At 37.3% G+C, this 104,084-nt stretch overlaps 2 protein-coding genes across 2 annotated transcripts; both read left to right on the top strand.

Moving 5' to 3' along the window:
* Positions 1-4,469: 4,469 nt before the first annotated feature.
* Positions 4,470-67,434, top strand: cfap74 (cilia and flagella associated protein 74). The gene is made up of 37 exons (XM_044111444.1): positions 4,470-4,558; positions 4,673-4,706; positions 4,925-5,022; positions 5,272-5,380; positions 7,138-7,302; positions 8,146-8,244; positions 8,586-8,690; positions 9,089-9,262; positions 9,432-9,542; positions 10,193-10,331; positions 12,756-12,893; positions 13,018-13,136; positions 19,792-19,858; positions 20,240-20,329; positions 21,056-21,241; positions 21,891-21,987; positions 24,021-24,103; positions 25,487-25,609; positions 25,715-25,836; positions 39,464-39,592; positions 48,135-48,222; positions 51,664-51,837; positions 52,644-52,777; positions 52,874-53,135; positions 54,704-54,838; positions 56,026-56,144; positions 57,318-57,446; positions 57,748-57,857; positions 58,056-58,111; positions 59,355-59,474; positions 59,576-59,731; positions 60,601-60,739; positions 61,065-61,219; positions 61,367-61,499; positions 62,307-62,434; positions 62,585-62,719; positions 63,572-67,434. Exons 3-37 carry the CDS (start codon positions 4,929-4,931, stop codon positions 63,674-63,676), a joined length of 4,428 nt encoding a protein of 1,475 aa, XP_043967379.1. The 5' UTR covers positions 4,470-4,558; positions 4,673-4,706; positions 4,925-4,928; the 3' UTR covers positions 63,677-67,434.
* A 1,230-nt stretch (positions 67,435-68,664) lies between these two features.
* On the top strand, positions 68,665-103,099 carry LOC122831071 (guanine nucleotide-binding protein G(I)/G(S)/G(T) subunit beta-1). Its single transcript, XM_044116996.1, has 11 exons — positions 68,665-69,145; positions 88,923-89,029; positions 89,875-89,913; positions 90,035-90,141; positions 91,892-91,955; positions 92,616-92,778; positions 94,517-94,583; positions 95,131-95,332; positions 96,426-96,642; positions 99,038-99,153; positions 100,621-103,099. The coding sequence occupies exons 2-10, from the start codon at positions 88,973-88,975 to the stop codon at positions 99,142-99,144; spliced, it is 1,023 nt and encodes a 340-aa protein (XP_043972931.1). The 5' UTR covers positions 68,665-69,145; positions 88,923-88,972; the 3' UTR covers positions 99,145-99,153; positions 100,621-103,099.
* Positions 103,100-104,084: the final 985 nt, after the last annotated feature.

Below are 104,084 nucleotides of genomic sequence, written 5' to 3'. Positions count from 1 at the left end.
GGTCTGGAGCATGACCAATCTGTGGTCGTTATTATATCTATTACATGATTCCTGGGTCTTATGTAATTCAGTTCTAGTGGAAAACATCAGTCATGACAGACAGTATTAAAACACTGATCAAAGACCCTAGTTTTACCAGATTTATGGTCATCTCAGAGGAAGTGATCAAAGATTAGATGTCAGTACAGTAAAAAAGGAAAAAAGAAAAAGAACACCCCAGACAGCATTAAAAGAAATCATATTAAAGGATAGAGGAGGTTAGGATCAAGCTGGCACTGTGTCTAAAGCTGGAGATCTTCATGGCTCAACTTTGCAAAATCTCTCTCTTCACCCTATTTCTGGCTTCAGCCAACAAAAAAATAAAAGAAAAGCAATTTTAAATGTTAAACGTGGGATGTGATGTGTATTTATTGTAAAAACAAACAAACAAAACACTTTCAAAGTAGTAGCAATAAATGCTAAAGGGAAACATGCTTACACAAATGATCCAAATGGAGCACACTGGATAAATCCAATGCACCGTATGTCTTTTGCAATATTTCAGCCATGTTGTATCTTCCTAAAGTGAGCCACAATGTAAATACACAGCTGCTTTTAAAAGTTAGAGAAGAATAGCTTTGTGGTATGTTTTTTTTAATGAACCCACACTGGCAGTCATCCAGGGCAGCATTTAACAAGGGACCGCATATGGACTAGAAAATATATCTTAGGTATCATTTATGCCATGAACAAGTTTTCTGTTCCTTCCATACCACTGTGGTCAATGGAGACTGACCCCTGCCTGCTGCAGAGAGCAGGGAGAGCAGGTTAATTGCCTTGTTCCAAACTGCATAACATTTTATCCTTCCACAGAACCTTAGATGATTTCAGTTCTTTTGGAACTTTGACATGGTCACAGGAACCTGATTATGATTTAGCTTAAACCTTCAGAAGTTCAAATTTCCAAGAAGTAGTTATCAACAACGTGCCTTCTTCCTCAAACCCATATTACATGTCACACATATGTTTTCACTATTTTCCTCATTAAGCCATGCTTTCACTGTATTGCTTTTGTTTCACAGTTTCTCAGCGTCACACATCATGACTGAACAATATTTACTCACAATACCTTGCACAAAAAGAAAAAGAGGCATTTGCTTTCTTCTGTTAAAGCCACGGTTTGGTTGATTTAAACTCATTGTGATGCTAATATAAATAAAATCCTTATTCATTTTCAACTTCCTAGTAGCTATTTCAGATAACTACTAGGAAGAAGTAGTAGTACTAGTAGTACCAGTAGGCCATAAAACATTCAAGACTGTGGGAGAGCTTAGCTTGCCTTGGACATTTTTTTCAGAAGAAAATGGCTTCTGCCTTTCATTCCTTCTCCTTAGTCTAGACTTTACATTGTGTTCCAAATTATTATGCAAGTGATATTTTCTCAGATTTTCTTAAATGCGCAATGCAAATGATGGTCAGTATAATTTTCAAGTCCTGAACTATTACAGTATTAATCAAATTTTACTGAACAAAGCTCCCCATGAGAACAGTAATTATTTCAAAAATACAAAAAACTCTAAATGCACTGTTCTAAATTATTATGCACAGCAGATTTTCTAAACATTTTATGGATTATAAAGAACTGCAAACGGTCATTCTTTGAATGTGCACCATTAAGTGGTCACATGTACTAAAGTCAAAAGCTGTTTCAATCAAAAACATCTTAATAGATGAGTTACATGTTAACATAGAACCTTCTTTGGTATCACAGCTCAATTCTTGATCCATTGAACTTGTGAGTTTGTGGAAAGTTTCTGCTTGAATTTCTGTGCAGGATGTCAGAAAACCTTCCCAGAGCTGCTGTTTCAATATGAACTGCATCCACCCTCAGATCTTCTGCTTGAGGAAACTCCAAAGGTTCTCAATAGGGTTGAGGTCAGAGGAGGATGGTGACCACACCATGAGTTTCTCCCTTTTATGCCCATAGCAGCAAATGACACAGTGGGATTCCTTGCAACATGAGATGGTGCATTGTCATGCATGAAGATGATTTTGCTGCTGAAGGTTCGGCTCTTCTTTTTGAACCATGACAGAAAGTGATCAGTCAGAAAGTCCATATACTTTGTTGAGGTCATTTTCACACCTTCATGGACTCTGAAGGGCTGACCAATGATTCTCTCCTCATGATTTTGTTCCAAAGCATGACTCCACCACCTCCTTGCTGACGTCACAGCTGTGCTGGGACGTGGTGGCCGCCCACCACCAATCCACTACGGCGTCCATCTGGACCATCCAGAGTTGCACAGCAGTCATCAGTGAACAAGTCAGTTTGAAAATTAATCTTCATGTGCGGCTGGGCCCACTGAGACTGGTTCTGCTTGTGAGCTCTGGTTAGGGGCCCAATAGTAGGTTGATGCACCACAAGCCTCTGGAGGATCCTCCACCTTGAGGTTCCAGAGGCTCCAGCAGTTTCAAATAATTGTTTGCTGCTTTGTAAGAGCATTTTAACAGCTGCTCTCTTAATGCGATGAATTTGTCTAACAGAAACCTTCCTCATTTTGCCTTTATCTGTACAAACCCATCTTTGGATTCCACTACACTATCTGGTGATTTTTGTCAACAGAGATCCTTTCTCTTTCCCATGTTGCTTGAAACTTGTGGCCTGCTTAATAATGTGGAACATCCTTCTTAACTAGATTTCCTTTAATTGAGCTCACCAGACAAACTAATCAACCCCATTCCCTGAAATTAAATATAGTGATTCCAAGAGCCCTGACACACAATACTATTTAATTCTGTCAGTTTAAAAAATTTAATAGCGCAACAAAAAAAATCATCTTTGTGACACTTAAATCCAATTTGCATAATAATTTGGAACACAGAGTATAATACAATACAGGCAGTACATCCATGTCACTGTTGAGGTCACAGTTATCCCATGAAGTATACTTAGTTGTCCCTTTCTCCTCACTGATAACAGGATTATTTTGATGCTTTGTAAAGTATTTGCAAATATGGCTTAACAATTGGACATAATGTTAAACTTTAAGCCACCAGAACAACTGAATCTTACTTCCTGGTTAATCAGATTCAGTATAGCTGATAGGAGGCCCGAACCATGAGGATTGAATGGTAAAACTGAATCAAAAGTTCAACTAATTGAAAGTTAGAAGCTGTGTACAATTATGGAACCAAGTAATTGAAGCTTTTTGGGGTTTTTTTTGTATCAGACCAGTTTGTCCGGTAAATAATACAGGATACATTTTTACAGCAATATCCGGAAAGGCTGTGAAAATAACTGTCTTGCTCCCTTATTGTACACTTTAAAAATCTGGTATTTTAACATGGGTGTGCAGGCGTTTTTAATGTCCACTGCTTATGTCTCACTGTCTGTCTAAATGTCTTTTGCATTTTATTCATGAAATGCTTCCTTTTTCATGTGGTGAGAGTGGTTCTGTGTGAATGCAGGAAGCACTTGCCCTGCTGTTTCTCCATGAGAGAGAAAAAACAAAACAAACAAAAAAAACACAAGACTGGTGATTCAAATCCTTTCGCACATCCTGAAATATCCACCGAGACACCGGGATGAACAAAATATTTTGTTTTTCTTCAGATAAAAACAGCCAGGTGTATTATAAACAAGACAAGAGCAGAATATACAAGGACAAAAATACAACAATGTAGCTTGATTACAGCTCTGAAAAATCTAAAAGACCAGTATAAATGTTTATAGTTTCAAATTAAAAAAATATTTTATTAATTCCAGAGGAAAATTAGAAATCAAATCTTTTTCTTTTGTTTCATAAATTATGTATATCTCTCTTGTTTTTTTTTAAATAAAAACTTTTGCAGACATGAAAAATGTAACTACAAACACAAGGAAAATATTTATTTTTAAGACAACATTTTCAACTGCAGAAGAGTTCAGAAATCAATAAAGATTTTCAATCAAAGTTGTCATTTGCACTGTTTCAAAGTAACCTTCTGATTATTACTAATTCATTCTTTAGAAGGGAACTGAACAAATGGCTTTACAGTCGGCTCCTTCTTTAGAGATGTATTTACAGAAAAGTTGGTGGAAGAAAAGTGTACAAACATTTTTTGCAGTCAGTCAACCAAATTTACCTTTGCAACAATAAAAAGATCTGCATTGCTAATAAAATAGTTGTCAACCACCACTGTAGGTATCTAGTGGGAATCCATCCACTCTTGTACGTGGCAAAAACACTGCAGGACGAACGGATTTGTCTCTCTTTCTGAGTCAACTGGGATTACAATTTCGTGCGTTTACAGGAAGCATGAAAAAAAATCATGTTTTAACCAAAACCTTCTTTCTCGATAAGTACACTTCACTTTACACAGAAAAAAACATCAGTCGCCAACAACGTCCTCTCAGTGGGGGTTCAATTTCATGAGAGAAAATGACAGGGGTTTTTTTTTGTTTTTTTTTCAGTTGAACTTCAGGGTTAAGCCCCGCCCCCTTGCGTCTCGTCTCCTTGGAAACAGTGACAGTAAGGATTAAACTTGCTTCAGAAAAGGTTGTTTGGTAAAACAGTGTGGAAAAGCCTCACTAAGACAGGTATTTTGTTCGTATTTTTTGATAGTTGTTGATGTGATTGTTTTTTTAAACGTGAAGCATTTTAAAAATAGCCATATGCTACACTAGTTTTTTTTTTGTTGTTGTTTTTTTTAGCTTTCTAGCATTCCGAGTTAGCAGCACCTATCAGGTAAACCACTCACCGTCTATTTAGGTATTCTTTGTTTCTGTGAACTTTGGAACTACGGTGTTTTAAAATAATATCAATAATAAAAATAATAATGTGGCTTTTTTTGTGTTTGTTTTGTTTCTGTCAACACTTTCCTTAATTTAGCTAATTTTAATTGTTTATTGAAAGCCACAATGTTGTCAGTTCGATTAGTTTGACTGTTTAATCTCTAACCAAAGCTTGATGGACTTTGAGGAGTTTGAGTGCTCAACTGAAGGTGGGTCTCTGAAGTCTGGACTCTTCGATGTGCTCCTTCGCAGTTTTGATGAAACAGAAGGTAAGAAGCAGCTTCGAGCATCAGGCTAAAGCCATGTGGAAAAACAATACATACTGAAGTACATACGCAGAATTAAAAGACTCAGTTTTTTCCCCTCCTTGTCTGAAGTTAAATTTGACCAAACTTGTCTTGTTGTAGGTCAGATTTAGTCGGATTTACCAAAAAAATATATTTCTGGTTGTTAAATGTCACAATAATGAGAGAAAGAATATGTCAAAGATTTATCTTTTTTAATGTCTTCAAAATCAGAGGAGGAAGAGGAAGAGGTTGTGGAGGTGGAGGCGGAGGCGGAGGATGTATATTTTCATGAAGAGCCAGGCCCTCTTCCTGATTTGGAGTGGATGCAGGAATTATCTGAGTAAGTATTTCTATTAGTCATTGATTTACTAATTCTGTACCTTGCCACTTCTCTCTGTTGCAGTTGTCCCAGTATGGAACTGTTTGACATCAAACACTTTATTATCTAGTTTATCAAGCACTGATTCTATTTTCACCATCATATGCTCAGGGTGCAACCAGACTCTCCAAGAATAACTGCAGTAAGTGCAGTGCCAGACAAAATTATTGGCACGGCTTGTTAGAGAGCTATAAAAAACAAACAAACAAAAAAAAAAACAACAAATCCCTCTTTTATTGCAGTAGCCTAATCTCATTGTGAAGAACAATCCAGTCTTTAATTTGGGTTTATTCTGTTTTTATCAAAGGTGACTTAGTTACATTATGGGATAATAGAACCACTCCCAATATATTTGCTGTGACTATTATGTACTAATTTTTACTGTTTGATAAGCATTTCTAGGATCTCAATTAGTGATTACTGTGTATTGTGTCCTTGGAGTAGAAATATAACAAGAAATATAACAGTTTCCTTTATCCTGTGGCTATTAGTCTGTATAAGGTCTCATATTAATTGTGCAACCATGTGAGCAGAATGGAAAAGGAATAAAAAGTAGCCGATACTTACTGGTAGAGATTTGATTCTTAAATGGGCAGTGTTAGGTGGAATCGACTTTTATGAGCTTGTTATGTGACTCTGCCACCATAAACATACCTGGAGCTGCCTTGATTGTTTCATGCATGTTTGTGGAAAGTCCTTAAATCTCTCGTGGCAACCATTCAGCAGTGGAAAATACCTCAGTGGACAGCGTTGCCTTTGAGGCTCATCTCCCCCCTTGGAGCTGCAGTTTCCGAACTTCCGCCTCACAGAGCAGCTCTCCCCCCGTGGCTCCCCGCTCAGCTCCCTCAGACTAGCCAGCAGCAATCAGCAAACAACTGCATCTGCTGAGCTCTCTATAGCTAGGAGCTAATCTCACTGCAACCTTGGTCAAAATGTCGTTAAAGGGTCAACAGAGGAGCAATGTGTGATTACTTCCTGAAGGTGGAGTTTCAGAATGAACAGGAGTTCTTAAAGAGACAAAGGCCCAATTTCAAGGCAATAATTGCGAAATCAAATTTCTTTTAAGTCATATTAGATTTAAATAGTATTCTTACAGCAACTTAACCATTTCTCGATTGTGCTACAAAATGGCACTCAGTGCCTGGAAAATGCATAATAATGCCAACCAAGGAATGAAATCTGCAGATCACAAAGTCTCCCTTACAGTCATTAATTGCTATCCACAAGCCAAGCTGTTTCGTAGGGGGAGTTCTGCCAGAAAAGAAGCAGTAACTAATGTAAACACGGAGTTGAAACTTCAACTGGAACTCTGTGCTAGAATTTGGCATGAAACCAAGGATGATTATGTGGAAAAGCACCTCATGCCTGCTGTAAAGTTCCGTAATGGATCTTTGTTGCCCCTGCCAATCAACTCTAAGGTCTCCTTGTCTGAATACTCCAACCTAGTAAATGTCATAGATACGGTTAATTTTGCTAAAATGTATTATTTCATCACATTAGATGTTTCCCCAACCCCACTTGATAAATCTGCTTAACTAAAGCTTGGATTACTTAACAGTTTTCATTGTGAGATTCTGTAACTGCAGTAAGCCAGGTCACAGTTGTACCAAAAACTGATGGCCAGCACCTTAAATTCTTATACGTGCATAAAGCACATCCAGGATGCACATTAAATATGCATTCATTTTCCTCATGTGTCTTTCTTCATCATTCCCAAGTGAGAGCGATGGCGGCGGTGATGGCGCCAGCGACCTTGCACCTGAGGTCGATGTTAGCAAGCAGAGGAGTTTTGCCGAGACAGCACGGATGTTCAAGCTGAGACGAAACCTGGACCAGCTGGACTCGATTCATCGACAGAAGGAGCATGACGTGCAGAAAACCAGGTCTGGACCTGGCACTCATCGACCTCCAGAGCTAACTTTCCTGTTTAGCCCGGATCAAATTGCATGTGCCTCTCTGGAATCGGCAAACACATCCACTCCGGTCTCATTGTCTCAAATGGTTTGTGTTGAGGTTTGAGGCTTTGTACAGATTGTTTCCTTTGTTTTGTTTTTCCTGTTTTCCATAATCTTCGCTCTGTTGCCCTTGTCACATGGGGGAAATCATTTCTGTACCAATTGATTCAGCAATTTGTGGGAAATCATTCCTACCAGAGAACGAACATTTCTAGTAATGACCTCTCCATTCACTTTTCTTCCCTGTTTTTATTTATCTCCACGGCAAGCCATTAAGCACCTGATGAACTGTGATGCAGTCTCCATAAAAAATGTCAGTCATCATCATTCAGCACAAAGCAGCAGTGGTCAGTGTGGAGCTTTAGTGCTCTCTGACTAAGCATCGGTTTAATGGAACATAAGCACAGCTGGCTTTCAAACGGTCTGCATCTGTTATGTTACAGTCTGCATTGGTTTCCTCTAATAAGAGCATTTTCCATCAGTCACAGAATGTAGCTTTTCTTTATTTCCCTTGAAGAAAAAGAATAATAATTTCAGAATTTTACACCAATCGAAATAAAATTTTCAACTTCCTGAATATACTGACTCAATTAGTTTATTTCTTTTAGAATTCAACTGTTGCACATTTTGCCACATTTCACAATAAAAATAATAAAGTTTGTGTATATTCAAGTTTGTGCGTTTAACATGTCAAGATGTAAATTCAGAATTTACATCTTGACAGATTCACCAGTGTAGCTTGTCATTTTTCAACTTTTTTTTCCTTTTTAGAGAACACCTGAACATTTGCCACCATAATATAAAAAGCTGCTTGGACCAGAAGAACCAACTGGAGAAGGAAATAGAGCAGCAGAAGGCAAACAACAACAGGTGAATATAAAATAAATAAATTCATCTGCACCAGATGTGGGCATTTACTGTTGTTCTTTAAGTAAGTAGCATCCTGGAGAAGCCTATTTCAAATAGACCAATATTTGTGTCTGTGAGGCTACGAATGCTGTGCCATGCAGTTTCAGCCATACAGTTATCTAAAAAAAAAAATATAGATAGCATTTTTTTCTAATTTTTTTTATCATTACCACAATAGTGCCACAACTATTGTGTTAAATTTTCAAGTCCATAGCACCCACCACTATTCTATACTGTATAAGGATATTCTGGTGACCCAAGCTATTTCTCTCTTTCCACTCATTCCTGTTCTTAATTAACAGTGTGGCGGTGTTTCGACTGAAAACCCAGCATGAGTTGTTGTGTCAAAACCTGCAGAATGAAGAAAAGCTGGAAGGCCAAATCCTCACCGAACTGAGGCAACAAGAGTGGGTTCCACATGAAGACGGTTTGTTTGTTCCAACATGGTTTGACAGGCACTCCGACTGCATGAAAAGGGCAGTTCTCTGATTAGCTCTGATTTGATCACTGCCTTTGCTTTGAGGAAGTAAACAAGAAAGAATGAGACAGCCAATATGAGCAATAACTTCGCAACCAATAGAAAGACCTTACTGTCGAGTTTCTTATGTTATTATTTCTGAGTTGTAGATAAAATGAAGTTGTTTGTTAATTCCAAACACTGCAAAACTATTTTTCAGTTTTAATGTCTGATAAACCCTTGCAGACTCCTATGTGCAGTCCTGTGTTACGAGCTAGATTAAATCCCGCAGTAACAAGATGTCGGTACATTTTGTTCTGCTAACTTCCAAATTTCTCCTCTCCTAAGAATGGAGCTGAATATGATGGAGGTGCAACTTGGCAACGTCTCCAAACACCACCAAGTCTTGGAGAAAGAAGAGCAGGTCTTCCAGGTCCTTAAAGCACAGAAGGCTGTAGCAAGGTTGGAGCAGGAGAGGAGAGTCAGCCAAAACCGTCAACGCACAATGAAGCTTTTCATGAAGTAGGGCCAACGACAACTTGCGTCGTTCATCACACTGAAACAGAATACATACATTATCATTTCCTAATCTTTGTTTCTTAATTGATCAAACCCTTTTCTTTTCCAGTCATATAGGAGTAAGGAAAACTCATTTCCTTAATGTTTTGTAATCTTGTTTGTGTTCTGATAGTGAACGGGCAGTCAAGCTGAAGGAGGAGGAGATCAAATGTCAAAGGAAGAATGAAGAGTTTGATGTAAACCGAAAGCTAGCTGCCAAGTACTTGAGGAGGAGCAATAAAAGGTAATCCTCAATAAACCCTGAACAGAGTTAGATCGCAACAAGATAGTCACTGTCTCTGAAGACTTTTAGGAGAGTCGGTCTGTCCTATTGATTGTTCACTGGTGCATCATCAGTGTATTAAACGGAAAATAGACAGGACATATGTAAGTGCTTTGATTCCAACACCAGTGTTGTAGATGAGAACGAAGGGGATCACAATCTGATACTAGTTCCTAATACAGGCATCATGGTTTCTGTCCACTTTGAAAAATAAAACTGATTTGTCACTTGTGCCCCGTACAAGATTTTTATTGCGTATTTGCATATATCATCAATGGGAAACAGGCCCTTACTGTGTTGCCCACAGTGTAAGTACGGTAAGAAATGAGTTGAGTCATTGAGTAATGACTCAACTAGCTTCGAATTTTCATGTTGCTACTCGGAACTAAAGAGTTATTTAGCTGTTTTTGAAGAACATAGTTTAAAATCTAAAATACTTAGATTGCTAAAATGCAAACTGGAGAATTATTTACGACCCAAGTTCAGATTTATGAAAACCGTACCGTATTATGGAATCCAAAAAAGGAGATGTTTCAATGTTTTCTTTTGGTGTCAGACTATCTCACCAACAGAAAATGCAAAATATAGATAGGTCAAACCATGGCTTCAAGCTCCTCTGACGGCGAAAACTTCAAAATGGAAATGGAGGAAATGGAGGAAAGTGTTAATAAACGCGCTGACGACTACAGCACCCCCAGTGACTTCTTCGCAGAGCCTGAATTTTCTGGGCTGTGGGAACAAGAATGCAAGGTTTGCTAAAACAACACAACCTTTCAGCTTAAAACAAATTCATCTGAACTGCTAAATATAAAGAGCAATAAATCATGTACTATTCAGCGTAAATTTTCTGCAGGGAGCAGCAAAGGCTCCAAATGCTTGGTGGAGAGGTGTTTATTGAGGTGTTGGGATCAGGATGGAATATCATATGTACCACCTCATGCTTACAGTGAATCGTATTTCTGGCAGGTGACGAGACATAGAATAACACGATCTGTCAGGTCAGGTAGCACAAGCCTGTGTGAAACTCAGCTAAAGTATCTGAGATGCTTGCCCAATTGGATAGACATCTCCCAGGAGACCAAACCTAATCAGTACATTTCAGGTGTGTTCACATTACAAAAGTCATTCCTCTGAAGGACTGCAGCTTGATCGAAAATACGTACCTGTAAAGTTTAGGCACTGTGTATGCTAGAGTTTTGGCATTTTTCTGTTGACACAGTGTGTCAAAAACAGATGGATAAATATAACAGCACATTTACAGTGTCACCAAGAGCACACTTTGTGATGATGGCACACATTTCGACTGACACACACTATTCGTAAGTGACAATAATATCCACCTGCCAGCTTCGGTGTTATATTTAGGAACAGCTTTTACTTCTATTTTACTTTTGTAAATCTCAGTCTAAAATGATGACTATAACAAACACAATGGTTATTTAATTACTCAAATTATGCTGAAGATTATTTTAAAATGTATTTTTATTATTTTTCTAAGAATACAATAGACCTAAACATCGAGAATTAAAGCGAAGCACAGACATGGGATAACAAGGCAGGTGATTGAACCTCCACTTGTGTTTTCTACTTACAGGGGAAATTATATTTTCCAAAGACATGAGTTTCAGTTTTTATCTTGGAAACAAAAGTTTATGGGGTTCCATCAGTACTACAGATTATAACTATTAAAGTTTTGCGCAGATGTTAATCCACAATGTTGCATGTCTGCTAACTGACAGATGTTCTTATTGTAGTACTCAAGCACCCAGGCAAAGATTGGTGTAATACACTTGGAGAACTAAGTTCTAGGGCCCAGATAATATAAAAAAAACAATCTAAAATAAGAAGTGCAGGGCATGCAAGTGAAATAAATCCCCAAAACACAGACTGGTAACTGTGAAACAGGAACATGTGGGAGACAACCAGATTGAGAGCAGCTGAGGGAGAAGATGAGTGATGGAGGGAATGAATGGAAGAACGGAAAGAAAACGTCAGACTACAAACTGTAGAACAGTATCCAAACATAACATTACCTCTTCATGAGAAAGACTCAAAATGTACAGGACATAGGGAAACTCAAACAGCAAAAAAATAAAAATGCTTGTGTGTCCAAAATGTGTCCACCTCAGTTTATTATCAAGTTGGTTGTTTTTTTTGAAAACTTGATAATAAACTGAGGTGGTAATTAAAATAAATATTTTTGGGAACCTCTTCTTTAGGCAACAGAAACTTTACAAAAATTTTACTGAGCTCCTGGACTGGAAAAAGGAACATATTAAATATTTATGTACCAGACACAAATACCCAGTGCAGCATTGGATGTACTGTAACACTTAACAATAGAAGAAAAACGATTCAGGGTTGATATTTGTAGAAAATCCCCAGTCACCTTTAAACCATCCTTTCAAACCAACTGTAGGTTGCGAGAGAATATCTCGTGGAACTACGCTTAAAGAACTCCTTAAAGTAACTATCAACTATTACATGTACTTTTCAGCAATCACCAAAAGTTTAGAAAGAACAACAAGAGTAGGAGTGTCTCTGAATTAGCTCACTGCCACAGAGGTGAGTTGGCTCACTGTCTTATTCAGCATCCTAAAGCAGTTGGAATGAAGGGCGACAGGCTTCGCTTCCCATTGCGTTGGTTCCTTTGAGGCTTCAGAGCGAACACAGCGTTACAGCTCAGAGATCTGAGCGTGTGACAAGTCAAGTGGAAGGGATCTCTCCTGCGAACATACAGATCGGACTGATACCCTCATTAAAGCCTACAGTCCAGCACAGCAGTCAAATACAACAAAACAACAAAGCTAACGAGGTGAATCGTGGGGAAGGAGGATGGCGAGATTAGATGTTCTCTTTGTAACAAAGTGTTTGCAGCAGTTTGAAAAAAACGAAACTCCAAATACTAGGATACCAAACCACACAGTTTCAGATGTAATTTGAATTATTACATGACCTTTTTGTCATATTTGGGGAATGAGCTCCTTATACAGCTGCTGTTGTATTGTGAGTATTATTTTTTTCTAATATAATGACTGAAAGATCAAGGACCTGAAATACGTAATCTCATGTAATGTTACGTTTAAAGAGATTATTTCTCTGTTTCTACAGTTTATGTAGACATCTGGTGTGGAATGTGTTTTCAGTAGCTTTTCTTCTGCTTCATGGCTACAGAAGCTTGTCTTATCTTCTGCAAAGTCAGAAGTTAAGGAAGCTGAATCCAGCCAGGACAGCGGGACGTTAAATGCGACTGCCAAAAGGGTTCTGAAACAGCCTCCATTCTCCAGTAAGCCAGAAGTCGTCCTCTTTAAGGTACTAACTTTAGTAAAAGTGCCACCCCAAAAAATATGCACAATGAATAAAAGCATTTAATTAATCATGCAATGTGGAATTTTACTTTTTTTTCCTGCTGACTGATGTAAGCAATCTGTTTTAGGATTTTGAAGTTGGGAAGAGGTATAAGAGGAAAATTATCCTGACAAACATCTCCTACACTATTAGTGTTTGCAGATTTATCAGAATCTCTCCAGACCTGAGGGAGTTCGTCTCTGTCAAGTAAGCAAAAGAGTAAAGAGTTTGTCTGAAACTGTAGCTTGCTGTTTGCTGTTCTTAGTTGGTTTAACTAAGAAGCTCCCCTGAGCTTCAGTAATGCTTGACGAAGTTTATACTCAAGTTTGGTTGAATAGTCAAGAATTCAACCAAAACAAATGTCTTTTTTTGTTTAACTCTCTGTTTTAAAAAGGCATAAAAGAGTCACTTTGAACTGAAGACAGTTAATAAAACAACATAGTTTACCAATGCAGTTAAAAATTTACTATGGATGAAAGAAACACATATCAACAGCACTGCTCACCTCATATAACTTTTATTATATTTAGCCAACCATGCTCCATGTGTTACCATCCATCCATCCATCCGTCCGTCCGTCCGTCCGTCCGTCCGTCCGTCCATCCATCCATCCATCCATCCATCCATCCATCCATCCATCCATCCATCCATCCATGTGTTACATTATTATAATTAGCTATTAAAACTCTATGGAGTTGGTAATCTTTAGAGTGTTGAATTTGTTCTAAAAATGCAGCATAATTGTGATATAGTGGCCTCCTAAATGAACATGTGGAAAAATGAGCATCATCTGTTAAAAGCCTTCAGAACACTTATTATTAGCACTCTCTCTTCCATGAGCAGAAAGGAACCCTGCCACCATTTGTCATTTTAAAAAAATGATGGAATATGCGTGAACGCAAAACCTGTCCTCCCACATATGGATGCCGGCTTGGATCACCACGCGCACACAGCTCCTCTTATGAGTCCCCGATAAATGAGTCAGTCGATGTTTCTTCTATCTCCTCTCTGTGATGCCTGCCAGCAGCCCACAGGCCAAGCAGAGATGCATTGTTCTCCAGGTCACTCTCTGAGGATCGCTTTCCCATTATGTCTTTCATGGCTTGATGTGGAGACTTCTCTCCTCATTCTGCCTGACTGGATGAGGAGTCTTGTAGGCTGTGGAAGGGTCAGCTGGAAACTACTGACACTGTTATGGGTTCGGGATCACTTGTCTGAATATATCACCTTCTAGTTCTCCATTCCTTACTCACATGTAACAGACATGAACTTCTGGCCACATTTGGAAACTAACACACGTAAAAGATCCCAGCTTCCTGCTGGAGGGCAAAAAACTCCAGCAGGAAGTTTGTTTTTTTTTTACAACCAATGACTAACATTGGTTGTAGCTGTCCTGGTGTCAACATAACACGTTAAATCTCAAATCTTTGCAGGTTACCGGTGTAGATATTTTAAAAAGTGGGACACAGTGTTTTGCTACTAATTATCAACACAACTAAATAACAAGGTCAGAAAAAAGTTTTAATTAAAAAAATGCAGAGGGAGAGGGAAATAGCTAGCTTGACTTTGACAACATTAACATGCTGCAGAATTTGTTGTGTTTTAGCAAAAAAAAAAAAGGTGACCCACACACCAACTTTGACAAATTCTTAGTAGAGCAGCTGTTTAAATTAGCTTATCTGCCACACTTTTTACATTCTTAGCATTCACCTTTTTCCTCTGAACGTTGTTCTACTTTGTCAATAACATATTATTTTGACGATATACATTGAAGCTTGCAATTGTGGGAACGTGGGTATGTGAATACTTTCTCAAGACACTTAACCCTTATTTCTATCAATTTAAAAAAACAACAGCAGATTTCTAGTATAATTATTTACTCTTGAGATTTTACACTTTACTCTTTAGGGGGCTTTTTTCTCACTTCTAAGTGGCTTAAACAGCGTTGCCGTGGCCACAAAGGCAAAACTTGGCGCCTGCCAAGATGGATTCTCCTGCAATAATATTCTCTGGTGAAATATAATGTTTACACATCACTTCAGGAAGCAGCGTACAACCAATCGCAGTACAACATCAAAGCCAAGGAACATGAGAAATAGCACAGAACTATGATTGTTAATTGTAAAAGATGTTAAAACAGAAGTGGTTAAAATTGCAGGCAAGGTAATTATCTTGTTTTACACCTACCTTTGATTATTCATGTGTAGTAGTGTGTAAAACCCCGGTTAGTCACAAATTCAAACCTACAATACTGAGATCAGTCGTGATGACCACAAAGAACAACACAAACGAGGAGTACACGAGGCTTTTTCACATCAGCCCATGGTTTCCTCTACGCCCCCTGAATTTCTAAAAATGGCTTCCTCCCCTCCAACACCCATTTCAGAGTGGGCTCCACTTCATCGTTTCTCTACTGAGACACAAACTGGGAAAGCCTGGTTTCTGCCAGATTTGGTAAAAAGCCACGGCATAGATGCTGCGTTAAGTGACTCTGCCTAGCACGTGTTAGAAATGGGGGTCTGAGCGGAAAACATCCTTCTGTGTGTGTTCCTGAACTGTGAGATAACAAATAAGCCTGTAGAGGAAGTGCTGAAGGAAAAATCTGAGTACATAATAACACTTTTTTTATGTAGTCCAAGTAAAGAATGCTTGAAAATTATACAAATATTAGCACTTTATTGTATATCTTGGCAATAAATACTTTCACAAGTTTAAAACATTAACCCAGATTATTTTAATATACTCAGAGGAACATTGAGAAATCTAAACTAAATTTCCTCAGGGACTGGTCTTTGTTTCTAAAAGCATTTCACTGACGTTATTTCAGCCAAAGGAGATTGCCTGCTAGCTGCAGGTTGTTCAAACTTTTTCCTTAGTTATGACATGTCTTCTTTTTTATTGAGTAAAACTGGGTTATTTTGGTTGTTTACGTGTACTTAAATCACTTTCTCTACAAGAATTTTACATTTAGCATTTCCTACATTAAGAGTTTTTTAGAGGGGGGGGAAAAAACAGCTGAAGAGCTAAAAGATCAACTTTTATATTTATTTCCTCCAACTCTAGAGATCCCTCATTTTGATATTTATGCCAAATATTGCAATATTCATTTGATCAGAAATGACAACGAAACTACTCGACAGATTTTGCTGTTGAAATAAACATGAGCCCAGAAGAAAAAGTTTAAACTCAAAATCCATCATAAACAAGTGTACTGAAACAACAAACAGTTCTAAGCATCAAATGGTTCTCTATTGTAAGTAAAATGAATTATAACTTATTTCAAGTATTTGGGCATACAAAAAAAAACAAATCTTGTCTATTTGCACATTTCAGAATGACTCAAATAAGCCCTTGCATACAAATCTTATGCATTAACGAGGAGCGCACTGTCTACAGTCAATGAAAACATTTCAACACCTCATTAATTATTCAGTTCTTTACTAGGTTAGAGAGTATTTTGGAAATACGTTTTATTTTAGATGTTTAGACACATCGGACACAGTTTTGAAGGTTCTGTAGGTTAGTTTTAGGTTAGTTTTAGAAGTGTCTGTGAATGTGTATGAGGATCTCTAGCTGTGACTTATGAGTAGATTGCTTATTGATTTACTGAGGGTGAAGCCGATGGCTATTGCTACAACTGTGTAATTCAACACACAGAATTGTCACTGATACTGTGAAACCACATTTTTCAGCCTCATGGTCTCAGTCCTCTGCAGCGGACACGCTGGCCTCATTCGCAGCAGTTTATATAGGGCTGTAGCAGGCTTTTTCAAACACTGCCTCACTCAGCATTTAATCCCAAGTGAACTGCTCTATTTTTCTTCGCATGTCTTTTCATGCCACCTGTCTTGAAGTTAGAAAATAGCAAAAGCACTGGAGATTTTTTATTTCTATTTTTTTTTACCCGCAGATGAAAAGGGAAATGCTTATGAGGTACAATAGGACGTTTTCCACTTACCACCTAGTGACCAGGTGGGATTCTTTCATACGTTTCCATTTCACAGCAGTAAACTCTGTATCCGCCCCATGTTCCCCATCTGAGTACTGAACCAACAACTTCAAATGGGAGGCCAAAATAAACCTACTGTACTGGTCCATTTGCTCTCTGTAATTTTCTGTAAGTACAGAAAGATATTCAGACTATGTTGATTTTACAGATTGTCAAATTAGGTATGGCCATTTATTTTATAGAGATTTAACTTGAACAAACGTTTTTCAAAGTTTTAATGTCCACTAAATGTTTTCACGTTTTCTCACAATCAAAAACCTTCGATGCATAAATTTTAATGCGAAGCAATTTATATAATTTATGATTTTAAAAATGTTTCCTCATTTTTCTGCCCAGTAGTAGTAGCAAGTTAGGTGAGACAGAGTGTCATTTTCAATTAGATTCTTGCCACAGATTCTTGATTTGATTAAGGTCTGGAAATTGACTGGACCGTTCGCAGAATGTTGCTCTTTATTATACGTTGACTCAGGTTCCATCAAAATCTTCTGTGCTGTGAATGAAAATAAACGCAAACATCTACAATAAATCACACTTTTACAGATTTGGGAATAGTGAGTAGACCCTTTTTTATTTTGTTATTTTACATATTTGCCAGATTATACTATGTAGGTTTCTGGGTCATAGACTTTTTTTATTTTGACTCTATCCTTGTTTAGTAAATGGTGGGGTTCTGTGGGGGTTTTGTACTCTTGAAGAAACCATTTTTGAACCAGGTGAAAGTGAGATCCTTTAAACCAGGGGTCTCAAACTCAATTTCCCTGGGGGCCGATGGAGGTAGAGTCTGGGTGAGGCTGGGCCGCATCGGGTTTTCCACAAGAAAAGCTCTTACAAAAACATTCCAATGTTAGCAAATGACTTTATTTTTATTTTTTAAACACAAAATAAGATGAAAAAATAAATAAATTAACAATTCATAAGAAAAAAAATTAATCAGTAATAAATAAATAAAATATAATAATAACACAGCAGCTATAGAAGACTAGATAAATGTAATTATAATATTTCAGATTCAAATGGCTGTATTAACAGTTCTTTAACCTTTAACTTTCTGAACATGAATGGAACATTGAACATAAACTGTTATGAATATAACAGTTTATAAACTGTTTATAAACAGCGCTTCCTCTCGCATAGCCGAGCCACATTTGGCTTAAGGGAGGAGGCAGTTGAGACCCTAAGTAGAGCTTGAAGATGCTCGTCAGTAAGTCTGGACCTGTACTTGGACTTATTGAAGTTCAAGGTAGAGAAGAGCGCACAAGTATGTGCTCCCAAAAGACACATGGTCCGCTTGAACATTCGGGAAAGCTCAGGGAAGCTGGGTGGCAATTCTCTCAAAATTGCCCAAGCTTGTCTGCTTTTCCACTCACCTCCCTGAACTTGGCTTTGAGTTCAGAGTGGCACTGCGGTCAATGAGCTCCATTTGAAGCACTGTGATTGGTAAGTTAGTTCAGCTCGCACACAACACTGAAAAGTGCCAATCATATCAAACTCGAGCAGTGTTGGTATAGTTACTTTGAAAAGTAACTTTAATCGACTACTGATTACTCCTTGAAAAAGTAACTTAGTTAGATTACTGACTACTTGATTTGGAAAGTAACTAAGTTACACTAAAAGTAACTTTTTAGTTACTTTCAGCAGCTGCTAACAACAACGCTCTGCCTCCTGTGAAAATCACATTGAGCTTTGCCAATACTTTTTTGTAAGCTATTTTATAATGGTAACATCAACAATGTGTCTCCACTGATAAGGTTGAACTGAAGAGGAGATTGTAGAAAAATAAAAAACGTGAGTAGTTTGTGTGGTCCACTGTTGTCTGGAAAACTCTAAGAAGGATTTTAAAGCCCCTCCCTCCCCTCCCCCCAGCCTCCAGGTTCTGCGATACGGCCCTGCATTTGGTGTCACTGCGCACAGAGCTCCTCCTGCAGCTCACAGCTCAGATGGCTGCACAGATTTGCGACACTTATCTTAGTATTAATAATTAGAATTAAGTTGCCATTATAATTATTGGAAACTACGGACACGTTCATTCGTGGCTGTTTTCACGTTTATTGCGCTGTTTAAATTAGTCTCGATGTTTGTAGTTTTCTGGAGCGCAACGCTCGGCTCATTCAGAGGTAATATATTAACTTGACATTAACAAAGACACAGCGGGACGGATCATCTGAGAAATGATGAACAGGGAGAGATGGAGTAAGACTACCTTAATGACGAACAAATTCTGGGATTTAGCTATTATGAGTCTCTGCTTATTTCCAAACCCAAATGAGCAACTTCACGTTCAAAAACGAGCCCAAAAAGGCGCAACCCGCCGCTCATTAAATCGGCAAGCAACTTTAAAAAATGAAGCCCAAAGCCGCTTATAATAATCGGACTTGTCAGCAGAATCTCAAAATAGTTCCAGTTTTTCCACCAACAAAATGCGCATCTCCCTCCATTGTTTACATTTCTGTCGCATAGAGACGTCGGTCACTCGACAAGACGAGTAGAGGAAATACGATTAAATAACAAAAGAAGATAGTAACGCAAAAATGATTTTGATAAGTAACTGTAGTCTGACTACTGGATTTGAAATAGCATATTACTCGTTACTGAAAAAAGTGGTCCGACGTCAGTAACACGTTACAAATTAACGCGTTACTGACATCACTGCTCGCGGGCCACACTAACATTAAACTTTCATATTAAGGTGGGGGCCACAAACTATCGTTCCGAGGGCCGCGAGTCTGAGACCCCTGCTTTAAACATTTAAACCCTAGAACTCAACATTTTTTACCATGATTGTAGTTCATATTTGGAATGAGAACACTACTTGTACGGTAAGTTGTCTAAAATGCTATCTTTTATTTGTTTCAGCTTTCAGCCTCCTGGTTCTTTATCTACTGGGATGTCTTGTGAAATGCTGGTTACATTCCATCCACTGGTAAGTCCTGTGAGCACTTTATTCAGACACCAAGAGGCTGAAAAACATAAACTGACCTCCACATTGGGACACACTTTCTATGATGCACTCCTAATCATTCAAAGTAGTGCAAAGTAATGACCGTTGTTGCTTTGTAAGGTCTTTTAGTTTCTTTTTTAAAATCATTTTTTAAACTGGTATTTATGTACCAAAGTAATATCTTCTGTTTGTTAGAGCAGAGTTATCTTTAGCACTGAAGTGGTTCCAAACCATTTGCCATGTGGGTCCATATTGTTGGGTTGAACGTACATGTGAACTACAAATTTAAGCTAATACATACATTTTTACCCCCAAAAAGTAAACAGGCAAAAGTTTAAGTGATCACTTACCTGATCACTGCAGATTAATGAAGACCTGGAGGGAGAATGTTATTTTGAATCAACCTTTGGCCCCTTCTCTGTGCCGGTCAGATGCGCCATGAAGAAATGCAGCGTGAGTAGACTCATTCAAAAACTAAAGATTGCTTTTACTTGTTGTTTAATTAGCCTTCTAATCTGATTTGGTTAATTTTTGTAACTTTTTTTTTTTAAATGCAATAATTTTTTTGTCCATTTTTATTGACTCTACCACACATGTACAGTGGGCATCTACTGCTTAGGTATGTGTCTGTTACATAAAATAATAAAATAAATAAATATAAAACAGTAACGACACATGCAAGTCTCAGTTGTTCGCTTGGAGACAGACGGCATAAAAAAACGTGAGTGACAATTTCACAGGTTTGGTACACGGCAGCTCAGTCCAAACAAGCCTAAATCTGGAGGGCATAAAAACTAAGAAGCATCAAAAAAAAAAAAAAAAAGGCTATACACTCAAGAGAACAGTGGAGCTGAGTACAACCTGGCACAGGAAAAAACAAGCACATATGGTGGAGATACACACAGGAGAGATGTTTACTCACAGGTGAAACTTCATTGCACTGTCCAAAGGAACGGAAGAGGAACATGAAAAAGGAGGACACTGAACTATTAGTCACTGTGTTCTTTTCATCTTGTTTCATCTTGTTACAGCACTTCAGTTTAATTAAGCTCACCTTCTTTAATCGGTTTATTTGTTAATGCATCAAAACCTTTGTGAACATGAGGTGGCAGCTTGTCAGTAATTGGCAATTAACTCATCTGACTAAACAGTGTTTATCTGTGGATATTTTCTCTCTAGCCGGAGGTTGACTGCCAGTCTATTGACTTTGGTTCGTACGTTGTTGGCCAGAGTGTTTCACGGACTATAACCCTGACCAACAACGGAGCACTGGCCAGCTTCTTCAGCGTGGGCACCTCCATGCATCTCTCTCCGGCAAGGAGGCATGCCCGATTGCCATCCCAGGATTTCCTCAGCACAGATCCGGTCAGCCATCAGTAGAAAACTCTGAAGTTGCTCTACACTGCAAAAACACAAAATCTTATGAAGTATTTTTGGTCTAGTGTCCACTTGAAATAAGACAAAACTAACTTACAAGTCACTTTTCAGTAAGTTATAGGAGCTTCTTTTAAGTGAATAGTTTCATAATATTGATTTTTAAAAAGTACTCGTCCCACTGGGAAATTGCCTCTGAAATATTACTTTTTATCAATATTTAAAGAATTATTGACTTAAAACAAGCCTCTATGTGTTGATGAAAAGTTACTTCTGAGTTAGTTTTGTCATATTTCAAGTGTACTAAGTGTATTTGCACTAGAAACAACACCAAAAATACCAGGTAGGATTTTGTGTTTTTGCAGTGTATTTGTCATGATTCCTGAATCAAAGGAAGATTTATTACAGCAGGTCACGGATTTTTGTGTCACAAGTGGCTAAAATTTTCTCCACATTTATGTATAACATTTAAACTATAAGTAATAAAAGTAAGTCAGAATAAAATGAATTATTATGTAAAAGAACTCAAATAGTTCAGCATTATTCTAACTTAAAGACGGAAGTTACATTGTAATCCTTCATGCAAAAAATGAATGAGTAATAAGCAAGTGTTTCTCTTTTTTTTTTTTTGTGCTTATAGGGAAGTGATAACATAACTTATTCTGGTCGCGGGAGTTCTCATTCGCTGGATTTAGAGGAGGTCCATCCAAAGCAGCAGAGTCTTTCAATGGAATCTGGTAAAAATACTGCAGTTCGTGCAAGTTGAATGACAGTGCTTAACAAGTGCAAGACTAATGGAGGATTTCATTCAATATGACAAAGATTCCTTTCGGAGATAAATTGCAGAGTGCCTGGCAAAAGTATTTAAACTTTAATGTCTCCATACCTGATCACTTCACAGCCTCAAATTTGGTGCATTTCATGTAGATACTTCTAAATTTGTTCCGATAGCCTAAAAGAATGTGAAAATTAGCAGGTGAAACCTGCACAAAGTTCTTACAACTAGAAATCTTAAAATTGCAGCAGGCATGTGGATATTTGTTCCAGTATACATTCACACAGACTGACACTGCGGAGTTGGAAATTGTCACTTTTCATTTTGCACCACCAAGCGTTTGGCAGGAGTGAAAGGTGTCTGAAATGGGCACCGTTTTAGTTTAGCAGATGGCAAACATTAGCAGCATATTAGCATGTATGCTCAGCGTACTGTTGTGTCTAAATCCGGAATCGCCACGCAGATTAGCTGTATTCGAAAAATGTTTTGTGAAGCTCCACTCCGAGAGTTTACACAAAACTGATTCTAGAATGAAGGACGAGAGCAGAGGCTCTATCTCTGGGACATCTGGTCTTTGTGGGAACGAAAACCTAAAGGAGGACTCGGTAAAAGCGCAGGGTTCACCTTGCTCTCCAGGATGCATCTCCTCTTTTATGTCCTCTCACATCTAAAGTCTTCATCGCTGTGCTCAGCACTCTCCACAGCTGAATCTTTTGATAAGCAATTCAGGGCTTTTTTCTTCTGCTCTACAGGCTTTGGCAGTTGTGTTGCTGCATCTCCATTTTTTCTTCGCTCTTTCTTCTCCGTTGGTCAATCACATGAAATTAATTACATTTTCAGAAAGTCAGTAGTTCACAATTTGTTATGTTTTTCTGAGTGTAGAACTTGGAAGCAGTGCCATTTTAGTGACTTTATTTTTTGCATTTATCTGTAGTATTACAGTACATACCAGTTTTTAGATATGTAGTATACATTCACACTTCTGTTAAAATTCTGAGTTTCTAATACTCAAAGGAGGACTTTAAAGGACTTGTTTTGAGCTTTATGCCATATTTTAATGTTATTCCATGTTATAACGTTGCTTTGATTATTTCATGCATGTTTGAGAAATGCATCAGTTCCCAGCTGAGCTTCTGCCTCACAAAGTAATAAAACAATAGAGCTACATCACTCTGAATATACTGACATTCAGAGTGATGTGCAGCAGGCATTGGAAATAGTGACTTTTCATTTTTCTCCTTTTTTAAAGGGAAAAAGTCACATATTGTCATTTGTCACATTAAAGGGAAACATTTTGAAATTATTTTCAATGGTTTCTCTGAAATAAAAAGGAATCCTAACAAGATGCACACTTTACTATCATTACATGTAAACTTAAACCCCAGATTATTCATACTTCCACCATATTTACAATTAAAGTTACTTTAAAAAAAATTATTTTTATTGGGAATGTCTTGCATGTCTCAAAACTGCATAATAACTTAACAAGACAATGTTCTAGGGCTGTTATCACAAAAAAATCTACTCTGTTACACTTTAATAAATTATTTAATGTTTAAAAATTACGTAAACCCTTCTCAATATTCAGTGTAAAACATTTTGTTTGCATTACAATCAAGTGCTCCAGAAAACTGCACACAAGCGTTTGCATGTTTCCACTAATATTGGTAACCATTCATCTTTTCTCATGAGCTTCTAGTCTTTATCATCATTACCCTATTTATCAAACTGTAAATATTGCTGCCAGTCAGTGGAAACATGCTGGTCAAATTAAAACATTGCTTTAAATACAAATGCGCCAAACTTTATGTTTTCAGTTTGCTAAATCTTCACGTTGAGTAAACGAAGGTACTGATCAGCCCTATGCCTGTATATTTGTTCTATCACAGTTACTTGGTTAATTTTGTCTATATGTATAGATCGGCTTGTTCCCCCAAAACACAACGCATCATCACCCTGCTATATTCTTCTGTAATATGTCCTTATTTTATACAGAAATAAACCCTCAACTTTCCTTTGATGCGGGCACACGCGTAAACCTGACCTTGGTAGACTACTGCGATATTACACTTGGAAACGTAAGTGTAGAATAGTATCACATACTTGAATTGCAATAAAATATGTAAAACTAATTTTAATAAACACTGTTTTGGGGGAATGCTTTTAAAACATGTGTTGCTAACTGTGTGCCTGTATCTGCAGGAGTTGTACAACCTGATGTAAATGATGTTTTTATACTGTGGCAAAACTGCTTTGGGTTTATAATACTTTGCATGGTCTGAAGCTTTCAAACCTTTATTTCATTCTGCTGTGTGAGGTTATTTTTAAACAAGGAATATGTTTCCAATCACTATTCTTCAGTAGTGATTGGAGAGGAGAAGCTATGAGCTCACGAGAAACGGATTTACCCTCACTCTCGAGTGTGGATGTTTGAGCATTTTTCTTAACTACAGATGCGTTTGTTTAGTTCTTTTCTCTAAACCGCTGATCTGCTTCACAACGTGTGATCTATTCTACGTGCGAAGATTGATTTTCTTGACTACAGTGCTACTGAAGACTCTGCGCTCCTTTTCTTGTTCTAACCATCATGCTGCTTATGCCTTGTGGCCCAGACGAAGCTGTGAAGCCAATCAGGGTTCATTACATCTTTCTAGAGGGGGTCTAATGGTGCATCACCTCTCCCTCTGTGCTTTTTGGGACTGTGTGTTGCACGTGCCTGCGTGCCTTCAGCTTTGTTGTCATTTTGACAAATATCCGCACATCGAATGGTTAAAGGCTGCGTCTTAAATTGTGGATTATCCATTAAAACATTGAGTCACTCGCTGCATCTGCCGCTTATGCCTTTTTTGTTTTTATTGTCCTCAATGTACTGACATTACATGGAGGAGTGCCCAGCCTTTCACCTGCACGCAACTCTTCCTTATCCTCTTTTAAACCATAATGGACTTCAAAGAGGATTGATATTATTTATAATTTTTTTGAATATACCTCCTGTTAGATTAAACACTAACATTACAGTCAAAGGCGACTCCTGAACACTTAACATAAATCAAATGTGTTTTAATTGAGTGTTTTGTTGACAACAGCTTTTCCGACACATAGTTCCCATGTGACAAATAGACACCGGGACAAAACCGCAGATGGCTCATGGCTCCAACTGTAGCTCAGACATGTGTGACACGCTCCAATCTGGGGCTTTAATCTGTGAACATGGGAGCTAAAACCTATGTCAGTGTACTAAACCAAGACTTACTAACTAAGACTTAAAACCAAAATCAAGTTATGCTTATGTTAGCCTTTGTTGAAATTCAAGTGAAAAATGGGATTAGGAGATTTATGAAGAATTCCCACATTTGTTTAGAAATGTTTTGCTGAAATTAGTTTTAAATAAGAAACGTATGTTTCTATTTTCTTTTTCTTTTTTTTCTTTTTTGGCTTGCTGTGTTGTGTAATTTTTTTAGGTAAGAGGAGGAGAGATTGGACCCTTTCAAAGTGTCAAGCTGGAAATTTTATTCAAGCCAACCATTCCTGGAGAGACCATAATGGACTTCTACATCAGATTCTCAGACAGAAACACAAAACCAGTATGTTAGCGATGGATGTTATGTCATGGGAATTTAGCTGAATATTATATAATCAGATGATTATTGATGAAAATGTATGTCTCGACTGACGACCTATTCACACAGATACCCATCCATGTCAGTGGTGTGGCGGTCAGCAACCCTGTATGGATTATTCAACCCAGCATTGACCTGAAGATCTGCACCTTTGACCGCCTTTATCAATACACCATCGTCGCTCAGAGCAGGTGGGTCCAAAAGACAGACAATGTTGAAAACATAACAGCTGAACTGATGCATTTTTTTTTTTAACAAAAGACAGCCGTTCAGTCTAAACAGTGACTTGGGGCCTTTTCATACTTCATCATGATTTCAGGCATTAATGTATTTCACTGGGATTTTATGTGGCGTGCAGACAAGTAGAGTATGATTGTGTAGTGGAAATATCATGATATGTGGTTTTCTGTTGTTTTTTTTATTATTATTTTATATAAAAAAGATCTGAATCACTTGTTATATACTTATAGATAACAAGTGGTATCCCTGATACAAATAACAAAATCCAGCACAAATATGTACCTTAACAAAACCCCTAATTATTAAACAGATTTCAGCTGTTCATCGTTTAATCTTAGTTCAAATACAGCTGTTCTGTGAAGGTTTGTGGGGCTTGTAAAGAAGCAACGTTATGTAAAATGTACTTTTTTGAGCTTCACATTATGCTATAATGTTATTTCCTCATCAAATAGATGCCAGGAATGTTGCTTTGAATTTTTTCATCCATGTTTGAGGAATCATTTAATCTCCCGTGGCAACCATTCAGTGTTGCCTAAACGCTTGCTCTCATTGAGCGCTGCTCAGATCAGATGAGAGCAAAAAAGCTATGTTTAGCAGAGAAAGCTGTCCGGCAGTAAATGGACAGCAAGTTACAGGTGTTAACGAGCTTAACATCAGACTCTGATCCGAGAAAGAGAGACAGGAGGATGAGGAAAAGCAGACAGTCATGAAAGCGCTAATGTGTGGTCTAAAGAGGATGATAATTTGACTCCCGTTGCAGCAACGGCTAAACAGCTTAGTTATGCCAGAAAAGTTTTTAACTCTCCTTAATATTTGTTGTAGGATGAGATCAGTGGTCAGTGATTGTCACCCTCTGAAAGACTACATATTCAAGGTCACAACCAGAGATTTCCTTTCACAAGGAAAGATTTTGGCTAGAATGGACGATCAATGCTCAGTGTAAATGTTGTTCTAGCGGCTGCTGAAGACATGACTTGGTTGGAGTTTCACCTTTCAACAGGACAGCTTTTCTAAACATACAGCCACAGCGACAATGGATCTGATGAGCTCAAAGAATATCCATGTGTTAGAGTGGCCCAGTCAAAGTCCAGAGCTAAATTGAATTGAGAATCTATTACAAGACTTGAAAATTGATGTACACAGATTGCCTTCCATCCATCAGGAATATGTTTAAGCAATTTTTTGTCTCAATATATGCAACGTTTATGGAGATGTAGGTAAAGAAATTGTGGAAAGCCTTGTATCATTTTCCTTCAGCGATCCAATCCTGCACTGTGTGAGTTGTGTGTGTTACTATTGTCTTGGCCTGCCATATAAATTACCTAGAAAATGTACTGAAGTTGGTGGTTATAAAGTGTGAAAAACTAAGAAAATCATCATACACTAAATAAGCAAGTTGATTTTAATACTAAACCGTTTTAAAGTTTTGCATCTTTAAGTGAAGCTAGTAATTAATACAATAAAACAGTAGTCATGTTTATATAAAAATAAATGTAACTTTACTTCATGTCCCAAACACAAACATAACGCTGTCTGCACCTCGGTGTGTAATTTCAAAATACTTATTGTTGTTTTCCACTACCAACCCTCTCAGCATTCACACTTTTTTCTTTCAAAACTTGCACTGTGTCTGCAATAAATCACGTTTTATGTAACTAAACAGGCTCAGACTATTACAGGTCTGTTTTAAACACTGTCTAATTCACAGCTGTTAGACAAGCATGTGGGAGAGAGTTTAAGAGGCACTGAGCCCTGAGAGAGAATGTCAGCACTTTTCAGACATTTTTAACTAAAATTTAAAAAAATATAGAAAACATTGTTTTTGCAAAGCTGCAAGTGGAACAACCTTACATCCATCCAACCATTTTCTGCACCAATTTATTTCTATTCAAGTTGTCAGGGGGCTGCTGCCTTTCTCCTGGAGTCAGCAAGAGAAGTAGGATACACCCTAGACGACTTTCCAGTCCTTTACTGGGGTCCTGAGGAGCAAATCATAAAATAAAATACACAAAATCCCCAAAACATGAAACCCTGAACATGAACATGAAGTATATCAGCAAAAGAATTTGCTGGTGCCCTCGTACACAAATGGACTTGAACGACATCCCATTCTTAATCCAAAGACTTTAATATGATATCAGGTCAAAACTCTTTTGAAAAGGTTTTTCAGAATTTTTTAGAATTTTCTTGAAGCTTATTTGTGAGGACAGACACTAATGTTGGACAAGAAGGTCTGATTCACAATCTCCATTCTAACTCATCCCAAACATTTTCTACTGACTTAGGTCAGTACATCGTAAGCGCATCATACTGACGTCGGACCACTTTTTTCAGTAACATGTAATCTAATGCGTTGGTATTTCATGTCCAGTAGTCAGACTACAGTTACTTATCAAAATCATTTTGCGTTACTGTGCGTTACTATTTTCTTTTGGAATTTAATTTTATTTCCTCTATGTGTCCTGTCGAGTGATCACCGTTTTTATGTTTTTATGCGACAGTATCAGCAGCGACAGAAATGTAAACTATGGAGGGAAGAAGGAGATGCGCATTTGGTTGGTAGAAAAACAGGAACTACTTTGAGTTTCTGTCACCAAGTCCGATTATTATAAGTTGCTTTCAGCTTGTTTTTATTTATTTATTTATTCTTTTTAAGTCGCTTGCAAATTCAATGAGTCACGGGTTGCGCCTTTTTGGGCTCGTTTTTAAACGTGAAGTTTCTCATTTGGGCTTGGAAATAAGCAGAGACTCATAATAAATCCCAGAATTTGTCTGACATCCAGTTAGTTTTAATCCATCATTTCCCGGATGATCCGTCCCGCTGTGTCTTTATTAATGTCAAGTTAATAATATTTGCTGTGATTGACGTCGAGCTTCGCGTTGAGCTCCTGAAAATTGTAAACATGGACACTAATATGAACAGCGCAATAAACGTGAAAACAGCCACTAAACGCCATTATAATTATTAATATTAAGATGAGTGCCACAAATCTGTGCAGCCATCTGAGTTGTGGAGCTGCAGGAGGAGCTCTGTGCGCTGCGCTGTGACACCAAACGCAAGGCCGTAACGCAGAACCTGGAGGCTGGGGACTTTAAGATCCTTCTTAGAGTTTTCCAGACTATAGTGGACCACACAAAAACACACACAAATTACTAACGTGTTTTTTTGTACTGTTTTAACCATTAAACAATCTCCCCTTCAGTTCAAACTTATAAGTGGAGACACATTGTTGATGTTACCATTATAAAATAGCTTACAATTAAGTATTGGCAAAGATCAATGTAATTTTCACAGCGTTGTTGTGAGCAGCTGCTGAAAGTAACTAAAAAGTTACTTTTAATGTAACTTAGTTACTTTCCAAATCAAGTTGTCAGTAATCTAACTTTTTACTTTTTCAAAGAGTAATCAGTAATCCGATTAAAGTTACTTTTTCAAAGTAACTATGCCATCACTGCTTCTCTCAGTGCTAACTACAGAAACCAGAGATCGAACCAGCAACCCACTGATTACAGTGCGAACGCCTACGACCATCACTAACAACACAGTTTAACACAACACAACATAAAACTCTAACATTCATTAGTACCAAAGAACCACGGTAAGGCATTATACCAATGCATGGATTAGATTTAAAAATAAATAAAATAGAAGCTGCTTATAAATGTTCAGAAATTAATGATAATGTAAGCTGGAAGCTCACATCCGCTTTGATTTTCTTCACGGCAGCGCAGAACTCAAACGAAACCTTTCTGAAGGGTCACGTGATGCAGTTACCCTGAGCGGACGCTTGTCGCTGGGCTCCCACTTCTCCCGAGCTAATTTGGCTTATTTTTTCATCCTTATCCAAGATAACAAGCTGTAGGCTTATCTTATAGCAACCGGACACCATGCCCAATCCTAAAACAGCCAAATCTTCCGCCTGCAAACTAACTGAAGAGCCAACGAGGAAGAATACGCTAACTAGCAAAGAAGCTAACCAGGCAGCTCAACAGCACGAGGTGCTTGCTAGCGACCCTGACTCTCTGGCCGCCGATATCTCTCAATCTGTCATCGAGAAGATTTCAGCCCTGATGGATAAAAAGTTTACGGAGTTTGCCACCACTTTGAGTAACATCTCTGCTAAACTAGAAGCCAACACGGAGCGCATCACGGATGCAGAGCACCGCATTTCAGCAGTGGAGGATGACATGTTGACGGTGGAACCCAGGCTGAAAGAGCTGGAGTCAAAAGTGCGTATTCTGACCGAGAAATGTATCGACTTGGAGGGACGGAACCGAAGGGATAATATCTTGATTTATAACCTCAAAGAAGATACGGAAGGCCGACAGCCAGTTTTATTTTTTGAGAGATGGCTCCCAACTCTTCTTGGCTTGGAGTGTAAGCGGGGCGCCATTAAGATCGACCGGGCTCACCGGAGCCTTGGTCCGCCGAGACGTGACCGGCCGCGCGCTGTGATCGTTAAGCTACATCACTCCAGAGATACATCCAGGATCTTGGCGGCGGCAAGGAAACAGGCTCCGCTCACATACGAAGGCCAAACGATCGTTATCAGACAGGATATGACTGCTGCTGTCAAGGAGATGCGCCGTGCGTTTAATGAGGTGTGCGAACTTCTTATCAAGAAGGAGATTAAATTCTCCATGAGATACCCGGCTGTTCTATCTTTTTCGCACGGAGGGAAAACCCGATCGTTTCGCTCACCCAAGGATGCACTTGCTTTCCTGGACGAACTGAACTGAGACCATGGTATAGGCTGGTTGGTCCCAGACGCTGGACCTGATATGGAGGTTGATGCTCTACTTTTTCTTCCCTTCTTTCCTCGGTGCAGAGTTGCAAAGGTATGCGGCTAATTGTTGTTCAGATGTTACGCGATTTGGACCTTTGCTCACTCTGTGTCTCATGTGGATGATCAATATATGATAAAAATGTGTTGGTTGCTTAAAATTTATTAGGTATCTAAATTGCTATGGCTCGGGTTGGGGTGGGGGGCTTAGCTTTAGTGAGGATGTCTGGTCTTCTCTTCGGCGGCGACTCTTCTCATTCATGTGCCCCAGTTTTCGTTTTCTTTCTGCGGCTGGAGTTCCAGAACCGCACAGGGGGGTTAGGGGGGGGAGTTTGTGTGGGGACCATCGTTTGGGGATGGCTGTTCTTTTCGTTCACGAGGTTCTTTTTCGTTATTGTCTCGCCAATGTACAATGTAAGCTACCTATTTTTCATGTCACCAAACTGCCGATTTTTCAATTGCTTTTTGTAAATTTATGGAGGTTTTCTGTTGCTCTTGGCACTCTCTTTCACAGAGTGCCAAGCTTTCTTTAGCTTTACTATGAGTGATCTCAAAATAGTCTCCCTTAATGTTAAGGGAATAAATAATGTGATAAAAAGACAAAGTATCCTAACATTTTTGAAAAAGGAAAATACAAAAATAGCTTTCTTATCAGAAACCCACTTAACTGACAATGAGCACCTTAAAATGAGGAGGAACTGGGTGGGCCAGGTGTTTTACTCACATAACTCTAAGAGTAGAGGAGTTGCCATACTAATCCACCGTAGTCTTCCCTTTACATTGGAGAAAACTATGAGCGACAATGATGGCCGATATGTCCTTATCTCAGGATATCTTTATGGAGAACACATTTTATTAGGTTGCATATATGGTCCAAATATATATGAGGCTACTTTCTTCCCAAAACTTTTATCGGATATTGCTTCTGTACACACACCGTATATTGTATTGGGGGGAGATTTTAATTGTATTCATGACCCATGTGTTGACCAGTCTCCTCCTAGATCTACTACAATATCAAGAAAAAGTCTGAGGTTGCGAGAGTTTTGCCAAGACCTAGAACTGTATGACACCTGGAGAGTCACTAACCCGAGAGAGAGAGACTACACTTTTTTTTCTCAACCCCATCAAACGTTCTCTCGGATTGATTTCTTCCTATCTTCAAGAATGGTGTTGGATCGAGTAAGAAATTGTTCAATTAGCACATGTACAATCTCCGATCACTCTCCTGTTATCTTATGTATTAGCCCACCTTATGCTGATCCTGCTTCTCGCCACTGGAGGATGAATCCATCTCTACTGAGTTATCCATCTTTTATTGATTACATTACAGATCAGTGGAATCTCTTTATGGATACTAACAAGACTCCAGATGTCAACCCTTCGTTGCTGTGGGAGACGGCTAAAGCTTTTATTAGGGGAAGTGTCATATCATATACCACAGCTCAGAAAAAAGCTGCTATTAAAGAACAATTACACTTAGAAAGAACAATACAACAGACAGAGTTACAATTTAAAAATACACCTTCTAGAGCACTCTCTAAAAAACTAGAAGCAGCTCGCTCAGCTTTAAATCAATTACTAACAAAACAAGCAGAGTCGTCCATCTTCTTTGCTAAACACAGATTATATCAATCAGGGAATAAACCAGGCCGGCTACTAGCAAGACTAACAAAAGGCAGAATGGAAGCAAACACAATTTCATCATTACAAGACAATAACCGAGACAGACACCACAAAACAACAGACATTAATAGGGTTATGAGGGAATTCTATCAAAAACTGTACTCATCTGAATGCGATTCGCCCGATGCTAAAATAACAAAATTCTTAAGTGGAGTGACTCTCCCTGACAGAGGAACAACAAGAAGTTTTAGGTGCTCCAATCTCTCAGAAAGAAGTCAGAGAAGCCATCACCTCCCTTAAGGGTGGAAAAGCTCCTGGACCTGACGGCTTCTGTCCAGAATTCTATAAGAAATTAAGCCACCTCGTGGTAGGACCACTTACTGACATGTTTATACACTCGTTTGGGCGTGGAGGCTTGCCGCCAACACTTAACCTGGCGAACATTAACCTCATCCTTAAAAAAGATAAACCATCAGACATCTGTGGTTCATATAGACCTATTAGCCTTATCGGGGTAGATAGTAAGCTGCTCTCTAAATTGCTTGCAATGAGACTGGAGAAGCTTTTGACTTTTTTAATAAACCCCGATCAGACTGGGTTCATACAAAATCGTTTCTCCTTCACTAATATGAGAAGATTACTTAATATAATTCAGTACTCAAACCAAACAAACTGTAAAGCCTTTGCTGTATCTTTAGATGCTGAAAAGGCATTTGATAGGATTGAGTGGAAGTACTTATTTAATGTTTTGGAGAGATTTGGGATAGGAGGCGATTTTCTGAAATGGATCAAAATACTCTACAGTTCCCCGTCTGCCTGTGTTATGACTAATGGTGTTCTGTCTCCACCTTTCACAATACATAGGGGAACTCGACAGGGGTGTCCTCTGTCCCCACTTCTATTTGCTCTTGTGCTGGAGCCCCTAGCAGTGGTTATTAGATCACAACAAAATATACATGGCGTGATGATTGGCGGTAAAGTTCATAAAATAGCATTATACGCAGATGATATCCTGCTATTCGTAACAAAACCTGACATCTCAATGCCATCTATTTTGTCCACTATTTATGAATTTGGTTCTTTCTCAGGTTATAAAATCAATTTTGATAAATCGGAAGCAATGCCATTAGGGAGTGCTACTGTCCAGGACCTACCCTCTAGCTGTTCCCTGAAATGTTCCCAACATGGCTTCACTTACCTTGGAATTAATGTGTCCCCTAACCTGACAGAGCTATGGAAGCTTAACTTCTCTCCCACACTTCGGAAAATAAGGAGGGACTTAGAAAGGTGGTTTGACCTTCCCTTATCACTTATGGGGCGGATAAGTTTAATTAAAATGAACATTTTCCCACGACTTTTATATCCCCTCCAAATGTTACCCCTTTGGCTATCCAAAAAAGTTACTACCGATATCGAGAGAGCATTTTCCAGATTCATTTGGCATGGCAAGAGGCCACGGCAGAAAATCACAGCTTTACAGCTCCCTGTGGACAGAGGTGGCTTGGCCTTGCCAAACTTGTATTATTACAATTGGGCTTGCCATGCTCGTTATCTGTGGGAGTGGTTACATGCTCATCTCAACTCAAACCCTTGCCTTGAATCGTGGGCCTCTCAACCTGCTTCCTTGTGGAGCCTCACAACCGGAGATAGGAAAAAGCTATCGAGAGACATTAAACATAATCCAATTATTTATAACACAGTTAGGGTGTGGCAGGGACTTTGGAACCACTCGGGAGGTGGGCTCTGCTCCTCACTCCTGACACCCCTCACAAGAAACCAGGATTTTATCCCAGGCCTTGAGCCCAACATTTTTGACCTGTGGCATGACAGAGGAGTGAGAGTGATCGGAGATCTGTTTACAGAAAATATACTCATGACATTTCAACAATTGCAGACGAAATTTGGTATCCCTAAAGAACACTTTTTTGGATTTCTCCAAATTCGCCATTTCATTGGTTCTATGAGGTTTTCTCATTCTGGCTTGGTCACACACAATGAGATTGAGAGGTTCCTTGTCGACCGGGATAATCCTAGGCATTTTATCTCCGCTTTCTACACAGTCCTGTACTCTCTTACCCCAGGTGGTGCTGGGGACATTGCACGGAAATGGGAGGGAGATCTTGGCACAGCGTACATTGAGGATGACTGGCAAGAAGCCATTAATGTGGTCAATTCAACCTTTATATGTAATACGCTCAGAGAGACACAGTATAAAATACTACATCGTCTACATATAACACCTTTTATACTCAATAAGATGGATCGCCAGCTCTCTCCCTTATGCAATAAATGTGGAAGAGAGGTAGGAACATATTACCATTATTTCTGGCAATGCAGACTAATTAAACGATTCTGGGGTGCAATTTCTAAAGAGCTGAGCGACGTATTTCATGTAAGAATCAGGTGTGACCCAGGTCTGTTTCTTCTTGGCCTCCCTTCAAAATCAGTCACTCTGACACAATTGCACTTCAAACTCTGTGACAAATTATTACTTTTGGCTAGAAAATGTATTTTAATTAATTGGATTAAGGATAAACCACCAACAATCACACAATGGTATAGAGAAATATTTAGGGTCCTCCCTCATGAAAGGCTTAGTGCAGTTCTTAAAGGTAATGAGAAGCATTTCATTGATATGTGGTCTCCTGTACTAAGCTATTTGCCTAAAGAGCTGACACAACTTGTGATGAGAGGTCAGACTCCTATAAAGTGGAAGGTTTCAACAGGTCACAACTAATGTACATCCTCCTTTGGTATTACTATGTGTCTTTTTTCTTTTTTTGGTCACCTGGCTAGTTATGATTGTTTTGATATCAGGCTCTTCAATATGTTAATGTTTGGCAACCACTGGAGACATGATATAACTGGAATGTGACATTGTATGGCGGCTTCCTTTTATTTATTTTATTTTATTTTATTTTTTTATTTTGCCCTTTGTGTTTGTTTGTTTTCTTCTGTTGTTTTTGTTTTGTGTCCCATATTTATGTAAGGTAACTGCTTGCACAGTGTACAATTTTATTTTTTTTTTCTGTTTGTGAAAACACAAAACTAATAAAAATGTTTGAAGAAAAAAAAAAAAAAAAAAACCTAAAAAAAAACGAAACCTTTCTGATTATGGATATGATGCATTGTGATGCACAGCAAAGGTTAAGAATGCACCGGGGGCAGTGCCATTTGCAGAAGAGTGGTCCATCACCTCTACAGTCATTGTGTCATATCACTGTTGGGGATGGAGGGCGTGTGCGTGTGTGTGTGTGTGTGTGGGCGTGGGCGTGTGTGTGCGTGTGTGTGTGAGGGTTAGGGATTTGTGACAACTGCCATCTGGTGCGCTGGCACACCAGCACATGTGACAACATGATGATGAGACAGTGTCAGTATGAAGTGCAGCTTTTCAAGTAAAGAAATGCTAATGCTTGGACCAGCAAACTATGCAGTATGTCACTCTGTCTCCAAGACAATAATCTGAATACAAAATAGCTTGGCAGGCTTTTGGGATGAACAATGAGAGAGCCGCTGCTTTCATTATTTAAAATTGTCACTCGCTCCCCCACTAAATAGATAACCATCCCACAAGTAGTCTTTAGCTTGTGACAGATTAGTTAAGAGAGCAACACAAAGCAAGATTGAATATGTCTACCCAGCCTGTGTGCCAGAGATTTGAATGTCTCTCTGACTAATTGAACGAATTTTAAGAGGCTTTAAGATATGCAGTGTTTGACTTTTGCCTGTGTACCAATGATTTGAATATTCCAAGCACAGTTGGCAGAATTTGTCTTTTCTGTTTCAAACATTGAAACAGAAAACATTGAAACTGGTGCCTCCTCCGTTGGCACCAGATCAGGGGTTAAACATTCCTGCCCAAACTAAGGCCTTCAAAAAACAAACAATCTTGTTTTTTTTTGTTTTTTCCTCTACAAATTCTTGGTTTCTGTCTTTTTATTGCGTTTGTAGTGACCGTGCTACACCTCATCTTAGTGCATCCTGAGGCCTGTTTAAACAGCTTTTTGGAATAGGATCAACGTGTTGCTGGTGCAACAGTAAACAAAGCATTGCTTATAAAAAAAAAAAAATCCTGCTTCTTGAGTTGCTTATTTGGTGATATGTGAAACTTAATTCAAATTAGAGCTCAAATTAAAGCATGAGAGCGTTAACTCGTTCCCTAAAGTGCAGATTATGTCTCCCAATCCAATGACATGGAGTATAATACACTGCTTTGATCTGCTCCCTTTCAGCTTTCTTCTATTACTGCTTTGTTGTCATCCTCAAAAGAAGCACTAAAAGCAAATGATAATTGATTTAAGTTTAAAAAGCTATGTAAATCAACAAGGCTCTGTGTGAAATATAGTTGTTCTCCTTGTTTAATCCTAAATAATTGTTAATTTCTTTGTGCACAATCTAAGTTGGATGTACCCCCTCACGCAGGTATAAAAGATAGCTAGGTAGGATTTTTATGTTTGTGCATAAGAGTTAAATGACTGTCTGACCTGTACAAGTAAGAAATTAAGATTTTTCTTTGCGAGAACCTACCAAGGAACACCGAGTCAACTAAATGATTTCAAAAAAGCAACACAGCATGCCCCACTCAAAAGACATTTCATGAACAGTTAAAGAATGTATATTTTGTCAGCCTGGAAAGGGAAACAAAACCATTTCAAGACAGTAGAATTCAAGCCACAGTGAAAGCTGTTGCAACCTAATTAAATGAACAATGAGGTGGCTGAGATCCATGCTCACTCCAGGAAGAACGTTTAACTTTTTAAGTGATATTGCATTTGGAGACAATATTCAGATTAAAAACTTTACCTAATTGTTTTTGGAGGGCTTTCAGGACGCTTTGCTTCTTGCCTGTTTTGTTCTCGAAGCAGAACATGTTCACATTAGATTGTCATATAAGAAAGGAAAGGTGCAAATCATATTCATTGGTGACTTTGGTAAGAATGTGTAAAAAGTCAAGAAATTCATCTTTTATTGCAGTTGAAGATTTTTAACTTTAATTTGAGGACATTGTTTTCAAAAAATCCTAACTTAAGCAATAATCGTTTGTTTTTTGTTTTTTTTCACAAAACAAGTTTTTAGTGCCAAACTTACTTTGTAACCCTTAGACTCTCAGAAAATAAATGTAACTGAAACATTTTTTTACTTTAAATTGATCTGAGTTTCTGACACTTGCACTTGTTTATAGTATTTCTTTTTATATTGTACATATGCTTGTAATTAAATTACAAAAGCGCTGCGAATCCTCTGCATTAGAAGTGCTATATAAATTAATTTTGCTTTCTTACACAAGGGTCCAATTTTCTTAGCCAGTTGCCACTAGACAGGCTGCTTATTTTGCCACCACACGCAGTCAAGCAGATGGCAAGGGAGGTTAAAAAAAATCTCACTGCTAGAGAACCGCAGCAGAGTATGTCTGGAGTCTCCATAACAACCACTGGATGTTATCTACACCCCAAGCAGTTGTGCTGCCAAAAAAAAATATTTTTTTTTCTCCTCACATGTCAAGCATACTGTGTGGAATAAAGTAGATGCTATTGAGACATTTTACACTGAACCAGCTCAGCCAGAGCAGACTAAGATTAGATTTCATGTGCAAACACACCTGGTATTTCTGGGCTATTTCTCTTGCAATGACCCCATGGGAACAGTCTTTGAAACACCAGGGCATTTGAAATAAAAATCTTGCGGCCTTTGGCAAAGAAGAATTTTTATTTGGTTTCTTAGCAGGATAAAGATTCAATAAAATACACAGAAAATGCACAGCAGACATAACATCAATCTTCTACCATGGCTTTTTCAGCACACAAATCCCTTCTTTTTTTTTATCTTTGGAAAGAGAGCGTAACAAAATGTTATAGTAGAAATGTTATAGTAGAAGTTTAAGTTCTGTCTTATCGACAAAAGAGAGTTGTACCAAGTTTTAGTAGAAGGGTTGCCAATAATTGTGGTACAGATAACTGTTAAAAACCAAATACATATAATGTAGGATTACTTTCCCCATTGAGTAATTATATTATAAGCTGGGTTCCTCTGTATTTTATAACATGTGGCAGGATTTTTATGATTTATACACTATGCATTTAGCAGTGTTTTACTTCTTGAAGTTGTTTCTGCGAATTTGAATGGTATCTAAAATATCGATTTATTTCAGTGAATTGTTATTATTACCTTCTATTGAATAGTTGGGTAAAAACATACATGTTGAGAAATTAGCATTTGTATTTCAGATATTTATATTGCCAAATGTTTCATCAGAACCAACACCGTGCTATATGAATTTGGTATTGACTTGGAAATAAAATGATCACACTCTGCAAGTAAAAACTACAGGATCAGCCAAATGACGCTGTTAATTTGAATGTCTTGTTGGCCAAACTGATTATGTTGCCATAAATATTCCACCAAGGGTTTATTTGAAGGTTGTTCTTTTAGATGGAGCAAAAACCGAGACTCAATACCTCCGAAGTCTCCCTGCTAGCCCCTGCCTCGGGGAAGCAAGCATCTGGCTGACCCGACCGTTTAAGTGGGTCAGTTCAGTTGAGGGAGCGGAGTCAAACACGGAAACCTCTGTTGGTGTATTCTGGGGTTCCTCTCTCATCTGTGTGCCATTGAAGATGAAAGCAGACACAAATGTGCTATTGTACAAGTCCCACCTTCACGAAACAGTTCTCCCTAGTTGGGTGTCTTTGTGAATTCTTAAAATGAAGAGACATTTAACTTATTGCGGCCATCTGTTTGAACATCTGAAAATGGTTTGAATTTGAAGATCATATTCTTTGCAAGGCAACGTACATTGGTGCCAATCAAGAAAACTTTTATCAACCCGCAAACCTTTCACAGGTTCAATGCATAAACCTATAAAAGATTTTTTTAAATATTAATCCATATAGTATGCTGCAATCATAAAAGACATTCATTTAATTATTTGATTTTTGACCATAAGGTACATATCAACTCATGTAATATCATGTATATTTACTTTGGCAGATGTTTGACTTCAAGTTCTGTGCTTTTTTAAAATTTCATAAATCACATAGATATTTGATTTATATTTATATAGTTGTAAAGATTTCATAAACTACATAGATTGTCAGATATATATCAGTCTCTCACCTGAAAGCACTTTTTTTTTGCAGCCGTCTAATGAGACTCTACACTTTTTGCATGACAGAGAAAACAGAGCTTTTAAACTGACCTTTGATATGTGCCCGGAGATGAGGAAACACATGGAGATTATACCAAAACGTGGCTTCATCCAGGCTCTGTCAACTTTTAAGGCCCAGCTGAAATTCATCCCAAGGTAAGGAAGGACACACAGAGGATGCAATGTTAATGGATCCATTGAAGCGCAGATAATCTTATTGTAAAGGGAGGTTGTTGAGATTCTGTTGACCTTCTATTAAAGTGCAAAGTGTTTTGCTCTTCAGAGGAAACTCAGGCGTCAGTCCTCAGGCTTTGATTCTTTGAGATTCCAAAAGTTTTTTGTTTTGGGAAATCAAAAAAAAAAATTGTTGTAAAATTGTAAACCTTTAAATTTTCAATCTTAAAATGTAGCTATTTGTCAACTTTTGTTTTTCTTTGCTAAAAGACTCTTGAGTTGGTAATTTAATCTTACGTTCTAAGTATAATACGTTAAATTGTGATAAATATATTTTTAAAAATCCTTCAAATGATCACTGTAAAGTGTTGATGCTGTCTTTCATCTAAATAACATGTAAAAATGGCTATAAAAAGTAAAAGATTAACAACCTTCAACTTAAAAACAAGATGTCAAAATTGTGAATGAAAAATGGCTAACTAGCTAGCCTAATTATTGTTGTTGTTTAGGCTAATTTCAAGCTACTATTTTTAACATATTGACATACATTTTTTTTCCAGGCTAAAAAACATTAAAAAAAAAACATCCCCACTAATTAGAAGTTAATCAAAGGCCATGAGCATCTGGTGTTAATCTACTTTGCTGGTTTTGGCCAGTAGACCTGGGTTTATCGGTATTAAAGAAGTTTCAAAATCATTTAATGTCCAAAGTACTTCTAATGGGGTACCAAAGAAAGTACTTGAGTTTTCATTGAGTTTGTTGAGAATAAATAAATCTGTGTTTTTCCTTCTATCTCTTTTCGCTAATAGCAAAGCTAAAGATAAAGGAAATGACATGTTAGGAAACACCCTGAAAGCTAAGGGTAGAAGACATGACACACTAACCCACCCTCTCTAGGGTGTAGCTTAGACAGAGGCTAACAAAGGAAGTTACCAACGGCTGCTTTTTGCCATTTTGTCCTGCTAACTCCTCAAGGTAGCATGAGAAATGGACCAGCTGTATTTTGGTATTATTAAATGGAATTCATAAATTCAACTCACTGACTCTTCTTCAACCGCGTACATCAAGAACTCAGCAAGGAGAACGGATAAATTCTCCGCAGGTTTCATGGAGCATTTAATTACACATTGCTGCCCCTCCCCCACCCGTTGCTGTAAACTAACAGTCAGTTGGCTAAAAGAAAGCTGGACTGAATTTATTGTACTTTCCAAGTCAGACCGACTATTCTGGAACCAGAGATCATGTTGTGTACTGTTGTTTTCATATTTTATGTTCATACCATGATGTTATGAAACTTTTTTTCAGTTTTTAAAGTGCATACATTTGTGTCCAACCGACAGACAGAGGATACAAAAGGGACTTCATCACAGCAGAGCCATGAAGGCTTCTGATAATGGTGTCTAATGACTTTGAAGGACCTGCTAATTCTTTCGACAACAATCCAGGCTCTATATATAGATGGAGTGGCAGGAGTTGGACTGCAGTTTGAAAGCCAGGAGAGCAGACAGGGGACCCCCAGGGTGAATGTGAGAGGCGTGCAATATGTAAAAACCTCTGCGTGGGCGCTCCTCTGCCCACCCTCTTTATTTTTTTCCCCCCTTTTCATAGTTAGGCAGCTTTGTATGTCAATAGCTGGGCTGATGTGTTTTTTTGGAAACGATGAGAAAATTTTCCCTCCACTTCAAACAGAATGTTAGCGGCACGCGCTAGTCGTCAAATAGCAGGGGAACTCAAGAGGAAAGTGGGAAAATGTCAGTAATCTGTCATATTGAATCAGCAGAGGTTTTAATGCGAGGATTAGAGGACAGCTTTACTCGTGCTGCTGCTGCTGTTGCTGTTGCTGTGATGATGTGTCTTTCACATGCGCTAACATAACTACAGCTTCCACCCCCTCCCTACTCCCTGTGCATCACACTTTTTTCACTCTGGCTGCCTTTGCCTCCTGCGTTGTCTTCTCCCACTCTCTCACACTCTCACGCTTGTCTTTTTCTTGGCCTCTCACCCTTAACTGTACTTTTTGGTTTTCTTTCTCTGTGTGTTAGCTCCTTTACTTCTCCACATTCATTGTGTCCCTCCCTGTTTTTATGAAACTTCTCTTAGTGTTCAGCCATCCACCACAGTTTTTTGTTTGTTTGTTTGTTTTTTGTTTTTTTGCTGGCTCTGATTCTGCTTATGTAATCTAAGTCTCCAGACCCACTTCACTGCACTTTGTTGTTGTTCTGGCAACTGTTGGCCTTTTATCATAAGAAATGTCATTTTATGAAGTGATTTGATAGGAAGCTTAGCTAATTATAAGAGTGGTAGTCTCTAATTACTTTTTTCAGGGGTATTAAAGAGAATTGAATATAAATTGACATCCCACTTTATCTATTTGTAAAAATTTTAAAAACCATTTATCATTTTCCCTCCATTTCAAGCATTGTATTAGTTTATCAAATACAATCCCCGTACATTAAAGCTTGTGGTTGCAACTTCAGCAAAGCACTATATGTCTGATAGAACAAAAATATCTTTATGTCCACTTATGAAACACTTAGAGTAGTTCAGAGATTACTTACCTATCCATGTTGTCTTGCTTTACTCCAAAATTCTGGACAGAGCATCAGCTTATTACAGAGCGACACATAACAAGCCATCATGCTGCATGTACACAGTCCCACAAAGTTTCTAGTGGCCAATCTACACAATTTACATGATTTTTTTGACTGCAGGGACCCTGGTGAAAACCCACACATACTCAGGGAGAGTATGGCAACTCCCCGTGCTTTTATCTGTTTTTCTTGACCACAGCGTATAAATTCTCCTCACAAAATATCAACTGCTGCAGGACAGCCTCGTAGCCTTCTCTATCAGGGCCAGGAAAGCTACTGCAGTGTTCACCTGGAACATGCATAGCTTTGAAATTTTCATCCAGAAATCTAAGACTTGACACAAACAGCTACATCCTTTAATAAATGCGCAGCTTCCTCTACTGAAAAGGTTTTTGTGTAATGATAAGCTAAGGCTAATGTATCTGCCCTCCGTTTTGAAATGAATTCAGTCTCACTTTCACCATGAAGGTAGTTTCCTGCGATAGATCAACCACTTGATGACGTGGCACAAAAATATTTTGCAAGCAGCAAAAATAGTCCATGATTCAAGAAAGATTGGCTGTGCAAAAACTTGATTGACTGCATGTCTTGGTGTATAACGTTGGGGACTGATTACTTAAATTCCCAGATCGTACATCAACCCACAGGGATGGAAAGTAATGGTAAGGATGTTTGTTTTTTTTCTTTATCCAGATTAAAAGGTTAAAGTCTGTTAGGGCTTGAGAAAACAAGGTTGAGGGATCTTGTGGGTCATGGACCTGAAAGAACATATGAGTGTGCCTGTCTCCATATGTTGAGGGCATACAGCCTCTGAATCAGCTGGGAGATCAGAAACATAAAAGCTTCTGTCTGCAGTTCAGCAGTAAGGACGATAGTGAGAAACAACAAATCTGGATTAGATTTAGAAACAATTTTTTTTTTTTTTTAAAAAAGGACCTTTGTGAACCAAAAGAGCATCCTTTACCCAAAATAGAATTTGGCACCATACAGTCTGAGAAGGGAAAATAAATAATGTGTTCAGCACATCAGCCGGCTGTGTCCCTCCTTTCCCTCCGTCATGGTTGGATCTTCTGTTCCGATCTGTTAATTTTTTCTCGCTTTGCTTTTGTTTTATGCAGAGGCAGTGTGTCATTTAAAATGGCACCACCAATTCTCCCAGCCGGAGCACGATTGGATTTCCAAATCCTCATTATCTGCACTGGTTCCACTCACTGTCACATCCACGCTCACACACTTCCACAGACACGCACACACACACACACCCCATTCGCACACTGTTATATCTGGATTCTGAAATGACTCATAGCTTTCATTCTTCACACAGGTGTTTGCGCCTTCTCTGCCCTCCTCATGCTTCTGGGAGAGAGTGAGCACACTCTTGTTTCCTCCTGTGAGGGGCTTGTGCTCAAGCTACCCACATCTCTCTTGCCTCATCCTTTCTCTCCCTGTCTTCCTCCACTTTTATTTGTCACCAGCCAGCCCACACTTTTTCCTCACACATCCAAAGCATTCTTATGTGCACTACATAATTTCTTCTTCATAGTATCCAGAGTACCAGCTCACACGCTGCTATTCCCTGCTAGGATTTTGATTGAATCGCTGTGTGTTTTATTATAATTTTATCATTAAAATGTCGATTTTTCATTGCTGTGTGGAGCAGCTGTTGTTGATACGTTATGGACTTCAGTTTTTTTTCTTGTTTTTGTTAAGGAGAATCATCTTTCTCTTAAACTTCATTAACTCTCCCTCAGTCTTAAGAGATGGAGTCATTTGGACCCCACAAGTTTTTTACCGCGGCCCGGCAGAGTTTACACTCACTTCCTGTGCACTTTAACAAGGTTTTTGGTTTCAGGAACTGATGGTCTGGACTTTTCTTTCAGTCAAAAGTTTGAGTTGCATGCAGACATCTTGATGATGATGATGATGATGATGATGATGATGATGATGATGATGATGATGATGATGATGATGATGATGATGATGATGATGATGATGATGATGATGATGATGATGATTATGATAATGATAATTTATTTCAGACAGACATTTCACCAACAAAATAAACATAATAATAAGAAAGACTTTCATGTTTCTAAGTGTAAGTACAATACCTTACTATCAAATTTACATACTCAAATACATGTAAATACATCACTTATTCAGTATCTTCTGTGACTTAAGGTGGTTGAGGCTACTGGTAGCTGCTAAAATACACCAGTCAACAAGCTAGCTTTTTCGCATCTATCAAAATTTTTCTTTGGCTGCCTGGACAACGTTCGTTTTTGCCACTGGCTCACTCATGTGGCCCTCCAGTACGACAACACTACAGTGGATAAGGCTATAGAGAGTCATATGCAGTGTCAGAAGCTGAAAACCGCTGCCAAGAGCCGCAAACAGAACCCAGAAATTTCCGTTTGTGCTATTCTTATTTGTAATGCAGCACGATCAACTGTCCTTTACATTTAAGGGTTTTTCTGCTTTAATTTATCTGAAGGTTATATTGATAAGGTCTTAAAAACTCGTAATTTGATATGCTAAAACCTGCAGATACTCTGTATCTTGAACCTTGCTACATCTTGTCCTTTTACAAAAGCAGATTCCAAAATTGCAGTACTTTTAGGGGGGATTTTTCAACAATACACAAACATAGAGAGGTGAATAATTGTAAGGTGGAAGGAAAACAACCCCTGATCTTCAAAATATTCTGAAAATGTGCTTTTACATGCAACTCTCTTTGGCCAATGATTTGTATAAACACCTTTCATTCTAAAGGAAGATACAGGTCTTTGGGGGGTGTATCTACTGCTTTTCTATATTTAGAGGTTAATAGTTGTGCCTATTCTTCCCATTAAAATAGCTTAAGTTCAACTTCAACACAATTTTATACCTGACCTGTTTGCTGTGTCTCTTGGTCTTCATCATGCTTTTTGTTCACTCACTTTTTCTTACAAACCTCTTTAGCTTCCCTGTGATACATTCTTTTATGTTGGTCTATAACAATTAGATTCCATTGTAAAAAAAAAAAAAAAAGTTCAGTATACTTGATTTTTCTATGTAAGCCACTGTATTTTTTTTCAGCCTGTGTGCTTTATTTCCTCCCCATGTGATCCAACTCATTTGATCCTGGATTTCTGGTTTGAAAACAACTACCCAATCTAATGCATGCAGAGATCGCTGTTTCCTTATTTTTGCTCTGTAAACCTGATGACGGGATCCTTTGAATGGGATTGCTTGTCTGAGCGGTTTAGGTGTAATCTCTGAAGAGCAGGCAGCAGGGCCAACCCCGGCGGTTCCAGCTGATAAAAGGGAGATTACAAGGATGATTTATTACAGATTACGGCGAACGACTCTCCCCAGTGCTTTTTGCCACTGGCACACTGCTTACGTCACTACTGGAAACTTTTAGAGGGCTCAGAAGATAGAAAGACCCAACCAAAATGATGACTAGTTTGTTCATTAATGGCATTAACTATTCATTATTTTTTGTCATTTCTAACCCTCAATCAAGCTATGATCATAATCTGTTTATAATCCTCTTCCTAATCAATTTTTTAATGGTAAAATAAATTCCACTATTATTTAAATCACATGAAAAGAGGTACTATTCTGATAAATGCTTATTTTAATTTTTATTATGCATCACAAATGGTCCTAGCCTTTCGGATTACACAGGATTTTGCTGAGCAACATGGATATTTTATGGTTTTCTGTGAAACACTTGAGAGACATGTTTTTGTTTTGTGCTTCTGAAGTTCCAGTTATTGTATTCCGCTCCACTTGTGTCTTCCACAAATCTTAAACGTGTCATTAAAAGACTGAAAAACCCGAGACTTGATGCGGATAATCTGGGTATCAGGAAGAGGAGCACGCAAGACAGATCTGTGCAGGACACCGGGCAAATCTGCAGCACAAATTCTCTCCGAACATATGGGCCTGGTGACGCCCCACCAGGCTTTTCCACTCGGCCCTGCCAAGCTAATTCAAGAGTGACTCTCCAGCAGCGACACTATTAGTAGGCAGAACAACAGCGCTTCTTTAAATCTACCCTCTGTGCTCATTTGTCAAGTTATGAAAGAGAGAAGGAATAAAAAAAATCACTGCATAATTGCAGAGATTTCATTTTTGCCAGGAGAGGCAGTGACCTTATTGGCTTTGAGGTGCTGTTGTTTTTGTTGCTGAACAGAAGGTTTGCAATATTGGTGAGGAATGGAAAATGTGACACACATGCCTGTCCATGCGACTGTAAAGGTGCTGCTTTGTATGACAGTAATGTCGGGTGGATATTTCGCAAACATTTAACAGTTATAAAGACTTCAGACAGAATTAAGAGCACAAAGGGAACTCTTAATATTGGATTGCTTGCAAGCTTGGTCAACGACTAAGAGGCAAATTTCACGAATATACAACTCCTTGCTTCATGCTAGTCTCTCTCACTCCCTGGGAGGACTTGGAAAGATGATTTGGGAATACAAGTTACTGACAAGATCTGGGAGTCTTACATCAATCGTATTCACTCATCCACTATTTGTACGTCATACAGTTTAAAGGGCTTCACCATTTTAATTTACTTAGAGCCATATTGGCAAAGATGTCTCATGTCTGTAATATATCCATTCATTGCGATTTTTGGTGTCCCAACAAAAAGAGTTGGCATTACCTCTATTCAGTTATACTGTTATGCTTTTTTATTTATTTATTCACAGAGAAACCATGCACATTTCATTAGCCTTGGATGGATTCAAGTAACTAAATGGAGAATTTTTGAAAAGCCAGTTTAGCAATTACGTACATGCCTGATAAGTTATATTTTTTTTTAGAATTTACTAAAACCAAGCCAAACAAACTACAAACTAGCAATTCATACAATAATTTCTTTGTCTTCATCAATAATGAGTGCTCATCTCCTCACTTAATAACCATACTGTTGCTAAATACGCTAACATTTAGTAACAAGAGCCTGCTACTAGTCTAATATTATTCCTTTTTCTTCGCTGATTCAGGATGATACTCTTGACCTGGAAGGATTCTGAACTGTCGACAATCCGATGAGAGACATAATGAATCACTTACAAATGGAATAATTTAGATGTTGCTTATGAGGTTCAGCAAAAAAGTACTGTTTGAATCTGGTCACCCATTTTGAATACAATATTGTTCACAGAGTAGCATTATACTGCTCTGTTACTATGAGATAACGGCGCCATGATATCGATGTGATACACCAGGATATGCACATTGTGTTTTTTATAAATCGCACCTGTTTTTGTTTTCTTCCAACATTCGGTTTGTTGCATGCTAATATGACGTACCACTGGTCGGTAGTATGTTAGTGCTGTCTTTCTCTTACTGTAAATCTCTCTGTTGTGACTTTTGTATTAATAAAAAAATCTGAAAATAAACAATTTATTCAGGTTAAAAAGAAAGAGAGTTGGTGGATAAATGTAAGGCAGACGTTATAAATATATATCCAGTGTAATTGTTATCATGAGAGCAGCACTCAACTCCTGCTGATATTGAGGGAAAGGAGTTTTACATAAGCCTGTGTCCTCTTTGAATCATACTTACGTCTCTCATCACCATGGCTACAACCTACAGTAGTGTGGAGGCGCACTCTTCATCTCTCCCCTGCTTTCTCTGGCAATCCGATCTTAACAGTCGTGGGTTACAGTAACTAAATGGGTCTTCAGGGTCTGAATCTGAATCTAACCCTGACAAAGCCTTCGAGCGGCTCTTGGCTTTTTGACTTTTGAGATCTGGCATCTGTAAAGAAACCCATATTTTGGAAAAATCACTGTTGCGCCTATAGTGCTTCTGAGCATTTTTTTAGATTCTTGCACTGCTTCGGTCGTGACTATAAAAAGCGTTGCTTTATATAAACAACTCTGTTCTCACACTGTTTTTGTTTTTTTTTCCTTTCTCTGCCTTCTCCTTAGACATTCCCTGTCCAAAGATGCTGGGAATTATTTTGACAGTGACACAGGCGTCCTGGAGGTTCCAATGACAGTGCAAGTAGCAGGGCAGGTTTGTATCATATTTTACATGTTCTACTCATTTCACAGGAAGCCTCCTTGTGATCCTGAGGAAATTGTACTTCCCATGTAAGTGTGGTGGCTCTTGAGTCCTACTTTTTGACAGAAGCAGCATCACTGAAGGTTGTAACCTATTTTGCTGGTAACAGGCTAAAATTATCTCACGCCCTCAAGGCCCAGTTACTCCACAGGCGCTAATAAGCCAAGCATAAAGGTTACCCCACATTGTTTCACTGAAAATGACTTCCTTTGCTTCGAATGGGCATGCAGCTGCCAAATGCATGTAGTTTCTTCGTCTTAAAAAGGCTGATAATGACAGAAGGCTGAACGTTTTCCACGTTGTTTTAGAGAGATCCTGTTTTATCTGGAATCGCACAACTTTTTACCTTCTTTATTATTGGTCATCCACATCCATTAGGGCTTTAAAAATCTAAACTATTCTGTTTCTTCACCATGGGAGTCTGGAGATAACCCTAAAGAGAAGTGTGAACTTAATTAAATAGGGACATGTTATAAAAATGTCTCATCTGGATGTTATCTAGAATAAAGAATTGCTATCCATTTCCAGTTTGCCTTATTAAACTGAATATACATATATATATTTTTAAATGTAGCTTCTTCTGCTGAATAAAATACATCACTAATTTAAAAGGAAATCTGACATCTGACAATATCTGACAACTGTCACTTTAAAACTTTAAAAAAAATTAGTTTCTTAAATTTAAAGCAACAGTTTGAATGCTTCTTCTGCGGCTTCCTGCCACGCTTTTAATAAACGCAGTAACCCCTGCTTAATGAGGCCTTTGAAGGGTGAGGTGGTTCCTCTAATGACTGCAGCTCCCCTTCTCCTTTTCCATCATCTTCAGTCTAAGATAAATGTCACCAAGATGTTTTTTTGGGTTTTTTTTTTTTTTTTCAAATTTATTAGGAATTTTGAAATGCATCTACATGTTGGTCTTTAAACGTGTGAATTTTTGTTTGTTAGAAAACGTTTTAGGCTTAATAGTAATCAATATCATCATCACAGTGGTACACAGTTACATGTTTCCTGATATTATGTAACCCTACAAATAATGTGGAACCCCTTTCTTAAACTTTTTTTTTTAAAACTGCATGAAAATAAAATCTACTTTTTTGAGTTTTGCATTATAACAGCGTTGTTGTGGTGATGAGCTGAAGGCGGGGTCGGAAAGAGCAGGAGCTTCTTAAAGGGACAGAGGCCAATTTCAAGGCATCAAACCGTGAAGTACAATTTCTGCTAAGTCATGTTTAATACATGCAGCATTTTTATAACAACTGAAAGTAACATAGGTACTTGATTTCTTAGCTTGATTTATTCTGCTGTGCTGTTCTCTTTCTGACTGCAGAGTGCAGAGATTATTTTACTAACTACATCCTTCTGGTTTTGATTGGCATAGGCTACATAATGTGGTTATGAATCTGCCTGCTTACTAAACCTTTTCATTTGTAGGTCAGGTCAGATATTTCTTTTGGATAGACACAATTTCAATTCAATTCAATTCAAAAATACTTTAATAATCCAAAAGGATTATTAAAGCATTAATTAACACTGTAACACATTAATTTAAAAGAGTTATTGAAGATTGTGGTGGCTGTTGTAAAGTTGAAGCCCAAGTCAAATTTTTATATTAGGTTTTTTCTGGTATTTTGAAATTTGTGAACTGCAGTCTTTATATAAAAAAAGAGCCCAGAACAGCCGTTGAAACATTTGTGCACTGCTTCTGCCAGCTTTCTTTTCTTTTTTCTTTCTTTTTCTTTTTTTGAGCAAATCTAAATCTGGTTCCGTTTCTTGCCAAACCGTCACCTTGTTCTCATTTGCCAGCCAACCAATGGTCCATTTCTCTACAAGGGCAAAAGGACTGAGGACTGAGGTGTGTGTGTGACACCGAAGAGGAGCCAAAAACTCAGCCAGGATGTTCCCGTGAAGCATCAAAGCTGTTGCCCCCAGCCTCAGGCCCTGAGTTCCTGGCATTAAACCGTCAGAAACGGTCACACACATTCATACACTCACCGTTTGGTCAGCAGACAACACAGCAGCTGGCAAGAAATGCCACAGTGACACTGTCCTCTGCTGAGTACTGACATGACTCAGGAGGATGCCATCTTGAGTCAAAACAAGGAGAAGAAAGACGTTTTGTTAACTTTACTTGTTAAGTTATTCTTACTAATTATATAATATATATATTTTTTTTTTTATTATTATTTTTATTTTTTTTTTTATTGTTCTAAACATGACCACAGTTTAGTGCTTTAGAGCTCCGTTATTGATTAAACCCAAAACAATCAGGTTTTTCAGGCTTCACTGTCACACCATGTTGCACAGTGATTCATTTTTGCCAACATGCTGTGGAGTTTATTTTCTAATTCTGCTGTGATTGCTATTTACAGGGGCAAACAATCTCTATTAATCCTCCTCCTAGAATAGTCCCAAGCATATGCATAATTATTCCCCCACTTATGAGACAGAAAAAAGTTGAATCAATATATTGCTGTGATGCTGACCATATGCATGCTGGAACACTGACCTTACTGTTTTTGAGTGGTGCAGTCAAAGTCTTAAACTAAATCTGATAGAGAAGCTGGAAGACGACCTTTGACATATAAGGATTAGTTTTTAACAGAGGGTTAGGTTAGTTTGCATAGATTTTTTTTTCCTTGCTGAGATAAATACTAATTTTGCAGTGTTTTGTTTGAAGAATTAATTAAAATTTGTGTGATCTGAACATGTCAGTGTTCCAAAAATACAAAAACAAAAGAAATCTGTAAGAGGCTGCACATTTTTAAAGCACTGAAAGTACTCTTGCAAAATCTTTTGTATTGTTAAACTTAAATGTAATATCTTGTATTCTAATTTGATTCGAACATTGGAAAATATTTGGTAACAAAAGCCGGGATGCAAAAAGTGAGTTCCCTGTAATCTGGTGCTTATATTTAAATTTTCACAGCTCACTTTAACTAGTACTATATGTTTAATACACGCAGAAAAAAAAACACAAATTATGTTGTTGCCCGATTATAACAGACATCCATAAAATGCTTAAAAAAGATTTTTCTTAAGCAGAAAGACTAAAGTTAAACATCAATTCACTGGATATTTTCCATATTTATTTAAATAAGAAACTTCTGTTCATTATGTGTGCTTTCTCTCCATGCTTCATTAATGCCATACTATTAAAAATTCATGAACAAGACTTGAAAAGTGATAAAAGTTCAAGGACAGTCAAAGAATTATCAAACTATATTGAGATGCCGTATATTAGCATTTGCATGGTGGTGAAATAAACTACAGATCCAAAAGGAGAAACTGGAATGAAAATGTCTTGACTCGAGCGATGCTAAATTGTTCCAGTCAAAGTAAAGCGACAGCATGTTTACCATAACTAAAAAGGAGGCGTTTGCATTTATTTTTTAGGTGCTTCCAGCTCAGTACACAATACATGCTATTGTCACATCTTCAGACCTGCAGTTTGACCAGACCGAGGTGGACTTTGGTCACTGTTCTATCTTCCATTTTGTCAGAACCACTGTTTGCCTCACCAACATGTCCATCCTGCCTCAAGACTTTGGTTTTGTGGCGGTTCCTGAGGTATGCTCGTTTATATGTCTTGTTGCTTCTGAAGCCGTGAATCGAATACCACTAGTGAGACCCTAGATTGCACTGACTGGTACAAAAAATCAAAAATTAATAATAATTTGCTAGCTTAACATAACATAGTGGGTGACAGTGAACTATGGTTCTATTGGTTTCTTACGTTGTGATTTGGGAAAGATATTTGTTGTTTGAAATCTGGGGAGTCTCTGATATTATCAGAGACCATGTTAATTAATGTTACAGATTCCAGCTAAAAACCAGTGTACTTCTCTGCAAACTGTAGTACCAACTTGTTCTCCAAAGGAGATTTTAATTGGCTGCGTTTGTGTGAAAGATTTAATGAGTTAAAAACCATTTTGCTATTTCATGCTGTTTCACACATAAGTCGGCCATATTGGATTCACAGGTTACGAAAAGTTTAATGTATCCACTCAGAACTCTAATTTCTACTGACGTTTCTGTTAGTATTCTGGACATTTTAAATTTTAAATAAGAATAAGATACATGTATTTAAAATAGGTTTTTCTTTTTTATAACACAACAAACCAAAGTAAAACCCTCCCTTTCTGAATGGACCACTTTATTTAGAAATATGTAAAGATGGTGGTTCAAGGAGCGCTTAATATTATTAGATGGTACAAAAGAGTTAACAATCGCTGTAACCAATTTATGAAAAACATGAATGTAAATTCCCTCCTTTGAAAGCAAACATCTTTATCGTAATTTCACTCTTATTCCAATTAATGAAATGTAGACACTTTCAACTCATTCAGTGTGACTTTTTGCTTCTGTTTCTACAGTATATTGAGGTCCAGCCTTACGATGGCTTTGGCACTCTGCTTCCTCAAGAGACCCTGGAGATCGATCTGATCTTCAGCCCTAAAAAACCTATAGAATATAATTTCCAACTCCACTGCAAATCTGGAATTGACAGGTTCATTTTTACTGCCTTTCTGATTTTGAGTGAATGTCCCACATGTTTGCTCATAGAATGATAAATGTCTTCTTCCCTTTTTTAATGTTTCATCAGAGACTTTGTGCTGCCTTGTCGAGGTGTGGGTTTTCATCCACCGCTGGTGCTTTCCCACTCTCTGATTCAATTCAAACCTACGGCAGTAGGCGACAAATCCACTGCCACGATCTACCTGACTAACTACCAAGATAAAGAAGCTGGAACTCGACTCATCAAAGTTGTCTCAGCAGTCGAAGCTCCGAGGTTGTTCTGCTTCATCTTACCAAAGGATTCCGACATCAGCATAACGCCCTCAGTAGGACGCCTTCTCCCCGGAGAGGTGGATGAGATTATCTGTTATGTTTGTCTGTAAATGTAAAGGATGTTTTAGGTGAGAGGAGAATTTTTTTTCTCCTCTCAAAGAGAGCAGATCCATGTCATGCAAAGATTTTAGGTGCATATCAGCATCTCCTTTAGGACTTCCGCATACAATGAGCTTTGACCCGTAAGCAATAGTGTAAGTTTACATTCGAGAGGCAATGCCAAATTGATTTGCGGCATTGTCTTCTATTTAAAATGATTTTGGTATGGATTTTAGTTCATGGTAGGAAAAGAAAAGTAGCTGCTAAAAAATGCAGTAAGACATGCTTTTCCGTCTGACTTCTCATTTTACTCACCAAGAAAACCAAGCCTTCCGGAAGAACTTGTATTTTGATTTTATCATAATAATTTTCAGCCTGTGGAAGATGATTCTGGTAATCTTGCCACAACACAGTTGTAAACAATTTTGCACGATTAAAATGCAACCGTCCTAACTGCTGCAAAGCTGGACGCTTCTGTAGTCCGTTGTTGCCCTCTGCTGGAGACTTGATGGAAATGAAGGACAATTTTTTGGGGGGAGGGGGGGTATTGAACTATTCTCAATTTAATTTTAGGTGATGAGCTTTTATTTTTCATAAGTTAACAGAATAACTACTTTTACCAGTTTTAAAAAAATAATTATTCCTTTAAGTTTTTGTTCCCACATTTCCTTGCAAATTATTTCATTCAAATTAAACTTTAGCACATTTTATGACATTACATCCACAAACGTCAATGTATTTTATTGTCATTTCACTTAATAGCACCTTGAAAATGCAAGGTGGAAAGGAATTCAGCCCTCTTTACTCTGATAATGCTAAATTAAAATCTAATGTGTGTGACAGAATACTTAAAGCCTACATTAATATGAATACCCATCACTGTATCCACGGAGATAGTAGCGTTATTCTGTAGGTTGCTTTTCTCTAACAGAAACAGGAAGCTTGGCTCAAATCAGCAGGAAGATTGATGGAGGTAAATTTGGAGCAATCATGAAAGAAAACCTGGTAGAGGTTGAAAAAGACTTAGGACTGGTATGGAGATTTACCTTCCAGCAGGATTATTATTATTTCCTATACATTATTTCCACTGAGCTTTTTTTTTTTTATATATTTTTGAAAATAAGAATGAGGAAAAGAAATGTAGTCTCTAGATGTGCAAAACTGTTAGCAACACACCACAACAGAATGGTGGTTGTAAAAAAAAATAAATAAAACTTTGACTCATCAGGTTGATTAGTGATGCACAGAAAATTTTTACTGATTTTTATTTGTAAAAAATCTTGAAAAACACTTCCATCATTTCCTTGCACTTGGCGATGCACTACTCCACATCAAATATTTTAAAATTTGTGCCTGTAATGTGTCACAGAGCTTAAAACAATCAATTTTCCTTTAGTTTTTTTTTTATTTCTGCTCACAAATAAAGATAACAACGTAGCTTAATATAGCGAGTAGAAAGTTTATCCTCCTTAAGCAAACCAAGCTTTTTCACCATTTCACCAAAACCAGATACGGAATGATCGTGTCACTATCTCCTATGTTCCAGAGATGCCTGGTTCAGGTGATGTTCAGACCTGTTCTTCCGGAGAAAATGATCAATGAAGAGGCTCTCCGTCTGCAACAAAGCACCAAGTTGACCAGCGAGAAGGAGCAAGATGTGAGCAGACTCCCTGAACAGGAGGTACAACTGAACACCCGCTTCGGTTACCTTCACAAATGTAAAACAAACTGGTGGAAAAGTGATTAAATAGCAGGTCACACTGGTGTTTATTCATCAATAATTAAATAACAGTAATTTATTGTTTTTGATATATCACAATAACTATATTTGAGTATACCTTTTAGAGGCAGTGATTGTTTTTGGGGGGGAAGCCATGCACACAACAACCAGCTGAACAAAGACACGTAATATCTTCATGATGTTTATTTGGTTTGTTTGCAAAGAAAGAGGCAGGATAAAGCAGAAAAACACGGAGCAAATACCATCTGTGTGAGTGCTATGAAATATTGTGAAAATGGCAGAAGTTTGGAACTGGCAGCAGCTCATATGTTTCTCTGTCAGAGAGCCTTTCTTCTGCTGACCCCCATGGTGCCCTGACCTCTGACCCTGTCCATCACTTGTAGAGCTCTGCCTCCAGCTGTTATGTGGTCATTTCCACTAACGTTTTTCACTCAATATTAGCCTGAATATGTGATAAATCAAAACCAGTGGCAGCTGTTGCAATGAATTACACACTATACAGAGTTGAGATTTTATCCTTAAGAACTGAAACATAACTTGGACTAATGTAGCTGTTCGGATAACAACTGTCAGGCTCTGTTGAATTTATCTAAATGAAGCAATGTCGAAACAGATCGCTGACACTAGCTGAAATGTTTTTAAAAAATACCTTATGTCTCCAGTACTGAAGGATTGTGGGAATATTTTAGATTATTGTGGCATGTGTTTATTTCAGGGATATTCTATAACCTAATAATGCGTTTAACAAGCAGCAGTTCTCAGAAGAATTGTTAATACCAGACCCAACCTACATTGTCCTCGTTTCACCTGTTGTATCCTAAACATGTCGTAAGGTTCGACAGTAATTTGCTTTAATTGGGTTTTTATCTGCAGGCGTTGATGCCGCTGTCGCTCTCGCAAGGCCTTTGACCTTGTTCTCTTTAATCATCTGCATCCAACGATCAGTTATTCATTATTGGTTTACCTCTGTCTGTGGTTGTAAGTCGTGCAAGCAGATCAATGGCGTTATGCAACCTAAAGGAACCGCCGGCTGTTGTTGGTGGTAACGTCCTCTGAACTTGTCTCTGTGTCAGGCCAGCAGAGCCTTTCGGTATTACTTGCCTTACATCTTTGTTGTGTTGTCCAAGATGAAAAGAGACGTTGCTGCTGAACCCAACAAAGGGAGGAGGACCCCTGCGTCTGCGAAGAGGAGGGATATGTCCTTTCCCTCCTCCAAATTCGCTGACCGAGTTTCCTTAAATCCACGGTGAGTTTGCTTCCTGAAAGATTTTGTTTCACTTTTAATGTTATTTAGCTGCATTAAATAAGCATTCAGTCACTACATTTGAAGGAATAACCAATAAAAAGCAAATCATTATTTTGGGAAGAGAGTTAAGTGTCTATGATGCAGTGTTCGGGCCACGTTAAGGAAATATAGAAAATTAAAAAATGAGAAAAAAGTCAGAAATATCTAGCATCAAGTCTTAATATTACAAGAATAGAGTCAAAATATTATGAGAATAGAGTCATAATACAAAATAATAAAGTCGTAAAAGAATGAAATTGAAATAATATTTGAAGTTAATGTCACTGCAGAGGTAAATATCAGGGAAGGAGAGGGAAAATAGAAGAGCCTAATAATAAGGTCACAGTGTTTTTCTTTTTTTTTTAAGTTGTCCTTTATTTATTTATTGTTTGTTCCAGCATATATGTTTATTTATCTATTTACTTATTTCTCTATTTGTTTGTTTTCTATTGTCCCTCTCTTTTCCACTTCTTCCCAAAATTATCTGTGATACTAAGTTAATCAATGAGAGAACAGAAAAATGATTCAAATTAGAAAATAACTGCCAGGATTAAAAGAAAAAACAGATCCACATGTTAATCTATTTAATTTTTGTTGTGACACCAATTTATTATGTTCTATGTTTCATTCTTGTTTTGAATGTATTAATTTTAATTTTTACCTCCTTGTTTGTTTTGCTTGCTTTTTTTGTCTTTTTGTTTTTGTTTGTTTGGTTATTTTATTGTTATTGCTATTACTCGTTCCATTATCTGGTCAATTATTTTATAGATCAATACCCCTTCTTGCTTCTTGTCAGTTTCCAATGTTTATCGTGTACACACTAAATGGTGATAAAAAAGGAAAATATGTGAAGGAAGTCAGAATATTACAACTTTCTTCACATATTATTACGACTTTCCTCATATTATTTCCTTTTTTCTTTTTTTTTTTTTACTTTATTCTCACAAAATATATATATATATATTTTTATTAGTATGGTCCTAATAAGTGTGCAGGCTAAAAGATGTTTTTTTTTTGTTAGTTTTTTTATTGGAAAGTTAATTTTCTTGTTAAAAAATGTCTAGCAGAAACATGAAACATGAGACCCAGTAAAAGTCTCCTTATTCACATAGTAATAGTCTACTTTTTTTAAAGATGTGAACTGTATGGGAAGGCCAGGGACTCGTTGCTGCGCTCCTTTACTCAATACTACAAAGAGTACATCGTTCGCTGCTTTGTGTCAGACGGAGATCCTCCAGAGGCAAATGTCCAGCCAACATGGAGGTAATACAACTGTAAGCTTTCATAGTTTGTGGTTCAATGAATGAATGAGTGCTTAAGAAAGAAAAAGAAGGTTCATTTCTGCAGAGCATCTATTAGATTACATAAGGTAATAGAAATTGCAGTTCTAGACAATAACATAATGTATGGTAAGCTTCAAATAAACATTCATGTTTTGCCTTCTTGTTTTCTTTTGAAAAGTTATATTTATGTTTTGCTAGTTTATGAACCAAAATGAATTCATCCAGCAAAGTTTCGAACTAACGTTCCTCGTTCTTTTTCTTGCCTGTTTTGATCTCTTTAGTCCCGTAAACACGCTCCACCTGAAGCTGGAATGTCCCGCTATACAGCCCCCTCTGCTGGTGACTTCTGGCAATGGCAATAACGTCTTAGATTTCCGTCAAGTTTACATAGGTGAGATATGGTTTGATCTTGTAGAAGATATGCCTCTTTATCCGTGTATCCTGCCTCTTTTCAATTGGAAATGGCTCCTGGAGGGTGATAAGATAAAACAATAGATAGATGGATGTTTATCTGAAGTACTTCAACATCCTTTTTCCATTTTTTTTTTTGTCCTTGCATACTATGTTGTGTTTTTGGCTTCATCCGTAGGAAGCAGAGTGGTTGAAAGGTTTACAATTCAGAACATTTCAGAGGAGCCTGTGGAAGTATCCTTTCTCCAGGAAAGTGTAAACATGCCTATTAAAGTCAGATTTGACTAAATGCTGGTAAGCAAATATGTTTTAAATGAAATATAAAATAATCTATTTTTACTTTTGCATTTACAGTTTAAGCCAGTCTCTTAGCACTTCTGTCACTTAACAGCTTTTTGCTTATGCTCTTGAAAATGTCATTTATAAAAACTGTTTAAACTGCATTATATAAATAGTATTATTTAAAGGGAGAGGACAACGCCTTTCAAGGTAAATTTGACATTAAAGCAGGAGTCTGCATTCTCTACTATTCAAAGTGCCACTTTTACCCTAAGTCCAGCAAAATATAAATAGTATTATTTAAAGGGAGAGGACAACGCCTTTCAAGGTAAATTTGACATTAAAGCAGGAGTCTGCATTCTCTACTATTCAAAGTGCCACTTTTACCCTAAGTCCAGCAAAATAAAAATGCTTTAAATCACATATATTAACTTTCTATAAGACATTTCTTAATTTTTTATAAATAGTACAGCAGAAAATCTTCTGAAATTTTTAAAGAGCAACCATTTTATTCCTATTTTCAGGTTTTAACATTAAAAAAAACTTCCTTTTTTTTTTTTAAAGATGATGGCTGCATTTTCTTATGAGGAATGTCGATATTTGTGCCTCGTTTCCAGCTTAATGAGATCTAAATAAAAATGACAGGTACTTTAAGTGTCATTTTGTTGTGGATATTAAATATAACTAAAGAAATGTAAAAAGGAAATAGCTTGAATATGTAATAAATAGTTTGCATTGGATGTTATATCTACTTTTAAAACTGAAATTGTTTCTTCATCATTTTTTGTCGAAATCCTTAAGAGCCACTGTGGAAGGGAGAGAGAGCCGGTTGTGGCTCCGAGCCACAGGTCGCTAAGAGGCGGTCTCAGTGAATACGTTCTTATTTAACTGGACTGAAAACCCACTGGTCTGAACATCCGTGTCTAAAATATCACTGTGTATTTCACCGTATCTGTCTCCTCATCATGACTGATCTTTATCATTTACTCCCTACCAACTTTGTAAAACTTCATTAGCACTCAACTACTGTGGTAAAAATGGGATGTTGTTATATTACGTCCACTGGCAGATTCATGTTTACTTCTTGAAACTCAGTGTTTGGCGGTCAACACTTACACCCTGACCTAGAAATATTTTGTTTTTAAAAATATATGTATATATATTTTATGTCAACTTTTTTTCTTAAACCATTTGTAAGCTAACATCATCATTGTTGGACATACATGGTCCTTTTTCCCTGGTCAATGCTATGAGAGGCTTAAACCCTGGAGAAAAACACACTTTGGTCCTGGCTTTCTGTCCAGCCTTGAGAAAAAAGGTGAGTTAATTTAAGACAACTTGAGTCTACTTAAATAAAACAGCGTTTCATTACGAATTGGTAGCTGTACATTACCCACCCTGCCTTTTATTTTCCCACAGTACTGTGAAATACTCCACGTGCGAACCCTGAAAATGGTTTTGGAAATCATTCTTCGAGGAGAGGGAGCGCTTCCTTTTGTCTCTTCGTCTCACCCTGGAGATCTCCCTGATGTTGTCTACGCGTTGGAGAAAGACATTGTGTCCCAACACTTCAAGGTGAGTTGTCACTTTTTAGTTCGGAACGATTTTGTTTAACATGTTTAATTTAATTCTACAGCAACATAGTAGTTTTTTTTGTTTTGTTTTGTTTTGTTTTTCTTTATTGAAATTGATCAATCTTAATGTCGCAGCAAATTCTCCCTATAAAATGTAAAAAAAATAATAATAATAAATCACAGCCTTTAAAATTAGTACTTTTATTCAGTGAGGGGAAAAAAAATATTCTAGTTGGAAGATTTTTTAAAAGAAATTTGGTGCCAAAATTAATCACACTGATAACGATTCTTGTAAAATAAACGTAACTGAGGCAGTTTTATATTGTGACTTTGACATAATCACTCTTGAATATAGGAAAAACTAGTAAACATGTCATTCAGGCAAAGCAGATGTGTGTTGAAATTCATATATCTGGAATTTGGAGAGAAAAATAAGGTTAAAGAAATCTCCGACCGGAGCAGTTTCCCCAGTGTTCCTGAATAGTCAAAGGCTTTTCACACAATGAATATTTTTATTTAAACAACACAAAGAGAAAGAACCAAACCTGATTTCACCCAGTCAAAAAGGCACAAAAGGAGACAACAAACACACAAAATAACAAGCTGCTCTAAAGAAAAGGTAGGGAACATTTAGTATTTATGTCCAGTCATTTTAAATGTTTTGACGTGAATGTGACCTTCTGATGTATGGTTGGGGTGAACAAAAGGTCTTAAAAATGGGTGAGACATATGCACAAGAGGGAAAGGAAAGAAAAAAAATCTAATAACTAAGCATATTCTATTTGTTTAGAGGGCCTTAGGTCTAAAGTTGCTGACGTTGTGATCTTATGAAATTTGTCGATGTGGTTCCTCTGTTTTTCTCCCCAACAGCTTATGAACTGTTCAGCTGAGACCGTGGATTACAGAGTGATGCTGGCCAGTCACTCTCTGAACAGTCCTCAGCACGGAGCTGACAGGGTAACCTTGCTGCTGAATGGACATAGAGGCACCCAGATCCACCCAGCTGTGGGTAAGATGTAAAAAGTGATTGGCTGTGTAGCCTGACAAGTTTAAAAATTACATTTTCAGAGGTAAAGACCAATTATTGTCTTCTGTTTGCCCATCAAAACAGTGTCAGATGTATTAATTTGATGAATAAAAGGTGGATAAACCTTCCAGTGAGTAAAAAAGAGTAATTGATGGAGGATTCAGGGTTTTAATGATCATTGTCATTCAAACTTGAAGCCATGTTTGACTCTGATCTCAGCTTTTTCTATCATAAATCTGGTCTGTAAGATTGTCTGATGCTGCTGTAGCAGATAGAGATGCCACTGTAAACTCTCCTTCTGGAACAGGAACGCAGAACTACAGAGGGCTAAGTGTCTTCAGTGTACTGCCACTAGAGGGCAGCCTTGCTCCTGGAAAGAAACAAGACGTCACCATCACTTTTCAACCTGACCATTCTTCCCTCAACTACACAGACAGACTCACCATAGAGCTGCTAAATAAGGTGAGCAGAACAGCAAACACATTCACAGACATATAAGCACATTTTCTGTTTTTAAAATCAGATCTTTTCTTTTGCAGTGGTGACTTAACCCTAATTACACTTTAGCCGTCATGATGTTACTACTTTAACCATGTGCCTGTTTTACAGTGTAAAGTCTGTGAGATAGATCTGAAGGGTGCAGTTCCTTCCCGGAATATGTACCTGTGTGGAATGGATTCTTTAACAGTACCCATTGATTCTCTTCTTCCTGTCTTCACTCCACTTCATCCTCAACTCACAGGTATCAATGCCTCAGTCTGTGTCTCTTCCTGAGGGTGACAACATATGATCTGATGAAAGTTGTATTTTATTAGAGGAAAATGTTATAAATGTTATGGCTGTCTTCCAGACCGTCTATGATTTATCAATTAAAAAAGGATGAATTTGGCCATTGCCATGAAGTCATCTATGCCGGTCATAGGTAGCTGAACGTAACATTGTGATGTCTTAGGGAGCCTTGAAAAAGTATTCATGTCCCTTGAACTTCTTCACAATTTTATTTTTTACACCTTACAGCCACAAACTTTAATGGGATTTTATTAAGTGTGGTGTAATTAAGAAATAGAAGGAAAATGATGTGCGGTTTTCAACTTTTTCACTAATACCTTGAAATGGAGTGTCTTGCTTTTCTGTCAGGACCATGTTTGCTCTGATACCTCTTAATAAAACCCACCAGTGTATAACTCAATCTAATGTTTCAATCTATAAGCCAAAAATTGGAAGACTATCCCACAACAGCCATTTAAATCCACAAGCAAGTTGATAGGGTGCCTTTAGTAACTCTGGAGGAGCTGCAGAAATCCTAAGCTCAGGTGAGAGAATCGGTTGACAAAACAACTACTCAGTGGCGGTAAATAAATTACATTGCTATGACGTGACGGAACGTGGAAGGATTGAAGGGTGGGGGAGTAATTACTTTTGGAAGGTACAGCAAATTAACAATTTGAGGTAGATTTCACATAATCAGCTTGGATGTGTGTAAAGAGAGGTGAAATGATATATATTTGTATGTGAAGGACTGAAGTTGTAATCTTCCTTCCACTGACAGAAGCGGAGGAGAAGCCGTGTATCCCAGTGCTCGTCACTCTGGTGGCCAGCTACAAAGCAAGGGTCGTCAGGCCTGCTGTCAGGGAACTGCGGGTGGGCTGCATCAGCTCCCCACACGCCAATAAGAAGGTACCGGGATGTTGGCAGAACACGCCAAAGATGACTTACACATGTTATGTTTCATCAGCTGCAGGGGAGAAACATTTCTTCATTGCTGTGCAATGATGACTAAAGGAGTTACCACTGGACTTCCTAACTGTGAGTTCTGTGTTTCTCCAGAGTGGTGAGTTTCACTGGGACGACCTGGCAGCTGTGCAGCAGCAGGGCTTTCAGCTGGAACCTGCTAAAGGCGTCGTGGAGGCAGGAAGCAGCTGTTCCATCACCATCACATGGACACCCCAAAGTACATACCAGGTGAGGCTCAGATCAATTGGCATAACTAGTTTCAACAGGAAAGGGATGTAATAATATTCACACACACACACAAAAAAAATTCCATTTTTTTGGTTGCCAGTATTTCTTTTTCATATAAATCTATTTTTCAAACTTCAAAAAAATATATATATATACATATATATATTTTAAAACCTGAAATTGTTTATATACTGACAGCTACTCCATCCAAAGTGTTAAATATTGGTAAATACAACTACAACCAAAAGCTGTATAAGATTTATACAAAAAAATATATATACATAAATGTGATATTGTAAGTAACTTAAATTTGACTAAATATAAAATAAATATGCTTATTAGGATGGAGAGAGTTTTGTTACTGCATCCACTAAAGAAAAAATGCTGTATTTAATTCAAACTGCTGTACATTAATAGGTAGTCACAGCAGGTATGAACTGTTGCATGGTAGTTTTATTCCGTCCTCTTGCCAAAAGAATTCTTGTTGTTCCCAAAGAAATTGGTTATAACCTCATAATTCATGCAAATACTTAAATATTGTTTATAGTCATAAAAATTTGGGCCAATGAGTTTCACACAAAAACTCATCACAAGAAGATGTGTACGGAAGATTTCTTTATATGTTACGTTTTAGTGGTTTCAGTGTTAAAATCTTTTCTTTCCTCAACCATTTACGTAATTATCCACACAATACAATCTGGTGATTACCAATATATGAACATTATAAGTATAAGCAGATATTGTTTTATGTGAATTGAATAATCCCTGCCTGTGGGTGGGTTACATGGAGAATTTCTATTCTGGAAGAAAATGTCTTGAATTTATGTGGTAAATATGTGATTATTATTTCAGCCCTTTGAGCTGGTCCAGGTGTGCGTCCCCCTCACTTTGAAGAGCGATGAGGTCACAACTTACAAAGTGACGTTGATGGCTTTTGTCTCATCCGCTGCTGACTGACCAATACAGGAAATGGATGCAGATTTTCACTGTTTTTATTATTTTGATTTCCAGGTAGTTAAACCTTTTTTTCTTTTTTTGCTCTTTGTGGTTAGCAAAAATTGTGCGTTGTTTTGGAGAGTCAAGACATGGATGATGCATAAATTTAGAAATTCATGATTGGAAAAAAATAAATAAATAAACAGAAGTACTGTAAGGATTTGCTGTTGTGGTCATAAAAGTGCTGCCATGTAAAAACTGAACCATAAGAACTAAACGGTATGTGCAGAAAAAAAATGCTTTTGCAAAACGTCATTTGAACTATTTTAGTTGAATAAATTCCTAACATGAGAACAGCTAAAGCTGTAACTGTACCTCTGTTATAAAGCTTTTCATATAAAAACATTATAAAGCTGTGTTTGTCTAGATTAAATGTATACAAAAAGAAATTAAAAAAAATCTGAATGATGAGTGAATGCCATAAAATATGCAAATGATTTCCTAGAATAATAGTTGGGAAAGCAAGGTTTGATTGCAGTAAAGTATCATGGAGTGGGAAAGAAAATGTTTTGACTGTGAAGTACAGCATATGATTGTAGAAGTGATTTCCACCACTAGAGGGAGCGTATAGGACCAAATGAACAGTTCTGATAAAGACAAAATAAATCAAGTGCGCTGATAAATATACAATAAAAGTACGGGTGTCATTCTTATGGAGCCAGGAAGCCAAATCCCATTTTGGAGATGTTTTTAGTTTAAATATCAACAATTACTTTTTTAATATTTGCATTAAATGCAGGTTTAATTGATTTTCTTTTAAAAAAGCATTGTTTGCCATCTAAAAACTGTTGTTTCAAAAGGTTGATTTTAAGTTTATTTACTTGTGCAGCTGCAAGAGCATATTCTTGCTTATGGCATGTAAAACCAAAGTTGGTTATTAAAAATAGATAGTATTAATATTTCATTAATAAACAGAAACTTTAGAGAAAAATCTATATGGAAACTTGGCCACATGTAGACTGTGCTGAAACATTAGGGTCTGGGTTGGGTTAGCCGCTTCAGGCTACTTTTAAAAATTTATCCACACTGTTTTTTTAGCTTTTACTTTGACTGGTGATGGACCTTCTCAGAAGTAAGTAGATATATACTCCATTATGCATAATGTTGTGTGTGTGCTCTACATTTTAGAAACTCAAAAGCAGTGCCTCTCACAATTTCTGAAGTTCCCTACAAGCATGTGAAGAGTCTTAAAATAAACAATTTTTTTGCAGCAGCTCATTCTTCGACTAAGTTTAGAAAAATCCACATCTTATTTGAGTGCAAATATTTAAAGTAAAAATAAATCCCCTGTTAAGAAACACTGGTGCTGCAATTGTTATTCTTCCAATGTGTTTAAATTAACAGAAGTATCTTAAACTATTTTTTAAAATGCATATAATATGCCAGAAAGGTTTGTTTATTTTTAGCAACTCGCAGGAGATGAGCAAAGGTCAACTGTTGTGGTTGAAAAATATTCAGAGATATCTAACTCACAATCTAGTCATTGTAAGAAATATTTGTTGTTTTTTTTGTTGTTTTTATTTTTTTTTTAAAAGCCTTGTGATCAATTTTCCACAAGATCAGTTATTCTGGTGAGAATTGTAGAATTGTAGTTGAAGTTCAATTGACAATATAAAGAAGGAATGCTAAGCTAACATTTTGAAGATCTAGTGACCATCTCATGGTACAATAAATAGTTACTTATAGAGTACGAGTTGTACTCTGTCATTTCCTGTAATACATTCACGTTCTTTGTATTTGTCTCCAGGATTCTGAGGTGCCCGGCAGGTCTGGCAGAAACTTTAGCCCAGAATTTTTCAGAATTATATATTACATTTGTATCAAATCATCTCTTACAAACCCTGAAAGCGTGTTCAACTTGTCTAATAAGGCCCTGCACATCTGAACAGCAGATGTCACTAATGCCTTGTAATGGACCAATAGGAGCTGACCTCTGTCTGAGATGCATGCAGTAAGCATTTATCAGAGATTGTTGGAGATTATAATAAATCAGATTACTGCATCCTAACCTGCCTATAAAAAGCAAGGTCATTAAGAGCTTAGCCTCGTGTAATGTCACTCGTTTTATGAAATCTATTAGGTTATATGAGACGATATTTGTGTTGCTGTTTTGCCTCTCTTTTTTTTCTTAATCTGATTTCTCCCCTGATCTCTTCCTAATACGCTAAGATAGTGCTACTTACGCTGCACACTCAGGCTAACTAGGAAATGTATCTCTAAATATGAATGTGAACAGAAATGTGGTAAAACACACACAAATTATATGCTTCTTGACAGTGTCCCTACGAATGTAGACATTCCAAACCAAAACACAGACATCCTCCAGAACTTAATCGTGTGCAACGAGATTAGAAAAAAAACGTCGCAACAATGTCAGCTTGCAAAGTTTTTATTGTATGCAACCAAGGAAATTATGCAACCTGTGTTAGCCGATGAGGGTCGTCATAGTAACACAGTTCAAAAACTAGATGTGTTGTAACTGATTTAAGACCCTGGGGTTTTATAGCTGTGCTAAAGACCCTCCACAACACACGTATGCAAACAGGCGTGGGGCGTATCCACGGACAACTGAATCTTAGCGGCATTAACCTGGGTGGATGAGTCCCACTAGAAATCCACACCCAGACCTGTCTCTGTTCAACATTTCTTTAATATATGTTTTTTTATTACTATTATTATTTAAAAAATCTAACTATGTTATGCATCACTGCAATTAAAACAGAACATCAAACAATGGTACTCCTTTGCATACCTCCACAGGGAACAGTAAATTTGCTTTTGTGGGTGTTATTTTTTTTTCTTTACACAAGTGTATGTTCTTCTTCATGTTCGCGTTTTCTTCTTGGAGGAGGTATCCCTATACGCCGTTAAATGTCATTTTGATTATTTATATGTGAGAAAATCTCACTTAGGTGACCCAAATATGCAAAATAATATTTTAAGAAATAGTATCAGTCTCCCTTTTTTGTATTATTCTTATTTAGTGTTATCCATGCAGACTTATCAGGAACATTCAAGAACATTCTTCTTACAAACCGAGCCTGTTGCTGCTGCTCTCGTCCCCCATTGGACTGGACCCAAAGCACACTTTGTTGCCTCGGAGGACCACAAAGTGTTCCATGTCTCCAAGTAACGCCTTAACCCAGCGAGCATTAGCTCCTCCTCTGAGCATGCTGCCTGAAGGAACCGGTAATAATGATTAAGTCCTCTCTGTGTTTCAGTGATGGCCCACCCACAGGACATGAATCCCCAGTGATTACTTTGTCCAAAACAAAAGCACAGACACATTAATCTGTTAAATATAAAGACTGACACGGGTAATATCAGATAAATACAATTCATTGGCACACTTATTTACATAACAGCTTATTCTGAAAGTGTGAATAATGAAAATTGACCAAAATGAAACAAAGTAAATCTGTGGGAATGCACTGTTGTAGCAAATTAGAACTCAATACTTTTATTTTTCCAAACTCTCTGAAAGACTCTCCTGGCTGACAGCATGTGTGTGGGGAAAGCTGGCCCGTCTGCTTTGAATTTCAAATTAAACTGCGCCGGTTTTTCTGAGGTAGCAGTTCAGCGTACCGCAATTTTCATATCGCATGTAAAAAGTAACTTGCTGTCACGCTCTCAATTAATCAAAATTCTCGCGTAAAATGTATTTTTATCTTCAAACATTTTATGTCTCTGATTTTTTTTAAATGCATTGATAAAAATAAGTATTTGAAAAGAAAGAAAACGTTGAGTAAACCCAAAATCAGATAGATAGATAGATAGATAGATAGATAGATAGATAGATAGATAGATAGATAGATAGATAGATAGATAGATAGATAGATAGATAGATAGATAGATAGATAGATAGATAGATAGATAGATAGATAGATAGATAGATAGATAGATAGATAGATAGATAGATAGAATGAGAGAGAGAGAGTGAGAGAGAGAGAGAATTATTAAAACTTGATATTTGTCCATAATGGATAAAGACAGAACAGACTAACAAAAGTCTGATAATAATCACTCCATTACATATGGAGAAACAGGAGGACAACTGTCCAACTGTCCTCCTGTTCTCCATATGTAACGAAGAGCACCACTTGTAGGTTTAGCACAAAATTGGTACTGCAACATCTCCAAAACAACACTATGCCCACCCTGAAACATGATGGTGGTAGCATCAACATATGGAACAAGACATTTTGTTATAGTGGATGCAAGGTAGAGAGGGCAAATATTGAGTCTTTAACTCCTGTTGAAGACTGAATAAGTGATGAAATGAAAAAGTTGGTTTGGCAAAGCATTAGATGAAGGATTTGCATACTTATGCATTCATAAGTATGCTGTTATTTTACAAATATATCAATTTATAAAGGGCTGTTTACTTTTGTACTTTTTGCTTTAATGTTTTTTGCTTGTTTTTAGCCTATTTAACTGTACAACATTTAGTCATATACTGGTTGTTTAATTTGATTTAGAAATGAAGTTCAAGTGAAATCAGATTATTGCAGCATTTTTTGTTGTTTTTTTCTCAGACTAAATGGTTTATTTTTGAGTTGAATTGTACAGGATAAAATTATTTGTCACTGCTACATTTACATTGTTACACTATATAAAAAGAGATAACAGTTTAATCTTCCACTTTTCCATTCATGCAGCAAATATATGTCTGAGTTATTTGCAAAACTACCTCTTCATTTCTTGCTTTTATGTAGAACTATACAACAGATAATTAAGTGAAGTGATTTTGTTGTTTCACAGTTGAGTCTACCTTTTAGAAACTGAAAATGTGGAACTTCTGTTTGACAACTAGTGTTCAAACTTGCTTCCGTGTGTGATTGCTTTCTAACCTAGTTATTTGCTGAATTTAAATCCGTATAAATAACATACTTATTGGTTTAAATAAATTTTTGTATATAAATGTAATTTTTTAAGTGTGTTTTTGTTACCGAAGAAGGCAGTATTTGCTGATCTGTCGAAGTGGTCGTCGACCCTTCGCCTTACGTTGTGACGCTGCCGTGAACGTGGGGTTTCCCAGAGCTGAATGCAGGGTTACCGCGCCCATCTCTGCTGTTTGATGGCCGGAGGAAGAAGCGACTGAGATCCTGGCGTGAAGGAAGAAACAGAAGGGACGACGACGGTTGGGAAAGACAAGAAGGGACATTTGCAATAAGTTGGAATTTGCATCGAACCCTTGGAACAAATAAACGGGACTTTAACTCGTCTGTCTGGGTGAAAAACGCCTCGTCCCTGCGCCTCTGTGCCGGTGTGTCTCCCCCTTTAGCGGGTTAAGAAACTGGGTTCGGGGAGTGCCGCTCCTCGGAGGCTAAACTTGATAAATCTGAGCGTCTGGGCTGAGAGAGGAGAGACAACACTTAACTGTTTCCAGTCAATGTGATACAAACAACGGATACCTTCAACTGAAAGCGGGTAAGGACATGTATTGATACTTGTGTTTGCGCTTCAGGAAATGCATTAACTGTAGTTGGCTAGCCTTTCGAGCAGGGAAGATGAGCGAGAAGGGTTAAACTTGGCTCTGTGGCTCCTCCGTTGAGTTAGCTGCCGTTAGCCTATCGTTGGCTAGTTATTGGTGCCAAGACTGTGGGTGGGGGTCACTGAAATATAAACTTAACTCATTGCCTCAACGACAGTGCTAATCAACTTTAGCTTTTATTAATATTAAATAAACTAACCATTCTGCCAGGTGATTAAGAAGGCCAGTGGAGTTTAGTTGGCACTAATTGCAAGGATATGTGTGGCAGTTCAGTTAGCTTAGCACCCCTCTAACGTCCGGGTATCTCTGCTCTCTTATTAGCTATCTCCACTGTACTAAATCTGCTTTTCGATTTAATCTACCAGAATACTCTTCTTTTCCCTGCTACAGTCAAGACATTGTAATTATTTCAGTTATCACCAGCATTGTAGAGTTTGATTACTGTCAATTTTTCAGCATTTTCCCCACAAATCTTCAGTGAATACCACCTTGTGAGCCAACACCTTAGGTTCTCATAGAACAGTATTGCAAGCAGCATTGGTGATATGAAAAAAAGTGGCTAATTTACAAGATTGCATAACTGTACCAAACACTAGAGTAGTTTGGATTCACTTTCACTCGCATAGGGCTTTCACAGCATCATGGATTCACAACGAAGGAAGTCTAAAAATGGCTACTTCGCCAGCAGTATCACTACCACCCCCACTATTCTGTATTTCGTCCATTGCAAGTCGCCGGCAATGGTCAGAAAATATATTTGTATGGTTTGATTGTTGATCTGGGTGCTCGTATGTGTTACGAAAACAGCGAAGAGAACGCAATAATTGTAACCTTATCGAAAGAGGGACAACTTTACCCATCGCTTAAAAATAATTTATTGTTGAAATGAAATCAGGAGTGCATGCATTTACAGCCGTGGACACATTAAGCTTCCAACTGACTAGTTGATCGTGCGGTATTTACTTCACTGAATCGAAACTAAACCTGTCATGGGTTATGACTGTTGTTTGTCACAGATTTATGTTCGCACTCGGTTAACACAGATGTGTATCGTTTGTGTGAAAACAAATTATTAGTTAACCGAGGGCTTGCTTTAAATGCAGATGTCACTATATAGCTAGAAGATCTTACTTAAAACTCACAACCACCGCTGTTCTGACCTGTTGGAGACGATAGCCATTTTTTACTTTTCTGTGTTTTCAGAGCAGTTTTAAGTTTGCCAACGTACTATTCGACCTTAATCTGAACTTCTTTAAATGATGGGAAAACAAGATTGTCTAATTGGATTTTGTCAATCTGTTTATCTTGATCACGGGTCTGTAGCAGGTCAGGTTGTTAGCAGCTACGGTAATCATGCCCGGTTGGGCCGCGCAGCCCCATACCGTTTTAAGACCCAGCCTTTAGAATGGGCACCACGATGTAGCATGGAGTCTCAGAGGCGGGCATCATACGGGTTTTAGACCGAACAAACAGCACTGAATGTTTAAGTTTCAGAGTCGGGTGTTTCGAAAGTGGGCTTAGCATCGAGTTGTCACAGGAAGCCACGCTGAGCGCCGAGGGGGAAAAAAATGCACTGAGCTTTCCGCTTTTACCAAGTTATTTACCGGTGACCGGATCCATCCAAAGAATATCCCTTGCCTACAGTGGATTACTAGTTGTTTGGGAAATAGTTAGTTTACTCCAAAGAGCTAGTCGCATTTACTGGTTCACAAAGATGAATTCATTTTGCCAGTGTGCCCCCTCCCTCCGCCTCCTCGAATGAATGGGTTCCTGTATTCAGGGCCCAAGCAGCTGCAATGAACAAGATGGCGTTCAAAGCCTTTTTCATCACCGCTTTTTCTCAGACAGAGAGAGGCAGCTGCCGAGCAGCGGATGGATTCAGGCTTGGCGTGCTACAGGCGTCTGATTTTTTTTCGCATTAGATAAACGTACAAAATGTGTTTTTAATAAATAAATTTTTCCTCGTTTTTTTTTCTGCCGCTGGATTACCCTATCATGCATACTACAGATATATGATAGCATAGACGAATAATTCTTGTTCAGTCACATCTTGACTGAATAAGAATTTTATGAAAACTTGTAACTAAAATAGATTGTATTCTAAATGCCCATTAATTAAAGATTTTAATTTATTTTTCAATCATTTTGACTTGCGTATGACTATATATCTAGAAATGCAATCAATTGTTTGACTGTACTGTGAATTTAAGGGGAGGAACAATGTATCAAATCACTGTTAAACTTGCTGAGTTTTGCTGTTAAGGAAAATAACTTTTCACCGTACTCCTATTTTCTCACCTGTTAATACAATTGATATCAAATTGACCCTTTTCTTAATCTCAAAATTTAGCTACCTCACATGTAGGTTAATATGACTTTTCAACAGATATTCATGTTAAATTTACTGTTTTCCTGCTTCATCTTAAATCCCTAATTATAGTGTGTCCTGTTAAATATGGTTTCTGTTCTAGTTGTATTATTACATGTGCTTGTTGTATACTATATTGACATGTTGATCTTCCGGGCTCTATAACATCTGGTTATAGAACCTGTTGTGAATGTTTGGTCTGTTCAGTTCAAATTGGTTAGTGTGACCTGAAAGTAACCCACAGATCAAACACTAAATACATCTGCTCTGCATCTGTACTGTGCTGGGGCTCTGAGTTTACCATTCTTTAGAAGAAAAAAAACATGCCTAGTTTTTGCCTTAAGTCCCATATTGTTTATTATAACCATAATCACATGGTTATAATAAACGTGATTATAACCAGATTAGACAACCTTTTTTTCTTCTTCTTTTTTTTTTTTTTTACAGTAAGGATCATCAGCTTGTCTGTTTTTATTTTTTAATCTCTAGATCGCAGGATGTTAAGGGGATTACATTCTTATTTTCTGACTTTTACCCATCGGGATTATGTGGCTTTTGTCTGTAATAGTGCTGATTTGCTCTTCTTGTTCACATGGTGCTCATTTTAATTTGTCTACTGTTAAAGCTAACAAAATAAATAAAAATTGCACCATCAGCTGCCTAATGATTAAACACCAACTATTTCACACATATACAGGTGTTTTAATTACACATCTTGTCATTTTGCACTATTAACACCGAAAATAGTGTAATGTATTTAAGGTATGTTTTGAAACCTCTGTATCTGTTTAAAACCAAGCTCACTGTCACCACCTCCTTCCCAGAGTATCATGTTTTTTTATTTTCCTTTATTATTCTTCATTCAGAAATTGGTCACTTTGCCTTTTTTTCTTGTGCTTTTTATATAGAAACAGCTGTGCATAAAAAGACATAATACATGTGATGTTTGCCCTTTTATATTAATGGATATCAAATCAATGGAAGTGTTGCACTTAAATTCCCTTTTCAAAGCTGCCTCACAGTTGTCGTGTGTTAATTTTAAGTCAGAGGCATAATAAACTAGTTTAAAACCTGGTTTTAAAAAAATACGTCAAACATTTCATGTTTCTTTGAAGTGGTCCTTGCTTGTTTATTAAAAGAGAAGAATCTTTTAATCATCTCACAGCTGATGTGACTCCATAGTCACTTTTACTCTATAGTAAAAGTGAAATTATGTTCTCCAAGATCTTAATAATGAAAACATTTTCTGTAAAAAAGCATTTTACCTTCTTTAAAAAAAAAATGGTTGTACTTATTGACAAAGCTAACTACATGCATACCTAGTTAATAAGACATTTTTCTTCAGTTTAAACATACAAACTATTAGACTATACTGACATGATTTTAGTTTAGTATGTGCTAATTACATTTAATACTGAAACATAATTTTCCAAATATGAATATCGCACATTGTTTTCTTCCTTGTTGATACCATTTTGGTTAGCTTCTGGTTAGAAAAGTTGCTTCACAAAAACTACAGTAACCAGCAGATATTTCCTGACTTACTACAGTAACTGAAGATACCTCAGCTGCTGATTTTTCTTTTGCCACAGAACTATATTGGTTGTAGTTAAATAAAATTTATTTAAATGGCATGTTCTAATTTTATTATTGAAGAGCATGTCTTAATTTGTTTTAGAATTTATGCACGGGTGATTTTTTATTTTTTTTTATTTTTTTTTTTAATTAAGTGCCCATGCCTAATAAAAAAAATATTAGAAATTTCTGCTTCATTGGCAGCAGTATTTTAAATAAAATTTTTATTTGTTTAAATGTCTATTCAAATCCAGGAACTTTCTAATTTGCCAAAAATGGACTGGCATGGTTTTGATGATTTTTTTATTGGAAATGCTTTCACTGAACTGTGAGTATTATCCATTTAACAACTGCGATGATCAAACACTACCAGTTGAGTACGTTCATATTCCAGCTCAAACTTGTAGGTGATGCAGCAATTCTCGTAAATTATTTGCTGTTGTAACAGGAGATGGCTTGTTGTTCACCTCATCTAGCTTCAAATAAAAAAAAAATAAAGGTTGAAAGAATGCTTAAAGCAACTTCTCTTAACTTTTTTAATGGTGATATTTCACTCCTTGGAGAGTTGACCAAATGGCTTTATTTCTTTCTGCTGCAATCACCTTCTTTTTATAGCCCTTTTAAGTTCAAGTATTTTTAATTAAATGCTGACATGGAATATAGCTTTCAGTCATACCAAGGAATATTTTTCACTTTAAAACCAGGACTGTTGGGATTGAAATACACTTATACTAATTATTTACTTAATTTGCCGGTTGTGTATTTGCTGACACCAATGCAGGAAAAAAATGGTTCTTTAGGCAAAGAAGTTGTAAGGTCTTCAAACTTTTGTCATAACTTTTTTTCCATTGTCAAAATGGCAGCTGGCAGCCAGAAGAAAAAGTTTTAATAATCATTTTGTTGTTTAAATAAAATTAAATCCCTATAAGCTTCTAGGTTTCTGGACAAATACCATTTACCTCGGAGCTGTGAATGACATCACACCCAATTGACTTCATTCCAGTTAAAATGGTTGAAGTTGGATTCCAAAATGGTGACACGCCATTGTTTGTATTCTTACAAATAAAGTATATTTTAAGCTATACTTTCCACATGTAAACACCACTTTTAATTTAGTCAGTATCGAGCTTCAGGCTCTACATGTAGCAGTGATTTCAGATGCATGCAAGTGTTTGTTGTAAAGTAAACATCATTCCACCGCAGCTTACCATTGTTGATGCGAGGAGCTGTGAAGTAGGAGTTTGGAAAATTTTCTGATTTTGTGAGTGGGAAATCTAACTTTTGGAGCAGAGGATATGCTGCTTACGTTTGCTGTTAACCCGAAGCAGAAGAGTACAAACATTCCCAAAGCATATGGTTATCAGGATGTTTACTTATAGTATTTTGTCTTCCTAAGTATTTGCATTATGTCCACTGTGTGTTGGTTTCCCTTTTGCTAGTATTTTATTTCCAGAAGTTTGTAATTAAAGTGAGTTTTTTGAATTCCCCAAAAATAGCTTAGTGATTTAATTTTTGTTTGATTTCTCTATCAGGAACAGAACAAATTTATAAGTCATGACCAGAATAGTTTCTATTGCTACAAAAGATCAAACAAGTTGCCAGGAAGTGTTACGTATGTTTTTTTTTTTTATGTTGCACTGACTTAATACTATACTATCTATGTTCTAAGGTGTTAAAATGTGTTCATTACCAAGGATAAGCCAAACAGTGTATATTTAAATACAATTATGCAATTGTTATAGTAAAAGGCGGAATTTAAGTAAAACTAGTAGAAAGGGAAAATCTCTAGCAGTTTGTGTTTTAAGAACACCGTGGGATTCTGTCCTTTAGGAAAACTGGCCTTTGTCATCCTCCAATTAGATATGAGGAAGCCAATGTGCTGGGATTTATTTTTAAACACTAGCAGTTCAAAATGTTATATCTCCGGTAGAGAATAATAAATGACCTTTGCACTTGGCAGCATTTCTGGTCTCTCTTGCTTGTACAGATGGTACAATCATACATGGCTAGGATGAGCATTGGGGCAGAGGCCCTGTTCAGGTCTGGACCTCACAATTGTAACCAGCGTAACAACAATGAACAATATGGCGTTGAAATTGGTCATGAGTGATCAGTTATCTGTTTTCCACTTTGCTTGCAAAAAAATGCATTTACTTCACACAGTGGTCTGTTTAGTTTTTATTTTTATTTATTTATTTATTTATTTATTTACCAAAAGCCATCTAGGTAACTTCGTGCCTGAGGGGTACATTTCCTTCTATGTGTCCCAGGTCTGATCAGGTTCTGACCAATTCAGTCACAGCTGTCCATTGCCTATACTAAAAGCAGTCTGAGGAGAACCTTCCTTTGAGTGTGTTCACAGTACAGCTGCACAGTGTTAGAAAATCTTGCACCTGTGTTAATATTGGTAAATATTGCTATGCCTATCAGTGGGAACATATGCGCATTTTCTTCTTTCCCCTCCTTGTCCGCTACAATCTTGTGACCTTTAGTATTTTGGGCAATGGTATTTGTGTCTGGTAATGGAAATTACATCTGCTGGCTAAATATTACATTAGCTTGCAAAATGCTAGTTAACTCTTGGAATATATTAGCTAATGATTGTTCCATTCCAAACAATCTTAGGCAATTTGAGTATAGTACATGTTGATATTGGGTTGACGCTATATCCGCGATACATTGTGCAAGACTAGGTTTTAGCTATGTCTGGACAGGATTTAGGGTTGCCAGATTGGGCAGGGTTCAATACTTTTGTACATGTTGGGCTGAAAAAAACAGTTCTGGGCAGGTTGTTAAAATTTGGGCTTATTTTTTTTTTTTTTTTTTTACTTTTATTTTTTCACAACACTTGGCAGTTTTGTTTTTTATTTATTTATTTTTTGAAAGTTTCATAGGAGAACTCTATGTAAGTAGTCGTCATTTTGTGGTAGAAAACCACAAAACAAGCACTTTACAATAAAATGCCATTTCCTTTCAGTAATTATTTTTTGTTCATTCATTTTGATATGTCTAGAATTTGTTGAACTTGATTTCAACAATGATTGCTAATCATTGGTTAGACCAGAGTCATTATGTAGTTGCACCATAAAAAACTAATTCCTAGTGCAACTTCACAATCTGCGCTGGATTTATAAAATTAAATTTCATGAAAATGTAGACGGCAAAAATAGGTTGCTCACCATTTGTTTTATAATTTGCTGTTTTGTACGCAAGTAGATTAATATTATTTTTTTTTCATAGGGAAACATAGGCAGCCATCTCTTGTCGAGGGCTGGACCCCTGGTTGAGAACAAACTATCCATCACATTTTTGGTAATCAAGTGCAAATACAATCTTTGTTATTGCAGCAACAGATGTTGAACCTGAACAATAAATGGGATTCTCACTGTTCTTACAACTGACCTCAAATATTCTTTTTACAAAAACAGTTACCAAAAATGAGCAAGGTCTTGTAGTTTGCAGTATGTTTAGACTGACTTAAATTCAAGTTGTAAATCTTGATAAGTTGGACTTTGTTTCCAATGCACTGAGCACACCACTTTGACTTCTATACATGTAGACTTTGGTGAATTTAAGGTATTTTGCTGTTCTCTGTTCACCTGTTGGAGCCTTGGTTTTGGGCCTCTGTGGTTTTGGGCCTTCTTGCCTAAAATTGATATTTCCTGGTTTGCTGTTGCTGCTTTACATTACATAGTTTAAATCTAAATTAAGATAGCCTCAAACTTAACATATAAGCCTCACTTGTTCTAACATGTGAAAGGATGTTTCTTGTCAGAGCAGTGAGTTTGGGGGAAAAAATTCTAAACATTTATTTCAGTCCAGTTTACTTCCTTGTCGCGAAAGATTGTAGGTAGTGTCGTACACCAAGAAGTCTCTTTGTTTTGGATTGTACCTGCCTTTAAATCGGTGTTGAAAACCGGAATGATTGCATGAAGGACATAACTTGAGTTAATCTGGCATGATTAGGAATGTTGCAGGTCCACAAAGATGAATACTGCAACAAACACGGTATCGTCGACCTATAGTTTCATTTTGTTTTTGTTTCCTCTCTTTACAATTGCATTGCTGCATCAACAAATCATTTTATTTTTGTGCTGCAAAAGATTCTGCCAATCCTATATGTGCACCCAACCACCACAGATTCTGCATGTCTAGAAAGAAGTAATATCTTAGAACAAAATATAGCCAAAAGTATGTAAGCTGCCTCTTGTCAGAAATGGTTTAAATCCCATCTTGACAGGGAGTTAAATGCCTTTAATCTTGTTTTCTGGGTGAGAGAACCATTAAAATACATACTATTTACAATAATATATAACTAATGATTCTGAATCTGCTGCTTTAAAAATAAACTCATCCAAAGACTAAAACTTTAAGCAGAAATTCTGTCAAAACATGTCCCTCTATCTTGATTTGTGTGTAGTTTTACTGTAGCTTCTGTTATGTGTTGCTTGTCACCACTTGCCAGAAAGCCGAGGCCTCTGTTTTGAATAGTCAAAGTAGCTGGCACCAGAGCTGCTCAGAGACCCAAATACAACCTTGTCACCACTCAGATACTGTAACCCTGTTGTAGGCTCATCACTAGTCCTGGCAGTACTTTGCATGTGCTCTTCAGTGCCCACTCTGGTTTGAATGGTTACTGTCTCGCTGTCTATTTACATTCATGCCCTTACATTTGACTGCCACAAGGAAAATGCGACCAAACTTGAATCCCCGGATAACATGGGATAACAGTGCAAGTTAGTTTTCTTCCTCTTTGAAGCATTGCAGGCCACACTCATTTGGGCAAAAGAGTGGGGCTGCTGTCATGTGACTCTTCACACACTCGTGTTCCTATCTCGCAGGCTTGGGGATAAAAAGGGGAGGCGTATGTTTGTTAATGCAATCAAAGGAGTGTATTTTCTGTTTTAAATAAAGTCATGCATTTAGCTTTAGGCTAGCCTGACTTTTTCTTTTTTTCTTTTTTTTTGTCTAGCTCACTTTCATTTAAAAAGAGCAGTGAATCCAAGCACAAGTCGTATATTGTTGTTAATGACTGTACCTCATTTTACTTTCCAATCGAGAGTCATCTAGCATTGAGCAAAATACTTACTAAAATAAACAAGTTTCATGTCTAAAATTTTCTAGTGACATTTTGGTTTTATTATATCAAATTAACTGATCAGATGGCTTTCATGTCATTGTTTTTGCCTGTTGGAAGCTGTTCACAATGTAAGGCCTACAGCATCATGGAATGTTTTGCTAATCAATTTTACTGTACCGTCAGTCCCATTGATATGTTCCCATCTGAAATGATGCACAGAGAAAGCAACCAGAACTGGCATGCAAAATATGGACAATTAAATGTTAACATAAGTATAAAGGATAGTTACTGCATATAAAAGGTTCTTCTTGAAGTTTGTGAACAGTCAATCTTTGCTTAAATGACTAGAGTAGATGTCGATATCCATATTTACTTTAATAAAACTGATTAGTCTGAGTTAACCACTAGTCATTCAGGGCCATAACAAAAGCAAATTTCTGTTATCTTAAAATAAGACGTCAGTCTGCACATATAAAAATTGTTATATAAACCTAGTCACTGGAATCATATTTACATTGCAGGTTTATTTTTAATTGACTAAGATCTTTTACAATGAAGAAGTTCTTGGTGTGTAATATGTAACAATCTTTTGAAAATAAACCAATTAGAATTCAGTTTAGAGTAAATGTCTTGTGAATGAATTTGGAATTATCGAAGAAATCCTCTGTTAAACACAATGCAGCTGTGTTGTCCGGAAAACATAGGTATTTGTTTTGTTAACCATTGAAATTGTGTGAAGTTGGAGTCATTTTAAAATGACCGATTTCCACCATTATTTAGTCCCTTCTAACCATGCCTTTGTCAAAACAGATTTGCGTTTTCACCGAAGTAAGAAAGCTTTGCAGGTTATCATCTGCTTGGAAAATATTAAGTTTTCATGACGAAACACAATCCCACATCAGAAGATCTGCACAATCTCTTGCTTGACAACAGGCAGAAGTCACCTATGACAATATTCACATTTTCCAAATGTTTTTCAAATAAATAAATACAATTTTGATTCTACATGTTCTGCTAACTGGTTGTACTATTGCTTCCAGTAATGGCATTAAAGGTAAACAAATTTCCCCCAGCGCATTATAAGCCTGGCGGGCCAGCGGCTTTATTTCCTTCCCCGCCAGGCTAAGCTTAGCTTGTTTTTACTTTGATAAAAACTTAAGTCATTAAATAAATTTTTTTAGTAAGACGCACTACAAGCGTCTCTGCTGCAGTGAGAATTTTACTGGCAGTGCAGAATTATTCCTGAAAGAAACATGGGTTTATAGTTTTCATAGTTGATGCATTAAACAGGGAGTGCGCACCGATCACATCGCTGACGCCTCTGCGTGTTTACTGCCTCGTGTGCTGTCGTGAAGGTAAACCTTCACAAGTTTACCTTGCGAAGGTAAACTTCAGAATATTCCTGTCCTTCAGTAAAATACTCTGCTCACATTGTAAGTTCAAATGAATAGGAGTCGGGGAAAACAAATGTGGAAATGTGTAGCCTAGAAAGTAGGAATTGGCTGATGTGACATATTTTTTGATAATCTGGCATTTTGAAAAGGTGTTTCTGATTGTTAAATTTTTTTTTCCCCCTCAATAAAAATTAGATGTGCAAATCTTGGTTTTGCAAGAAAAAAAAAATCAGCGTTAATGGTCTTAATAATGTCGGTGTGTTTAGCTTGACAAAAGCTGCGTTGGGTTGAATAATAAATGACAATAGTTTTTCTCTAAAAAATTATTTATATAAATTTCATAAAAAAACATCCCCATACAGTTGAAATTGTTAAACCTTATTTTGACCTATTTTTTTAATGAAGTTTTATTGGTTAGCGTGATGTCTAATTCTGTTATTGACTCGTAGCATGACGGTAACCGACGCTAAGTGTGTAACAGTAAATTTATTACTTAAAATATCTGGTACAGCCGTACCGGTTCTAATACAAGCCATTTTGTGCATGTATTGTCTAAATATCACAATTACTCCAAGGTGATATAAACCTCTTCACACCTCATGACACGTCTTTGCCTAAAAGTTTCTATACAAAGCTACATTAGATTAGAAAGATTGCTGACTTCAATGAATGATGTGCTTACAGTAGCAGCTTAACAGAAAATGGACAGTTATTACTGGCTTTGTTAAAGTAACAAGTAAAATTGAGTCTCGTCAACCACTCAAAACGCTGTACGTTGGTTCCACATTCACCCATTTATGAATTCACACAGATGTGTAGATCAATAAGCACATGAGCGTCGCATGCCTTGCCAATGGGAACAGACACGTAAAAGGAGGAAGCTGGAATCGAATTACAACTTTTGAATTGCAACACAACTACTCTATCCACTGTGCCAACAGAAGACTGAGTACAAGAGTTCAGGGTCCAAGATAAGACATCAATGTGGAAGAACAATAAAGTTTACAATTGAAAACAGATTAATTTACTCTAATAGTAGATACTATTGATGCATTTGGTCAGCTATGAAACACCTATACTTGAATCGAGTTTTGAGAGGGGGCGAAGAAACCTCACTTGGTTTAAATTCTATACTAGATAGAAAATATTTTTGCAGGTTGAGAGGGTAATGATGGGATGTTAAAGTGTTTGTGTGTGACTAAAATGTGTGATGCTTACAAAAAATGCATTAACCTTTATTAGATTTTTCTATCTGGTAATCATAAGACTATGAAATCTGCATTAAGTAACTGTTTTTCTAATTATTTTGAAGAAGCATGCTGAGCATTGGTACTTCTACATGCTATTTTGTCCACGCCTTATAAGCAACACAGTAGCTTTTTAACTTTTAAGTTGTTCAAAGTGCTTTACATAGTTTCCCATTCAATTTGCCACACAGTAGCAATCTTTGTGGCAAACCTAGTAGAGCAAAAGGCAGTGTTAGGCAGTTGTTTATTTAAAACACTTCTATGAGGTTCCATACTGTCTCATACGCTATAAATTTATTTGAACAAAAAAAAAAATCTTTGTGCCTAAATTTGTGACTTAAATTACCAGTAAATAAAGTATCTTAGCTGCCTGGCTTTTTCTTAAATAAAAAATATCAAAGAAGTATTCAAAATATAATTTTACAAAAAAATTAATTGGACTAGAATTGATTTTTGAGCATTTTGAATTGGTTCACAACTCTCAGGACTAGGAATTATAATTCTCTATACAATTTATTTTTTTCTGCACCTCTACCACACAGTACATATATATTTTCTTTGTTATTCATTGGAAAACGGAATAAAGTTCAACATTGTCAATATCTTGGTTGACTAATTTCAGATCTGTTTATTCATAGCTTGTTTGTTATCCCCACAAAATCTCACATAAACTATAAAATACTCTGACGCTTTTCTCTTACCAAAAGTATTATTGTAAGCTTAAAGATCTCTTGCTAAAAGAGTTTGTTTTTCAGACATGCGACTCATTTTACTTTAATAAGTTCCTTTTGGATGGCATTTTCATAATATTTGTGCAGGTAAATACAGCCAATTGATTAATTTATTGCATCCTTCAGTTAAAAAAAACAAACAAACTGTTAAATCTGCACCTAGACTGAATGGAGCATCATCAGCATTGTGCCAGCATATGCATACTTTGTGTGTAGCCCCAGGATTATGCTCCACTTTCAGTGGACCAAAATGGGTTATGGGCCCCAAAGCCGTTAATGTTTAATTCAGCCATTTTTTTCTTTTTTTTAAGCAACTACTTGGATAGTTGAATATATACAGCATTGATGCGTGTAACATTTTGTGAGGTGAAATTTCAATAGTATACTGTTCCAATAGATTATAGCAATAGTCTAAGTCACGTTTTTAACCACTGAAATGAGAACTAATCAGAAAAAGAAAAAAAGCTTTTGCTAAAGCACAATATACAAATAAACATTAGGAGAGTCAACAGTCTCTTTCCTCTTCATTGTGCTGTAGTTGTTTTGCATCCGGTAAGGTGGGGAGGAAAGACATCTCTTGAGAGAAGGACTGTGGGTGATGTAGAAGATGGCAGAACAAGATTGGATGGGGCTTTTAAAAAAATGTCCAGAAGCATTCCCTTCTGTCTTCTCATCCTGCATCATCAGCCCTGTTGTTCCTGCCTCCTTTGTGACCTGGTTGTGTTTCAGCTACATTTACCATGCATCACTTCACCACAGCACTTAGATGGACTCTCATCCACCAACTGGACCACAAGAGCAGTGGGGGGAAGCACATATCCACTTAAAGCATCATATTGCTTGTTGTATGCCAGGGCAAAGTGGCCAGGTTCAGCATGTTTAACCATAAATGAAAGTATTATGCAGAATTCTTGTTTGACTTAAGTCTATATACTAGACAGTGTTATATAGTGTTGAATCTATTATCGATTTATTAGGATGATTTCCCATTAAGAGGTGATTCACCAGGCCTGTAACAATAACAAATTTTGCTACACGATAAATTGACTAATAAACTAATTATGTATAGAGCACTCCACATTGGACTTGTGTAATAATTCAAAATAAAACACAATCAGAAACAAACAAAAAGGAAATAATCCCACATACACAAAACCATTAAATGGATTATGTTTCCCATGACTGCATCCTGCACCTTTCTACCCATCTCTTATGTTATTCATTTGACCCTTTTTTTTAAGCTTTTTTTTTTTTAGGGTTTTATTAAGGGGGGAGGGGCTGTACTGAAACTATTTTTGATTACTATGATTCCTAATGGCTGATACTGATTCATATGAAGTCTGTCAACAAACTTACCCTTCATAAAAAAAATTTTGCAAAATGAAAATTATTTAGCTAATTGCAATTTATCATGTGATTAATTACTAATTGCCATAAGCTTAATATTCACTTCAAAAACACTATTTTGGATCATAAACATTAAAAAATTTTTTTTTGTAATTTTCACTTCATACGTCCATTATTTTGTTTGACTTGTTTATATAATCACTAAAGTTTAGTTTCATCATTTATCTTTAGTTTTTGAAGGCAAAGGAGAAAATTAAAACTTAAACTCTGTGTGTACCCAGAGACATAAACTCATCTGTGCTGTTTCTCAAATTGTAAAACAAGATATTCCACTCAAGAATGTGGATATGTGGAGTAATACATTTTAAGCAGAATTTTTCCATAACAAACTAAAGCCAGGTATAGGATCCAGCTGTAGACACCAGAAACCACTTCCAACTGTTTTTGGATTTGCTTAGTCTGTTTCTTTAAGTCTGCCTCTCAGGATGTTGAGTGTAACCTGTCACTGTAACGCAAATGATTGCACAGCCTGATTCAAGCCCTGGGGTGGACGCTGGCAAGTCAAGTAGTAGTGAAAGAAACCACCAAGTGATTGTATTTGTAAAGTGTGTGTGCTCTGTCGCCACATCCGCTGAGTGTTTTGACAAAGGGAAGAGAGATGAACACAGCTAGGGAACACCCATGAAAAGGAAGCGTGCCGCTCATAAATGCCTCGTTCATGTGTTAAGGTGTGGAGTCAGATGGGTGACTGTTCAGGCAACTGCGTTGGCTTCAGAAACCACTGCAGTTTTAAAGTGTTTGTAGGAGCAACAAATTAACTGCACCAGCAACTGGCATTCTGAAACCAAGAAAAGTTGACGGGAAGAGTCAGGCATGCAGGACTGGATGTAGCACTTCAAGAAGACACAGGGTGGGGCAGTTGGTATTCATGCAGGAGGGTATAAATTATTAAGGTCACCATCTTTCCAGCGCCTTCATAAACACCATTTTGTTGAAAGGAGTAGTCTGGAAGCCGGTAAAATTAACAAAATAAAAGGTCAAAGAATCATACTATTGTGTAACTACATGACTTAGACTTACTCTTACTAAGCCAAACTTTTTCTGTAATCCAGGATGGTCTGCTCACATACACAGTGAAATATGTAAAGTAGCTCATGGTAAGTTGTTTGAATAAAAGCTTATATCCTTCAACTGACTCTCCAGTAATAAGAGGAAGGGGTTATTTATTGTTCTAATTGTGTTAATGTAGACATAACGTTTTGGGAACTTCCAGTACAACTACATGATGGAGTGATAAGCACAAGTCGAACAATATTGGGCAATAGCTTCACTGACCAACTGACTTTTTTTTTTCCTGCCTTAGCCTGTATGTCCCGAAATGTTGACTGCATCAGTCTAAAAGCTAAATTATAAAATACCCATCATCTAGCTTCACTCTGATCAGACTTTGACAGACACAGGGACACTTGCATGCCTTGCTCCCCTTTACCAAGGGGTTAATTAGCAGCTCCCCTCCCAATTGTCCTCTGCTTGTTCACTCTCATTAGTTTAATCTGGCTGTGTCCTCCAGCTTTCCTCTCTTACCTCTATCCTCTTGTGTGCCAGAACATCTCTCTGCCTTCCCCTCTCCTTATGTCATCAGGGTGACAACTAATGTCTACTCCAAAAAAACTACTGCCAAACCCCATTTATAGCATCTTATGATTCATATCCCTGTGCACTTGGTACAGTAGCGCTTTTGTTGAGCTTTAATGGAGAGGTTCCGCTCCAGCCCTGTTGTATGTAAAAGTAAAAACGTTGAGAGGCCATAGGTTTTTACTGAGTGACACGTTATTGTTTTGATTGCACCTATTAAGGACTTAATGTAAGGTTTTATAAATTGTTGGGGGTTTTTTGTTTTGCTTTCTAGCGATTATTTTTCTTATTTTTGCCCATTATTAATTATCAGTCATTGAGGTAATTAATTAGTTGCATCAATAAGGATATAAGAATATACAAATCAGGATGGTGTGAAAATGAGCTGTGCATATATTATGACTGCTGTTTGGGAGGAAGAAATAACAATGAACTCTGTGTCTGTATGGAATCAAATTACACTTCCTCTCTCCTTGTCACTGTTGCACTCGAGATGTGGGAGCTGATAGGAGTGGCTGGAAAATGTGAAGTCTGCTCCCCTCCTCCTCTTACTCCTCCTCCCCCACCACCTAACTAAAAATAGCTGGCAGAAAGAGAAGGCAGCAAAGTCGAGGCTCTATCTGTTGCGCTGCCAGTGGTTTCTACACTCCCACCACTAGCAAAATGGGAAAAAGAGATTCCTCTGAATCACACCACTTATGCTAAAACTGATCAACACCACAACGAGGGGTTCTGCTTTTATTTTGCAGCTTTTACATTTGAAGTACATGGTATTTGAACATTTTGAAACTGGCCTGTTCTTGAGATTTTTGTGCATTTTATCTTGGAGCACAAAGTCTGAAGAGTAAGAGCACCAAAATCTAGCCAGTTATTACTGAACAGATGATTATCTCTTTCTTAAGCATGTGTATTTAATAGTTTCTGTTAGTGGAAAAGGTTAAAACACTGGAATGTGCCTGATAAGTTTCATCGATCATGTGTTTCTTGTTTAACCCATTAACACCTGATGCAACACACAGGCCACCAGTGTGAACAGTTCCTCTACTCCTGGAAACCCTAGAGGGGAAAATGTTTACATGGTTGTAAATTCACATTTACAATTAAAACACTTTTTAATACAAATATATAAAGTTGATGTCATTTAAATCTAACAGCTATTTGTATAATTAACATTTATAGGTTGCATGGTCAGAAAATGTACCTTCACTCAAAATGCCACAATCAGGATTTTGCGGCCATGATTTCAGTGTCTGGTTTGACTTTTAAGAATTGCCACTATTTTTCTAGGTTTCATGTTATGAGGAATCATTAATTATTCATATTAAAAAGCAGAGAGTACATCACACTGAGTGAGGAATCACTATAAACGTTTACTATTTAAAACACAATTATTACAGGGTTTACATTTAAAACATCTTTAGCATCTTTAGTTATTGGTACTGCTAGCATCACCACCTTTGAATTTCCTGCAGAATGCAGTTCCTTTTCTCAACCCTGAGATCTCTAATATGTTGCCAGCATTTTGAATGGCAGAGGTTTAAAGCTCAAAAGAGTGAAACATAGCAACTTTGCTCTTCTTTCAGTCTCCCTGTAGTCTGGTGAAGTCGGCTTTGGATCAAATAGCCCCTTTGCCAATTCAACAAAATGTTCCCAAGGAGGGCACAAATAGACTTCCTGTATCTTGTGGCTCTGGAGTGGAAATTTACATTGTTTTCCATTATCCACAGAGTTGCTAGTGGAATGGAAGATGTACCATTGTGTATTTGCCTTTGTCACAAGATAATCACTTAAAATGTCATTATTAATAAATCTTTAATCTTCTTGGTTTTAAGGAAATTTAACAATTGACCATACATAGATAATTTTCCCCCTATATTCCTGTTTTTTCTGAAATCTAGGTTTGCTTGGGTTATTCCTTTCTATCTCTGCGTTAACATGAAGACAAAACTTAAAGGAAAATGTGTTGTTCTGCTTTGTAAACAAAGTGCTGGTGCTAATGATTTAGAGTTACAGCAGAGTGCTGCGCTGTGTTCAGGTTTCTCCCACAGGGGAATCGAACTGAAGCACAGCTGAACCCTGTCTCAGCAGGTCCTAACAGACAGAAGCAGCAGCTCCGGCGTATTGCTGCGCCTAACAGTTCTGTGGTAAAAATTTTATCCTGTTCTTTTGAAATAGCAAATCCACCACCGTGGATTGTGAACCTTTCCCTACATTGTATCCTGTTCGGTGTGGGGAAAGCCTGTGGTAGGCACTTATTTTTCATATCCAAATAAAGTTGACTGCAAAAGCACCAAAACTGCAAAAGAACAAAACGGCAAAGGACACTAAAGGCACCAAAGATTGTTTCCATTGAGACCCAATGACTCTTGGATAACGTGTTCAAAAGTGGAGAAATGTTTGAGTTTCTGACCAACAGTAAAGTCAGAAAGTGGCCAGACCCAGTCACCAGACTAATCATCATACTATTTGCCAACTTTGCTTACAAAATGCAACTCCTTATAAATCAAACCTTTAAATCTGGTGTATCATTGACTTTTGGTCCCACGAAAGGAGAAAACTGTCCTATTGTAGTAAGAAGGTGTGAATCTCAAGTCTCGTCTCAAACAGATGTGCATGCCAATCATGACTGTGATTCACAATAGCGGTAGTGATACACAGTTGACCTTAATTTTAGGAATATTCTGAATATCAAATATTTTTTAGTTCTGTTTGTTGTTTTGGGTAAATTTTTCTCATTTAGTTTAAACTAAAAGTCCAATGCTTTCACAGCAGAAGTGTGCATAGAAGTATTTCTAAACTTTCTCAAACAGGAAAATAAAGCCTAGTATTTTAAATATAACCAATATGAGTTCTGGTGTTTGTTGGCATCGACATCACTTTTCTTTTACCCATTGCCCTTAGGGTTATTTGTTGAGAAGATGAGAATACCACAGCAATATTATCATGAGACGTTTTCATCGTGAAGATTAGGAGGCTAAGGCACCTTGCTTAGATAGACCCATTTAGAAGCATTGTCCAATCAGGTGACAGATAAAGTCTCAGGCGCATGTAGGATAAGGTGTTCATTCAGAACGTCTCATCAGCCTTCAGGACAAAGGACATAAATCCAAACCGAGACACAGCGAGGTAAGGTTATAACACGGTTATTGCTGTAGATTGGTTGAGTTGGGCAGATAGTTATTCCATTTGACTCCAGTCGGTTGTATATATTTTTGAAATTAATTTATGTGCAACGTTTTGTATATAGCAACTGAAAATAATGGAAAAGGGGCAAGGTATATAGATGTCTTTTTTTTTCCCCCCCTTAAGTTGAGCAACTTGACTGAGTTATAAAAGATGTAACTAAAGATGCCATTAGATGTCTCATTTCCTGTTTTTATGCCCTGCAAAATCGGCGGCTTCTTGCATTTAACTTATTTTCTAACAAGGCCTCAAAGCCCATGGTGACTTTTTCTAAACTTTCTGTTATCCATTCATTTTGAACGGCTAGTGAAAGTATCACTGTTAAGAGGGTGAACCAGAGGATTGGGGTCAGCGGAATGGCCACTGCTTTTAGGATCATCAGCAGGTTTTGTCTTAACCGGATTTGGCTGGAGAAGCTGAATCAACTGTGTCCCAGGATTACAGGAATGACATTGGAGGGCAGAGTCCACAGGCCAGAGTGTTGACGCCTTTCACCTGCGGCTACAGAGGTGCAGGGAAACCCTGGTGGTCTCCTCTCTGCTTTTTTATATATATATATATATATATATATATATATATATATATATATATATGTGTGTGTGTATATATACAAACAAATCCTTAATTTTAACAAATTATTAGGGGTATGTTTAGGCCCTCTATCCAAGGGTTAGGAGTTAGGTTAATGCACACTTTTTTTTACACGTTGTTTTCTCCCCCACTCCCTCTCTTTCCCCTTTGGCATTCAAGGACTTGTAATGGCCACTCATTGTTCCAGGTCGTTTGCCTCTGTTTGGGTGAAGAACGAACAAATTCAACATCCTCCTCAAATTTGTTATCTTAAGCCTTAAGTAGCTGCCTTGTGCTTGTTGCTAGGTTACGGCTTCAAGCTGGCAAGGACAAGTCTTGAGCTGTCTCAAAAGTGATTCGCATCCACTTTGTCTGAGCCACACAGAAAGGATAGAAGAGAAACTGCATTTTGTGGACCTGCTATGTCCATAAATTTGTGGCATTAGAGAAAAAAAATACATTTTTACCAATTACTGAAGGGTGTACTAACCAGTGTCATTAAAATGCAATCTCCATGTGTTCATAGAGCTGAAAAGAAAGCAGTTGTATTGATGTTAGGCTTGTCGTTTCTTGTCTTCTTTAGATCGGCAAGAGTCTAGGCGGCGGAGAGAAGCACACCATTAGCAGAAGAAAATGACTGAACTGGATCAGCTACGCCAGGAGGCTGAGCAGCTCAAGAACCAGATCCGAGTAAGTCCCAGTTTTTCCCCATCTTGTTTAGTTTTACTGAGGTTCCAAATGCAAACTCACCACAGTTTTTCCAACTTTCTACTTGTGCTGCTACTAATCGCTTTGTAGATTGAAGATTAAATCTGTTACCTGCATATGTAGGGCTCCAACTAACAATTCTTAGTAACTGATTAATCTATCAATAATTCTGACGATTAATCGATCAATCAGATTTTTTTTTAATTGAAAATCAATTAGCTACTAGAAATACATTAAAATATACAAATAGATGGTTCAGTTCCTTTATAAACAAGAAAATAAACATTGTATTACCTAAAAGCAATAGAATATCGTTCCTTTAGGATATGCTAGATCATTTGCAGCTAAAAGTACTCTGAGCTCATCTGTTGGTTAACCAATTAATAATTGGATGCAAAAGGTTATTAATAGGAGATTGTGTTGCAGAACTAGGTGAAGCTAAAACTGCCACTTGAGTTTTGGCTATATATTCTATTTTTCTTAAATTATTTGTTATTTAATAATATTATTATTAATTATTTAAATTAAAATATATTTTTTAAATTAAAATAAATATATTTTTTGTATAGTTTTGGCTTAATTACTCCTGTGAATGTGTTCTTACAGCAAATGGCTTTTTGTTTGTTTGTTTTCTCTAGTTAATGGTTAAATTAGTTGACGATTACTTGACTAACTAATTCATCACGATTAATCTGATTAATCGTTTCAGCCCTTCTCTAATAAAAATGATGCTTACTTGCTTTTCAACATTATCACTGTTCGCAAATCAAACCCATTTCTTTTGTGCATGGCTATAAATGGGTCATTTTCTTCTTTTTTTTTTACAGGATGCCAGGAAAGCGTGTGCAGATGCTACCCTGTCTCAGGTAAGAAATATCACTCATAATCAGTAACTGGCTTTCATTTTGTTTTCAATGGTGTTCACTCTGGCCACATCAGTACACATTTTGAGGGTCGTCCTTTCTGTCTCATTTTGATCCTGCTTAGATCACAGCAAACATTGACCCCGTTGGCCGAATTCAGATGCGGACTAGACGGACGCTGAGGGGGCATTTGGCTAAGATCTATGCCATGCACTGGGGGACTGATTCAAGGTAAATTCATTCACTTCCGTGTGTATGTTTTTTTTCTCACCAATCCTGTCTTCCTGGTTTGATTCCAGGAACCAAATGTGAAATGCTCTATTTTTGTGAGTTGCTTCCTCCTGAATGTGAAATGAGTTCACCATGACGTACTTCAGTCCGTTATCTCCAGTTTTATTCGTCGTTTTTGATCGATTATTACAGTAACAATACTCTTGTCTGTGCAAACCGAAAATAGTAAAACATTTATTGCTGTGAGAGCTGATTGAACATGTGTTGGAAGCTCGAGTGTGTGCTGTTTTGCGTCTTGGTGTGTCATGTTTGTGTGCACTGGGATGTGGCATGAGGGTAGGGAAAATACTCAAAATGGAGTCAACCTTTGTGGAAGCTAGGGTTGAGTTTGATCACCAAAGCCCGTCCCTTAGACTTCTACTCTTTTTAGCCAGCAATGTATTTATTGGTGTTGCTTGAATCAACATGCTCACTTCAACATCTATCTAGTCACGACAAAGAGAAACTACTGCCTTCAGCTAAAGTAGAGTGGTTATAAGATTAGTAAACACAGAAAACAAAGACACTGTTTATACAGAAATTGGAGCTGGGTTTTTTTATGTAAAGAGTGATAGATTTTAACAATCTGAAAAAGTCCCACTCTTTTACACAAAAATGTTTCTCATTGTTCAAATCAGTGAGACATTAAGTTCTGTGATGCTATAATGTACTATATTTCTCTAAATTCATGTAGATTTTTCATAGGACATGAAAACATGCCACTTAATAATCAGTTTTGAATCCTCAAAGCATATCTTTGACAAATTATGGCTCCAAAATCAATCTTATAACACTTTTCCACATTATATGCCTAAATGTTATTTCGTAATCTGTGAAAATAATAAAAGGGAAACCTTTAAAAGAAAATAGGCACATTTAAGTCATCTTTGCCTGCTTGTTCTACTTTTTTATCATTTATCATACACAACACTATGATGTTTTTAACCTGATTCGATATTTAACCACAATATTGCTTTTAAAATGACAATTTGGCAAATAAAACTCATAAATGCTCTTATCCCCGAAAGTCTCCACCTCGTCTTCCCTTGAGGGATGAGTGTCCCAAACCGTTGAATCATTGCCTCTCAGCTGATGCCCTGACTCTTGCGGTACACAGTCTGATCCAAACTGGACATATTTTATTCTTCACAGTACATCAAAAGCTCCTTTGTTTCTCCTGCAAATAATCTAAACAATACATTTAGCTCATGTCCAGAACAGATTAATCATGGTACAGTCAGGCCTATGTTGTACCTGTAGCAAAATTGTCTTCATTTGATCTGATTACTGTCAGTACTGTAGTTAAGACCGGCACGGTCCCTGCAGCCCTTGCTTTGTTCAGACCTTCTCCTGTGCCAAAGTGGTTTGGGACCGTCGCTGTAGTTACTCTTGTTGGATTCACCCAGATACCAAATGACATCCACAGAGGGGACCTGAGAGAGGGCTCTGTAGATTAAGGCTGTTTTGAAATGGTCTTTATTATGAAAACATTACTGAGTGGTGTTCTAAATAAATACATTTTGTGAGAAAATAGTCAATTTATTTCATAAAACTAGCTGTTTTCATTCTTAAGAAGTGCAGCTTATTAAAATATTAAGGATGTTTAAAATGCTCATGTCCCCTTTTGCTCTAGTCATTTTTTGTCCGCAGGTTCATAGCAAAATATTTAAAAACAAATTATTTAAAAACATTTCTGTCTGTTTTTCTGAAGGCTTTTGGTCAGCGCCTCCCAGGATGGCAAACTCATTATTTGGGACAGCTACACCACAAACAAGGTAAAAACCTCAATCGTGTTGCAATTCTGATTACTTTATTTGTGAATAAATCATCTCAGAATATTTTAGAAAAGGCTTACAGTCTATCTCTTGTTGGTTACAAGCAACTAATTAGATGCAATTCCTAAACAAAGTAGATTAAAGACTTTATTTAAAGAAATAAAACAAGTCAGGTGAGAAGAAAGTAGCAGTTTTTATTATATTATACAAAAAATAAATATATATGTCAGAAACTTTAACATGGAAAAAACTTTAAATTGTAAGTTTTAATCAATTTAAAAGTTTAAAAAAAAAAAAGACCTTTAGGATTTCTTTAGACCAATACTATAAATTGAAAGTGGAGCAAGTGGAGTATTGAATGAAGGGATTTTAATCAAGATAAAATGTTTGTAAAATTGCTAAGGTTAAATATTTTCTACCTCTTCATCAAAGCACATGCGATGGACTAACCTCCGAAATATGAACTAACCTCCATATTTTGAAGGAATGTAATTTAAATTGGCAAAGTACTAGGCATATTGTGTTTGTAGGTGCCAATGAAGTGTTTTGTGTGGAGGGCTTTACGCCCTTGAAAGATTAATTCTGCAGACTGAATTCTCTCTCACTCTTCCATCTGTCGCTGCAAACTATCTAATATTAAATCGTTCTGCTCTCCTCCAGGTCCACGCCATCCCGCTGCGCTCCTCCTGGGTGATGACGTGCGCTTATGCCCCTTCTGGGAACTACGTTGCCTGTGGTGGCCTGGACAACATCTGCTCCATCTACAACCTGAAGACCCGTGAAGGAAACGTGCGCGTCAGCCGTGAGCTGGCCGGACACACAGGTAGGCGGGACCTTTGGATTACCTCGATTCTGATTCGTCCATCCGTTTGTTGACTATTTGGGGAGGCACTCAAATTTGTCAAGAAAGTATATGTTAAAAAGAAACATTTTTGGCACCACACTGGTATGTTTAAGTCATGATTCTTGTCATGTTGGTTTTCCAAATGACACAAAAACTCAGTCCACTCAAAGTCAGAGGTTCTAAAGCCTTAAAAAAATGAGGACATGGTTTCAAAAAGAAGCTTATCACTGATATTATTGATTAAAATGGTTATTTGTAAGTATCCAACAACTATTGAAACAATGTTTATCTCCATATTGCAGTTTTATATGTTTTAGGTTTTAATTAACTGATATTCTGCTTTCAGATTTTTTGTTACGTGCATTATCTTGTCAATAGCAAGTTGCTTGGTCTTGTTCCTCTAGTTACTGTGAGTTAACATTTGGATAAAAACTTCATGACTTCATTTTGTCTAAACAAATCAGTGATCGCTGAATTTCCAGAAGCTTAACATTTGACAAGGCTGATTATATCAATCAGTAAACAGTCAGATTTGTCTCACAGGACTTCATATTACTTATAAGTTTCTTCCTTGTCGTATAGTGAAGCTGTGAAATTTAAGGTTTGAAAGTTCCTACCCAGTCTTAACAGCTCATTTTCCAGGTTTGGAACAAAGCTAAGCAGAGTAAATAAAATCATTTAATCCCCTAAGCTTCTTTCCCATTTCTACCGCCTGTCAAAGTGTTTGAAAAATTAGGGAAATTTTACTTTTTTCCATTTGTCATTGGAGGCCTTTTATCTGCAATCTGCCTCATTAATCTTAAGTTTCAGTCCAACTCATTGAGTTACTGACGGCACCAGGAAATGAAACCTCAAAACTCACACTTTTTGAAAACTTTCTTTGTACTTGACTATTTGAAACTATTGGTTCTTCAACAGGGTCTGATTTAGATTCCAAACAAAGCTCTGAGAAAATTCTTTAAAACTTGCAAACAAAAGTAAATGAAATATAACAAAATATGCCTTAAAGAATCTGGATTTATTTTTGCAAAATAGATCCAGATTAGATCCAGTATACTTTAATACATCAAAGTATTAATGTTAAAATATCCAGCACTGCCAAATCAGAAGCCAACTCCAGCATTGTATTGCGTCACGTTGAAGAAGCATGCAGATAAAACCCAATGTTTTGTACTTGGAAAATCAAGTCTTCAGAAGTAAAGAATCTGTTGGAACCTCATTGTGTTTTTTTTTTTTCTCTTTTTCTAAGCACTGTGATCACTGCGCCTAAAAGGTGTCGGTCCGATCTTTTTCATATGGGTTGGTGGTTAAACCTCGTATCATCACAGACTAATGAAAGTGTTGAGCACTTAAGCAAGGAGCATTCATCTGATCAGTGTCACATGATGCAGGAAGTGTGTCAGCACTTTAGTTCCAGTTCCTTCACTACAGGGAGGGGTGAATGCACTCTGCCAGCTAGTATTGGATGAATTATGGAAGCAAGTCATGAACCAGCAGATGCCCCAGAGTGTTTTTTTTTGTTTGTTTGTTTGTTTTGTGGAGAATTAGTCGATTCATCTCCCCTCCCTCCCACATGCAGCTCACATAGCCTCCTCTGTGGGTGACCATTTGACGTCAGGTCCCTTCTACACAAAGAAAAATAATATGCAATTCCTTATGACTTAGAAGTTGAGAATACATATTACATTGGTTAATCTGCGGGTTTGATTTTGCTCAGGTTACTTGTCCTGCTGTCGCTTCCTGGATGACAACCAGATTGTCACAAGCTCTGGAGACACCACCTGGTGAGTTGGGATATTGCAGCAATTATGTTACTGGACAAAATCAGTGCAAATGCAGACATTTAATGATGTTTTGTCGCTATTTGAACATTGTAAATCACTTATTCTTCCTTTAGTGTCAGTCTATGGTTGGGCGATAAATCGATTTTATCAATAAGTTACATTTTTGCTCTTGGATATTTAATTATTTGGAAATTGTATTTTTTTTTTCACCAATGCACTCCTGGGGTTTTTATAGTTCAGTGATATCAGAAAACTAGCATCTTTTTTGACGATGTTTTACAGCTTATGTTTATTTTGACTTTGAATTCATGTCAGCTCACATAAAATGATTTAATAAAGATATTTTGACATTTTTTAATTTCTTTTTAATGTAACAAAAAAATTTCAGAAAATTCAGTCGCTTCCCAAATATTGGGTTTGTTTTGGTAAAATCAAAAATTAGAAAACAATGGTTTATATGCACTCATTGCTAATTTCTCATTCTGAAGAGAACTTGTTTTGAATTTATTTTTACGCAATTTTTGTTTTTGTTTTTGTTTTTTTGCAGTGCTCTGTGGGACATTGAAACTGGTCAGCAGACCACTACGTTTGCTGGTCACACCGGTGATGTGATGAGCCTCTCGCTGTCGCCGGACAGCAGACTGTTTGTGTCTGGAGCCTGTGATGCCTCAGCCAAACTCTGGGACATCAGAGAAGGAATGTGCCGACAGACCTTCACTGGCCATGAGTCAGACATCAATGCCATCTGTGTACGAAAAACGCACACAAACCTCACATATACAGATTTGACCAGGGTTACTTGTATGTCAGTGGCCTCTTATTTGGACTGAGCAGCTAGTTTGCTTGTCAGAGTGTGCAGTGATGATTCGATTGTCACATACTATATGTGCGTCAATTCCTATCTAGGCTCTTATTTTGACGATAAAAGTTGTTTTTTTTCTTCTCATAGTTTACTGTTAGGGAATTTAGTCATTTTGACACTAATAATATCTACTAGCAGATGCTTGTTTTGATCACACAAATTTATATTTTGTAAGTCGCCTGGCCTTAATAGGCTTCTGAACAAAATCAAACTTCTAAGGAAGCGTTGTGTAATTAAATTATGTCCAATTTGAGCAAAAAAGATTCCTTTTGAATAACTATCCATCCATTGTCTATAACTGTTTGCAAGATGAGATGGTGTCTTAGAAGATGCCCGAGGCAAAACTAACACTCTTATTTTGGATGAAAGAATTACGTCCTCTTCCTCGAAGTTTTAAAGAGAGAATTATTTGATATTATAGGCGACAGAAAATCTCATCTGTAGATTATGTTAAACAAATTGCTAGATTAAAATATTTCTCTTTTTTAATTCACCATTTGAAAAGGATTTGCACCACACTGTCAGAATTTGCCTTTTTTTTGTGGGATATGTTTTCATCTCTTGTTAAATGCAGTGTAAACAAGGAGGGGTGATAACGGCCCTAGAAAGCTACCCCAGTTCTTGGAAGAGGTTGCTGTTGTGAAAACATTCCTTCTCACCATCTCCATAACTTTCACAAAATACTTGACTGGCAAGAAAAACAAAGTTATGTTCACGTTTTTTAGTTTATGGGTGCAGAATTAAAAACGAGGAGACAAATTAAAGCAACATGTCCTGCTGTGCATTGGAGTAACCTGGGGGGGGGAAAGTCTCCTTTAAAAATAATTACATTAAGTTTATTCTGCATATTGGATGATTAAAATAAACTGTACCCCCTGAATGTCAAGATAAGATTATCTGCAGAGAAATTATCATGAAAAATATATTTTTATTTTATTTTACAAAGGGATACGAATACTTAGTTTCCTTTCCTTTTGCAGTTCTTCCCCAATGGCAACGCCTTTGCCACGGGCTCAGACGACGCTACCTGCCGGCTGTTTGACCTGCGTGCCGACCAGGAGCTGATGGTTTACTCACATGACAACATCATCTGCGGCATCACCTCCGTAGCATTCTCCAAGAGTGGCCGCTTGCTGCTGGCTGGCTACGACGACTTCAACTGCAACGTCTGGGACACTTTGAAGGGCGACCGCGCAGGTGAGCCATGTTGGAAGAAATGCTCTGAACTGAAACAAGCCGCGGCGGCAGAACTCGACTTCCACCGCCTCCGGAAGGTCCTACAAACACCTAGACTTAACTTTAGAACTCTAGATGTCATAAATGCACTGAGATATTCTGTAGTTGGTCTTGGAAAAATATAAAGTTGTTTTTAACCAGCAATTTTTATTACATTTTGACTTATTACATTATGACTTCCAGAGCTCTTTTTTTTTTTTTTTTTTTTACATTCTAGCCATTATTACTTTGGTTCATTATGTACTTTGCACATCTTCGAATTAATGTCTAAGATGTGCATTAATTCATAGGTAATTTCACTTACTGTTTGGTCAGATAACATAACCTTTAGATTGAACTTGACCTATGGTTGTTCAGCTGTTACATTTTGTTTTGAGCTCAGTAGTAAATTTCAATAACCAAGAGTCCACCAGTGCTTTTTAGTAGTGTACAATCTATTCCTTATTGAACAGGTTCAAAAGTTACAGATTTCAAATAAAGTTGAGCACTCGGTTCGGCCCAGTAACTCCATTACCACGCTCCAAAGACTGAAAGCTAATTTTAGCACTGAGCCATTTGATCATTGGTGGAATTGGACTCAAAAACTACTCCGTTCAAGGAGGTTATAGGTTAATATCTTAGACTGAAATATTGTAAAACCGCCGAGAGAAGTGCCTAAAAGTTTTTCTTTGAGTAGTGAAAAATGCAGAGAAAGCCTGAGCAGGAAATTTACAAATTAGTTAGTGAAGACGTTTCCATAAAGCTTTCCTCATCCCGCTCTGTGCAGCCTGCTTTAGAAAATGCCAGTGGTTTGTCATGATGGGAATACCTTAGCTTTCCACTGTTATATCTGGAAAGTCTCACAGCTCATTGTTCAGCCACTTGTCAGCATGTCCAAACAAAGCTGTGAAGTGCTATTCAGAGAGAAAAATGGCTCTGCCAGCCTTTTATAGGCACTGACTGTCCCATTATTAAAACCCAGCCAGTGTCAGACGCCCACGAGGGTGAGCTGCCCGGCATCATGGCTGCAGTTTAAGATGACCAGGTGGAAATTTAAGGATTAATCATTTATTTAGCATGTTAAAAGGTACAGATTTGTGTAGGTGTTTAGCTGCTCTCCTTTTGAAATACAACAGACACTCCTAACATAATCACCGGTTGCTGCGTGACAGCTGCATACTTACGGAAAAAACTGGCAACATTTGTGTGTTTATCAGAAGGAAAGGGTTTTATCTCTGGGCTATCTGGAAAGTCTCACAGCTCATTGTTCAGCCACTTGTCAGCATGTCCAAACAAAGCTGTGAAGTGCTATTCAGAGAGAAAAATGGCTCTGCCAGCCTTTTATAGGCACTGACTGTCCCATTATTAAAACCCAGCCAGTGTCAGACGCCCACGAGGGTGAGCGGCCCGGCATCATGGCTGCAGTTTAAGATGACCAGGTGGAAATTTAAGGATTAATCATTTATTTAGCATGTTAAAGGTACAGATTTGTGTAGGTGTTTAGCTGCTCTCCTTTTGAAATACAACAGACACTCCTAACATAATCACCGGTTGCTGCGTGACAGCTGCATACTTACGGAAAAAACTGGCAACATTTGTGTGTTTATCAGAAGGAAAGGGTTTTATCTCTGGGCTATATTGTAGTTAAAGCTGCTTGTGATGTCAGAATAAAAGTTTTTGGTACAGATAAAAAATGAGTCATAAAGCATTAGCATTTTTTTTAGTAAAAGGTAGGTTTTTAAGTGCTTAGACTTGTTACTTATCACATAAACATCACATAAACCTTCCAGAGCTGAAACAGCTCAAGTGCAGTAAACTGTATAGCCCCTTGTTTTGTTTTGTTTTGGGTTTTTTTGTCAAGTCTTATAGTTTATTTTTGTATTTTTAAGGCTAAAAGTCCATCCTTATTTCATATTTAGGTTCTTCTCAGTTGTGTTGTAATAAGTGTCACACACTTGTTTGGTCCAGCATTCATTTACAACACAATTATTTTGTAAGCAGCCTTTATTCAAAGGAAGTCCTTCAATATGGCAAACCTTTTACACAACATATGGAAATGAGCCTGAGCAATCATTTACTGGATTCAGCTGAATTTCATGTAAACATGGGAGTGTGTGCTGCCTGCCTGCCTGACTGCTGACTTGCATGCAGCAAATAAAATAGTTATTTTTAGTTGGAGAGGCCTGTTTTTTCCCCAAACATATTAGCTATTCAAGAAATGAAATGTTTTGGGTTTTTTTATGTGGCATGATTTATTAATTTTGTCTGTAAATGTTTTAAAGGAGTTAGCCTTTTAACACTTTTTACATGCTTTCTAGATTCAGAAAGTGTGTTTGCCTCATGTTTTAGTAAAATCTTGTGTTTTTTCTGTCTGAAGGTGTCCTGGCCGGTCATGACAACCGGGTGAGCTGCTTGGGTGTGACCGACGACGGCATGGCAGTGGCGACAGGGTCCTGGGACAGCTTCCTCAAGATCTGGAACTAGAGTCTGCAGGTGAGTTTACTGCTTTATCTGTGAATTTATCAAATGAAATCGTATATAGACTGCCAGTCAGAAGATCTGCATCTGAATTTCATCTTAGTTTTGGGCTTTGTATGATGTTTTATACAAATTAGGTGAGGGTCCCAGTTTTTTCACCCTCTTTGTTCAGTGAAACAATGGACCTTACCACAGGGGCCGCTTTTCATTGGCCGATGCCCATTCTATGTAGTAGCGCAGCTACCACATGGGTGGCCGTCTCACAAACAAACGCTTCCCGTTAGCTAAGTACAGCATAATGGCAGTACTGATACAACTGACTGTACTGTATCTGACATACACTAAAGACTTTATTTTAGCAGAAAAGGCTTTGAACTAAACTGTTACTCGTGTTAGCCACTCTAGCACCAAGTACAGTGTATCAGGCCTAGTCTCACTCAAACATTTCAAAAATAACCTACAAAACGATGAATGTGCGACTTACCCAGCCTTGCAAGAACAAAAGGCATCAGTGATTTTGTCCATAGCTATATTGACGTAGAGGGTGTGTGGATCTTCCGTTTTCCTCATCGAGCAAAAGCTTTTTTTTTTTGTGACGTGCACAATGTTGGAGGCGTCGCGTGGCTCAATCACCTTGATCTCATCCAAAAAAGATGCCATGAACTTGTTAGTTCCTCTGTCCATTGTAGTAGCTGATATATTGTGAAAATCCGGTAGAAACGATGCACTAATCTAGTCAGAAATACACTGCAGAGAATCAGTGGAAGTGGAAGTCACCATGTTTACATAGAAACAAAGCGCCGCAAGGTTTTGTTTGTGAGACTTGCGGCCACGTGGGATTTTCTAGGTCGGTTGTGGGCGGAGCTTGGTAAGGTCCATGCAGGCCATTGGCATGTTGCTATCACCACCAACATGTTTAACAGTTGTTGAAGTCGTAGATTTTCAAACCTCACTTTAACGCCAAATACTTGAAACAAAAAACTAACTTACAACTAACTTTACAGCAAGATATCGGAGCTTGTTTTAAATCAGTGATTTCTTAGTACTTTTTCATTAACGTTGAGGAATTATTGACTTAAAACAAGCTAAAGATTTTATTTAGTTTAGTGTTACTTCTACTGTACAAATTAGGCTAAAGATAAGATTTTGTTTTTACAGTGTAGCAGTTTTGTGTGTATATTGAAATTCTTAATATTTACGATTCACTATTGTTGGAAAAATATTACAAAAGTATTTTAAACTAACAGCATAAATTTCTGAAGGGTATCTGCTGCCCTCTGGATGTTGGGAGCGAAAGTGCAACCTGTTAGACAATCTTCCTATCTTGTAATTTTCAGTTACGATTTGTGAAAATTTATAATAATGCAAACTTAATAATTAAATGTTTTTGCAATAAAAAAAATTTGATCTATTTAATCATTTTAACTTTGTCCATGTGTGTAATAATGTTTGTAACCTGTTCGTTCTTGTCATTTTCTCCAGATGGCATCCGGACTCCAAAGTCAAGTGCAAGACCATTCCAACATCACAATGTTCATTTTTATTGCATATCCAATCTTTTTTGAAAAACAAAAAACAAAAAAAAAAACAAGACAAAACACCATAATACTGACTCCAAACACCCCCCCAAAAACTATCAAGGGCAAAAATTCTCTCCTTCTCTCTCCTTCTCATTTAAAAGAGCACAATTGTCTGTCACTCATTCAGCTTAAGGAAGAAAAAAAAAAGACGAAAGAAAAACACTCAAAAAAAAAAAAAAAAAGCTTGAGGTTTTAGTGATTTCAAAGTGGACTGCTGGGGAAAAATATCTCCCAACAAGTATGGCAGTAAATGAAAAATCCGGAAAACCCCGTCCACTGCTCCACCACACGGCAAACGTGTCCTGCATCCTCATTATGCACAGGTCTGAGTGAAGGTTATTACGTGACAGTGATCTAACTCTTCATACCTTTTTTTTTCTTTTTTTTTCTTTTTTTGACCATGTTTTATTTTTGTTCATTATTAAACTTTTTTTTTTTTTTTTTTTTTTTTTTTTTTTGAAGAGAAGTAGATCAGCAAACTCAGTTTAATGTTTAAAACGAGGATCAAAGCTTTGTTTTATTTCCTAGTCTTTACACGTTTTTAGAGAATGTTGTTTTTAGGCGGAGAAGCAAACCAACCTCCAGACGGCGCCATCGTTAAGTCCAGCTTTACCCCACTGGAGAACAAAAGTGAGAGTATTCAGCTTCAACAGGGAGTCCTCAAGCCACATCTCACCCTTCTGTATATTTAGCTCCATGATACTTTAATGTTTTTTTTCTCTTTTTTTCTCTCTCTCTCTCTCTTTTCCAGTGTAGTCCACAGATCTTTGTTTGCACAAAAATTAAACGTTGCATATATAGGATAATGTCTAAAGAAAAAAAAAAAAACGTTAACTAACCAAGCACATGCTGTTTATGATAATGAATGCTTGTTTTTAAAATGTAATAAAAAGGAAAAAAAAATTACAAAAAAAAACATTTTAACCATTCTTACACCTTTCTGTCTGGCAACAGTGTAGAATAATTAAATGAAGATTAACCCATCAGATCATAATCCACCCTGCCCCCCCCCCTTCTCTTTCTTTTTTTTTTTTTCTTTTTCTTTCCTTTCTTTCCCCTCCTCTTTTAGTTTAGTTCTCCCTGGGTCGTGTTGCCCGTGGTCGGGACCGGTGATGTGATTCGGTTTGTGTAGGGACGACCTCCACTTTTAGCCTGGTTGCAATCCGGACGTTTCTTTTTAACAGAGGTGCCCATTCCGTGCTTGGAAATGCAGTTACTACTCTGTGAATGACATGTTGTATAAATCAATGTTTGAAAATAATGATATTGAAACTTTTTAAGTTAAAAACAAGAAAAAAAAAAGATTTTGGTTGTCTGCCATGGGTGGGTTATCTCTTAGAATCGCATGCTGTAGAATTGCTTAAAAGGTGCATATGGAATTAAGTCCTTTTGATGTTTTTCTTTAAGAAAATAACCTGATGAATATATCAATACAATGGTATTTATATTTTTCTTTCTATTTTTTTTTTTTTTTTTTTTTGGTTTTGTTTTGTTTTTTGCTACTCTGTGCATACATGATTCAACTGAAATGTCAAAGCTATGCACTTGAGAAGCAAGCCCTGCAACATAAACGGTTACTCGGTCCATTCTTGGGAGGGATTCCACAAATTTTAGAAGTACCATAAATGCTTAAATTGTACACAAACACACACGCACGCACACGCGTACACGCATTCATCCACCTAAACACCGACAGTCCAAACGGAACAAATAAATTTTTCATTCCTTCTGTAGCAAAACAAAATTCCATTTGCAGAAACATTTTATAACTTTTCTTTTTTTGTTTTGTTTTGTTTTGACCTTCTATAGAAAACGAGAGAAAAAAAAAATCTTGCAGCATTTGAATGGCAGAACTTTCTGTTGTTCCCTTCTCCTTGTAAACAATACGCTTTTTCTTTAGCAGTAGTAACTTTATTTTCTGATCTGGTTTTTTCTCTCTCTCTCTCTCTCTCTCTCTCTCTCTCTCTCTCTCTCTGCGACATTCTGTACAAAAAAAAATGTGCTGTAATTGTGCGTTAGGCCTGGAGTTGGCAAAAAAAAAATAAAACAAATAAAAAATATTAAAAATTAATTAAATTCCTTTTTCCTTTTCTCTTTCTCCATCAAATAACTGTAGAGCTCTGCACCCCTTCCCCACCGCCCCTCCCGTTCACCTTTTGTATTTAATTTTAAAGTCAGTCAGTGTACAACCGAAAGCTGGATGCAAGATAGAAACTATATTAAAATGTACTGTTATTTAAGATGTAATAAAAAGCAGTTTGAGATGACCTACTGTGTTGAGTGTGATTCACTTAGAGCGATTCCCACTGAAGCTAGAATGTTGCAGACTGTTTGGTTTCCTTGTAATTATGTTTAAGTCAAATAAAACTATTTCTTATCCACTGTTGAATCACCCTGGCTCATCTATGCAGCTTTTCTTGTCTGAATGTCTTCTGAACGTCTGCTCATTTCAGTACTCCTTTAACTTCATATTGTTATTATGCGATTATTTATTGGTTTCCAGGTATTTGATGTTGTAAAGACCATCAATTATTCACTCAAAGGAAACCCCCAGGTCAAAGATGCTTCAACAAGCGTATTTTTAATGTTTGTACAAAATCATTTGGAGAGAAATTTACTTTTTCTTTTTGCTGCCCCCTACTGGGCAAATTGATCAATTTATCTTACTGTTTGCAGCACTACAATATTTTCAATTTAATATTTTTTACCTTTATTTAATTTCAGTGTTCTTGCTCTTGGTATGCGATGGATATGATCCAACGTTTATGAAAAGTAATAGTGACTGTCATTAATTCCCAGGGAAAATTAAATGTAATTCTTCATATCCAACGTTCTTCATAGAGTTGTTGATGCTGATCGCTATGGGAATGGAAGGATCTTCTCTAGCAGTTTGTGATGCAGCGGTTCTGAAGTAGCCGCTGACTTCTATATATCATTCAAAATTTGTGTGTATATGGTTAGAAAATCCAATGTGCTAGAATTGTAAAATTTTTCCAAGAACACACATTTCCAAGAAATTGAGAAACATTTATGGAATTGGGAAAATGTTTTTAGTGTGGGATAATGGTTCTGAAATCCAGTCCTCAGGTTCAGGTGTTGGACAGGTTTTGGATGCGACCCTGATTCAACATACCTCAATCAAATGTCTGAATGGCTTCTTCAGTTAGCGCCACAGATTTCTAGAGTCATGATAATTAATTACACTCAGGTGTGTTGAAGCGGAGACTGAGCTAACAATTGAAGGAAACCGAGAAACGGAGCTGAAAACATTCTGGTCCACGCGCTACCAATCGGGGGCGGTAATGCACCAACTGTCAAAAAAACAAACAAAAAAAAAAAACAGCGAAGAAGAGGAATTGGCGTTCT

Source organism: Gambusia affinis, linkage group LG01 (assembly GCF_019740435.1).
Source record: "Gambusia affinis linkage group LG01, SWU_Gaff_1.0, whole genome shotgun sequence".
Classification (NCBI taxonomy): domain Eukaryota; kingdom Metazoa; phylum Chordata; class Actinopteri; order Cyprinodontiformes; family Poeciliidae; genus Gambusia; species Gambusia affinis.
This window is presented reverse-complemented; position numbering and strand designations above follow the sequence as displayed.

What these genes read in the sequence shown, in the direction of transcription:
- cfap74 (XM_044111444.1), top strand. Translation starts at nt 4,929, where the DNA reads ATGGACTTTGAGGAGTTTGAGTGCTCAACTGAAGGTGGGTCTCTGAAG. An exon ending in CAGTTTTGATGAAACAGAAG is followed by an intron (nt 5,023 to 5,271) that starts GTAAGAAGCAGC and finishes CTTCAAAATCAG; the next exon opens with AGGAGGAAGAGGAAGAGGTT. An exon ending in ACCATCGTCGCTCAGAGCAG is followed by an intron (nt 25,837 to 39,463) that starts GTGGGTCCAAAA and finishes TTTGCATGACAG; the next exon opens with AGAAAACAGAGCTTTTAAAC.
- LOC122831071 (XM_044116996.1), top strand. Translation starts at nt 88,973, where the DNA reads ATGACTGAACTGGATCAGCTACGCCAGGAGGCTGAGCAGCTCAAGAAC. An exon ending in CAGATGCTACCCTGTCTCAG is followed by an intron (nt 89,914 to 90,034) that starts GTAAGAAATATC and finishes GATCCTGCTTAG; the next exon opens with ATCACAGCAAACATTGACCC. An exon ending in TGAGCTGGCCGGACACACAG is followed by an intron (nt 92,779 to 94,516) that starts GTAGGCGGGACC and finishes GATTTTGCTCAG; the next exon opens with GTTACTTGTCCTGCTGTCGC.